Here is a 144,179-nt window from a genome sequence, read left to right as displayed (position 1 = left end):
GTCCGGAGTGTGTCCGAATACCATAGCGGTTATATAAGAACCGGGGTATGCGTGGAGACCAGGCGTAGGGGTCATTAGTGCTTTATCAGACAAGTGCCCAACTAGTTATATTATATTACATGGTTAGTAAGAAACATCTTCCAGAGAGAATAGTTCCGTTAAGGGTTCCTTTCGCTGGGAGGCATGCCCTAAAGTGCATGTCTGGACTGCGTGAAAAGACGCAGAAAAAGCATCTGGGGGCGCATAAAATGAGTAAAAAGATCATCTTTTATTTCACCGACTGAATATTCTCTTAAGAACGCTAGCTTTCGGCTTCTCCCAGTCTGAGGTACACATCCGGCTGACCCGGCAGTAGCAATCGCAGAGGTGCTCCCTTTACCGCCTAGCCAAACAATCGGGAACGTAGGGGTAAGCACAGGAGCCAGGCAACCCAGCTTGGCCAAAACTTAAGTCATATCGATGCATATAATGGTGAAGAAAAAGGTACATGCGGTAGTTTGACGCATGTGTTGGGTGTGAAGCCCGTATAAATAAGCTTCTGTTAAAGAAGCCCCCAGGTTTAATGAGCGCGAGTGGCGCGTCACTAGATGAGCCTTTAAGGGCTATAAAAGAAAAGAGGGGAAGGAGAGAAATGTAAAAAATGCAAAAAAATGGACAGAGGAAGGAGACGAACACAAAGTCCGACGCTAGGCATAGAATCTCCGGAGACGGGTGGCGTTCCATGGGTTCGGCTCGAGTCGGTTATCCGATGCATCTCGCAGGCGGTACGCCCCACCAGTCAGGACTTGGTCGATTATGAATGGACCTTCCCACTTGGGCTTGAGTTTGTCCTTTTTCTTATCCAGCAGGCGTAGAACTAGTTTGCCAACATTGTAATTTTTGGCCCGTACTTCTCTGCTTTGATATCTTCGGGCCTGCTGTTGATAAAATGCGGAACGGGCTTTTGCCACGTCACGCTCCTCCTCCAAGGTGTCCAAGTTGTCCTGCCGATCGAGCTCGGCTTCTCTTTCTTCGTACATGCGCACTCTAGGTGAATCATGAATTATGTCGCAGGGCGGAACTGCCTCTGCGCCGTACACCATAAAAAATGGTGTGTATCCGGTGGTGCGATTTGGCGTGGTCCACAGCCCCCATAGCACGGAGTCGAGCTCCTCTACCCAGTGCGTGTTAGATTCCTTGAGGGACCGCACCAGTCTGGGTTTAATGCCGCTCATGATAAGACCATTTGCACGTTCGACCTGGCCGTTGGTTTGTGGGTGATAGACGGAAGCATAATCGAGCTTGATGCCCATGTTTTTACACCAGAATTTTACCTCGTCGGTGGTAAAGTTTGTACCGTTATCGGTTATGATGCTGTGGGGGACGCCATAACGGTGTACAACCCCAGATATGAAGTCTATCACAGGTCCGGATTCGGCCGTTTTAACAGGCTTGGCTTCTATCCATTTGGTGAACTTATCCACCAAGACCAGTAAGTATTTTTTCCTATCGGTCCCACCTTTAAGGGGTCCGACCATGTCAAGCCCCCAGACCGCAAAAGGCCAGGTGATGGGTATAGTTTGGAGTGCGGTGGGTGGCATATGGCTTTGGTTGGCAAAAAGTTGGCAACCAGCGCATCGTTGTACTAGGTCCTGAGTGTCTGCCCGGGCCATCGGCCAATAAAAGCCTGTACGGAAAGCCTTGCTAACAAGGGACCGAGCAGCGGCGTGGTGACCACCGAGTCCGGCATGAATTTCAGCCAGAAGGTTCCTCCCTTCCTCTTCGGAGATGCACCTTTGAAGGACTCCGGTAGTGCTTTTTCTCCCAAGCGGGAGATGAAGCGGCTTAAAGCCGCCATGCACCCGGTTAATTTTTGTATTTGTTTAAGGTCCTTTGGGACATCCAATTGTGACAAAGCTCGGATCTTGGCTGGGTTTGCTTCAATTCCTCTACCGGATACAATGAAGCCCAAGAGCTTTCCGGCTGGAACACCGAAGACGCATTTTTCTGGGTTGAGCTTGATGTCATATTGTCGGAGGTTATCGAATGTAAGCCTCAAGTCGTTTACTAGGGATTCGACATGTCTTGATTTGACGACCACATCATCCACATACGCCTCCACTGTTTTGCCGATCTGGTTTGCCAGACATGTCTGGATCATGCGCTGATATGTTGTGCCGGCGTTTTTTAGCCCGAAGGGCATTGTGTTGAAGCAGAATGGGCCATATGGTGTGATGAATGCTGTTGCAGCTTGGTCTGATTCTGCCATCTTGATTTGATGGTAACCGGAGTATGCGTCGAGGAAACACAACAAATCGTGTCCTGCGGTGGCATCGATAATTTGATCGATGCGAGGGAGGGGGAAGGGATCCTTTGGGCAAGCCTTGTTAAGGTCTTTAAAGTCGACACACATGCGCCAGGATTTGTCCTTCTTTGGTACCATCACCAGGTTTGCTAGCCAGTCCGGATGTTTTATGTATCTGATGAATCCGGCCTCCAATAGCTTGGCTAGCTCCTCTCCCATAGCATGTCTCTTGGGTTCGGAAAAATGCCGAAGGGCTTGTTTGACAGGTTTAAATCCTTTTAGGATATTTAAGCTGTGTTCGGCCAGCCTGCGTGGGATCCCTGGCATGTCTGAAGGGTGCCAGGCGAAGATGTCCCAGTTCTCTCGTAGGAACTCTCATAGTGCGGCGTCTGCATCAGGGTTCAGTCGTGCCCCGATTGAAGCTATTTTATTGGGGTCCGTTGGATGGACCTGGAATTTGACTATTCCGTCGGCTGGCTTGAAGGATGTGGATTTGGATCTTTTATCGAGTATCACATCATCCCTGTTAACCGTGGAGCGCAGCGCAGTCAGTTCCTCGGCCACTAAGGCTTCGGATAGCGCCTCAAGGGCTAATGCGGCCGTCTTGTTTTCGGCGCGGAGTGCTATGTCCGGATCACTAGCTAGAGTGATAATTCCATTCGGCCCGGGCATCTTAAGCTTCATGTACCCGTAATGGGGTATTGCTTGGAAGATTGTGAATGCTTCCCGCCCTAGTAAAGCGTGATATCCGCTCTTAAAATGGGGCCACCTGAAACATGACTTCTTCGGACCTGTAATTATCCGGCGTGCCGAACACCACATCTAGTGTGATTTTTCCTATGCAGCGTGCTTCCTGACTGGGGATTATTCCTCTAAAGGTTGTGCTGCTTCGCTCGATGCGGTTCCAGTCTATTTCCATTTTTTGAAGGGTTTCCTCATAAATGAGGTTCAGTCTGCTGCCTCCATCCATGAGCACCTTGGTGAGGCGAAAGCCGTCCACTATGGGACTGAGGACCAATGCGGCTGGTGCTCGAGCTGTTCGGAATCTAGGTTCATCACTTGCGTTGAAGGTAATAGCAGTGTCGCTCCATGGATTTATTGTTGCAACTTGATAGACTTCGGCGAGGCTGCGGAGTGTTCTTTTTTGCATATTGTTTGATGCGAAAGTCTCGAAGACTGTGAGAACGGTACTGGTGTCCTCGGGCTGGCTTTCTGCGGCCTCCAGAATTAAGAGGTCCTCGCCAATTTTGGCCACCTGCCGGAGTATCCAACATGCTCTAAGGCTGTGAGTTGGTGTGCCATCCTCTGTACTGTGAATTCTACAGGGTCCATCAAGCCACCTTTCCAGTACGGTTCCATGCCCTGTAGAGGGTTTTGGCTTTTTGGTGTTCATCCCGGGTGTCCTATGATGATGCACCCTCTTAGTTCGGACGGGATTACTATTCAAGGCCGGATTATCCCAAAATTTTATTTCGGTTTTCCAGGCGCTTTCCATCACACAGTATTTTTGTACTATGGACGCCAAGTCAGCGAAGCGTGTAATATCACGACGACTTACGGCATTAAGGATTCCCTCGTCCGTGCAATTACTGCAGAAAATTGAGATTGCGTCTCCCTCGCGGCAATCCTTTATCCTGTTCATAACCAGGAGGAATCTGGCCCAGTAATGATGTACTGTTTCCTCGGGCCTCTGCCTGATTTGGGAGAGATTGCTTATGTTCGGGTGGGCGGGTGTCGTTGAATCTGAAACCTCACCCAATCCAAGATTCGGAGGCCGAAGAGTTTCCGAACTCTGAAGTTCGGATTCTTGGATGTTGTCCAACGAATCTAGCTCGCTGCCTCATCCTAAGCTCAGGTATTGAGTTACATCCTCCTCTCCGCGGGTATCCGGCTTGGAGGAGTCGGGAATTCGGATGTAGCTAGTCCTTAAAATAGATGAAGGGTCGCCGCACTACGCCTCTATCACGGCAACGTGGTGGGTGACTTGGGGAGAGTTAATTTCTCTTAGATCGGGTTTAAGCCCAACCTAGTCGTAATCCGTAGCGACCCCCAGGGCGGCGATGCGATCCTAGAGCTCGTTTACGGAAGAGAGCTCCATTGGATCTAGCTGCTCGACGAGCTCCGAGCTGACATGTAGGTTGCTTTTGATGACCCGAGAGGTCACCGTCGGCGCAACAGCCGAACAGGCGGTCATGAGGAAACCACCTAGCCGGAGGGTTTGGCCGACAGCCAAGGCTCCCTTAGCAACGGCGCCGTCTTTAAATACGGGAGGAGGCATCCTTCCTGATTGTGACGGCACAGAGGAACTCTCAATGAAAGCACCAATGTCGGTGTCAAAATCGGCGGATCTCGGGTAGTGGCTCCCGAACTGTGCGTCTAGGCCGGATGGTAACAGGAGGCAGGGAACATGATGTTTTACCCAGGTTCGGGCCCTCTTGATGGAGGTAAGACCCTACGTCCTGCTTGATTAATATTGATGATATGGGTAGTACAAGAGTAGATCTACCACGAGATCAAGGAGGCTAAACCCTAGAAGCTAGCCTATGGTATGATTGTTGTATATGGAGTTGATTGCCTACGGACTACAACCCTCCGGTTTATATAGACACCGGATAGGGTTAGGGTTACATATAGTCGGTTACAATGGTAGGAGATCTTGAATATCCGCATCTCCAAGCTTGCCTTCCACGCCAAGGAAAGTCCCATCCGGACACGGGACGAAGTCTTTAATCTTGTATCTTCATAGTCCAAGAGTCCGGCTGAAGGTATAGTCCGGCTACCCGAACACCCCCTAATCCAGGACTCCCTCAGTCCTTTTCTCATTTGCTTCTTATTGATATTTCTCTCAAGATTGTGTTAGCCTTTGTCATTAGCTTTCCAACAAACTTGGTTTCGTTGAATTCGGAGCTCGTATGCGAAAGTTGTGGCTGTTTTGATATTGCCTATTTTACACAGAGAGGTTGAACCACTTGACCGGTACAACCGGTGTTTGGAGCGGTTGTACCACTCCAGAATTGGTCCGGAGGTTGTACCGGTCATGTACCGCTCTACCACCGGACTGGTCTCTGTTGTGGTGCGGTTGTTGGGCGGTTGTGGGCCGGTTGTACCGCTTATTGCCTGTTACCGGTTGTACCGGTGCTCATAGAGGTTGTACCGCTCCTATGTTATTCTGTACATAACGGGCAGATTCGTGGGGACCTATTTAAGGGGGTCTTCTTCCCCAATGGTTCCCTATCTCTTGAGCTCGTTTTTCCCCCATTGTTGACCTTCTTTGAGCTTGCTAACTCTCAATCCCTCCATGGATTCTTGCTAGTTTTTGAGGAAAAAGAGAGAGGAGATCTAGATCCACATTTCCACCAATCACTTTCTCCTCTATGTGAGGGGAACCCCTTGGATCTAGATCTTGGAGTTCTTGGTGTTCTCTGTCTTGTTCTTCCTCTCATTTCCCTCCCTAGCATTAGTTGCTCCGGTGGGATTTGAGAGAGAAGGACTTGGGCACTCCGTGTGCCCTTGCCATTGCATTTGGTGCATCGGTTTGAGTTCTCCACGGTGATACGTGGAAGTGAAGTTTGAGAAGCTTATTACTCTTGGGTGTTTGGGCACCCTAGAGCTTGTTCCTCTTGGGTGCCTTGGCGCCCTAGACGGTTGGTGTTGTTGGGAGCTCAATCATTGTGGTGTAAAGCTCCGGACTAGCGTCAGGGTCTCCAATTAGGTTGTGGAGATCGCCCCGAGCAATTTGATGGGTACCGGTGACCGCCCCCAAGGGTTGCCAAAGTGTACGGGTTCGGTGACCGCCCCCAAGGGTTGCCATTTGTACGGGTTCGGTGACCGCCCTCAAGGGTCCCTTAGTGGAATCACGGCATCTTGCATTCTGCGAGGGCGTGAGGAGATTACGGTGGCCCAAGTGGCTTCTTGGGGAGCACTGTGCCTCCACACCGCTCCAAACGGAGATTATCATCCACAAGGGTGTGAACTTCGGGATACATCATCGTCTCCGCGTGCCTCGGTTATCTCTTACCCGAGCTCTTTACTTATACACTTTACTTTGTGATAGCCATATTGTTTCTTGTCATATATCTTGCTATCACATAGTTGCTTATCTTGATTAGCATAAGTTGTTGGTGCACATAGGTGAGCCTAGTTGTTTTAGGTTTTGTGCTTGACAAATTAACCGCTAGGTTTATTCCGCATTTGTTTAAGTCTAAATCGTAATTATTTTAAAACGCCTATTCACCCCCCTCTAGGCGACATCCACGATCTTTCAATTGGTATCAGAGCCTCGTCTCTCTTTATTAGGCTTTACTGCCTAGAGAGTAAAGATGTCGACTAGGGGATTAGGATTCTCTGACACTCTTAGTTTCGATGGCACAAATTTTGATGTTTGGGTAATTCGCATGCTTAATCTCTTTAGGGTCATGGGCCCAAATTTAGAGCGAATTGTAGATATGGGTTTTTCTCCTCCAATGGATCCCCAAAGATTATCTTTAGAGGATGAGAAAAACTCTTATCTCAATGCTCAAGCTTCTAATGTGCTTTTCGATGCTTTGAGCAATGTAGTTATATTTCAACTCATGCCATTCCGGGATGCTCATGAGTTGTGTACGAAGCTTCAAGAAAAATATGGTGTGTCCAAGATTTGTGGGGATGATTGTTCTCCCTCCACCTCCGGTTGTATAGTCTTCTCAACTTCTTATACTTCACCTACATGTGGTTTGCCACAAGGTAATGATATGGTGAGTAGTGTTGGTCATTGCAATGATGATAGTATGCTTACTGTGGATGATCCTTCATCACTATCTTATTGCAATGCTCCTTCTTTGGGCTTTAACACTTCGAGCACTCGAAATGCTTCATATGCTTGTGTTGATAGTCCTTTCATATCATGTAGAAATTTCTTGACTAAATCTCATGATGATATGTTTACTATGTCTTGTTTCCATGATAAAAATGCATATATTTCCTCAAATTATTGTGCTAACAATGTAGAGGAAACCCAACACCCCATGGAACAAGATGTGGTCTTGAATGGTCCTTCAATGGATCCTACATCATCATCTATTGCATTTTGCCTTATGGCCAAGGCTTCAAAGGTATCTCCCACTTTGAATCCCAATATATCTTGTGATGATATTGATGATGGCAAGAGTGATGATGATGTTTATTATGATGAAGAGAATGATGATGTTGCCTCCTTAAAAATTAAGGGGGAAATGATTTTTAAAGCTCTTCTTAAGAATAAAATTGCTCATTCCAACTTCATGGAAATCATGTCTATTGCTATTGAGGGCAACAAATATATTGATGAGTTGGAATCTCGTCTTGAGGAGCATGAGGTCACCATTGATCAAATGGAAGGTCATGAGCGTGTTTACGCTAATGAGATTGCGGACCTCTCTCAAGCTATTGAACTTGAACAAACCACCAAGGAATCTCTTGAGGAGACTTTTGCTCTAGAATTATCTAGAGTGAGGGAATCTCATGATAGAGCTCTTGAGGTGGCCAATGATAGAGCTCTTGAGCTTGAAGTTGCGCATGCTAAACTCCTTGAGGACTTTGAGCACCTTGAAAATGGCTCAAGGGTCATTAAGGATGAGCTCATCAAACTCACCGAGTCTCATGCTCAACTTAAAGCTTCTTATTCAAAAGAGCTTGCCAAGGTGTCTTCTCCTCTTGTTGCTAATGATGATGCTTGTGCTACTAACTCTATCTCTTGTGAAGCATCCGTATTGAAGGAGAATGTTGAGCTTCGGGCTCAACTTGAGTTGCTATCTAGCAATTATGGGAAATTGGAAGAAAACCATGAAAAGCTCTCAAGCTCTCATGATGATCTTCTAGTATCCCATAATGAGCTAAAGATATCTCATGAGGCCATGATTTCTAAGGTAACATCTAGTGAGCCTCATGTGGATACTAGCACTAATTCTAGTCAAAATGCTATATTGCCATGTGCTAGTCCTTGTAATTCATCTAGTCACAATGTTGGTACATCTTGTGATGAATTGCTTTCCTTGCCTTGTTGCTCTAACGATGAAGCTTATACTTCCTCTAGTACTTGTGTTGAGACTAACCATGTAGAGGAAATCAAAGAGCTCAAGGCCCAAGTCACTTCTTTGAAGAAAGACTTGGAAAAGAGTCATGAAGGGAAATCCACACTCAACAATATCTTGAGTGTGCAAAAATCCCCCAATGACAAAGATGGACTTGGATTCAACTCCAACAAGAATAAGAAGTCCAAGGTGAACAAAAGGAAGGGCCAAGAACAAGTCAAGAATTCGGCCAAGATTGTTTGCTTCAAGTGCAAAGTAGAAGGGCATCATGTTAGATCTTGCCCATTGAAGAAGAATCCCATTAGTGACAAGCAATAAGGGAAGCGGCCACAAGTACACTCTCATTCTCAAACTCAATTTGAAGGAAAGCCTCTTCCCAAGAAGACTCAAGCTTATGCTTCTCAAGTTGAGAAATCAAGTGAGAAGAAAGTGAAGAGTGGACGTTGCTACCTATGTCGCGAGAAAGGTCACCTCGCCTCTTCATGCACTAGTGGTAACTTATCCAACCCAATTATTATTGATGATATCTATTCTCTTGGGAAGGATAAGGTTGGCAATGTGGTTGCCAAGTTTGTTGGTACTCAAAGTGGTTTGAAGCAAAGAACCATTTGGGTAGCCAATCCTATTGTGACTAACCTCTTAGGACCCAACTTGGTTGGGGACCAACAAGCTCAAACTTGATCAATAGGTGATGTTGGAGGTCATTGGAGACTTGGCTACATTATGAAGAATTAAGGGTACTTCATCATTCTTATTGTCTCAAGCCAAGTCAATTGAATCATCAAGATTATATCTTATATCCAATGTGCCTCCTTGCGGTAACTTGTACCTCAATTGCTTACATTGAAAGTTACTTGCCCCCTTGCATGTTTTGGTTTTGTTCCTTGCATGTGTTTGTATATGTTGTGCTTCCAACTTGATTATCTTGAGCAATCAAGTATGTGTGTGTTGGTTTGCACATCATGTATGTGTGTGTCATGCGTTGAGCCTTTTGCATCTTGTTTATTTCTTAGTTGGCTCTTGTGAGAGATTAATGGAATATCCCATTATGGGGGAGTGATGTGCTTTGTGCACTTCACAATCCTATAAAGGTGGGTACATGGGGAATACCACTTAGTATTGATATTGCAAGCTTATCTAGTCACTATGTGGTATGTCTTCTCATGAGAAATTCAAATTCTAAATAGTCCATTAATTATCTCTTGTTGGATCCTTTAATTGCCTCTTGTCTATCTTTAATTGGTATCACATTATGGGGGAGTAATATGCTATGTGTATATTACTAGCCTAGAAAATGTGTACATTTGAGATATTGTCATCTAGAGTTGATATTGTAAATTATCTTGTTCCTAGGTGGCATGTTAGCTCTACAAGTTGCAATTTGCTTTTTGTATGGTGTGAAGATGATGTCGGATATCCTTGCTATCTACCACCGGGAATTATTTCCATTTACTTCTTGTCTTTTGACAATTGATACTCACTTTTGTGGTAGAATTTATTGATCATCTTGACATTGGCTTTTGTTTTTTATTTTCCATTTCTCTTGCCAAGGATTGTATCATCTCCCTTTGTCTTCCATACCACTTGTGAATCTTTTTTAGTGTTTTATAGATATAGTGAAAGTGGTGATCCCACCTTGTGCATTTTGTATTCAAATGCAAATTCTCTCAATGCACTAGTCTTGGGGGAGCTATCCTATTTTCTATAAAACACTCGTCTTGCGATCCTTATCAAGTGTTTGTTGGTGGAAGGCAAGCCGTTTTCATTTTGGTACTTTGTGCCATCATGAAACTTTGTAGAGAGCTTGGTTTGTTTGGAACCATCCTCTCTTTTGGGAGTTTGATACCTTTTTTTTGAGTGTATCATTGGATATCTCATTCCTTGATGTATCTTTTATGGATATCCTCCAAGTGATGTTTTATTCATTTGGTATCTTTTCTTCACTTGGTTTTTCTTTGTCATTTGGTATCGGTTCTTGAAAGTCTTGAGCGTGCATATTAACTTCATGTAGTATCTTTGGCATGCTTTCTTTCTTTGACCCAATATATAGGGGAAACTCCACCAAGTCTCAAATTGGATGAGATGTGCATGAATTTCATTTCCTTTTCTATATGCACATATTTATGTGGAGTTTGTCCTATGTATTGTTGGTGTTTCTAACTCTTTGGTCCCAATGAGTTTGGGTACCATTTTGTTTGTGTTGTTGTTCTAGGAACAATTGGAGATACATTGGATGCTCGGCTCACTCACAAGGAAGGTGTTGTCATCATGTGCTTATTGGAGTCGAGCTAGGATGATCAATGAACTACTATCTACCTTCAATTGGTATCTACTACATACTTCCAATGTTAACTCGGTAACAAGTATCTTCATATTCTTCATGCACACATTTCTTGCATCAACCTTGTGTAGGTTGTATCATGGCATGTTATTCATTCATTCTTGTGATATGTGTTCCCTTTCTCAAAGCATCCCAACAATGATCTCTTGTTGCTAGTTGTGATGTCTGATGGGTGTGTGGTAGGAATTCATTTATATACAACAAGACCATATCTAGCCATGTGCTATGCTTCAAAGCAAATATCTTATTGGTATATGTATGACCTCCCTTTGGATATCTTGTTCCTCGTGTTGTAACTATTTTGGGTGTACATCCTTCTTTGTAGATATATATCATCATGATTTCGTCTACCTAGAATCTTATACACTTGAGATAAGTTGCATATCTAGTTGATATCCTTTCTTTCACGTCCACCTTGTCTTTCTTATGTTATTTCTTTGGTGGCTCCGTGAAAGCTTTTGCCTTGAGTGCGTGTCTTCTATCGTTGCATCTTGATGCACTCTTGTGTGGTGAAGATTATTTTCCTCATGCTTATCTTTACGAGGCTTTTGCCATCTTAATTGATATCCCTCGTCTTGATGAGGCTTTCATCTTCTATCTTCACGATGGGTTGTCACAAGCATATGTTCTTTATATCCTTATTAGTAAGCTTGTGAACCCATTTGTAGTTGTGTGTGGGGATGATAGGCCTTGCACCGTGTGCCTCATTCTTTCAAGACTTTATTGATGCTTAATGCTCATCCGTACTTTAGTCTTCTCAAGTGTTTTGCCTTGACTCACACACATCATTTTTGTTGAGCCCTTTCTTAAGTTGCCTCTTTTACTTGTTGCTCAACCATGTGTTTGTTGCAAGTACTAGGTTTTGTTTCCTATATGCTCACTTGCACTTGTTGTAAGTTTCTATTGATTTTGGGGGAGCTGTGATCCTATTTTGTGCACTTTATATCCAAATACAAAAATTCTTATGTGTGCACAAATCATGGGGAGCTTCTCTAGTTTCTTTAGAACACTCCTTTGCTCATATCATAATATCCTTTATTCATGTAGCTCGTAGGATCTTTGGTCTAGTTGGTTCAATTGATACCCGTTGATTGCTTGCTTCAATTGGTACCTTTTGATTGCTTGATTTCTTGTGTCTCTCTTTGTTATGTCCTTGTGGCATATCATTCCTTTAGCAATCTTGGTGCCTCAATATAGTTGGTCTTCCTCCAAGTATTAACGTTGGATATGTGTATTGCATTCCACTCTCTTGTTGAGAAATACACAACTTATGGAGGAACATAATTTATATTGGCCTTCTAAGCTTTTCGCCCATTTTGGCAATCGATGCCAATGGGGGAGAAGTTTCAGAGAGTTTTGTGGATAAGTTTAGAGAGTTTTTTTTCTTCTTGCTTTGGTTTTGTACCTAAGCATTTGCATCTCATACACATGCATTGTTGGTTGTTGCGTTGCATGGTGATAAATAATTCCTTATATAAACTCCCTTGAAAGTGATTGTCATCAATTACCAAAATGGGGGAGATTGAAAGGACATGCGGTGCCCCCATGTGTGGTTTTGGTAATTGATGACAATCTCTATGTACTAACGGTTGCCTTGAGTTATATTTGAAGCATTTGTCCATAGGATTGTCTTGAAGTCCATGTGTTGGTTTCAAGGAGTTTATGAGATGGCCAAAGTGCTTTTCAAGGAATTATCCAAAGATTGGCCATGTGTGAGTTGAGATGGCCAAAGTGCTTTTCAAGGAATTATCCAAAGATTGGTCATGTGTGAGTTGAGATGGCCAAAGTGCTTTTCAAGGAATTATCCAAAGATTGGTCATGTGTGAGTTGAGCTTATTGCAAGCATGTCTTGAAGAAGAAGATTGTGTGATCATTCATGTTTACCTTCAAGACATCATCCAAATGAAGAGAGTTGGAAAGATTCAATGTTGATCAAGACTAAGTCAAGAGTGAATCAAGTTGATGAACTCACAAAGCGTAGAAGAAGTACCGAGAGGGATCAAGTGATCCCATGGTATGGAAAGCATTGTCCATTACGCTTTGTGTACTAACCCATGGTCTACGTGAGAGTTCTTTGTGGGGTTAGGTATGTTTCCATGGTCTTGCGTCAAGAGGAAGATCTCATACAACCCATGGAGGATGACATCAAGTGGTGGTCGTCATCAAGTTTGCAGTGTGCAAGTTCAAGTGGAGTAACTCGAAGAGTGGCTCACCCATAATGGAGTATGGGGGAGCAATCAAGCTTGAAGCTTGCCGTCCATTGTGGTGTCAATGGAATTTTGAAGATGTGCCAAAGAGTGGCTCACCCATAGTGGAGTATGGGGGAGCAATCAACTAGTCTTCATCGAGCCAACACAATCAAGAAAGGTGGTCCAACTTGAGGAAGTCAAGATCGTCATCATCTAGCTCAAGTGGACTATGTGCAAGGCAAAGGTTTGCCCTTGATAGGTTTTCTATTTTACCGGTCTCATAGTGGTAGTTGGGAGACCGGGTTGTAGGATCGATTGCCGTACTATCAAGGGGGGCTCTCTAGGGAGTAGCTTGATCGTATCATTAGTCGAGAGCTCAAACCATTGCATCCTTGCATCATGTTTCTTGGTTCTTGTTTGGTTCCTTTTGTGAGTCTTAGAGCTTATGGTCATCTGGATGACAAGGTTGAGTTCATCGAAAACGGAGTTCGCATGCATCTTCTATGATGTTTTCGGTGTTGGAGGTTTTACCAGTCTTATCCGAGGGAGGGTTCTCACCATTTTATTATGGTCCTTTTCTCATTCGCTTCTTATTGATATTTCTCTCAAGATTGTGTTAGCCCTTGTCATTAGCTTTCCAACAAACTTGGTTTCGTTGAATTCGGAGCTCGTATGCGAAAGTTGTGGCTGTTTTGATATTGCCTATTTTACACAGAGACGTTGTACCGCCCCATGGAGAGGTTGTACCGCTTGATCGGTACAACCGGTGTTTGGAGCGGTTGTACCGCTCGAGAATTGGTCCGGAGGTTGTACCGGTCATGTACCGCTCTACCACCGGACAGGTCTCTGTTGTGGTGCGGATGTTGGGCGGTTGTGGGCCGGTTGTACCGCTTATTGCCTGTTACCGGTTGTACCGGTGCTCATAGAGGTTGTACCGCTTCTATGTTATTCTGTACATAACGGGTAGATTCGTGGGGACCTATTTAAGGGGGTCTTCTTCCCCAATGGTTCCCTATCTCTTGAGCTCGTTTTTTCCCCCATTGTTGACCTTCTTTGAGCTTGCTAACTCTCAATCCATCCATGATTCTTGATAGTTTTTGAGGGAAAAGAGAGAGGAGATCTAGATCCACATTTCCACCAATCACTTTCTCCTCTATGTGAGGGGAACCCCTTGGATCTAGATCTTGGAGTTCTTGGTGTTCTCCGTCTTATTCTTCCTCTCATTTCCCTCCCTAGCATTAGTTGCTCCGGTGCGATTTGAGAGAGAAGGACTTGGGCACTCCGTGTGCCCTTGCCATTGCATTTGGTGCATCGGTTTGAGTTCTCCACGGTGATACGTGGAAGTGAAGTTTGAGAAGCTTATTACTCTTGGGTGTTTGGGCACCCTAGAGCTTGTTCCTCTTGGGTGCCTTGGCGCCCTAGATGGTTGGTGTTGTTGGGAGCTCAATCATTGTGGTGTATAGCTCCGGGCAAGCGTCGGGGTCTCCAATTAGGTTGTGGAGATCGCCTCGAGCAATTTGACGGGTACCGGTGACCGCCCCCAAGGGTTGCCAAAGTTTACGGGTTCGGTGACCGCCCTCAAGGGTTGCCATTTGTACGGGTTCGGTGACCGCCCTCAAGGGTCCCTTAGTGGAATCACGGCATCTTGCATTGTGCGAGGGCGTGAGGAGATTACGGTGGCCCTGGTGGCTTCTTGGGGAGCATTGTGCCTCCACACCGCTCCAAACGGAGATTAGCATCTGCAAGGGTGTGAACTTCGGGATACATCGTCGTCTCCGCGTGCCTCGGTTATCTCTTACCCGAGCTCTTTAATTATGCACTTTACTTTGTGATAGCCATATTGTTTCTTGTCATATATCTTGCTATCACATAGTTGCTTATCTTGATTAGCATAAGTTGTTGGTGCACATAGGTGAGCCTAGTTGTTTTAGGTTTTGTGCTTGACAAATTAACCGCTAGGTTTATTCCGCATTTGTTTAAGTCTAAATCGTAACTATTTTAAAACGCCTATTCACCCCCCTCTAGGCGACATCCATGATCTTTCAAGGAGGTTTCAGACTCCACCAACGATCCCGCCATCGTCGAGCACCCGATGTACTTCGTGAGCAGGGTGCTGCGGGACGTGCGAGCACGCTATCCCATGCCACAGAAGCTCTTGCTTGCGCTTCTCGTCGCCTCGCGCAAGTTGCGCCACTACTTCCAAGGCCACCCCATCAAGGTCGTTTTGGCTTACCCACTAGAGAGGGTTCTTTGGAGTCCCAATGTTGCAAGTAGGGTCACCGAGTGGAACATCGAATTGCAGGCATTTCAGCTGGAGTTCAACACCACCAGGGTCATCAAGGGCGCTGCACTCGCCGACTTTGTGGCGGAATGGACTGAAGTTCCATGACCAGAGGCAGGCGAGGACCAATCGCTCTCGCTAGGGAGCAAAGCACCAGACGGCTGGGTCATGTACTTCGACGACGCCTTCGCCCGGCAGGCTGCAGGGGCTGGAGCTGTGCTCGTTTCGCCTACTCAGGACAAGCTCTACTACGCCGTGCAGCTCTGCTTCCAGCACAACAAAAAAGTCTCCAACAACATCGCAGAGTACGAAGGCCTAATCGCCAGTCTCAAAGCCGCGGCGGCCTTGGGGGCATACCGCCTTACCATCAAGGGCGACTCCCAGCTCCTCATCAACTTCAACAAGGTATACGAGCCGAAGGACCAGCACATGGAGGCATAACTGTCGGAGGTATGCAAAACGGAGAAACAATTCTTGGGCCTGGAGCTGCAGCACGTGCCCTGTGGCACAACCAAAGAAGCTGACGACATCGCCAAGAGAGCATCCAAGCGCCAGCCTCAGGAGCCCGATGTCTTCGAGGAGCGGCTCTTCAAGCCTTCGGCAGCCCCTCCGTTTGCGGAGCCAGCTCTGCCTCCGGAGGAGCTCCCACCAGCGCTAACCTCGGGAGCCCTCCCTTGTAGCCCAACTTCAGGAGTACGCCCACTCCTAGCGCCCGAGCCCCAGGAGGGGTGCTAGACCGAAGAATTCAAGGCGTGCCTGCTTCAGGGAACCCTGTCGAAAAAGGAAGAAGACGTTGAGCGCGTGGCTTAGCAGGCCACAACCTACTGCATTCAGGATGGTGAGCTCTACCGAAAACGACCAAATGATGTTTCCTTGCGAGGCATCTCCGGGGAACAGGGGTGCGAGCTATTAGCCGACATACATGGCGGAGACTGCGGGCATCACTCATCATCACGCACCCTCATGGGAAAGGCGTTCTGCAGCGGATTCTACTGGCCCACGGCGCTCAGCGACGCGACCGAGCTGGTGAGATCCTATGAAGGTTGCCAATTCCATGCCAAGCAAGTCCACCAGCCTGCCCAGGGCCTCCAGACCATCCCGCTCTCGAGGCCGTTTACGGTCTGGGGGCTGGACATCTTGGGTCTGTTCCCTCGAGTGGCCGGGGGCTAACGCTTCCTCTACGTCGCCATCGACAAGTTTACCAAATGGACGGAGGTGGAAGCAGTCCGCACCATCCCGGCCGGCTTGATGGTCAAGTTCATCAAGGGCCTCATGAGCCGGTTTGGAGTCCCTAATCGCATCACCATCAACAACGGCTCGCAGTTCACTAGCAATCTCTTCAAAACATATTGTGCTAATCATGGAACACAGATATACTACGCCTCAGTGGCACACCCGAGGAGCAACAACCAAGCTGAGCACGCCAATGCAAAGGTCCTGAGAGGCCTCAAGATAGGAACCTTCAAAAATAAGCTCGAGGCTTGCGGCAGGGGCTGGCTCGATGAGCTCCAGTCAGTTCTATGGTCCGTCCGCACCACCGCGACTAAGCCAACCGGCGAAACTCCATTCTTCCTTGTCTATGGAGCTGAAGTGGTTCTCCCACATGAGGTCAGGTATCGCTCTGCACAGATCTTGGCATTTGACGAGGCATGCTAGGACGCCACATGGGGGATGGACCTCGTGCTGGGGGAGGAACGCTGCCGTCAAGCCTCGCTCCGAGCGGCAAGGTACAAGCAGGCGCTGTAGCGGTATCACTACCGCAACGTCAGCTCCAGGATGCTCGAGTTGGGTGATCTCGTCCTACGGCGGGTGCTCTCCAGGGAAGGGATGCAAAAGATTTCACCCATGTGGGAGGGCCCGTTTAGGGTCGCCCGCGTCTCCAAGCCTGGCGCCGTGCGCCTGGAGACGCTGGATGGAATCCCCATCCAGAACGCCTGGAACATCCAACACCTCCAGAAGTTCTACCCATGAAGCAAGGTCCAGTGCATGTGAAGGTCTCCGCTCGTGACACTCTCACGTAATAATGAGTGGGGCTGTACATGCCCCGGAGTCTCCAGAGAGCCGCCCTCGGGCCTCGGGGGCTCCCTCCCATGTCTTAGTGGCAACACTTAGCTCCGCGCTGGTGAGTAGACTGGACTAGGTGCCGGACGCGGCTGTTCATTTGCTTGCTTTCTGTAGTTGGCTTGCGATCTTTTAAAATGGAGTTTGGAGTTCTTGCATTTTGGATTGACAAGCTAGATTTCCCTCTCATCTTTTCTCTTGACCGCCGGTCTTGTCCCAGGAGGGGCGGCAGTTGCCTGTCGCTCTTCCTCATGCGTCTCGCGCGCGGTGGCGGGGTAGGTGTGTATATGCGCACTGGGCCCGCCCCGTGCCACGAACACACTTCGCCACAGCCCTGTCCCCCAGGCCCATGGCTTTTTCTATCCTCGCGAGACTCTCCCAAACGAGCTTGTGATTTGTGCGCCTCCTTAAGTCCGTGCCCCCCGGTTACTGCGACGCGGTGCACTAAGCCACGACTAGCTCATGCTCGAGGGCTCGCGCAAGGAAGAATAGGGCACCCAACAAAATTTTCCAGCAATTCTGTAGCTTCACGATGTCTCTTGAGGCCAGCAACCCCTGAGCCAGCGGTAAGGGGACCTCATGAGATGATGGAGGACGCGCCATCACAAGGCGCAAGACTACCTCCCATATATCAAGCTAAGGTTATCCTACCATACCCATTTGAAGCATGAACACCGCAGCATAACATCGGAACAATAAACATAGCATAGCAGCATAAATACCATGGTTCATTACACACCCCTACAAGGCCCTCTACTTTTTTCAAATGCAGGAAGAAAGGAAAGGTTAAACAAAAGCGGCCCGCACGACCGTAGTAGCTCGCGAGGCCTGGCTCCAAGGGCCTCCCGGACTCAGCTCAGCCCGAGCCTTCCTCACACTTCACCGAAGCATGGCGATGAGATGACCCACCACCGTCCTCGAAGCGAGCCCGGCGGTGTGCCGGCTGGTCATAGCCACTGCTGCTGGTGCTCTCGCTGGAGAAGCAGCAACCGCTGCTAGATGAACCACGGCCGTCACCAAGGGCAAGCTCTCCCTCAGCGTCGTCACGGCCGTCGTCAAGGTCAAGCTCGTCGTCGTCGCCGCTGTCTTCAGGGAAGCACCCTGCGCGACAACCATCTTCCCCAAACACCCTCACGAAGAGGGTCGTGATGCCATCGTACGTGAAGTGGAGGGTGCACCTCCCGCTCAGGCCATGCGCGCAGGCGAATGTCTGCCAGCCGAGGGTCAGGGCCACGCTGCCCGCGGTGGAGATCTCGACCGTAGCCCACGAAGCCTTGCAGCAGCAGCCATTGGCCTGCAGCCAGAGGCCGTCAAGACCCATGGTCGGCAGCTCGCCGGCGAAGGAGCGCGGAAGCTGGATCCAGGTGCCGGCCGGCCTCTCCGACCACACGATGAACTCCGGGAGCACCTCCGCCGAGTGGAAGCGCGACCGGGGAGGCCGGGCGACCATGGCACGCCTCCCCTCCTCGCAAGGGCTGCCTCGCCCCCGGCGGCACCCACCACAAGAAGAAGCGCCACCACGGCTGGCCAAGGCACACCCACACCCACGAGGAGGCGGCGCAGGGGTCGCGACATGTTTGCGGGGGCGGCCTCGCCCCCTCCCGGGTGGCAGCAAGCCGGGTCCCTCCTTGGGGGCCTTCCCTTTCTCAGCAGCAGAGAACTTCCTCTTCGGTGCCATGGGTGCTACGGCAAGTCAGCAAGGCTAGGAGGAGGAAGAAGAAGTGGACTGCGAGAAGACAGGGATGAGCAAGGGGGCTCCGCCCCTTCCCTCATTTATAGCCAAGAGGAGGCCAACCGCCGGCCTCCACGATCGCATGTAATGGGAGTTTTTCTCTGCATGTAGCAGAGTCTCGTCAAGTCGAACGGTTGCCGAGGCAGCATGGGGAAGTAGAGGCGCCCACGTCTCATCAATCGCCACGCGTCGTCCAAGGCTACAGGCGGTTGGGGCCCGCGGCGCTCTGCCCTTGCCCTTTGGCTTCACCTTGAAGCCATGTTTGGTTGCGCCTTGGGCCCGGAGCTACTGTTGGCGTCCTAGGAACGGGGGTACCAAGACTTGCTTGCCTACGGCCCACGGCGTGGCTCCATCGACGACCTAGTACGGCCCAGCTTCAGCAACAACAATCCAAGACCCTTGCAAGGGGCCAAGCCTCATGAGGCGGATGACACCAAGACCTCCCTGGGGGCGGCCTCACTAGGCTGGCTCACGAGGAGCGGAGATATCAAGGCAAGGTGCACCTCGCGAGATTCATGTGATGTGAGCCATGACGAACAAGGCCAGGCAGGCGTCAGCGGGTGCAGTGTACCAGTTTCCTCTTTGATGCTAAGGAGGCAAGCGCAGGTGCGGAGTCCCGAGGAATCAAGCAAAGGTTTCCATATCAGTGCAACAAGACCAAGACTGCTAGGACGACAGGAAGATGGTCATCGTGGAGCCCACCGCAACATCACCACCAGAGCCTTTTGCAGATAGCTTGTACTAGTTGTCCCCCTTTAATTTTGGCTGTTGTGAGATCCCTTCCCGCCTACATTTGGGAAGAGGACCAAGGCCACTATAAATAGGACTTAGCCACCACCATAGAGTGGAGGAGATTCAGATCATCCTCTCATCCACCAGCTCATCGAGCTCAAGAACACTTCACCTCCTGAGGCTGTTCCACCACTGTACTAGTTAATCCTCAGCCCCTCGAGGTAATCCACCACAAAGCTGGAATAGGGTATTACACCGCAAGGTGGCCCAAACCAGGATAAACGTCTGTGTCTCTTGTCCCATGGGTTCGTCGAGCTAGGCCGTGGAATCATTAAGCAGGCAGACTGGGAGGGGAGATTTCTTCGCACGCACCCCAGTGTTCGAACCTCTGAAGGGTCTGCGGAACCCCGAATCCGATAGTGTTTGATGCATCGGCCATCGCAAACGTTTTGCACCTTTATTGACGGTTTTTTACACCACCATTTGTGATTATTGCATCGCACACAGTTTCGTCGAAGGGTCTCTGATCGTAGTGTCGCGTTAGCAGCTTCCTGCAGTAGTGTATGTGAATTATATCATGCCATCCTTTTTTTTCATTACATATTCCATTTGTCAACAATCTATGTATATTGAACTAGTCTTCATGTGTATCGGCCATCTGAGCCAGTTATGGAAAAATCAGAAGTGAAAACAAGGTCTTCAGAGAAGGCAATGGTACCCGTTGAAGCATATATCTCGATGGTTATAGGTAGCTCCTCAGAGGAGGATTTAGAGACAGATGACCAGTCCTATATCCCACCTGAGGTGTATGCTCTAACTTGCAATGTTTATTTTTCTCATATCATGCATAGAGTGTCTTGCATTGCTTAGTTTAGACATCATATGCACAATATTCAATGCCATCTGCTTAGTTTAGAGATCATACATGCGAGTGTCAGCTGCTTAGTATATGAATCAATTATGGCAATTATATCACGCCATCATGTATACTTAGACAACATGTATGTGAATTATTTCATCCAACCTATTTTAGAAAGACATCATATAGTTTTTTCATGTCATCCTGTTTAGATACTCATCATATGTTGAATTATGCCATTATATCATGTTAAGTAATCCATAATATATCCAAAACTATGTCATGCTATCCTGTTTAGTTAGCCATCATATATGTAAAATTGTGTCATGTTGTCATGTTTGGTTAGACAACATATATGTGAATTACCACATCTGTCTATCATACAATGTCTATACTACACTTTCTTTTCTTGTTTATCAGCCATTTGAATTAGGGGGTGGTGGCAGTATCTAAGGGAGTAAAAACCCGTTCTTCACAAAAGACGGTGCTACCCATCGATGCAGATAGAACCATGGTTGTACTAGCCCACGAACTAGCCCACCACCATAATCGAGACTCTTCCAGATTGTACACTTACACCGTTGGACAAAGAACCAACTACACCCCATCTAACCCCAACCACAATGGATAGTAACCCACTTCTAGTTGACACAGCACCATGTCCACCATAGAGTACCCCCACACGAGCAGTTTGTAAAGCAACTGCAGTACCCAAAGCACGAAGACCACTACAACGAACCCAAACTCCATGTATAAAGCAGAAGAGCAACTATTCTCAGGTCAGATTCCACAGCTATGGTCCATACTCCTTTGCTCTTGCATCACTGTATTTGCTCATACCAACTAATTTTGAATTTGAAGGATCCAATTGAAACTCCAATGGCACAACAGGTATGTTTTAAACCTATTTCTTTAACTGGGTTGCTATTCTAACTTCTTGCTCTATGTTGATTTCATTTTTAGTTGTATAAACAGTTATGTTCCCATGTCATGCACATTACAAGTGTTGCCAGTGTTGTATAGTTTCTCACACTTATATTCTGTCTATGCTGCTGTGTCTTAAAAATATATGATTTGAACTGTGTCTCTATCTTGATTTGGCTACATAAACAAGAATGATATGGACAATACAATGACCTTATCACCAGAGGAAGGGCACATATTCTACAGGAGATTCACTTGGGAACATGTGGGCACCACGTGTCCTCTCGGACCCTGGTTGCCAAAGCGTTTATAGCTGGGTTATATTGGCCCCGAGCCAAAGAGGCCACTCGCAATATAGTGGACCAATGCTTCAGATGCCAGTTTCATGCAAACCAATCCCACAAGTCGGCGTCTGATCTGAACATTATCCCCCTCACTTGGTCATTCACCGTCTGGGGACTCGACATGATCGGCCCTCTTCTGATAGAGGCTAAGGTGTCCTGATGTTTCAATGAGATGGTGGCTATCGTTTTCTGTGGGAGTCGACCTTGACGATCCGACTACGAACGTGCGAGACGTCGCGCCTTAGCAATCGCTAAACCAACTTCCGAGGGTTATTGACCACGCCGGAGCACGATCAACCTGACCACGAGGGTCTGTTTCCTGCAAGCAAACGAAGAACAAGCAAGAAACTGAGATTGCAATCGAGATATTGCGAATATAAGATGAAAGCTTTATTGATCAAGGTGGGGTTCTGTGACGTCTTGGTCTGGTCGTTGGACACAAACGAAGTACGCGAAGTTGCAGCTATGGCGAACTTTTAACCTAAACAAAACCCCAAGGAAAAAGATACTAGATGGATCTACTTATATAGGAGCAAGGGGTGGCGGCCAAGGAGGTGGGAGGACGTCCCAAGGCAGCCTAAAACTAACCCTAGGTCGTACAAGGCTCATGGGCCCAAGTGGAGGTGATGCAACACCTTTGGGCTTGTAGTTTGACTCGGATTCTGCTGCAATGTCAGATTGTTTCGTCCGTAACTCAACGCTTCGGACGAATTTGAAGGTGAATCCAATTGGGTTGGAAAGAGCACGAAATCTAGTTTCCAACAAAAAAAGAATCACCCAATTCGGAGTCCGTATGAAAAAGTTGTTGGCGTTTTGAGTCAGGTATGTCTGTGCAGTCCGAATCTGAATCCAGAACGTGAGAGACTTGGACTCTATCTTCTCTTGGCCCAAAAGTGACGTGAGAGGACTTTTTGAACACAACCTAAACTTCTCCTTTTCCCTTATCTTCATATGTGGATTGTACAAATGTCCCATACACCTGCAATTAGACAAAACACAAAAGTGTGTGAAGTATTTTTGTTCTGGATAACCATAAATAGATTATTGAATAGTTTGCATTAGAAATCACCTGACAAATATGCATGTATGCAATATTTTTGGTCGTATCCAAGGTAGTCATGTCCTAATCATCCTCCCCTTTTTGAAAACAAAGCCGTCCTCGGCGTTGCTTAATCTGAAATGTAGCTAACAAAAGAGACAAGGTGTACATGTTGTATATGTATATGTCATCCAATTTAACTTCCCTTGATTTTTGCACGTATGACACATGTATACATGAGTAACTTTCATAGTTCATAAAAACTAAAGCCAAAAAATTATCACAAGAAGTAGACGGCATGAAAATATTAGAACTCAGTTTGCACATATAAGTGAAGCTCTTATTCATTTCAAAAGATTCACAATGTTCATCATTAAACCATCCCAACTTTGGTGAATAAACCTTACTTGCATCAAATTTACATGCTACAACATGCTTAAATAAGCAAACATGCAATAAGTCATTGGACACAGAATCATCACCAAGATTGGAGGCCATATCAAAATGATTAAACATTAGTTCTTTTGCATCAACAGTTAATTCAATGGGTGCACTCAAAATTGTTGATATTTCAGTTGTTTGATCACATGACGCATTCATGACAGTAACAAGATTCTCTAAAATAGGTGGTGTGCTCAAATCAACAGGTAACTCAATACATGACGCATTCAAGTTAACTAGGCATGCATCATTCTCACGTGAAGTTATATCATCAATACCTTTACTGTTACCTTGTGGCAAAGATGTAGCTGATGTAGGTACGGACGTTGACAATGTACCATACCCTTGAGATAATGCCGCGCTCATAATCCGAGGTGCAATGATGGAGGAACCCACCGGCGGTGGTGAGCATGAACTGGAATAGTAGTTGTTGTAGTCACCTAATGCATCCTCCTGTATCTGTCTCTCAAAGGTACAAGCACGGACATACATACCAGTAATGCAACGAGGAATATACTGAAATCTTGCCTGAATATCATGGTTCAAACCACCAAAAAATCTATTCATTGTATCATTCTCAGATTCTTCTATGTCACAATGATGCATATAAGATTTGAACTCTTGGTAGTAAGCATGAACAGTGTTGTTGCCTTGTTTAAATTGTTCAAATTTGCGAAGCAATTCACGACGATAATAAGGAGGGAAAAATTGTTGTCTCATTACAGCTTTCAAAACTTTCCAAGTTGTGGGTTGGTTATCAATGTTTTTCTTACAATGTACACTCCACCAAACAGAAGCAAAATCCAGTAAATGCTCTAGTGGCTGCTCGCACTCGCTCAAGTTCAGATAAGTCATGGTGACTAAAAACTTGTTCTACTTCAAGCTCCCAAGCTAGATAAGTAGTAGGATTAAATCTGCCCTCAAATGACGGTAAAAAGATAACCTGACCATGTGCTTGTGTGTGTTGTCCCAATTCTTGTGATGGTGAAGATGTGTCCGTCGTCCAAGAACTTCTATCTTCGAAACCTGTCATGATTAGTAGAAACAAGAAACAAAATTCAAGAATAATGTTCCTATGAACTACTAGGGTGTGGTGGTAAAGCGCTCACAGTAAAGCAAATATCAATATCTTACAAGTTCTTACCAAGCAGCAGGTGGTGACAGGCAACCAGCGGTGTCAAATAACTCCGAAGATTGTGTAAAGCGGTTGCCAGGGGAACGTGCGTATACACGGTGTAGAAATATGTAGAGCTGGGTTGGCTATATATGGTAGCAAAAGATTAGCAATAATCAATTCAGAGATGCAATGTTGAATAAACGCTCAACGACGGTACTGTGCTAGTCCTAGGGTAGACCGAACTAGAGACGCGAGCCTAGAACACTAATGTGGTCACGTCGTAACACAACTAGCATCAATGAAGGATACTAAGTAGCTCTGGACAGCAAGATATAAGTGAAGATCACAACGGCAGTAAAGATAATGATGTGAAACAACAGCCAAGCAGGATATATCAACAACTTTGTCTCCAACTTTCCTCTAAAAAAGTTTGTGCCGATTTTTTTGATTTTTTTTCAAGAATGGTATTGACTCAAGCTTTCAAACACAAAAGGAATCACTCAATTCCGAGTTGATACGAGGAGTCAAAAAATTCGAAAACTGGCCTGAAAAACTGGAATAAGCTGTGTTCATGAACTTAGGAGGGCAAAAAGACCTATTTAGAAGCCGATTTTGAGGTGCCAAATATTGAACTAGCTTCTTCAACTATTTAGATGCGGCTCGTCACTAGTTTTCGTTTGAGTACTCGCGGAGGCAAAACGGACTTCGTATGAGGAAGTTATGCCTGTTTTACTGAACAGTGCACAAAACAGATTCCAATCCGAATTCAACTACGAGATTGAGTCTAAAAAGATCCGAATTTTGTTTTTTTTTCTCTCTTTTTTTCCTCACACTTTTTTTTCTTTCTCTCCTTTTTTTCTCTGACTTTTTTCTCTTTTTTTCTCTCGTTTTTTTCTCTCTTTTTTTTCTCCCTCTTTCCAAAACAAACTAGATAAGATGCAGATTGGATGAAGCGAAGATGTGAACGATCTGAACTATTATTATGACAATGAATGGTGGGTAGCACGTGGTGGAAATTGATGGATGGGTGGTGGACAGCGGAAGAGATAATGATGCAGCGGTGGCGTGACTAATGTGAACAGAACTCGAAACTCTAAACGAACTAGACACTAAGACCAGCAACTCGACACGATGATGCAACCGATAATTCAACTATGCAAGCAATGAAAAGAAAATTGTAAAGGCTCAGACTGGCTTGGACCAAGGTTGAATAGATCTAACTCTTTTTTGTGGCTTTTTCTTGGACAATAGGTAAGAAAATAAATCTAATCTAGGAAAACTGGAAATTCTCACCGAGCAACCTGAAAACTGATACCACTTGATAGAGGAGGTGGCTGTCCCGATGTTTCGATGAGATGGTGGCTATCGTTTTCTGTGGGAGTCGACCTTGACGATCCAACTACGAACGTGCGAGACGTCGCACCTTAGCAATCGCTAAACCAACTTCCGAGGGTTATTGACCACGCCGGAGCACGATCAACCTGACCACGAGGGTCTGTTTCCTGCGAGCAAACGAAGAACAAGCAAGAAACTGAGATTGCAATCGGGATATTGCGAATATAAGATGAAAGCTTCATTGATCAAGGTGGGGTTCTGTGACGTCTTGGTCTGGTTGTTGGACACAAACAAAGTACGCGAAGTTGCAGCTATGGCGAACTTTTAATCTAAACAAAACCCCAAGGAAAAAGCTACTAGATGGATCTACTTATATAGGAGCAAGGGGTGGCGGCCAAGGAGGTGGGAGGACGTCCCAAGGCAGCCTAAAACTAACCCTAGGTCGTACAAGGCTTATGGGCCCAAGTGGAGGTGATGCAACACCTTTGGGCTTGTAGTTTGACTCGGATTCTGCTGCAACATCAGATTGTTTCGTCCGTAACTCAACGCTTCGGACGAATTTGAAGGTGAATCCAATTGGTTTGGAAAGAGCACGAAATCTAGTTTCCAACAAAAAAAGAATCACCCAATTCGGAGTCCGTATGAAAAAGTTGTTGGCGTTTTGAGTCAGGTATGTCTGTGCAGTCCGAATCTGAATCCAGAACGTGAGAGACTTGGACTCTATCTTCTCTTGGCCCAAAAGTGACGTGAGAGGACTTTTTGAACACAACCTAAACTTCTCCTTTTCCCTTATCTTCATATGTGGATTGTACAAATGTCCCATACACCTGCAATTAGACAAAACACAAAAGTGTGTGAAGTATTTTTGTTCTGGATAACATAAATAGATTATTGAATAGTTTGCATTAGAAATCACCTGACAAATATGCATGTATGCAATATTTTTGGTCGTATCCAAGGTAGTCATGTCCTCATCATCTTCGGACCGGAGCGAGTGGCTTCAGGCACCTATTGGTGGCAGTGGACAAGTTCACCAAGTGGATCGAGGCCAAACCCATAAAGAAGTCAGACTCGGCCACTGCGATTCCATTCATCAAAGAGATAATCTTCAGATTCGGAGTCCCACACAGCATCATCACCGACAACGGGTCTAACGTCGAATCGAACGAGTTCCGCAAGTTTTGTTACACCCAAGGCACTCGGGTCAATTACGCCTCTATGGCGCACCCGCAGACGAATGGACAAGCCGAGAGAGCGAATGGGCTCATACTCCAAGGATTGAAACCTTGCCTCATGTGTGATCTGACTCACGCGGTAGGGGCCTGGGTGACCGAGCTACCGTCAGTCCTCTGGGGCTTGCGAATAACCCCGAATCGATCCACCAATCGCACCCAATTCTTTATGGTGTACAGGTCAGTAGCAGTTCTGCTGAGTGATCTGCTCAACAATCCTCCCCGAGTGGATCTTTACTCGGAGGATGAAGCTGAAGAGGCAAGTCGGGATGGCCTGGACCTTTTGGAGGAGGAACGTGAGATGGCGCTTATAAGATCGACATTGTGCAAACAAGACTTGTGTCGCTACCACGACAGACACGTCAGAGGACGTGTCTTTCAGGAAAGAGACCTGGTCCTCCGAGTGGATCAACAGAAACCTCACAAGCTGGCACCCCACTGGGAGAGGCCATTCTCCTTATCAAAGGTCGTACATAATGGAGCATACAGACTTTACAACTTTGCCAAAGAAACAGAAGAGCCCATAGCTTGGAACACGGATCTGCTCTGCAGGTTTTACAATTAGAATAAAAATTTCTCCTTTGTAATAGTTAGTCCAAATGAACTTAGATGAATAAAAGTGTTGTTGTTCCCATATATTGTCTAGTTTGACCTACGGTCGCATCTCATTACACAATGCTAACTGCATTTGGAAACTAACACACCTCTAGTGGGTGCAGAGGAGAAAACTTAGCTATGAAGTAGATTTCGCCTAAGTTAAAAATATAATCCGAGTGGGATCTGCTCCACACTCGTGGGCTTAGCTGTGAACCAGCTTTCTCCTAAGTCAAAAATATAATCCGAGTGGGATATGCTCCACACTCGGGGGATTAGCTGTGAACCAGCTTTCACTAAGTTTAAAAACAATCCGAGTGAGGATCTGCTCCACACTCGGGGGCTTAGTTGTGAACCAGCTTTTGCCTAACTTAAAAATATAATCGAAGTGGGATATTCTCCACACTCAGGGGCTTAGCTGTGAACCAGTTTTTGCCTAAGTTAAAAACAATCTGAGTGAGGATCTGCTCCACACTCGGGGGCTTAGTTGTGAACCAGCTTTCACCTAAGTTTAAAAAACAATCCAAGTGAGGATCTGCTCCACACTCGGGGGCTTAGCTACGAACCAGCTTCCCCTATGTCTAAGAAACAACCCGAGGAGGATCTGCCCCACACTCTGGGGCTTAGCTGCGAACCAGCTTTCGCTTGAGGCAAACAAAACACAAGAAGCAAATAGAGACTTAAAAAATTTTCAAACCAAAGATTCAATCCGTACGAATGTTTCCAAAGTAAAACGAGCCACAAGCTCGACGAAGTGGTTCATTACATCAACCACCCGGAATTCCAGGGCAAATTCAACTAAGTGTTTTAAGACTCAGGCGGACGGATAGCTGGGTCGACGAAGGTCTCCAGGTCGATCCCATCAGCTATGCGAGTGGCGGCTTCAGCAAAGGTGTTGGGGATATTACTACTGGACGTAAACTGGCCAGGAGTAGCCGAATTAACTCCAAGAAGATCAGAAGCCCATGAAGACGTAAGGATGATGGTGCTTTACGAAGGCCCAAGGCCCAAAGGCGAGTTAAGGCTTGTAGATGTAAACCAACTTTCTCATGTAACTTGCATCGTAAGATAGGAAGGATAGAGACCGAGCCGGACACGTTTATGATCCGGCCTTGGGACTCTGTAAACCGGCGGGCGTCAACCTGTGTATATAAAGGGACGACCCGACAGCGGTTTAGGGACAACAGACAACAACTCGGGAGCCAGGCAAAGCAGATTCGCTCCCTGGTCATCGAAACCCCAGCAATACCAAACACAACTAGACGTAGGCTTTTACCTTCATCGAAGGGGCCGAACTAGTATAAGAACCCTCGTGTCCCTTGTCCGGTTTAACCCCTTTAAGCTAACCCGCAGCGATGGCTCCATGACTAAGTCCTATCACGAGGACATTTGCCGTGACAAACCCACAATAGTTGGCGCCCACCGTGGGGCTATCGCACGATGGTTTTGAGTTCTTGAAGGGCAGCTTTGAAGGACTCAAGGGATACACTGTGGGCCGGATGACGAATAGTCGCCGTGGCAAGCTCTATATCGACGACGCGGGTTGGGGTCCCGAGGCCGTTTCGATCGAATACGGGTACCGGGTCCCTTTGGTGGAATTCACGTCTTTTCATCGGCAAAATTGGCGAACCGGGCCCTGAGCCGGACACCTGCACCGACATCGTCGAGACAACTCAGCGTGCAAGCCCTGCCCCGGTTCAGCCCGCAGCAAGGCATGTTTTCATAGGAGTCATCCATGGAGCGGAGTATGATGATGGACCAGTATCTGATGGGGAAACCCTTATACGTTGCGATGTAGAATCTTCACCGGAGAAAATGAGTCGCTGTATCAGCTGCAGGACGGCCGGATTAGTGGGAATTCCGATGGCAACAGTATTCCGGACCACCTCGATCTGCCAAACCGGGTCACGGTCTTCATGGCCGGTACACAACCAGCGCAACACTCTTCTACCGCCGCGGCAATGTTCTCTAGTTCAGCAACAACAACGCCAGCAGGAGCAGGGGGCTCTGCACCGCCTCCCGCTCAGGTTTTGTCTGATTTATTCGACACTTTTGCAACATTGATGGCCGCAGAGGTGGACGCTATAGCCCGAGATCAGCAAAATGCGGAGATTGCAAAGGTGAAGGATCAGATAACTCAGGCTAAGGCAGACCTGGCAGCAGAGAACGCCAGGATGGCTACAGAACGGGCTGAGTTGGAAGCTCAGGCCTACCGGCTTAGGTTGGACAAGAATGCCTCAGATGAGGTCATGAGGAGGAGATACCGGTCGCATCTCCCACCTGGTTATGAGCCAAGAAATCTCTTCAACACGCTAGGAGCCGGAACCAGTAACCATCCAGTGGTAAACCGGACGGAGGCGCTAGGGACAGGAGCGCCGGTTCAGCCGCGCACGATCAACCCACCTCGTCAGAACAACGTTGTGCCACAGTATGTTCTGACGCCTCCGGGGCATTACTCCAACTCGTTGGATAACATTGTGGCCACCGCTTCACGCTTGGCAGCCCTCCCAGCTGACGGCGAGTCACCAATGGCGATTGAGACATGACGGGCTAGAGAGCTCCTTCAAACAGTTTTAAACCAGCAGTAGGCTTATTCGCATAGTCGCGAGAGGATTCATTCCACCCCCCGTCCAAGTCAAAGCTACAGTAGGCATGTTGAGGATGAACCGGCTGTATCAAGCAGTGCACGTCACCATAACTCGCCGCGTGGGTACAACCCGGAAGGTGGTGGTGCTAATGAGCAGGATGTGGTGGATCATGGTCATGCACGTCGGGAAGCCGAGTTAGTAGCTCTGCACGCAGCTCGTTAACCTACTCTGGTTTGCCCTACCACCTTAGTGGAGCCAGGCGTGGTCTTCAGTTCTTTAGGGGTGTCGTGTCTTACCTCCTCTTTGCGTAACGTACGATTGCCCAAGTATTTTAAAGGCCCTCGTAAGGTGCCCAATTACACCGCCGATTTACAACCGGAGTCATGGGTGGAGAGTTATGAGATGGCGATGGAGATGCTAGATGTAGATGAAGCAGTGTGTGCTAAATACTTCACCATGATGTTGGAGGGGACATCTCGTACTTGGTTAAAGATCTTACCAGCTAACTCTGTCGGATCATGGGTTGAGTTAAAACACCGGTTTATCCAGAATTTCAAAGATACATGTAAGCAGCCTATGTCAATTGTGGACCTAGCCGCTTGTGTTCAAGAGGAGGGGGAGTCTACGACACATTGGTTAAAGTGTGTCTCAGCTATTTTGCATTCATCAGACCGCATTAATGCAGATACAGCAGTTTTAACGTTGGAGGTCAACTGCCGGTTTATGCCATTAAAATTGAAGCTAGGGAGGCTCAAGCGTCACTACAATGACATGTCAACTCTTATGGCTGCTTTGGTGAAATACGCCGATTCAGATAGTACCAAAGATCCTGAGTCTGAGGATGACAAACTAGGGAAAGGGAAAAAGAACGGCAATACCAAGGGGCGGTAGCACAATCCGACAGGTCATGGGAATAACAGTAAGCGCAAGGCAGACAATAGTTTGGACTTTGTGGCTAACACCAACGCTCAGGACAGCGGTCAGCGTCGTAAGGGTAAACAGCCCAGAGGGGCGGAGGGTCAGGCCCCAATCTGGAGGGCCTACTAAATCAACCTTGTCCAAAGCACGGATCGAAGGAAAGGCCAGCTTCACATCTTTGGAAGGATTGTTTCATTATGCGGGAGTTCAAGAATTCCAATATGTTTCAATATGACAATGGCCTGCCCGGCGGTTCAGGAGGCGGTTTTCATGCGCCGGGTTGTGGAGGTGGCAGCTCCGATTCAGGATTCCAAGGCAATCAAACCGAACATGGACATCAAGGGAACCAGGGCAATCAAGGAGGTTATAACCATCAGGGGAATCAGCAGCAGCAGCAGCAGTCGGGTTATCAGAGCAATACGAAGCAGTTGAATAGTGGGTAGTATCATGTCTTTACCACTAGCTTGTGTAAACGCAATCACAAGCTTCACAAGAGGGCAGTAAACTTGTTGAACCGGCAGTGCCTCAGTATCTACGCTGGTCTGAGCAGCCCATTTTATGGAGTAGAGAGGATTACCCACCCCGGGTTGATAATCCGGGTTATCTGGCCTTAGTGGTGGCACCTCAAGTTGGGGGGTATAAGTTCACCAAGGTGCTTATGGATGGGGGTAGCAGTATCAATATTCTTTACTATGATACCTTCCACCGTATGGGGTTGACAGATAAGAGTCTTAAACCGTCAAACACCGTGTTTCATGGCGTGGTGCTCGGTAAGTCTGCGTATCCAGTGGGCAAGATAGCCCTAGAGGTGGCTTTTGGAGATGATCATGATTCAAGGTCAGAAACATTGACTTTTGAGGTGGTGAAAATCAAGAGTCCATATCATGCCCTGTTCGGGCGTCCAGCTTATGCTAAGTTCATGGCGAGGCCGTGTTATGTTTATTTACAGCTTAAGATGCCGGGTCACAAGGGGACCATCACAGTACATGGGGGCAGGAAGATCGCTTTGGAGTGTGAAGAGGGTGATGTGGCTTATGCTGAGTCGGTTTGTGCCACAGAGGAGCTAAAGTTTTATAAAGACAAGGTTGATCCGGCGGACATGACTTCTTTGAAAAAACCAACTACAGAGCATGATCTGGCGTTGAAGTTTAAATTGTTTACAGACACTAAGATGGTTGATTTTGTTCCTAGTGATTCATCCAAGCAGTTCAGCATCAGCACTAACCTGGATCCCAAATAGGAAAGCGCGCTCATCAAGTTCATCCGTGAGAACCGGGACATCTTTGCATGGAAGCCTTCTGGCATGCCAGGTGTACCAAGGGAACTCGCTAAGCATAGACTTAATATCGATCCTAAGTTTAAACCGGTCAGGCAGTTTCTCTGCCGCTTCAACGAAGAAAGGCGTAAGGCTATTGGTGAGGAGGTAGCTCGGCTGTTGGCCGCAGGGTTTATCGTGGAGGTCTTTCACCCGGAGTGAATAGCTAATCCGATGCTAGTCCTTAAGAAAAACGGCACTTGGCGTATGTGTGTGTACTACACAGACTTGAACAAGGCTTTTCCAGCAGATCCCTTTGCCCTCCCTCGTATTGATCAGATTATTAATGCCACAACAGGTTGTGACCGTTTGTGTTTTCTGGATGCTTATTCTGGTTATCATCATATCAAGATGGCAGTTAAGGACCAGGAGAAGACAGCTGATACGGGGTTGCCCAGTCTTCACGGAGGATCGGCTCTATGTTGCGAATCAACGCCACCTGAAGGGTACGAAGGAAACCCTCGATCCCAACCAACAACGATGTCGGGTAAAGAATAACTAGTGCAACCTGACGAGACCGAAGCTAACAATTGCAAATGCAACAACCAGCGACAAATATTCGCCCAACCACACTCTTAGTTCCAATCCACGCAACCACGCACGAAGTTGGAAGCACGAACTGGTCGCCGTCTCAACGGCTGCTGTTGTAAAATCACAAAGTGAGTTTACCCTCTCACAAGGCAAGATTACAAGAGCTAAGGAGGAAGTGAACTCTCAAACAATATTCTGGTTGCACCTAGCTAACCTATGCTGAAATCAAATTGCCAAAGAGTTGTGGCTGAAGTGGGGGAAGGGGTATTTATACTAGGAACAGCCCTCCTAGTTTAGGTGTGAAACCAGGCCAAAAGAGGGGCTCAAATTCGTGCTAACCAGTTGGTCAAGGGAGAAAACTCATGGAGCCTCGCGCAGCAATTAATGCCCTGGACAGCTTGCATTGGAACTCTCATATCCTTTGACTCAGGACTCCAAATGATGCACCGTTTGATTTTCCTGAAAGTAGACTTCATATGCTCTCCATTTTGTACTCCCACACATGCTGGATGCTCATATATTTGCGTTGCATGATTCAGAAAGTTCTGGGACGAATTCTGGAACTGCACATGCAACAATAGCGTGTTGAGATGGCTTGCTATTCTTCCTTGCGGTGTAACTAGTTGTCCTTGTCACCAAAACAAGGCTTTCATCAGAGTTGAAACTTGTTCTCTTTAAACTTGTTGAATGGGCTCCAAAACTTGGTTCTTCATGTGCTGAATGTTGTTGGTTGTCCTCGACATTGTACCTAAGTAAAATCAGCACACGAGATTTAGGCAGTATAAAGTTCTCATGGTCATTTGAATTATGATAAGCTAGGAGCGCGTTCACCTCTTGTGCTATTTGTTTGGCACGGCTCCTTGTCATGGGACCCAAATAGATCTTCTTTGTAGAAGCTTCACTTGATGGCTAAGATTTATCATTAGGAGAAGATGATAAACGAGGTGAACCTGGGATGTCCTCATCATCCTCCCCCTCTTCAAAAGGAGTCGTCCTTGACTCTTGACCCTCTTGATCGAAGCATGGAGACAAATCAGCAACGTTGAAAGTTGGACTCATGGCATAGTCTTCAGGAAGCTCGATTTTGTAAGCATTGTCATTGATCTTGGCCAAGACTTTGAATGGTCCATCTCCACGAGGCATTAGCTTGGATTTGCACTTCTCTGGGAACCGATCTTTGCGCAAATGTATCCAAACCAGATCTCCGGGCTCAAAAGTTACCTTCTTGCGATTTTTGTTTGCCTTAGCAGCATAGTACTTGGACTTCCTTTCTATCTCTTCTCTGGTCTTCTCATGAATCTTCTTCACATATGCAGCACGCTTGGAAGCCTCCATGTTACATCTCTCTTGCAATGGAAGTGGCAGCAAGTCAATTGGTGCAAGTGGTTTGAATCCATATACCACCTCAAACGGGCACATGTTTGTGGTAGAGTGAACTTCCCGATTGTAAGCAAACTCCACGTGCGGCAAACACTCTTCCCACTCCTTCAAATTCTTCTTGATCATTGTATGCAGCAAGGCTGAGAGTGTGCGGTTCACTACCTCTGTTTGCCCATCAGTTTGGGGGTGACACGTTGTTGAAAACAGCAACTTGGTTCCTAATTTTTTCCACAATGTTTTCCAAAAGTAGCTCATGAACTTCACATCTCGATCTGAAACAATAGTCCTTGGCATTCCATGCAAGCGAACAACTTTCCTGAAAAACAAATCAGCAACATGTGAAGCATCGTCGTTCTTGTGGCACGGAATGAAGTGTGCCATTTTTGAGAACCTATCAACCACAACAAAAACTGAATCCCTCCCCCTCTTAGTCCTAGGCAGTCCTAAAACAAAATCCATGCTAATATCTTCCCAAGGAGCATTTGGAACAGGTAGGGGAGTATATAAACCATGGGAGTTTAGTTTAGACTTAGCTTTGTGGCATATGATGCATCGCTGCACAAATCTCTCAACGTCCTTCCTCATCTTTGGCCAATAAAAGTGATCGGCCAACAACTCATAAGTTTTCTCACGACCAAAGTGTCCCATTAATCCTCCTGCATGTGATTCCTGCAACAACAAAGTCCTAACCGACGAATTTGGAACACACAACTTGTTAGCCCTAAAAAGGAACCCATCATACACATGGTATTTATCCCAACCTTTCCCATCTTTACATTTTGCATATGGTTCTGAAAATATATGATCAGTGCAATACAGTTCTTTTAAGCTCTCAATTCCTGGTACCTTCACTTCTAATTGTGTCAAAAGAGCATGCCTACGGGACAAAGCATTAGCAACCATGTTTTCCCTTCCTTTCTTATACTTCACAACATATGGGAAAGTTGCAATGAATTCTACCCATTTAGCATGCTACGATTCAGTTTAGCTTGGCCTTTCAAATGTTTCAAGGCCTCATGATCAGAATGTACAATAAACTCTTTAGGCCATAAGTAGTGTTACCAAGTTTCAAGCACTCTAACCAAGGCATACAACTCCTTATCATAAACAGAATAATTCAGTTTTGCACCACTCAGCTTCTCACTAAAATATGATATTGGTTTTCGTTCTTGCATTAACACACCTCCAACACCTATTCCACTAGCATCACATTCTATCTCAAAAGTTTTAGTGAAATCAGGTAGAATCAGCAAAGGTGCTTCAGTTAATTGTTTCTTAAGCTCAAGAAATGCTTCTTCTTGTGGTGCACCCCATTTAAAGGGAATTCCTTTCTTTGTCAATTCATTCAAAGGTGCAGCAATTGTACTAAAATCTTTCACAAACCTCCGGTAGAAACCAGCAAGGCCATGAAAACTTCTCACCTGGCTTACATTCATTGGAGTTGGCCAATTCTTGATTGCTTCCACCTTAGATTCATCCACTTCAATTCTCTGTCCTGAAACGACATAGCCAAGAAAAACAACCTTGTTTGTGCAAAAGGAGCACTTCTCAACGTTAGCATATAGTTTTTCTGTCCTTAGCACATTCAGCACTTGTTTTAGATGTTCAATATGTTCCTCAATGGATCTGCTATAGATTAGGATGTCATCAAAGTACACAACAACAAATTTTCCAATGTAAGCTCTCAAAACATGGTTCATCAATCTCATGAATGTACTTGGTGCATTAGTTAATCCAAAAGGCATGACTAACCACTCATACAACCCAAATTTTGTTTTGAAAGCAGTTTTCCATTCATCTCCTTCTTTCATCCTAATCTGATGGTATCCACTCCTCAAATCAATTTTAGAGAAAACAGTAGAACCACTCAATTCATCAAGCATATCATATAACCTAGGAATAGGATGACGATACCTAATAGTTATAATATTGATAGGCCTACAATCCATTACCAATCGCCATGTGTCATCTTTCTTGGGCACCAAAATCACAGGTACAACACAAGGACTTAAGCTTTCACGCACATAACCTTTATCTAAAAGTTCTTGTACCTGCCTTTGTATCTCCTTTGTTTCTTCAGGATTGGTGCGGTAGGGAGGTCGATTCGGAAGTGATGCTCCTGGAATGAGGTCAATCTAATGTTCTATGCCACGCAAGGGAGGTAGACCAGCGGGTACTTCCTTCGGAAAAACATCCTCGAATTCCTGCAAGACATCACAAACAGCACTAGGGAGACATGTTAAGTCATTAGCTGAAAGCAAATCATCTTTGTACACAAGTACAACGACCACTTGATTTGGGTTGAGCCTCACATCTCTCAGTTCTGATTTGGTGGCTAACATTACTAAGTTCTCTCCCTCTCTTTTATTCTTCTCTCTCAGATTTGGCTTGTGGCGCTCACTCACTGATTTGTGGATCTCTCTCTCTCGCTCTTTTTCTCTCCCTCTTTCTTACTCACTATTTTTACTTCAGAAACTTTCTGCAAGTGCTCAGCCATGATTTGTTGGGGTGTCATGGGTCTAAGCACCAAGTCTTTTCCTCTCCACTTGATGGTGTATTGATTGGTTCTGCCACAATGTTGAGCTGAATGATCATATTGCCACGGTCTGCCCAACAGCAAGTGACACACCTTCATTGGCACCACATCACACTCAACGGTGTCATTATAATCTCCAATCTTGAATTGCACCTGTACCATGTGTGTGATCTTAATCTCTCCACATTCACTCAACCATTGTATATGATATGGATGAGGGTGTTGTAGCAGCTTCAGCCCAAGCTTATCACACATTTCTTTGCTTCCAAGATTGTGACAACTCCCACCATCAACAATTACCTTGCATACCTTGTCTTGCACTTTGGCTCTTGTTTGAAACAGATTGTGTCGTTGTCCATTCTCCGCTTCTTTGATCTGCACACTCAAAACTTTAGTGACAAGAAGAGAGGCACCTTGCTCATAATCACAATAGGTTTGCTCATCACCATCTAAACCATCACCATCTTCAGTTTCTTCTTCAGGTTCACTACATGACTCATATTCTCCATTCTCGGTGATCAGCATGGTACGCTTGTTGGGACAATCCTTCTTCATGTGGCCATGTCCCTTACATGTAAAGCACTCTATCTCACTAGTTTTCCCCGTGGAGCCAATGGAGGATGAACTAGGAGCTGCAATTTTGCTCTTCTCCTTCAAATTTGATGCATCATTTCTGCTCGTGGCTGCACGTGCATGGGGCTGATTTCCCCCACCAGAACTAGTCATAATACCTCGACCAACGTTGAATTGAGGTATAAACTTACTCCCACTTGAGGTAGCTCGAGCTGTGAAGGACGTAGTTCTGTTTTGCTTCGAGTCTTCTTGCAACTGACGTTCAGCCTTAGAAGCAAGATGTACCAGCTCTACTACATTACAATATGGCTGCAAATCAACCACTTGTTTAACATTAGGATTCAGCCCATAGAGGAACCTTGCCATGGACTGCTCCTCATCTTCATGTATGTTGGCTCTTATCATTGCCTTCTCCATCTCCTTATGATACTCCTCAACTGATAACTTTCCTTGCCTCAAATTCTGGAGCTTATCAAAGATGTCACGTCTATAATGCCTTGGGACAAATCTTGCCCTCATCTCTCTTTTCATTTCTATCCATGTAGCAACAGCAGGCTCTCCTTCTTCTTCTCGCTGAATTTGAACTTGCTCCCACCAAATTAGAGCATAGTCTTCAAATTCAAGTGAGGCCATTGCTAATTTCTTCTCTTCGGAGTAGTTGTGCATGCGGAAAATCTTGTCAACCTTCAATTCCCATGTGAGACAACTTTCTGGATCAGATCCACCATCAAACTTGGGCATGGTAAATTTCAGCTTTCCAAACCTCTCCTCCTCCTGTCATCCATGACCATAGTTTCTACGATGATGAAATCTGTCATTCTGGTGCATGCCTTCTTCATCTTCATCAAACTCATCTTCACTACCTTCATGGTGCAGATTTGCTCTTCGGTGGCCTCCTCTAAGACCACGACCAGAAGCAGGTTCATGATGACCATGTCCATTACCATGATCATTTCCATGTCCGGGACCGGGAGGTCTCATGGCATGGGGAGCAGGAGCACGGTTTCTTCTAGCTTGTGCATTGGAGGCAGCACCTTCCCCATCAGTTACATTTTGTTCTTCACCATGGACACTTGCATCTTCTCGGTTCTGACGAAGCTCTCGCACAATATCAGCAACAATACCAGTCCTCATGGCTTCTATGTTCTGAGTGAGTTGCTCATTAACATTACCCATAAGTTGCTGCAAATATCTCGACAACTTGTCTTGCTTCTCTTCAATTGGGTCAAGGCTATTTCTGAACTCTCGGCATAGATGATCACATAATGCGTTGAAGTGAAACCGTGTGACGGGCTGATTGAGATGCCCATTTCCTTCAACATCATACTCGTTTTCTTCACCTGCCATGGTTAGTTCTCCAAAAGCCCTATAGTACTAGAAGCATATATGTGGATAACAACTCAAGCTCACCTCACTTACCAACCGAAGCTCATGTAACTTCCAAATGAGAGCAGAATCATGCTCAACCGTGGTGTCGGTGGTTGGTATACAAAGAGTGATAATCAAGCGAATACAAGTCTAGGGTTGCACATGCGGGGCTGTTTGGTGGAGTTTGGGTGGGGTATATATGTAGCAAAAGGTGCACTAATCTGCAATCTAGATATTGTTGAACCAAGTAATCATCCACATAAGATTCTAATGCATTTAGTTGCTGAATGAGATATACATGAGGTACATGCAACTCTAGCCATGGAATCAGATTTGCTGCAAGCAAGGATTGAAGACTTTGCACACTTGACACGTTTCAGCTCACAACACAAACATGGATTTCTCAAGATATAAGTGAAGAACAGTCCCAAGTTTTCTCTCCTTTGCTTCTTGCACACACTTTCTTTCTTTGGGCAGATCTCTTTTTTTGCCTTTTTTTGCTCTTTTTTTTGCTCTTTTTTTTGACAAACTTTCAACAAGGGACTTGGATCTGAACACACACTTTGGGGGAATCACGAAAATCACAATAGATGAAATCAACCAACAAGAACATGCAGCTGAAACTTTGGCAGCAAACACACACGAACTGATCTGATTTTACTGGGTGGAAAAGACGATGGGAATCAGATCTAACAAGGATGAATGGAGAGCACACAGTGCGGGCTTTTCAAAATGCACAAAAACACTCAAAATGGACTCCGGATGACAAAGATATGCATGATTTGGTGGAGGATGCAGATCTGAAATTTGTGCACGAAAATGAACACAAACACACAAGATTGGATGGGGGGAAACTCAGCAACTAAAAACAAAGATCTAGTGGACAAGAACTTGATAAAACTCACCAAATAACAGATTAAAGGCTGCAAAGGGCTAGGTAAAGGGATTTTTTGCGGGGCTATTTTCTGGACTTTTAGGATGAACAAGAACACGAACTAAACTAGGGATACAAGATCCTACCGTGTCAACTAAAGCTCTGATGCCAAGATGATACGGGGTTGCCCAATCTTCACGGAGGATCGGCTCTATGTTGCGAATCAATGCCACCTGAAGGGTACGAAGGAAACCCTCGATCCCAACCAACAACGCTGTCAGGTAAAGAATAACTAGTGCAACCTGACGAGACCGAAGCTAACTATTGCAAATGCAACAACCAACGACAAATATTCGCCCAACCACACTCTTAGTTCCAATCCACACAACCACGCACGAAGTTGGAAGCACGAACTGGTCGCCGCCTCAACGGCTGCTGTTGTAAAATCACAAAGTGAGTTTACCCTCTCACAAGGCAAGATTACAAGAGCTAAGGAGGAAGTGAACTCTCAAACAATATTTTGGTTGCACTTAGCTAACCTATGCTGAAATCAAATTGCCAAAGAGTTGTGGCTGAAGTGGGGGAAGGGGTATTTATACTAGGAACAGCCCTCCTAGTTTAGGTGTGAAACCAGGCCAAAAGAGGGGCTCAAATTCGTGCTAACCAGCTGGTCAAGGGAGCAAACTCATGGAGCCTCGCGCAACAATTAATGCCCTGGACAGCTTGCATTGGAACTCTCATATCCTTTGACTCAGGACTCCAAATGATGCACCGTTTGATTTTCCTGAAAGTAGACTTCATATGCTCTCCATTTTGTACTCCCACACATGTTGGATGCTCATATATTTGCATTGCATGATTCAGCAAGTTCTTGGACGAATTCTGGAACTGCACATGCAACAATAGCGTGTTGAGATGGCTTGCTATTCTTCCTTGCGGTGTAACTAGTTGTCCTTGTCACCAAAACAAGGCTTTCATCAGAGTTGAAACTTGTTCTCTTTAAACTTGTTGAATGGGCTCCAAAACTTGGTTCTTCATGTGCTAAATGTTGTTGGTTGTCCTCGACATTGTACCTAAGTAAAATCAGCACACGAGATTTAGGCAGTATAAAGTTCTCATGGTCATTTGAATTATGATAAGCTAGGAGCGCGTTCACCTCTTGTGCTATTTGTTTGGCACGGCTCCTTGTCATGGGACCCAAATAGATCTTCTTTGTAGAAGCTTCACTTGATGGCTGAGATTTATCATTAGGAGAAGATGATAAATGAGGTGAACCTGGGATGTCCTCATCAACAGCTTTCATAACTCCCTTTGGAGCCTTCTGCTATGTCTATATGCCCTTTGGGATCAAAATGGCGGGACGGATTGCAGCTTTGAGCCGGTTTATCAGTCATCTCGGGGAGAAGGCTATCCCTTTATATAAGATGCTGAAGAAAACGGAGGACTTTGTCTGGAGTGATGCAGCTGATAAAGCGTTTGAAGATTTGAAGAGGCAGTTAGCTGAACCGCCTGTCCTTGCGGCTCCCGTCGATAAAGAGCCTTTACTGCTATATGTGGCTGCTAATGCCCGGGCTGTTAGTGTGGCTATTGTTGTGGAGTGCAAGGAGGCTAGAAAGGAGTATCCGGTTCAATGGCCGGTTTATTATATCAGTGAGGTGCTTATCGAATCAAAGCATAGGTATCCGCATTGGCAGAAGCTGGTGTATGGGGTGTTTATGGCAAGCCGGAAGCTCTAGCATTATTTTCAGGATCATCCTATCACCGTGGTCAGTTCAGCCCCTCTGGGAGATATCATTCAAAACAGAGAAGCAACTGGCCGGATTGCTAAATGGGCTATTGAGCTTGGACCTCATGGACTCAAATATACACCTCGCACGGTGATCAAATCTCAAGCACTTGTGGATTTCATCAATGATTGGACCGAGTTGTAGGCTGCTACCTCTTGAGCACTGCGTTGGATTTCCTTGAAGAGGAAAGGATGATGCAGCAAAGTAGCGTATGTATTTCCCTCAGTTTTTGAGAACCAAGGTATCAATCCAGTAGGAGGCTGCGCGCGAGTCCCTCATACCTGCACAAAAGAAATAACTCCTCGCAACCAAAGCGATAAGGGGTTGTCAATCCCTTCACGGTCACTTACGAGAGTGAGATCTGATAGATATGATAAGATACTATTTTTGGTATTTTTGTGATAAAGATGCAAAGTAAAATAAAAGTAAAGGAAATAACTAAGTATTGGAAGATTAATATGATGAAGATAGACCCGGGGGCCATAGGTTTCACTAGTGGCTTCTCTCAAGAGCATAAGTATTTTACGGTGGGTGAACAAATTACTGTTGAGCAATTGACAGAATTGAGCATAGTTATGAGAATATCTAGGTATGATCATGTATATGGGCATCACGTCCGAGAGAGGTAGACCGACTCCTGCCTGCATCTACTACTATTACTCCACTCATCGACCGCTATCCAGCATGCATCTAGTGTATTAAGTTCATGAAAACAGAGTAACGCCTTAAGCAAGATGACATGATGTAGAGGGATAAATTCATGCAATATGATAAAAAAAACCATCTTGTTATCATCGATGGCAACAATACAATACGTGCCTTGCTGCCCCAACTGTCACTGGGAAAGGACACCGCAAGATTGAACCCAAAGCTAAGCACTTCTCCCATTGCAAGAAAGATCAATCTAGTAGGCCAAACCAAACTGATAACTCGAAGAGACTTGCAAAGATAACCAATCATAGATAAAAGAATTCAGAGAAGATTCAAATATTGTTCATAGATAACCTTGATCATAAACCCACAATTCATCGGTCTCAACAAACACACCGCAAAAAGAAGATTACATCGAATAGATCTCCACAAGAGAGGGGGAGAACATTGTATTGAGATCCAAAAAGAGAGAAGAAGCCATCTAGCTAATAACTATGGACCCGAAGGTCTGAGGTAAACTACTCAGACTTCATCGGAGAGGCTATGGTGTTGATGTAAAAGCCCTCCGTGATGGATGCCCTCTCCGGCGGAGCTCCGGAACAGGCCCCAAGATGGGACCTTGTGGATACAGAAAGTTACAGCGGTGGAATTAGGGTTTTGGCTTCGTATCTGATTGTTTGGGGGTACGTAGGTATATATAGGTGGAAGGACTATGTCAGTGGAGCAACAGGGGGCCCACGAGGGTGGAGGGCGCGCCTGTGGGGTAGACGCGCCCCCTACCTCGTGGCTTCCTCCATTATTTCTTGACGTAGGGTCCAAGTCTCTTGGGTCTTGTTCGGTGGGAAAATCACGTTCCCGAAGGTTTCATTCCATTTGGACTCCGTTTGATATTCCTTTTCTTCGAAACCCTAAAATAGGCAAAAAAAAGCAATTCTGGGCTGGGCCTCCGGTTAATAGGTTAGGCCCAAAAATAATATAAAAGTGGATAATAAAGCCCAATAATGTCCAAAACAGTAGATAATATAGCATGGAGCAATCAAAAATTATAGATACGTTGGAGACGTATCAAGCATCCCCAACTTTATTCCTGCTCGTCCTCGAGTAGGTAAATGATAAAAACAGAATTTTTGATGTGGAATGCTACTTGGCATAATTTTAATGTAATTCTTCTTAATTGTGGTATGAATATTCAGATCCGAAAGATTCAAGATAAAAGTTTAATATTGACATAAAAATAATAATACTTCAAGCATACTAACAAAAGCAATCATGTCTTCTCAAAATAACATGGCAAAAGAAAGTTATCCCTACAAAATCATATAGTCTGGCTATGCTCTATCTTCACCACACAAAATATTTAAATCATGCACAACCCCGATTACAAGCCAAGAAATTGTTTCATACTTTTGACATTCTCAAACTTTTTCAATCTTCACGCAATACATGAGCGTGAGCCATGGATATATCACTATATGTGGAATAGAATGGTGGTTGTGGAGAAGACAAAAAGGGAGAAGATAGTCTCACATCAACTAGGCGTATCAATGGGCTATGGAGATGCCCATCAATAGATATCAATGTGAGTGAGTAGGGATTGCCATGCAACGGATGCACTAGAGATATAAGTATATGAAAGCTCAACAAAAGAAACTAAGTGGGTGTGCATCCAACTTTCTTGCTCATGAAGACCTAGGGCATTTTGAGGAAGCTCATCATTCGAATATACAAGCCAAGTTCTATAATGAAAAATTCCCACTAGTATATGAAAGTGACGAAATGAGAGACTCTCTATCATGAATATCATGGTGCTACTTTGAAGCACAAGTGTGGTAAAGGATAGTAACATTGTCCCTTCTCTCTTTTTCTCTCATTTTTTTATTTGGGCCTTTTCTCTTTTTTATGGCCTCTTTTCTTTTCTTTTTTTTTCTTTTTTTTCGTCCGGAGTCTCATCCCGACTTGTGGGGGAATCATAGTCTCCATCATCCTTTCCTCACCGGGACAATGCTCTAATAATGATGATCATCACACTTTTATTTTCTTACAACTCAACAATTACAACTCGATACTTAGAACAAAATATGACTCTAGGTGAATGCCTCCGGCAGTGTACTGGGATATGCAATGAATCAAGAGTGACATGTATGAAAGAATTATGAATGGTGGCTTTGCCACAAATACGATGTCAACTACATGATCATGCTAAGCAATATGACAATGATGGAGTGTGTCATAATAAACGGAATGGTGGAAAGTTGCATGGCAATATATCTCGGAATGGCTATGGGAATGCCATAATATGTAGGTATGGTGGCTGTTTTGAGGAAGGTATATGGTGGGTGTATGATACCGGCGAAAGGTGCGCGGTATTAGAGAGGCTAGCAATGGTGGAAGGAAGAAAAGTGCGTATAATCCATGGACTCAAAATTAGTCATAAAGAACTCATATACTTATTGCAAAAATCTACAAGTTATCAAAGCAAAGTATTACGCGCATGGTCCTAGGGGGATAGATTGGTAGGAAAAGACCATCGCTCGTCCCCGACCGCCACTCATAAGGAAGACAATCAAAAAATAAATCATGCTCCGACTTCATCACATAACGGTTCACCATACGTCCATGCTACGGGAATCACAAACTTTAACACAAGTATTTCTCAAATTCACAACAACTCAACTAGCATGAGTCTAATATCACCATCTCCATATCTCAAAACAATTATCAAGTATCAAACTTCTCATAGCATTCAACACACTCATAAGAAAGTTTTTACTATTCTTGAATACCAAGCATATTAGGATTATTTAAGAAAATTACAATGCTATTTAAGACTCTCAAAATAATCTAAGTGAAGCATGAGAGATCAATAGTTTCTATAAAACAATTCCACCACCGTGCTCTAAAAGATATAAGTGAAGTACTAGAGCAAAACTATATAACTCAAATGATATAAGCGAAGCACATAGAGTATTCTAACAAATTCCAAATCATGTATGGCTCTCTCAAAAGGTGTGTACAGCAAGGATGATTGTGATAAACTAAAAAGCAAAGACTCAAATCATACAAGACGCTCCAAGCAAAACACATATCATGTGGTGAATAAAAATATAGCTCCAAGTAAAGTTACCGATTGAAGTAGACGAAAGAGGGGGTGCCTTTCGGGGCATCCCCAAGATTTGGCTTTTAGGTGTCCTTAGATTATCTTGGGGGTTCCATGGGCATCCCCAAGCTTAGGCTCTTGCCACTCCTTTTTCCATAATCCATCAAATCTTTACCCAAAACTTGAAAACTTCACAACACAAAACTTAAAGTAGAAAATCTCATGAGCTCCGTTAGCGAAAGAAAACAAAAGACCACTTCAAGGTACTGTAATGAACTCATTATTTATTTATATTGGTGTTAAACCTACTGTATTTCAACTTCTCTATGGTTTATAAACTATTTTACTAGCCATAGATTCATCAAAATAAGCAAACAACACACGAAAAACAGAATCTGTCAAAAACAAAACAGTCTGTAGTAATCTATAGCTAGCGGAAGATCTGGAACCCCAAAAATTCTAAAATAAATTGATGGACATGAGGAATTTATCTATTAAAAGAATTAACTAAATAGAACTTTCCAAATAAAAATGGCAGAGCTTCTCGTGAGCGCTAAAGTTTCTGTTTTTTTTTACAGCAAGATATCAAGACTTTCCCCAAGCCTTCCCAACAGTTCTACTTGGCACAAACACTAATTAAACACAAAAAACACAACCAAAATAGAGGATAGATAAATTATTTATTACTAAACAGGAGCAAAAAGCAAGGAACAAAAATAAAATTGGGTTGCCTCCCAACAAGCGCTATCGTTTAACGCCCCTAGCTAGGCATGAAAAGCAAGGATAGATCTAGGTATTGCCATCTTTGGTAGGCAATCCATAAGTGGCTCTCATAATAGATTCATAAGGTAATTTAATTTTCTTTCTAGGAAAGTGTTCCATGCCTTTCCTTAATGGAAATTGGAATCTAATATTTCCTTCCTTCATATCAATAATTGCACCAACCGTTCTAAGGAAAGGTCTACCAAGAATAATAGGACATGAAGGATTGCAATCTATGCCAAGAACAATAAAATCTACGGGCACATAATTCTTATTTGCGACAATAAGAACATCGTTAATTCTTCCCATAGGTATCTTAATAGTGGAATCCGCAAGGTGCAAGTTTAGAGAGCAATCATCAAAATCATGGAAACCTAACAAATCACACAAAGTCTTTGGAATCGTGGAAACACTAGCACCCAAATCACATAAAGCATAGAACTTGTGATCCTTAATCTTAATTTTAATAGTTGGTTCCCACTCATCATAAAGTTTTCTAGGGATAGAAACTTCCAACTCAAGTTTTTCTTCATAAGATTGCATCAAGGCATCAACGATATGTTTAGTAAACGCTTTATTTTGACTATAAGCATGAGGAGAATTTAGCATGGATTGCAACAAGGAAATACAATCAATCAAAGAGCAATTTTCATAATTAAATTCTTTGAAATCCAAAATAGTGGGTTTAGCAACATCTAGGATTTTAATTTCTTCAATCCCACTTTCATCAAATTTAGCATCAAGATCTACAAACTCCGAATTTTTGGAACGCCTTCCAGGTAAAGGTGGATCATATTCAGTCCCATCATTATAAAGATTCATATTGCAAAACAGAGATTTAATAGGGGGCACAACAATAACTTTTAGATCTTCATCTTTATTTTCGTAGGAACTAGAAGAACACGCTCTTATAAAGGCATCTTTCTTAGCATGCATCCTAGCGGTTCTTTCTTTGCACTCATCAATGGAAATTCTCATGGCTTTGAGAGACTCATTGATATCATTCTTAGGATGAATAGAACTAAGTTTCAAAGAATCAACATCAAGAGAAATTTTATGAACGTTCCTAGCCAACTCATCAATCTTAAGTAATTTTTCTTCAATCAAAGCATTGAAATTCTTTTGCGTAGTAATAAATTCTTTAATATTAGATTCAAAATCAGAGGGCATCTTATTATAATTTCCATAAGAATTGTTGTAGGAATTACCATAATTATTAGATGGATTACTAGGATAAGGCCTAGGATTAAAGTTTCCTCTATACGCGTTGTTACCAAAATTGTTCCTACCAACAAAATTCACATCCATAGATTCATTATTACTCTCAATCAAAGTAGACAAGGGCATATGATTAGGATCGGAAGAAACACTCTTACTAGCAAATAATTTCATGAGTTCATCCATCTTTCCACTCAAAACATTAATTTCTTCTATCGCATGCACCTTTTTATTAGTAGATCTTTCAGTATGCCATTGAGAATAATTAACCATAATATTATCTAGGAGTTTAGTAGCTTCTCGTAAAGTGACTTCCATAAAAGTGCCTCCCGTGGACGAATCTAAAAGATTTCTAGAAGCAAAATTCAATCCGGCATAAAAAAATTGTATAATCATCCACAAATTCAAACCATGAGTAGGGCAATTACGAATCATTAATTTCATCCTCTCCCAAACTTGTGCAACATGTTCATGATCAAGTTGCTTAAAATTCTTAATATCTTAGCGGGAGGAAAATACTTAGAGATAAAAGCATCTTTGCACTTGTTCCAAGAATCAATACTATTTTTAGGCAAAGACGAAAACCAAGCTTTAGCACGATCTCTAAGAGGAAAAGGAAATAGCTTCAACTTAACAATATCGTTGTCCACATCTTTCTTCTTTTGCATATCACACAAATCAACGAAGCTATTTAGATGGGTAGCGGCATCTTCACTAGGAAGGCCGGAAAACAGATCTTTCATGACAAGATTCAGCAAAGTAGCATTAATTTCACAAAATTCAGCATCGGTAAGAGGAGCAATCGGAGTGCTAATAAAATCATTGTTGTTGGTATTGGTAAATTCACACAATTTAGTGTTATCTTCAGCCATCGTGACAAGCAAGCAATCCAACACACAAGCAAACAAAAAGCAAGCGGGCAAAAAGAGGCAAATAGAGAAAGAGAGGGAGGATAGAGAGAGAGAGAGAGAGAGCGAATAAAACGGCAAGGGTGAAGTGGGGGAGAGGAAAACGAGTGAAAATGGCAAATAATGTGACACGGGAGATAAGGGTTGTGATAGGTACTTGGTATGTTGACTTTTGCGTAGACTCCCCGGCAACGGCGCCAGAAATGGCTCGTTGTCGGGAGTCAAATCTTGACTTGCGCAAACCTCCCCGGAAACGGCGCCAGAAATGGCTCGTTGACGGGAGTCAAATCTTGACTTGCGCGAACCTCCCCGGCAACGGCGCCAGAAATTCTTCTTGCTACCTCTTGAGCACTCCGTTGGATTTCCTTGAAGAGGAAAGGATGATGTAACAAAGTAGCGTAAGTATTTCCCTCAGTTTTTGAGAACCAAGGTATCAATCCAGTAGGAGGCTGCGCGCGAGTCCCTCTTACCTGCACAAAACAAATAATTCCTCGCAACGAACGCGATAAGGGGTTGTCAATCCCTTCACGGTCACTTACGAGAGTGAGATCTGATAGATATGATAAGATAATATTTTTGGTATTTTTGTGATAAAGATGCAAAGTAAAATAAAAGCAAAGTAAAAAAGCAAAGGAAATAACTAAGTATTGGAAGATTAATATGATGAAGATAGACCCGGGGGCCATAGGTTTCACTAGTGGCTTCTCTCAAGAGCATAAGTATTTTACGGTGGGTGAACGAATTACTGTTGAGCAATTGACAGAATTGAGCATAGTTATGAGAATATCTGGGTATGATCATGTATATAGGCATCACCTCCGAGAGAAGTAGACTGACTCCTGCCTGCATCTACTACTATTACTCCACTCATCGACCGCTATCCAGCATGTATCTAGAGTATTATGTTCATGAAAACAGGGTAACGCCTTAAGCAAGATGACATGATGTAGAGGGATAAATTCATGCAATATGATAAAAAAACCATCTTGTTATCCTCGATGGCAACGATACAATACATGCCTTGCTGCCCCTACTGTCACCGGGAAAGGACACCGCAAGATTGAACCCAAAGCTAAGCACTTCTCCCATTGCAAGAAAGATCAATCTAGCAGGCCAAACCAAACTGATAATTCGAAGAGACTTGGAAAGATAACCAATCATATATAAAAGAATTCAGAGAAGATTCAAATATTGTTCATAGATAATCTTGATCATAAACCCACAATTCATCGGTCTCAACAAACACACCGCAAAAAGAAGATTACATCGAATAGATCTCCACAAGAGAGGGGGAGAACATTGTATTGAGATCCAAAAAGAGAGAAGAAGCCATCTAGCTAATAACTATGGACCCGAAGGTCTGAGGTAAACTACTCACACTTCATCGGAGAGGCTATGGTGTTGATGTAGAAGCCCTCCGTGATGGATGCCCTCTCCGGCGGAGCTCCGGAACAGGCCCCAAGATGGGATCTTGTGGATACGGAAAGTTACGGCGGTGGAATTAGGGTTTTGGCTCCGTATCTGATTGTTTGGGGGTATGTAGGTATATATAGGAGGAAGGAGTACGTCGTTGGAGCAACAGGGGGGCCACGAGGGTGGAGGGCGCGCCTGGGGAGTAGGTGAGCCCCCCTACCTCGTGGCTTCCTCCTTTATTTCTTGACGTAGGGTCCAAGTCTCCTGGGTCTTGTTCGGTGAGAAAATCACGTTCCCGAAGGTTTCATTCCGTTTGGACTCCGTTTGATATTCCTTTTCTTCGAAACCCTAAAATAGGCAAAAAAACAACAATTTTGGGCTGGGCCTCCGGTTAATAGGTTAGTCCCAAAAATAATATAAAAGTGGATAATAAAGCCCAATAATGTCCAAAACAGTAGGTAATATAGCATGGAGCAATCAAAAATTATAGATACGTTGGAGACGTATCATAGGCGCCAGAGGAAAAGCCAGACAACACTTATTGGACTATTCATTTTGATGGGTCCAGACAATTGGAGGGCTCGGGGGCTGGAGTCATATTAACTTCCCCACGAGGTGACAAGTTTTGTTATGATCTTCGCTTAATGTTCCCTTGCACTAACAATGCAGCTGAGTATGAGGCCTTACTCCACGGTCTTCGGATGGCCAAGGAGATGAACTTATGCCGGGTTAAGTGCTTCGGTGACTCGGACCTGGTGGCTCAACAGGTGTCTGGCACTTGGGATTCTAAGGACCCACTCATGGCTGCATATAAACGAGAGGTGGACATAGTGGCTGGTCATTTCAAGGGTTATCAAGTTGAGCATATAGATCGGAGAAAGAATGAAGCGGCGGACGCTTTAAGTCACCTAGGCTCTCAGCGTAAACCGGTCCCACCTAATGTCTTCCTCGACGTACTACATAATCCGTCGGTCAAGATACCAACAGAGGAGGAGTTGGCTATTCCTGACCCGGAGGCCCAGTTGGTTGCAGCTTTCCATGTTACATCGGATTGGACAGTCCCGTACTTGGCTTACATGAACTAGGGCGTGTTACCGGAGGATGAAACCTTGGCCCGGCAGATAATCTGGTGATCCAAGTCAATGACCATTATCAATGGGGAGTTACATCGTTACAGCGTTACAGGAGCAATTCAGCATTGCGTGTCTCCTCAAGAGGGTTGTGAGATTTTGCGAGAAATCCACGAAGGAGATTATGGTCACCACGCCGGTTCAAAAACCTTGGTGGCTAAGGCTTTTTTGTCACGGCTTCTACTGGTTGACGGCTCATGCTGATGTAGAGGATTTTGTAAAAAGGTGTGACGGTTGTCAGAAGTTTGCACGCCGCACCCATGTTCCGGCTCAGGAGTTGAGAATGATTCCAATCACTTGGCCGTTTGCAACTTGGGGGCTCGATATGGTTGGACCCTTTAAGAGATCCAAGGACAAAAAGACCCACCTGTTGGTGGCGGTTGACAAGTTTACCAAGTGGGTAGAGGCAGAGCCAGTCAGTAAGTGTGATGCAGCCATGGCGGTTCAATTCATCAAGAAGGTGATCTTCCAGTTTAGTTTTCCACACAGCATTATCACGGATAATGGTACTAATCTGTCTAAGGGTGAGATGGAGGAATTTTGTCAATGTGAGCATATCCGGCTTGATGTAGCGTCAGTGGCTCACCCCCAGTATAATGGTCAAGCTGAGAGGGTAAATCAAGAAATTTTGGGAGGTATCAAACCCCGGCTTATGGTTCCTTTAAAGCATACACCGGGTTGTTGGGTGGAGGAGTTACCTTCTGTGTTATGGAGTATCAACACCACACCAAACAGAGCGACGGGTCATACACCTTTCTTCATGGTTTATGGAGCAAAGGCGGTCCTTCCTAGTGACATCCGTCATGACTTGCCCCGTGTGGCGGCTTACGTTGAAGCTGACAATGAGAAGGCACGTCAAGACTCATTGGACCTGTTAGATGAGGAGCGTGATCTCATAGCGGCACGCTCGGCGATTCATCAACAAGATCTCCGGCGTTATGACAGCCCCCGGGTTAAAACCAGAACTTTTCAAGAGGGTGATCTGGTGCTCCAGCTCATCCAGGATCAAACTGATATGCACAAGTTATCCCCACCTTGGGAAGGACCTTTTGTGATTGGCAAAAACCTACACAACGGGTCATACTACCTTATCGATGTTCGAGAGCACAAAGATTCACGTGAATCGGAGGAGGAGACCAAGCGGCCATGGAATATAGCCCTTCTTTGGCCTTACTATACTTGAGCCATAGGCTCTTCTTATGTACATACTTAAGACAATGTTTATATTATATACTAAACCGGAGCCTCAGCTAAAGCGGGGTCTCTGTTCTTTTTTACATCAGGTGTGGTTCCATGTGGGCTTCTACTGACAAAGCAGAGTTTCATTAACCCGTCCCATAAGGCCACACAGATATAAAGGAAATCACTAGGGGGCTTGGTCGTATTCGAACCATAGCTACACCTCTTGATCGGTTTAACACCAAAAAGGGATATCACTAGGGGGCTTGGTTGTCTTCACGCCATAGCTACACCTCTTGATAGGCTTAAAGCCAAAAGGAAATTATGAGGAACCAAAGAGGGTCTGTTTCATCAAGTTCAACTCAAACATACGTAACCACTGAGCACAGCTCAAATATTACCTGGGGGCTCCTTGCTTCTCAAAGAACAACGAGCTTGCACCCTTGTAATAGGCTATCAAGCCAAGCTTGGAAGCCAGGTGTATTCACCTAAAACCCCGGGTTATCCTGCCTCTTTAAGTAAGCCACTCCGTCCAGGTAAACCTGGTATGACCCATCGAACGTTTGACAAGTCAATCTCATGGACCCTGAACTTGTCAAAGTTAAAACGGTGATTGGTTAAAGATTGAGGTCCATCTTAAAAGGCTTTGCAAAATGGTTTAACTCAGCGGCCTGGCAGCCCATGAAAAGCCTTGTATATTTCTTTTCGATTTGCTATTTTTATATCTTTTGATAAGGGATTTATGAATATTTCTGATAAACCGATGTTTATTACAACCCGGCATGGCTTTCAACGCTCAGTTGTCAGTACATGATTAGTTCTAAACCGGCAGTGAATTGCTCCGGTCTGGTTTTGGCTACAGGTCACTAGCATTATACGAACAAACCGGTGGTAATCATCACCCAGTATGGTTTTTACATGAACCGGCAAGAGGGAAAGGAGTCATCAACCCTACAGATGGGTATTTTCACTCCTACTATACCAACAGTTGGTCAGCCAACGAAGATATATCACAGGTATCATTTATTTTGTATCTGGGTAATACAAATCTTAGTTATCCATCCAAGTTATGTATATATTTTTTGGGCATCATGACCCGTCTAGTGGTAAACCACTAGGACACTTTCAAGTTCTTATATGCCGGAACATAAATCACAATGGGCTATGCATAAATAGATCCCAAAGACAGGACAAGTTTTTCAGTATCAAGCAAAACAAACATGCTCGATGGCATGGCAGATAAGGTGTTCATGCTATCCTATTACAAGGTGTTTTCAATACCCCAAAATTGAATAAATGTTTTCAAAGAAGTGGCAGACCGCAGCTGTCGGTGTCAAAACCGGCGGATCCCGGGTAGGGGGTCCTGAACTGTGCGTCTAGGTCGGATGGTAACAGGAGGCAGGGGACACGATGTTTTACCCAGGTTCGGGCCCTCTTAATGGAGGTAAAACCCTACGTCCTGCTTGATTAATATCGATGATATGGGTAGTACAAGAGTAGATCTACCACAAGATCAGAGAGGCTAAACCCCAGAAGCTAGCCTATGGTATGATTGTTGTTCGTCCTACGGACTAAAACTCTCCGGTTTATATAGACACCGGAGAGGGCTAGGGTTACACAGAGTCGGTTACAATGGTAGGAGATCTACATATCCGTATCGCCAAGCTTGCCTTCCACGCCAAGGAAAGTCCCTTCCGAACACGGGACGAAGTCTTCAATCTTGTATCTTCATAGTCCAGGAGTCCATCCGAAGGTATAGTCCGGCCATCCGGACACCCCCTAATCCAGGACTCCCTCAGTAGCCCCTGAACCAGGCTTCAATGACAACGAGTCCAGCACGTAGATCGTCTTCGGCATTGCAAGGCGGGTTCCTCCTCCAAGTACTTCATAGAAGATTTTGAACAAAAAAGTAGTGTCCGGCTCTGCAAATTAAGTTTCCACATATTGCCATAGAGAGAATAATATTTACACAAATCTAATCTGCTGACGTATTCCATAGCGTGACATCACACCACGGCCAAGTCTTTATTCAAATCGTTTTATTGTCCCACCTTAGCGCGTTTAGCGAGCCGGTTTCCTTGGCACGTCTTGTTAAGGCAGAGATCGTGTCCCCTTATTCCGGGATTCTCATCAATACGGGCGTGGGTAACCCAACCGTACTCGTTGGTATATTTCCTCGATCAAAGGCGAGTCCCAAACGGTCACGGGGAAGGCCCTTGGTATTCAACCTCTTATAAGGAGACCAAGGCCTTACTCCTTTCTTTCAATCTCAAACGAGTTCGCCCTTCGCCTCGAGTTCCAACACCCAAGGCTCCAGATTTCAGGCGCTTCGAACCTTCGACAATGTTCGGTTCCGACCTTCAAGGCCGATGGATGCCCTCCTCTGTCACGGAGGAGGACATGCTGAAGTTGAGTGAGGCCAGGTTCTTGACCGGCGAAATCTCGCATAGGCTGCCTGCTCAAGGGTAGGTCATTCCCACTCCCAAGCCCGGTGAGAGTGTGGTGTTCACGTCTCACTTCCTTCGGGGGCTAGGCTTCCCGACGGATCCCTTCGTGAGAGGGCTCATGTATTATTATGGGCTGGAATTTCACGACTTAGCCTCGGAGTCCATCCTCCATATTTCCTCATTCATCGTCGTGTGTGAAGCCTTCCTCCGTATCACTCCTCACTTCGGACTATGGCTCAAGACCTTCAAAGTAGAGCTGAAGATGATCGAGGGACGTCATGCGGAGTGCGGAGGTGCTTTTATAAGAAAGAATGCTGGTACTCCATGGCCCGAGGGCTCTTTTCAAGAGGAGTCCAACTTATGGCAGCGAGAGTGGTTTTATAATACCGCTCCCAGGGCCCCTAAGTGGGTGGCGCCACCTGCCTTTCGCTCGGGTCCCCCGCCACGACTGGCGTCATGGGTCAATACGGGGCTGGACTGGGGGCCGGCAAAGGACGTGCCCTTGTTGCAGGGCCACATCCGAGATCTCCTAGAAAGGGACATCAGTCTGGTCATGGTGACACATGTTATGTTAATTCGCTGAGTTCTGCCCTGCAAACGTCGCCCCCTCCACCTGTGGGAGTTCAACCTGGAGGGACCACGAGTTCTCCAACATTTTCTTGGCATGACGCCTGTGGAGATGTACAAATTGTTCTTCGGACCACAAGTAGTGTGTCCGGATTCTACGGAGGACGCGTGTCTAAGCTGCAATCGTCCGGATACTCAAGTAAGTAGCCTTGTGCCTGGACTCGCTATCCGTATATTTATCATAAAATTTCCCCTAAAAGAGCTATCCTTTAAACAGGAGTGGATAGCGAAAGCAAAGCTAATAAGGTGTCCGGCCCCCCTCCCCGAGACCACGCCGGGTCCCATGCTAGTCAGGATGTTGGAGGTTGTGCCTTCAAAGGGAAGCGAGGGTGGGGACAAGGGAGCTACAGCCACCTCAAAGGAGGTTGTCCGGAAGGGAGGAATTGAAAATTCCTCTCCTCAGGGGAAGAAGAGGACCGCCTCTGAAGACCCGGAGACCATGGCCTTAAAGCGGGGGAAGAAATCTTCGCCAGAGGGTCCTGTGCTGGGGGATACGGCCAAATTATGCCCTCAAGGGGATCAGCCCTCCACCGAGCCGTAAGTAAAGAGGAGTTTTCTTTTTAAGAAACAAGAGGAATCCCTACTTTATATCTGAGAAAAGTAATCGAAAATTTACCTTGTAGCTCGGACCTTAGCCCTTTTCAGCAGAGCTCGTCTTCGGGGGATCTTCTTCCGGAGATGATGGAGAGCGGAACGCCTCCCCCTACCGTACCGCCTTGCGAGGCGGGCGACCCGGAGGTATCGTCGCGGAGGGTTTCTCCGAATCCGGTGGGGCCGAAAGGTAGTAATGGACCCCCAAAGCCCTCCGCGTCTGGCCTTCGAAAAGGGGCATCGGACGAGTCCGGCGCCGTCTGGTGCGCGGTTGGAGGAGCTGAAGGATCTGCTAGGGCGAGCATCTATCTCAGAGGAGCACCGTGCATTGATGGGTACGGTGATTGAGAGGATTTCATCCGCGGAGAGCGGATTGCACGAGGCCGTCAGGAGTTTACTGACAGGTTTTGAGGTACGCAAAATAATGTACCCTTTTTGGACAGTTGCGCATAAATAAGATGCACCCTGGGTAGATAGTAGCCCCTGAGACTCTGTGTGTTGTCAAAAGTGACAGCGCACAGAGGATCATAATCCCAGGTCTAATATGCCGCCTTTGTACGTAGGTGGCGAAGTGTCCAGTGGCCAGCCGGACTGATGGATTTGCCGAGCTAAAGCGGCAACTTGACGTGGCAGATGCCGACATCGCGCTTGTCAACAAGCGGCTTGACGAGGCACAAGGTATGTAATTCCTTCGGCGGCGCCTGGTAAGAGGAGCTTTATGCCAGTATCTTACAAAGTGTGCGCTTGATGCAGATGGTGCCGCTGCCATGGAGAATCTTCGGGCGGAACTAGCCCGAGCCAAGGAGCAAGCCAGGAAAAGTGATGCGGTTGCCGGAAAGGAAATTGAAGAGCTGAAAGCCGAACAGGCTGCTCACTGCCGAAGCAAGAAGGAAATGGCCGAGATGGCCGTGAAGCTGAAGAACGCTGCTAACCGTTGCAAGCTTCTTGAAAAAGAAGATCGGGCAGAACAGACGGACCTGAAAAAGGCCGTTGCCGATGCCAAGGATGCTCGCTCTGCGATGAGAGCTGTGAAGGAGGAGTTGCGTCAGGCCGGAGAAATCGCGGCTGGAAAGTCCTTTATGCTGCGGAGGAAGTTCTGTGATCCTAAACATGCTCCGTTAGACCAGATATGGAGTACGGCGGACACCTATCTGGATTTAGCAGCGAGTGCCGCAGATGGGGCCGAGCATTTCCGAGATCAAGAAGATCGCGAAGTGGAAAAGCTCTTCTGGTCGCAGTTCCACAATCCAGAGCGGCCACTGTCATTAGCCGATCGTTTGGCCGAATGGCCGAGCTAAATAGGTTGTCCGGACTCGCCATGAAGTATGTCGTGAGTCATTTGTGGCCAGAGAGACCAGAGCCGAAAAGTTATTTCAACTTGGTGCAGCAGTTCCTTGGTGCGGCGCCGCATATCAATGCAATGAAGAGGTCGGGTGCGCGGATGGCTCTTGCCCGTGTCAAGACATACTGGGCGGAAATGGAAGCCACCGCTGTTGCGTCCCCAGACTCGGATGGAAGCCGAGTACCTGCCGAGCGCTATTTTCAGGAAGTTCTGCAAGGCGCTCGTTTAATAGAGACGTAGTGCTCGAAGGATACTATATTCGAATAGCATGTATTATTGTAAAACAATATTTAGATAAATTGTAGAAGCCTTTTATACTTGTGCCTGCAAGTATTATGATACCTCCTGTGCGGCCGTTTAACATATATGTATATATAATCTGAAAGATGGCAGTCGTCGGCTTTAGCCCCCACGCACATAATGCGGGGGTGTTCGCAGAAGGCGCATTTTCACACTTGATCCAACGTCTTGGTCCTACAAAGGAGGTGATAGCGCAGCGAACTAGGCAATCGGACTATGATGCGTTATCACTTCAACTTAGCCATCCGGACACCCCCTAATCCAGGACTCCCTCAGCAGCTGTTAAACCGGCCACCGGTTTAGGATTCCTCATCAGGTCGGCTTGACGATTGAGGGTCATCTTGCGCGGTCACATTCTCTTCATCCCTCCCCAGACGCTGGAAATCAACCGTTAACCAATCGATTCTGGTTAAGGCTTGAAAAACAGCCTCTCGTGGATAAGGTTGAGGGGTCAATGTTAGGAGCATAAGTATGCTTACGGATTGGTGGCATAAGATCTTCAACATTGTGGATCAACGCGGGCTGTCTTTTTCCCTCAGCATCATAAACCAGTTGAAAATGAGATAGATCTGTGTCCTCCGCCAGTTTGCTTGCTACTGGTTGCATCTCCTTTGTCAGCCTTCGGAGATCGTCGTTATTGAAGTCTGAGCCGTCTTCTTTCACACCAGGATACCCTTTGATGATATCTGCCGGTTCAAGATCTGGAATCCACGCCTTGGCCCGGATTAGCGCGGTCAGCGCTCCTGATCTTGCGGCTGATCTCTTCAGTTTGTTGATCCGGGCAGGCAGCATGGCTAGCTTTTCAATAGTTTCTTTTATCAGCGATGGTGGAGGCTTGTTATAAGCTGTAGTGCAAATGGCTCGCTGGGATCCAGAGAACAGCTGTTCTATCAAGGTATAGGCTGCTTTAAGCTTCATCCGCATGTCAGTGCCTAGATGAGCAATGCAGGTCCCTGTCATGGTTAAGCATCAGTAAACTGGTCATTGATAAGATCTTATGAATTAGACAAACTGCACGAGAAGGTACTTACCAAACATAGCAGAAGTCATGGCATTAATATGCCGCTTTAAGCTGGTCAGTTCTTCAACCACCGGCTTCAGGGCTACCTCTGCGTCCTCGGCCTTCCTTGTCAAACCGGCCTTTTCCGTCTCCCAGTCTGCACGCTCGTTGTTAATGGTTTCTTTCAGCTTCTCCATAGCTGCTAAGGCATTGGTCAGCTCTTCTTTGGCTTTGGAAGCCTCTGCTTGTTGAGATTTAAAATTCTCTTGAAGGTCCGCGGTTTGAGCATCCTTCTTATTCAGCTCAGCCTACAAAGGTGAGATATATCATAAAAACAGGTTAGGAAGTACCAAGCGTATAACAAGTTATGCACTTTGTACTTGGGGGCTAATGCCTATTTACTCTATCATCAATACATTTTTCACAAGTCTCAAGTACAATGCGAGCATTATCCTTAACACTTGGGGGCTAATGTACATCTGTTCAAAGTTGACGCATTGATGCAAGACCTGGTTTACCTTGCAAAGATAAACCGGCCCTTGGGGGCTACACCGATGAAAACTACAGGAATACAATGATAAAGTACCGGTTTGTTTCCAAAGATCACTTGACATATGGAGGATCAGCATGCCAGGATTAAGATGTTACAAAGTCCCGGTTTATGATTAACATCATAAACTGGCCCTTGGGGGCTACTTGGGATGATACTTGTACTTTGGATTTAAGAAAGGAAAAGTAATGAAAATACCTCATAGCGTTCCTTCATCAGGTTCACCAAACCGGCTTCATAATCACGGTTTGAGTGCAGACGGTTTAGAAAACTGGAGTGGAGTTCTTGAGCGCTGAGATGGGCGTAGCTTGACAAGTCGATGCTCCATTTGCCTTTTTCCATGGCAGCACACTCTTCCTTGGCACTATGTTTCGCCAATATAACAGGATGGCCAGGAGAGCTATGGCTCATACCGGTACTGATAACATCGCCTTCTTTGTCTCCAGCAGTCTTTTCTGGAGTTCATGGGGAGTCAATAGCTTTCACCGGACTAGAAGGTCTATCGTCAGCCCAGATGGGATTTGCCGGTTCATCATCAGGTACAGCAGTGTCAACTTTTGGTTGTTCATCAGTATTGTGATCTTGAGGGGGTGGTTCATCAAAGGTAGCTTCAAGATTTGGATTTGGACCCTCTGGTTCAGCCGTTTGCTCCGTTTCAAGAACCACCTGGTCTTCGGGCAGACTGTTCACCCGAGCCTTTTTGCTAGGTCTGGCTTTGGCTCTAAAACAGAAAAAGATGCGACAGTTAAGCATGGTATATAAAGTATGAAAACATCAAAAGAAGGAGTTGAAGTACTTACCCAACTACAATTTTGAGAGGAGGAAGTTGGGTCGTTGTTGACTTGCCAGAGGATGAAGGAGGTGTCACCTGATAATTCGAATCGGACGGATTAAGAGGTTGTTGGAAATAGCCTGCCTTGGGATAAGAATTGTCAGAAGTAGGTAAGACCTCAGATCGGCGCTTTCGAACCGGGGTGTCAAGTAAACCGGCCGAAGTGACCTTTTGGCCGCTGTGTCGGGTTGTGCGGCGAGCCTCGTGCTTCTGCGTCTTCAAAATAAATGTTGGATCCAAGTGAGCAAGAGCATGAGAAAAGCTTACTTTCCAGACCGCTTGACGGATTTTTTGTGTTGGCATAGAGTCTGAACCGGAGGAAAGGATAATTACCTCTACATCATAAGCTTGGATGCCCTCCATGTCCTCCTGATAAGTATCATTGTCAATGAGATGCATGAAAAGGGAACCAAGTGAATCAAGTTCTACCTCAACTTCCGGTTCATCCAGGTCGTCGTCCAGTTCCATACTGATGCATTCAGGTGCTTTCCGCTTTGTGGTTTTCTTGACGGCTTTGGTTTTAGGGCGGGCAGTTTTTGCCGCTTTCTCTTGAGGTTTCTTCTTCCAAAATGGATCATCACCCTGTTTAAAGGTAAAAAGAAGGGTATTCAAGGATTGTACAGTCTAAGGATATCAAGTGTAAAACGGAGGAACAATACTCACAGCAGGCAGTTTGTTTTGCGTGTAAAAAGTGTCTAAACCGGTTTGGCGGCAGACAGCTTCCGACTCGTTTAATATTTTCTTGACAGCTTCGGTAACTTCTTCATCTGTTAGCTGAATATTGATATGACGTTGGGAGTCTTCTACTTCACCAGTATATTCGCACATTAAACTGGTACGGCGGCTTAACGGTAAGATGCTCCAAGATATCCAACAACGGACAAAGTCTATACATGTTAACCCGTTGGCCAAGAAGGCTCTCAGCTTGGCGAGTTGAGGTGCATACGCGGCCTGTTCCTAAGCATTTAGCCGATGTGGAAGTGGATGAGTGTTGGCAAGCCGGTGGACACGGTAACCCGGCAGAGGATTCTCGTCATCAGGGGAGGTGTCTTTATAGTAGAACCAAGTTTGATTCCACTCTTTGGGGTGACTGTGCGGTTTGGCATGAGGAAATTCAACCTCTTTTCTTTTTTGAATGGAGACGCCACCGAGTTCAGTATTGGGTCCGTCTACAAATTCAGTGCACCGGTTCAGATGGAAGAAATCCCAGAACAGCTCCATAGTTGGCTCTTCTTGGAGGTACGCTTAACAGAAAACTTGAAAGTTGCATATATTGGATACCGAGTTGGGTCCAATATCTTGAGGGTGGAGTTGAAAGCTTACAAGCACATCCCGGATTTTTTTTGACCCGGGCGGTTTGAAACCACGGCCTATGTGATCAACAAACACCACTACCTCACCCTGCCTAGGGATGGGAGGATTTTCCAACCCAGGAACTCGCCAACGGATCTCATTCTTCTTTGGTAAGGTGCCAATATTAACCATACCATTTAGTTGCTCCTCAGTAACCCGGGAGGGATCCCAGTTGCAGGAATAAAATTGCTTGGCCATTGCAAGTGAAAAGCTAGAAAGAAATGCCGGTTTAACAATTCATTCATAGTGATGCATAAGGTGCAACAGAACAAAGGAATTCAAGTATGTAAGCTTGGTAAACCGGAGGATGATATAATTTTGAATGACAAGGCGATAAGTGGAAAAAGAGATATACACATATTATTAAACCGGAATATGACAACGAAAATCAAGGAGTTGTTGGTTTACAAGGGGACTAATGGTATGTGATAGATTGTTTTCTACAAAGGTAAACCTCCTATGTAATGAAGAAGATACAGATCTAAGGCAAGAACGACTAAGTAAGGTAAAACAGGTTTCACAAGATTACATGGAAATTTTGGATCTACCGTAATACAGGAAAAGCAAAAAGATTTAGACCTAAAAAGGTTGGTCCCAAAGGAGTTCACAAAGGTCTAGATCAGTTTTTATGCACATAAGGGTTTGTTGTGATAGCAAAGGGTAAGTAATGACATAGCTACTACATGGAATACATCAAGCTTGAGGGTTTTTTCATGGACTAAGGAGGAACAGGGAAGAACAGTTGCCGGAGCTTCGGTGAACTTCGATGAACACTGAAACACTAAGTAGATCTATAGAGGAGGAAAGGGAAGATCTTACAGTGGCTGTTGAAGCAAGCGGAGTTAAGCCGCGGCTATCTGGCGCGACCAGGTCGATGCAGCGGCCAACGGAGATGCAGAGGCGGAGCTCAGCGACGGCGGCGACGCTCGAGTGCAGAGGCGTCGCGAGGAGGAAGAAGCAGCGAAGAGATGGAGGGAAAAAAAGGAAATGACTCATGGCCCTATTTATAAGGTAAAGGGGGAGGTAACAGGCGCGGGAATCAAGGGGCCAGAATATTGGATACCTAACAGGAGCGGTCGCCTCGATTGTCGGAGGCTCATTAACTGAAGGTGAGATGTATCATTTTTAAATAACAAGATGACGTCATGGAGATTTAACATGATCCCGGATTATGACGTCACGGCGATTTACAAGATCAAGGTGAAGATGCAAGGGAAGAATTTTTCTAAGTGTTGAAGATTGACATGAGCAAGTTCAAATCAATCTGGGGCCTAATGTTGAGGATATTACTACTGGACGTAAACCGGCCAGGAGTAGCCGGATTAACTCCAAGAAGATCAGAAGCCCATGAAGACGTAAGGATGATGGCGCTTTACGAAGGCTCAAGGCCCAAAGGCGAGTTAAGGCTTGTAGATGTAAACCGACTTTCTCATGTAACTTGCATTGTAAGATAGGAAGGATAGAGACCGAGCCAGACACGTTTATGATCTGGCCTTGGGACTCTGTAAACCGGCGGGCGTCAACCTGTGTATATAAAGGGACAACCCGGCAGCGGTTTAGGGACAATAGACAACAACTCGAGAGCCAGGCAAAGAGGATTCGCTCCCTGGTCATCGAAACCCCAGCAATACCAAACACAACTAGACATAAGCTTTTACCTTCATCGAAGGGGCCGAACTAGTATAAAAACCCTTGTGTCCCTTGTCCGGTTTAACCCCTTTAAGCTAACCCGCAGTGATGGCTCCATGACTAAGTCCTATCACGAGGACATCTGCCGTGACAAACCCACGACAAAAGGTCTCCATGAAATCCTCAAACTTAAGGTTCTTCTTGTTCATCACTTAGAGGCTCTTCAGCTCCTCCTCATCCACATTCTTGCAATGAACACCAATGAGTGACAGCGCCACATCAGCACCGCTCCGAGCGGCAGACTTCTTCCAAGCCTTTACCTGAGTGGGGATTTCGTTCAGCCTTGTCAGCACCGACTCCAGATCCTTCTGACTCTCCACACCCGGCTGCAACTCCTCATCAATCTGACCCGCAGAACCCCTTGTCCGAGTGAGATAGCCTAACGCATTCTCCAAACAGTCTTCAAGCTGGAGGATGGCAAGGGATGCATTGTCGGCGACAAGTGACCTGGAACGGTCCAGATCCCTCTCCAGCCTCTCTAGCTCTAGTTCCTTGTTTTAGCAGTGCTTTGTTTTGAGGAAAAAATTTTGTGAGTGGGTGATTGAGAAAAAATTGGCGACATATGGATTTCACTCGGTCAAAGGAGAACTTACCGGCAAGCTTCCCACTGAATTCCTTGCAAATCACTTCGACGTGTGCTTCCAGAGCGTTCTTCTTGTCAGTCAGTCAGCTACGTGACCTTCTCATCCAGCTTATCCTTCTCCTAAATGGAGGCACTAATGGTAGCCTTGAGGCCCTTGATCTCCTCCTCTAACTTATCGACTGAAGCTAGCTTCTCACCAGCGAGTTTGGTCTTGGTCCTGGCCTCCTTCTGGGCCAATACCAGATCCTTGTCTTTGTTCTCCAGAGCCTCCTTCATGGTTCCTAAAGAAATACAAGTCTTGACCCTCGTTATGAGTTGGGTGTTCTCGCTATGAACATCTGTTGAAGTGGAATGATTCGGATCAAAAGGGAAAAACAGTATGCGACTACTTATAGGTCTTTGTCGTATCTACAATTTTTCATTTTTTCAGGCCAATATTATACAACTTTCACATACTTTTGGCAACATTTTATTCGAGTTATTGGACCAACCTATTGATCTAGTGCCCAGTGCCAGTTCATGTTTGTTGCATGTTTTTTGTTTCATAGAATATCCATATCAAATGAAGTCCAAATGCGATAAAAATTTACACATAATTATTTTGGAATATTTGTGATTTTTGGGAGGTGCAATTAACGCAAACGGAGGCCCACGGCCTCCATAGCCCATCAGGGAGCGTCGGGCACCCCCTGGTGCGCCCAGGTGTCTTGTGCCCTCCCCGTCAGTCGGTTGGGGCCCTTCTTTAGGAGAAAGAAAGATAATTTATGGAAAAAATCATGTAAAATTTCAACGCAATCGGAGTTACGGATCTTCGGGAATTTAAGAAATGGTGAAGGGCCAAAAAACAGGCACACGAAAGAGAAGAAAATAGAGAGATAGATCCAATCTCGGAGGGAGTCTCGCCCCTCTGCCGCCATGGAGGCCATGGACTAGAGGGGGGAACCCTCCTCCCATCTAGGGGAGGCTAAGGAAGAAGAAGGAGGAGGGGGGCTCTCTCCCCCTCTCTCTCCCGCTGTCACCGGAACACCGCCGGGGCAATCATCGTGTCACCATCATATACTCCAAAAACACTGTTGAGGGAGTCCTGGATTAGGGGGTCTCCAGATAGCCGGCCTATATCCATTGGCCGGACTGTTAGACTATGAAGATACAAGATTGAAGACTTCGTCTCGTGTCCGGATGGGACTCTACTTGGCGTGGAAGGCAAGCTCGGCAATACGAATATGGATATCTCCTCCTTTGTAACCGACCTTGTCTAACCCTAACCCTCTCCGATGTCTATATAAACCGAAGGGTTTTAGTCTGTAGGACAACAATCACAACATACAATAATACCATAGGCTAGCTTCTAGGGTTTAGCCTCTCTGATCTCGTGGTAGATCTACTCTTGTGCTACCCATATCATCAATATTAATCAAGCAGGACGTAGGGTTTTACCTCCATCAAGAGGGCCTGAACCTGGGTAAAACATCGTGTCCCCTGCCTCCTATTACCATCCGGCCTAGACGCATAGTTCGGGACCCCCTACCCGAGATCCGCCAGTTTTGACACCGACATTGGTGCTTTCATTGAGAGTTCCGTTGTGCCATCGCCATCAGGAAGGATGTCTCATTCCGTCTTTAAAGACGGCACTGTTGCTGAGGGAGCTCTGGCTATTGGCCAAACTCTCCGGCTAGGTGGTTTTCTTATGACCACCCGTTCGGCCGCTGCGCCGACGATGTCTTCTCGGGTCATCGAAAGCAGTCTTCAAGTCAACTCGGAACTCGCCGAGCAGTTAGATCCAATGGAGCTCTCTTCCCTGAACAAGCTCTTGGATCGCATCGCCGCCCTGGGAGTCGCTACAGACTACGATCAGATTGGGCCTAAACCCGATCTAAGAGAGATCAACTCTCCCCAGGTCACCCATCACGTTGCAGTGGTGGAGGAACAATGCGGCAACCCTTCATCTATCTTAAGGACTAGCTATGTCCAGATTCCCGATCCCTCCAAGCCGGATACCAGCAGAGGGGAAGACGTCACTCAAGGCCTGAACCTAGAATTAGGCAGCGGGCTAGATTTGTCGGAAAACATCCAAGAATCCAAACTTCTAAGTTCGGAAACTCCTTGGCCCCTGAGTCTCAGATTGGGTGAGGATTTCGATTCAATTCCACCCACCCACCCAAACTTACGCGATCTATCCCAAATTAGGCAAGAGCCCGAAGAAACAGTACACCATTACTGGGCCAGATTCCTCCTGGTCATGAACAGGATAAAGGACTGCCGCGAGGAAGATGCAATTTCATTCTTCTGTAATAATTGCACGGACAAGGGAATCCTCAACGCCATAAGTCGCCGTGAAATTACACGCTTTGCCGACTTGGTGTCCATAGTACGAAAGTACTGTGCGATGGAAAGCGCTTGGAAAACCGAAATAAAATTTTGGGATAATCCGGCCCTGAATACAAACCCAGTCTGAAATAAAAGGGTGCATCATCACAATACACCTGGGTTAACTGCCAAAAAGCAAAAGTCCTCTACGGGGCAAGGAACCGTACTGGAGGGATGGCTCAACGGACCCTACAAAATTCATAGTACAGCGGATGCAATACCAACACATAGCCTTAGAGCATGTTGGATACTCCGGCAGGTGGCCAAAAATGGTGAGGATCTACTCCTCCCAAATACCACAGAGCACCATCCCGTGGAAAACAATACGGCGTTAACGGTCTTTGAGACCTCCGCGTCAAATAATAGACGCAAGTGAACACTCCGCAGCATGGCCGAAATCTGCCACGTAGCAGAAATAAATCCTTGGTGTGACACGGCTATTACCTTCAATGCCAGTGACGAACCCAAATTTCGAACAGCCCGAGCACCAGCCGCACTGGTCCTCAGTCCAATCGTGGACGGCTTTCGACTCACCAAGGTACTCATGGACGGCGGCAGTGGATTAAACCTCATCTATGAGTAAACTCTTCAAAAGATGGAAATAGACTGGAGCCGCATTGAGCAAAGTAGCACAACCTTTAGAGGAATCATCCCCAGTCGGGAAGCAGGCTGTGCTGGGAAAATCACACTAGATGTGGTATTCGGCACGCCGGATAATTACAGGTCCCAAGAAATTACATTCCAAGTGGCCCCATTCAGCAGCGGATACCACGCTCTACTAGGGCGGGAGGCGTTTACAATCTTCGAAGCCATACCCCATTACGGGTACATGAAGCTCGAAATGCCCGGGCCCAACGGAATCATCACTCTTGCTAGTGATCCGGACATAGCACTACGCACCGAAAATAAGACAGCCGCACTGGGCCTTGAGGCACTATCCGAAACCCTAGCGGCCGAGGAACTAACTGCGCTGCGCTCCATGGTGAACAGGGACGATGTGATACTCGATAAAAGATCCAAGTCCACCTCCTTTAAACCGGCGGACGAAATAGTCAAATTCCAACTCCATCCAACGGACCCTACAAAAACAGCTTCCATCGAGGCACAACTAAACCCTGATGTCTACACCGCACTGCGAGAGTTCCTACGCGAGAACTGGCACATTTTTGCCTGGCACCCTTCAGACATGCCAGGAATCCCACGCAGGCTTGCTGAGCACAGCCTAAATATCCTAAAAGGATTCAAGCCAGTCAAGCAAGCTCTTCGACGTTTCTCCGAACCTAAGAGACAAGCCATGGGACAGGAACTAGCCAAGCTATATGAGGCCGGATTCATCAGAGACATAAAACATCCGGACTGGCTAGCAAACCAGGTGATGGTATCAAATAAGGACAAATCCTGGCGCTTGTGTGTCGATTTTAAGGACCTTAACAAGGCCTGCCCAAAGGATCCCTTCCCCCTCCCCCGCATCGATCAAATCATCGATGCTACCGCAGGACACGATTCATTGTGTTTCCTCGACGCATACTCCGGCTACCATCAAATTAAAATGGCAGAGCCAGACCAAGCCGCAACGGCATTCATCACACCATATGGCCCATTCTGCTTCAACACAATGTCGTTCGGGCTCAAAAACACCGGCGCAACATATCAGCACATGATTCAGACATGTCTGGCAAACCAGATCGGCAAAACAATGGAGGCATACGTAGATGACGTGGTCGTTAAAACCAAGCATGTCGAAACTCTAGTAGACGACTTGAGGCTCACATTCGACAACCTCCGAACATATGACATCAAGCTCAATCCGGAAAAATGCGTTTTCGGCATACCAGCCAGAAAGCTCCTGGGATTCATTGTCTCCAGTAGAGGTATTGAAGCTAATCCGGCCAAAATCCGAGCGTTGTCACAGTTGGCTACCCCAACAGACCTCAAACAAATACAAAAATTGACTGGATGCGTGGCGGCTCTAAGTCGCTTTATCTCCCGCTTGGGAGAAAAGGCATTACCCCTTTATTGCCTCCTCCAGCGCACCGAACACTTCGAGTGGACGGACGCCGCCACGGCCGGACTCAACGAAATAAAAGCCATATTGGCAACAAACCCAGTCCTGGCCGCGCCAAACATTGGCGAACCAATGCTACTATACATTGCGGCAACTCATCAAGTAGTAAGCGCAGTGCTCGTCGTCGAGCGAGAAGTGGACGGACACAAATTACCCCTTCAAAAGTCGGTTTACTATGTGTCCACTGTCCTTACTCCATGCAAATCACGGTACCCGCATTATCAAAAGATAGCGTACGCGGTATTTATGGCATCCCGGAAGCTGCGACACTACTTTCAAGAGTGTTTGATAACGGTAGCCTCGGAAGTACCACTTAATGATATTATAAACAACCGTGACGCGACGGGCTGGATTGCCAAATGGGCCATTGAGCTCTTCCCGTTCGACATAACTTACAAGCCACGGCGAGCTATTAAGTCGCAAGTTTTGGCTGACTTCGTCGCTGAGTGGACGGAAACCGAACTCCCTAAAGAGTACGGCACATATTCAAACTGGATCATGCACTTCGACGACTCCAAAATGTTGGTTGGTCTAGGGGCTGGCGTCGTTTTGACGTCCCCAACAGGAGATACCGTTCAATACGTACTACAGATAATGTATACGGACTCCAACAACGCAGCCGAACATGAGGCCCTTCTACATGCTCTCGGGATGGCAATATCCATGGGCATTCAACGCCTAGAGGTGCGCGGGGATTCGAACCTCGCGATATCCCAAATAAATGGGGACTTTGATGCCAAGGATCCGAAAATGGTAGCTTATCGCAATGCCATCTTAAAAATGTCAGCTCGGTTCAAGGGGCTCGAATTTCACCATGTGGCTCGGGAAAACAATCAGGCGGCGGATATCCTCGCCTGCATCGGCGCAAAATGCGACGCGGTCCCTCCCAACATATTTCTGGAAAGGCTCTTCAAGCCATCCGTAGCATGGGAAGGGGACACCGGTAATAACAGTCCGGACCCGGCCAAAATACCCGATACCGAACTCTCTGACACAATCGGAGGCTCCGCCACCGAAATAACACATTCATCCCACGAAATAATGGCCATTATTGCCCCGTGGACAGAACCATTCCTGGCCTACCTAACTAGACAGGAACTTCCGGAGGACCAAAATGAGGCACGCTGCATAATGTGGCGATCCAAGGCCTACAGGGTCCATGAGGGAGAATTGTACAAAAAAAAGCGCTACCGGAGTCCTTCAAAGGTGCATCTCCGAAGAGGAAGGGCGGAACCTGTTGGCAGAAATTCACGCCGGACTCGGCGGTCATCATGCCACAGCCCGAGCTCTTGTAAGCAAGGCCTTCCGTACAGGATTCTATTGGCCAACGGCCCGAGCAGATGCACAGGACTTGGTCCAACGTTGCGCCGGTTGCCAGCTCTTTGCAAATCAAAGCCACATGCCACCCACCGCCCTCCAAACAATCCCCATTACATGGCCTTTCGCGGTCTGGGGGCTTGACATGGTTGGACCCCTTAAAGGGGGAACCCACAAGAAAAAATACTTATTGGTCATGGTGGATAAATTCACCAAATGGATAGAGGCTAAACCGGTTAAAACAGCCGAATCCGGACCGGTGATAGATTTCATATATGGGGTTGTACACCGTTACGGCGTCCCCCACAGCATCATCACTGCTAATGGCACGAACTTCACGGCCGACGAGGTAAAACTCTGGTGCAGCAAAATGGGCATCAAGCTTGATTATGCTTCAGTCTAGCACCCACAAACCAAGGGTCAAGTCGAACGAGCAAATGGTCTTACAATGAGCGGCATTAAATCCAGATTAGTGCGCTCCTTAATGGAGTTTGACACGCACTGGGTAGAGGAGCTCGACTCCATACTCTGGGGGCTGCGGACCACGCCGAATCGTAGTACCGGATATACACCGTTTTTATGGTGTACGGCGTAGAGGCAGTCCTGCCCTGTGACATAATTCATGACTCACCTCGAGTGCGCATGTACAAAGAAAGAGAAGCCGAGCTCGATCGGTAGGACAGTCTGGACACCTTGGAGGAAGAGCGCGACGTAGCCAAAGCCCGTTCCGCATTTTACCAGCAACAGGCTCGCAGATACCAAAGCAGAGAAGTACGGGCCAAAACTTATAACGTTGGCGAACTAATTCTACGACTGTCGGATAAGAAAAAGAACAAGCTCGAGCCCAAATGGGAAGGTCCCTTCATTATCGACCAAGTTCTGACCGGTGGAGCATACCGACTGCGGGATGCATCGACTAGTCGACTCGAGCCGAACCCATGGAACGCAGCCAAGCTTCGAAGATTCTACGCCTAGCACCGGACTCTATGTTAGTCCCCTCCCTTTGTCCATTTTCTGCATATGCATCATCTGTCTTGTTTCCCTTTCTTTCTTTTATATCTCTAAGCCTTCAAGGGTCATCTTGTGCCTGACTCATACATTACAGATGCGCTAGCCGCACTCTTCATACCTGGGGGCTTCTTTCACAGAAGCTTAAATTATTTACCTGGGCCTCACGCCCAACACATGTGTTATACTTCCACATGTACCTTTTTTCACCATTATATGCATCGATACGACTTAAGTTTTGGCCAAGCTGGGTTGCCTGGCTCTTGTATTTATGCCCTACGTTCCCGTTAATTCGGCTAGGGCATAAGGGGAGCACCTCTGTGATTGTTACCGCCGGGTCAGCTGGACGTGTACCTCAGACTGGGTGAAGCCAAAAGCTAGCGTTCTTAAGGGAATATTCGGTCGGTGAACAAAAGATGGCTTTTATTTATTATCCATATCTTCCCCCAGATGCTTTTTCTGCGCTTCTTGTCGCAGTCCGGACATGCACTTTAGGGCATGCTTACCCAGGGAAAGGAACCCTTAACGAAACTATTCTCCCTGGAAGATGTTTCTTACTACCCATGTAATATAACATAACTAGTTGGGCACTTGTCTGATAAAGCACTAATGACCCCTACGCCTGGTCTCTACGCATGCCCCGGTTCTTACATAACCGAGAGGGTATTCGGATACACTCCGAACCATCGGGTCCCGAGGTCGAAGCGAAAAGGTCTGCCACGACAAATGATCTACAATCCGGCTAGAAGGCATTATACATGTCACTTTAAAATTACATAGTCAATTTGACTGGTTGTATTCCTCTTCAATACCATCCAAAAGGTTGTCTAGTCTACAGTCCTGTTGGGAATACTTTGCGGCCAATTCTACTTGACCGTACACTAAGCTCACAGGGATCTCCTTCCCATCGGGCCCCACAGGTTCGACTTCGGCCATGTGGTTCGGGTCAGCCTTCGTGTACCGTGTCTTCACCATTGCCCAGGCTTCCCTGGCGCCCTGACGGCAGTCCGATATCTTCCATAATCGGAAGCGCCGCCGCGCTCCCTTTAGCTTTTCTGCAAGCTCTCCAAGGCCTTCGGGTATGGAGACGGATGGCCACAAGGCCTGGGCGACGCCTTGCATCACCTGTCGAACTCGTTCGTGCAGCTGTGAGAGCTCGGGAAGAAGGTCACCCGTTGAACCGGGCATTTCCTCGATAGGACGACCTGTTAGCATACCTACAGACATAACTTTGTCAGCTAGCTTCCTCGCCGAACTCTTTTTCAAAGTTCGTTCAAGCACTTACTAAATATGTCCCGTCGAAGCCGCCGATTTTCCTTAACAGAGTCCGACAGTTGGGCGCGAACATCTTGTAGTTCCACGCCCAGCTTGGTGTTGGCATCTTGGAGATCATTTTTCTCCTGCCTCACCCTCGTAAGCACGTTCTCACCGGCCTTCAGCTGGCGTTGGAGCTGTTGCTCATCCGGATTTACTCCAGTGTCATCTGCAATTTTATCGTCAGATCTGCATACACGCCGCATTCTATATGATACTTATCATTTGAAGAATATGTTACCAGAGGTGGTCTCTTTGGGCTCCCCTGTTGTGGCCAGTGCGGCCTGAAGTTGGGCTTTGCACTCTTCCAGCTCCTGGGACAGTTGAGTATTCTTTTCTGTAAGAACCTGCATAACAAATGATCCTTAAATCAGTTATCCTAACTGTTTCAAGTCTCAAGGGCTACTGATATATATAATCACCAAATTTTCTCACCCGTATGTCTTTTACATACTGCTCCGTGGCTCTGGCTAGACCATTTTGAGTGGCACGGAGGTGCGCGTCTCCCGATTTGAAGGCATCCAATGCCTCTTGGGAGAAACAAGCGTCACAAAGAACAGTCCGGCGACGCCTGTGGTTCATGGCACATTCCACCTCGGAATGGGTGGCGGACAGTTTATCCGCATCCTCTGTCAGAGGAGCACCCGACGCATGCCTCGTATTCGTTCCCGCCTCCGAATCCGGCCTTGGAGCCTGGCTTGTGGAGGCGCGATTGGTAGCCTCTCCGGGTATAGTCCGGCGAGCGCTCTTTTTCCTGAAAGGAAGGCATGGGCATTAATATCCCTCTGAGAATAATGTCTTGCAATAAAGACGGCGCGCCGTACCGCTGCGCCAGTGTCTCAATCCGGACTACGGGTCTTTTTAGCCTGCCTGGCCTCGTGGCCCCTTGTTGGCCAGTCGCCGCAGGCTCGGCCTTCTGCCTCGAGGACCTCCCCTGCAAAACACGGCTGTTATACGGCGATCAAAAACACGCAAGGACGGATCCCTTTTTGAAGTGCTGGAACTTCGGTCTCAGTCACCTGTGAGGCTGGAACTAGCCCAGGGTAATTGGCTGTAATGGCCACCAAAGCGTTATCATTGCTCGATTGATAAAACACCCCATCGATCAGCTCCACAGATATGTCCGGATCCTCTTGGGAGGCTGGGTCGAGGGACCGTCCAGGGTCCTCGGGTTGTGGAGTGGGGTTGTTTATCTCCCTTACAGCCTGGCGCAGTTCATGCATAGAAATCGCTAGACTGAGTACTTAACTACGGAAATATGAAACGGATGGGCGAGAAAAAGTCTCTGCTTACCCAGCTTGGAGGATTGTACATAGAAAATCCGCCATGCGGGTTGACACGAAGGAATTCCTCCTCTTCTCCCTTGTACAAAGTGGATAAGATCTTTATTAGATCAGCAACCGATCCCGGCCCTTTACGGCCGTAACGGGTGGCGTCATCCTCCCCGTTGAAATCCCACATAGGGTGGCCTCTATACTGAAGCGGCTGCACCCCCCGCATGATACATATGGCCATGACCTCGATCATGGTCAATCCGGATCGAGCTAAAAAACTTATCCGGCTCATCAGGTAAAGAACGTCCCTGTCGTTTTCCTCCAAGGAGCTCCGTGGATGCCAGCTCCGGCGCTTCTTCAAAGGGGCGTTGTCGAACTCAGGAAGGCCGATCTGAATAGGATCTGGGAGGGGGACGTCTTCTATATAAAACCATTCTGAAGGCCAGTCTTCCGACGTCTTCTTTGGGGTTCCGGACAGGTATCCGGTCCCGGCAATACGCCACACTTCGGCTCCGCCCACTTGATATATTGACCCCTTCTGAGAGCGGGGCACAAGGCAGAATAGCTTCTTCCATAGAGCGAAATGAGCCTCACAGCCCAAAAACAACTCGCAAAGGACTACGAATCCTGCGATATGCAGCATGGAGGCAGGCGTAAGGTTGTGCAACTAGAGGCCGTAGAACTCCAGGAGCCCCCGGAGAAATGGATGAATTGGGAATCCGAGCCCTCTTACCAAATAAGGGACAAGGCATACCCGCTCTCCCTTGGAGGGATTGGGAAGGCTCTCCGCTTGCTCTCCGCCATTATAGGTGGCGAGCCCGGCTCGAACCGGGACCAAGTACGCTGGGGGAAGAAATCCCTTGGTCTGAAGCATCACTAATTTGCTGCACGGGACGGAACATCTCTCCCAATCTCCAGGCTTGGAGCTAGGGGAGCGAGAGGAGGAGCTGTGTCGACCGGCCATGATGGAATGGATCTCTGTCGGGCGCACTCTGATGAAGGCTCGCCAAGGGAGGATGGTGTGATTTGGATCTGAATCCTCTTCTTTTTAAATAGGCGGCTCATTCACACAGCTAGGGGGGTAAATGTGAAAACACCCTGGCTCTTCACATTCACTCGACACGTGGAAAGTGACTATTATTGGGTGTGGAAGCCAAGGAGTGCAACATTCACAAGAAACCAGACATTATTTCGACAGGTACACAGAATTTGGAGAGGAACCTGCCTTGCAATGCCGAAGACAATACTGCGCGCCGGACTCATCGTCATTGAAGCCTGGTTCGGGGGCTACTGAGGTAGTCCTGGATTAGGGGGTCTCCGGATAGCTGGACTATATCCATTGGCCGGACTGTTAGACTATGAAGATACAAGATTGAAGACTTCGTCTCGTGTCCGGATGGGACTCTACTTGGCGTGGAAGGCAAGCTAGGCGATACGGATATGGATATCTCCTCCTTTGTAACCGACCTTGTGTAACCCTAACCCTCTCCGGTGTCTATATAAACCAAAGGGTTTTAGTCCGTAGGACAACAATCACAACATACAATCATACCATAGGCTAGCTTCTAGGGTTTAGCCTCTCTGATCTCGTGGTTTTACCTCCATCAAGAGGGCCTGAACCTGGGTAAAACATCGTGTCCCCCGCCTCCTGTTACCATCCGGCCTAGACGCACAGTTTGGGACCCCCTACCAAAGATCCGCCGGCTTTGACACCGACAACTGTCATCTTCACCAACATCTTCAGCACCTTCCCCCATCTATATTTAGCGGTCCACTCTCCTACAACCCACTATACCCTCTACTTGAAGATGGTGCTTTATGCTTCATACTATTATCCAATGAATGTTGCCATACTATGATGTCTGAGTAGATTTTTGTTGTCCTATCGGTAATTGGTGAGTTGCTATGGTTGGTTTAATTTGCTTGTGGTTATGTTGTTGTACTTTGGTGCCCATCATATGAGCGCGAGTGTGGATCACACCATAGGGTTAGTTGTACATTGATAGGACTATGCATTAGAGGGCAAGGGTGACAGCAGCTTCAACCTAAACATAGAAATTGATATGTACGAGATTGAAGGGGGGCCAATATATATCTTAATGCTATGGTTGGATTGTACCTTAATGAGCATTAGGAATTGCGGATGCTTGCTAATAGTTCCAATCATAAGTACATAGAATTCGAAGTAAGGGACAACATGCTAGCAGTGCCCTCTCCCACATAAAAACTTGTTGTCCATCTAGCAACATAGTCAATTGCTAAGGGACAATTCCGCAAATCCTACCACCACCAATCCACACTCGTTTTACTAAATTTAATTGTCTCTTTATTTAAACAACACCTAGCTTTTATTTTCACGTTCTTTATTATCTTGGAAACCTATCCACACCTACAAAGTACTTCTAGTTGTATTCTTGTTCTAGGTAAAGCAAACGTTAAGTGTGTGTAGAGTTGTATTAGTGGTCTATAGAACTTGAGGGAATATTTGTTCTACCTTTAGCTCCTTGTTAGGTTCAACACTCTTATTTATCGAGAACGGCTACAAAAGATTCCCTAAACTTGTGGGTTATCAAGACCTTTTTCGCGCGCTGTTGCCGGGGAGCAATAGCGTGGGGTGAATATTCTTGTGTGTGCTTGTTTGCTTTATCACTAAGTAGATTTTATTTTCTATTCTAAGTTGTTTTATATCTTTAGTTATGGATATGGAACACGAAATACCAAAAAAATTAGTTGTACATGCTACTCATGGAGATGGGGGGCATCCTAAAACCCACAATGCTCATTATGTAAAAAATATATAACACTATTTTGATAATCCTTAGAAAACCCCATTCAACTTGATAATGGGAGAGATGTTAGTTCAAAGTGAATACTTTAGGGATTATCACTTGACACAAAAAGGGGAAATGTTAATCGATCAAATTGATATGTTGCATTTGTATGCTTGGAATTTATGCCACAGATATGATTATACTTGTTGCTCTAGGATTAAGGCTCCACACCATCCCTTTTCATGCAAATTTAATGACAAAGAAACCTTAGCTTCTTATGCTAATGGTAGATATGATTACAATGATGTGGAATGAATAGAAGAATTTGTTGCTTTTAAGGGTGCTTATGAATTGAATCTATGTTTGAAAAGTATGAAGATTTTGATGATGCAGTTTATAGACCTGAAAATTTTGCTATACTTAAATATTGTTATGAGAATTATAAATATAATTCAGATATTAATGAGTTTATTGAGAAAGTCTATGCTTTCCAAGAAGATACTAATATTTCGAAGGAAACTATGGAAGAAGAAATTGATGAAATTGTGAGATCATTAGATGAAAAAGATGAGGAGGAGAGCGAAGAACAAAAGGAGGAAGAGCGGATTAGTTACCCGTGCCCACCTTCTAATGAGAGTAACTCTTTATCCCATACATTGTTTAATGTCCCTTCGTTCTTACCGAAGGATGAATGCTATGATAATTGCTATGATCCCTCAGATTCGTTTGAAATATCCCTTTTTGATGAAATTGATGCTTGCTATGCTTGTGGTCATGATGCCAATTTGAATTATGCTTATGGAGATGAACTTTCTATAGTTCCTTATGTTGAGAATTAAATTGTTGCTATTGCACCCACACATGATAGTCCTATTATCTTTTTGAATTCTCCAAACTACACTATACCGGAGAAGTTTGCACTTATTAAGGATTAGATTGATGGGTTGACTTTTACCGTTGCACATGATAATTTTGATGAATATAATATGCATGTGCTTTCTGATCCTACTTGCCATTATTATGAGAGAGGATATCTCCACCTCTCTGTGTTTCCAACACGATAAAATTGCAAGAAACTGCCTATGCTATGTATTGGCCTTTACTTGATGTGCATGAATTGTTCTTTTATAACATGCCGATGCATAGGAAGAGAGTTAGACTTCGTAATTGCATGATATATGATGCTTTGTGCTCACTACTAAATGCCAAATCATTGTTAATTAAAAGTGGCTTTGATATTCCTTGGGATCCAGGCGGATCAATTACTTGAGCACTTTATGCCTAGCTTAATGGCTTTAAAGAAAGCGATGCCAGGGAGAAAACCCGAAAATTTTAGAGAGTCATTTTATTCTGATGAGTGCTTTTATAAAGTTTTCAAACAGAAAATATAGAGGGGAACTTAAAAACTTTTTGAAAAAGAGAAGCGATTGGAAGGTTATGCATTGGAGAAGTGAGGGTCGACCTTGAACACTTGTGTTCATGCTCATGGAAACAATGTAAAATTTTCATGAAAGTTTCTCACAAAAATAATTATCCCCTTGTAGAAATCCATTGTATTATAAAAAAATGTGCCAACATTTGCCTTTAGGATGATTAGATTGCTTGTTGGTATGTGCGGTGTAAAAACAGAAACTTTGGCTGTAGTGCGTGATTTTACATTTTTTACTAGGACGTCAAAAGTTTCTGAAATTTTTACAAAGTATTGCTATGAAAAAAATTTATTGTTCCCCAATTTTTCAGAATTTTTGGAGATACAGAAGTATGATTAATATTCAGATTGCTACAGACTGTCCTGTTTAAGAAAGATTCTGTTTTTGATGCATTATTTTGCTTGTTTTGATGAAACTATCGATTTTATGTGTGGTATAAACCATGGAAAAGTTATAATACAGTCGCTACAATGAAAAAACAAAATATGAATGGGTTTGCAACAGAACTTGAAGTAGTGATTTGCTTTATTATACTAACGGATCTCACCAGTTTTCTGTTAAGTTTTGTGTGGATGAAGTGTCCGAAGATCGAGGAGGTCTCGATATAAGAAGGAGGAGAGGCAAGAGTTCAAGCTTGGTAACGCCCAAGGCAACCCAAATAAATATTCAAGGAGACTCAACCGTCTAAGCACGGGGATGCCCCGGAAGGCATCCCATCTTTCTTCAACAAGTATTAGTATGTTTTCGTTTTCGTTTCGTTCATGTGATACATGTAAGTCTTGGAGCGTCTTTTGTGTTTATTTTTCATTCTTCTTTTATGCACCATGCTGGTATGAGATAGTCCATGGTTGATTTATAGAATTCTCATTGCACATCACATATATCTTTTGAGTACGGCTTTATAGAATGCTTCATGTGCTTCACTTATATCATTTGAAGTTTGTATTGCCTGTTTCTCTTCACATAGAAAACCGTTATTTGTAGAATGCACTTTTGCTTCACTTATATTTATTAGAGCATGGTATTTTGTAGAAATAATTAAACTCTCATGCTTTACTTATATCTATATAGAGAGTCAACACGAATTGGTCAGTTGCATGGTTAGTTATGAAATCCTACATAAAACTTGTGGATCACTGAATATGACATGTTTGATTCCTTGCAATAGTTTTGCAATATAGAGATGATAATATGTGGGAGGTACTAGTGAACGGTTGTGGTTAGTAAGAATATTAGTGTTATGGTTTGTGATTCCCGAATCATGCACGTATAGTCTCTCATTATGCTATGACGTTGGAGCATGAGGTATTTATTGATTGTCTTCCTTATGAGTGGCGGTCGGGGAGGAGCGATGGTCTTTTCCTACCAATCTATCCCCCTAGTGGCATGCATAGTAGTACTTTGCTTTGAGGGCTGATAAACTTTTGCAATAAGTATGTGAGTTCTTTATGACTAATGTGAGTCCATGGATTATACGCACTCTTACCTTTCCGCAATTTGCTAGCCTCTTCGGTACCATGCATTGCCCTTTCTCACATCGAGACATGGTGCAAACTTAGCCGGTGCAACCAAACCCCGTGATATGCTACGCTCTATCACACATAAGCCTTATTATATCTTCCGCAAAACAACCACCATACCTACCTACTATGGCTTTTCCATAGACATTCCAAGATATCTTGCCATGCAACTTCCACCACTTCCATGTTGATGACTTGAGCATTCATTGTCATATTGCTTTGCATGATCGTAAGAAAGCTAGCATGATATTTCCATGGCTTATCCGTTTTTCGATATCTCTACTACCTAGATCATTGCACATCCTGGTAGACTGCCAGACGCTTTCATATAGAGACATACTTTGTTCTAGGTATCGAGTTGTAATTTTTACTTCTATTCAGTTGTAAGTAAATAGAAGTGTGATGATCATCATTATTTATTACTAGAGCATGTCCCAGTGAGGATTGGATGATGGAGACTATGATTCCCCCACAAGTTGGGATAAGACTCCAGATAAATATATAAAAAAACAAAAAAGTGAGGCTAAAAAGAGGTCTTTATGTCAAATTATAGACTATGTATTTGAATCACTTATGTCTTAATATTCATGCCATGATTACATATATGATCAAGATTATGCTATGTAGCATTCCACATCAAAAAATTCTTTTTTCTCATTTACCTACTCAAGGACGAGCAGGAATGAAGCTTGGGGATGCTGATACGTCTTCATCATATCTATAATTTTTAATTGTTTCATGCCAATATTATACAACTTTCACATACTTCGGCAACATTTTATATGATTTATTAGACTAACCTATTGATCCAGTGCCCGGTGCTAGTTCCACTTTGTTGCATTTTTTTCGCAGAATATCCATATTGAACTATGTCCAAACGTGATTAAAATTTACGGAGAATTATTTTGGAATACTTGTGATTTTTGGGAGGTGGAATCAACGCAAACAGAGGTCCACGGACTCGACAACCCATCAGGGCGTTCCGGGCACCCCTGGTGCACCCAGGTGCCTTGTGCCCTCCCCGTAAGTCGGTTGGGGCCCTTCTTCGTGTGCAAGAAACATAATTTATGGAAAAATCATGTAAAAATTTCAGCGCAATCGGAGTTATGGATCTCCGGTAATTTAAGAAATGATGAAGGGCCAGAAAACAGGAACGCGAAACAAAAAGAGAACAGAGAGACAGATCCAATCTCGGAGGGACTCTCGCCCCTCCGCCGCCATGGAGGCTATGGAACAGAGGGGGAACCCTCCTCCCATCTAGGGGGAGGCCAAGGAAGAATAAGAATGAGGGGGGCTCTCTCCCTCTCTCTCCTGGTGGCACCGGAACGCTGTCGGGGCAATCATCGTGTGACCGCGATCTACTCCAACAACTCCATCATCTTCACCAACATCTTCATCACCTTCACCCATCTATATTCAGTGGTCCACTCTCCCGCAACCCACTATACCCTATAATTGAACATGCTGCTTTATGCTTCATACTATTATCCAATGATATGTTGCCATCCTATGATGTCTGAGTAGATTTTTGTTGTGCTATATCGGTAACTGGTGAATTGTTATGATTGGTTTAATTTTCTTGTGGTTATGTGGTTGTCCTTTGGTGCCCATCATATGAGCACGCATGTGGATCACACCATATGGTTAGTTGTACATTGATAGGACTATGCATTGGAGGGCAAGGGTGACGGCAGCTTCAGCCTAAACATAGAAATTGATACGTATGGGATTGAAGGGGGACCAATATATATCTTAAAGCTATGGTTGGGTTTTACCTTAATGAATGTTATTAGTTGTAGACGCTTGCTAATTGTTCCAATAATAAGTGCATAGAATTCCAAGTAAGGGACGACATGCTAGCAGTGACCTCTCCCACATAAAAACTTGCTATTGGTCTAGCAACGTAGTCAATTGCTAGGGGACAATTTCGGAAATGCTACCACCACCAATCCACACTCGTTTTACTAAATTTAATTGTTTCTTTATTTAAACAACACCTAACTTTTATTATCATGTTCTTTATTATCTTGCAAACATATCCACACCTACGAAGTACTTCTAGTTTTATTCTTGTTCTAGGTAACACAAATGTTAAGTGTGCGTAGAGTTGTATCGGTGGTTGATAGAACTTGAGGGAATATTTGTTCTACCTTTATCTCCTCATTGGGTTCGACACTCTTATTTATCGAAAAAGGCTACAAACGATCCCCTATACTTGTGGGTTATAAACTACCAGACAGAGGAAATAGCTTACCTCCCAGGGCCTTCTTCTCTTGCTCCAGTCGCGCAATCTTGAGCTTCTCAGCCTCTAGATCAAGTCGAAGGGATGTCACATCCTTCTCCATTGCAGCGTAGTGGGATCCCATCCCATAGGTCCTCTACAACATGCAAGAAACAATCAGTCAGAAGACCCAAAAGAGAAACCAGAGCATTGACTCATGAGTATCCGGACAGGCACCGAACGAAGGAACAAGTTAGACCAATACCATATCTTGAAGTACCCTCTGACTACTAAGTTGTCCGCATACTACCGAGTGGAACAGGATTCATCAGTACCAAATCCTGAAGTACCCTTGGGCTATTCACTCAGTCGTACTCCTCCGAGAGGAACAAGCTTGACCGGTACCAAATCATGAAGTACTCTTGGGCTGCCCACTCGGCCACACACCCTCGACGGGAACAAGCTTGAACAGTACCAAATCCTGAAGTACCCCCTGATCTACCCTCACTCAGTTTGCCCTTGAATTGGCAATGACGAAGATAGAGGATAACAACATAAGGCGATCTACTTCATTCAGCCGATGTTAGCTTGATTTGTGTTCACTACTTTGATAATATGATATGTGGGTGGATCGGTGCTTAGGTGTTGTTCTTACTTGAACAAACCTCCTACTTATGATTAACCCCCTCGCAAGCATCTGCAACTATGAGAAAAGTATTAAGGATGAATCTAACCATAGCATTAAACTTTTGGATCCAAACCGGTCCCTTACGAAGTAGCGCATAAACTAGGGTTTAAGCTTCTATCACTCTAGCAACCCATCATCTAATAACTACTCCACAATGCATTCCCTTAGGCCCAAATATGGTGAAGTATCATGTAGTCGACGTTCACATGACACCACTAAGAGAATCATAACATACATATTATCAAAATATTGAGCACATATCAAGTTCACATGATTACTGGCAACAAGATTTCTCCCGTGACCTCAAGAACAAAAGAAACTACTCACAAGTGATAAATATGTTCATGATCAGAGGGGCATTAAATAGCAGAATGGATCTGAACATATAATATTCCACCAAATAAACCATATGGTGATCAACTACAAGATGTAATCAACACTTCTAGTCTCCCATAGGTACCAATCTGAGGTTCCGGTACAAAGATTGAACACAAGAGATAAACTAGGGTTTGCGAGGAGATGGTGCTGGTGAAGATGTTGATGAATATTGGCCTCCCCAAGATGAGAGGGTTGTTGGTGATGATGATGATGATGATGATTTCCCCCTCCGTGAGGCAAGTTCCCCCGACGGAACTGCTCCGCCGGAGGGCAAAAGTGCTCCTACCCAAGTTCCGCCTCAAGACGGCGGCACTTGTGACGCCAAGATAATTAAGCTACAGTAATCCTCTTCTAATGGAGCTTTGTCATCACATTACGATTGCTAATCCTCGCTTGATCCAGATTTTAATTCAAATTTCAAATTCAAATCAAAATCCAAAATTCTCAAACATGAAAACTAAAATGTTGATCATGTGACAAATATTCACTTCTTATTATTGGTGGTGATCCAACATTTTTGGAAAGTGGTGAAATGCCCTAATCTTTGTAAAAACAGATCTGTAAAAAAATTAAAAAAAAAGGGAAAAGGTCCCCTCCCCACTGGGCTGACCGGCCCAGCTAGCCGACCGGCCAGCCCACCTAAGTCAGCCCACCCCGTCCCCTATATAACCCCTCCCTGAAACCCCTAGCTACTCACCCGATCCACCACTCCCCCTGTTCCCACTACCTCCCACGATCTGGATCGGGGGCACGACCCCATCGTGCTCGCCCCACGACCCCGCCGCTGATCCTCGATGCCGGCGCCCCGCGGCGCACCTCGTCGGAGAACCACCCGCTCGCCCGACGACTCGTCCTCCTCCCCGGACCCCTCCCACTCGACTGCTTCTGGATCGGGGAGGGGCTCGATCCCGCGCCACCCTGTGCCTCCGACGTCGGCGCCCATCCCCGGCGCCGCCTCGTCGCTGCTGTGCTCCGCCACCTCGTCGGCGTTGCCCCATCGCCTCTCCCTCACCGACGCCAATGCGCCTCGTCGCCCCCCTTCCCTGCTCACAAGTGAGCGCCACTGTCCCCCTTCGCCCCCTTTCTTCCTGGGTCGCCACGGTCACTGCCCCCCCCCCACGCGCAGTCGACGCGCTTCGGCCGCGCCCGTTGCACGCTCACCGCGCCTCTCTCCCCGTCGCTCGTGCCCTGACCGCTCGCCCATGCGGGGCTGCGCCCGCCGCCGCTCGTTGCTCCGGCTGGCCCGTGCTGGCCTCGCCCCGCCACCTCTGCCCTGCGCGCCGCACACCGCCCTCGCCCGGCTCCATCACCCCTGCCCCGCGTGGCCTCGCATCGCCCTCCCTGGCGCGAACGCCCCCGACGCACCACCGCGCCGTGATGCGCCTGCATCATCGCCCCCAGCTTGCCATCGTGTGCCCGCGCCATCACAGCAGCCTCGTCCCTGCACCGCGCATGGCCGGCCCCCTCCTTCCTCGGCGGCTACGGCCGCCCGTTGTGGAGGCCGGCGACGCCTCGCCGTCCCTCCTGTTGGCCTAGGCGGGCGCCCGTCGCCCGTTAGCCCCGCACCCGTTAGGCCCCCTCTATGACTATGAAAGTGGGGCCCCACGCCCCAGAACGTTTTTAATAAAACAAGAATTAAAAAATAAATAATTAATTAAAATAAATAAATAATTAAGTTAATTAGTCCTGTTTAATTAATCTAATTAACTAGTTAGTTTAATTAAACCCTAATTAGTTTAAACAGTCAATGATGAACGGGAGCCACACGTGAGTTGACCAGTCAACTCCTCTGTTGACTGCTGACGTCATGCTGACGTCAACGTGAACTGTTCTAGATAATGTTGATTAAATTAATTAAATAAATCCTAAAAATGATTTAAATCTTTTAAAATTAATATAAAATAAACCGTAGCTCGGATGGAAAAACTTTGTACATTAAAGTTGCTCAGAACGACGAGACAAACCCGGATAAGCAGCCCGTTCATCCGCCACGCATCCCTAGCAGAGCGAACACGCAACTTTCCCCCTGCGATTCATCTGTCCGAAAACGCGAAACACCGGGGATATTTTTCCGGATGTTTCCCCCCTTCACTGGTACCACCTCATACCGCGTTAGGGCACCCCTAGCACCGCTACTTGTCATGTCATGCATCGCTATGCATGTGTTTGATTAAAATTTATTGTTTCTTCCCCCTCTTCTCTCGATAGACACCGAGACTGACGCCACTGCTACCCAGTACGACTACGCTATTGACGGCCCCTCTTTCTTGCCAGACCAACCAGGCAAGCAAAACCCCCTTGAGCATTCCAATATCGCCCATTTCTTTCCCTCTCATGCTTGCATTAGAACTGCTACTGCTTTCTGTATGATCCTACTCTGATGCATAGCTTGTTGTTGATACCTGCTTTCATACCTTACCTGCTTATCCTAAACTGCTTAGTACAGGTTGGTTAGAGATCCATCAGTGACCCCACCTTGTCCCAGTTGCCTCGCTTTATGTTTTGATGACTCGATCAATGTGATCGATGTACAGGCCCCAACACCGCACATCACCCCCTAGTTGTACGACTCTGCAGAGTTACCATCGAGTGCCGAGGGTGGAACCTCTTACATCACTCATGATGAGATCTCTTTAGTGTAGCTATCCGATCGTGGTCATCGAGGGTGATTTCCTCCTTAACCACTTCTGTTACGGCTCTGTCGTGCAACCCCTCAAGTGTGAACCTTGAGGGTGGATCCTCTTACGTTCACCTTGATGATTACATCAAGTGGAACCCATCAAGGGTGATTCCTCAGGTTTTCCCCTTGGTGTTAGACATACAGTTACTATGGTTACTTTGACTTTACATTGAGCCATGTTACTAAAGACGGGTCAGCCCTGAGGGATACCCGCGCGAGCTTATTTGTGAGTGATGTGGAGTCGGGTTGACATGGAGGGTGCCCGCGAGATACTTACGAGGCGTGGCCGGGCATTCTTAGCCCTTGCCGCGAGTACTCGAGACGGGGCGACGGGGTCACATCTTTCGTGAGTCTCTGCTTGTTACCGCGTGTTCCTAATCCACTATGATTTGGATATTTGATCCGAGGGGCCTCTGGCCTGATATCACTAACCATCACGTGGGCATAGTATGGGCGTTCTGCGTCGTATACATCAGCCGAAGCTTAATAGACGCCAGCGACTGAGTGGCGCACGCCGGGTTGGACTGCGTAAGCTCCTGCCCTGTTGAGGGAGGTAGCTAGGTCTGCTCACCGGCCGCCCATGCAACATGCAGGAGTTCCCAGGGCGATGGCCCATGACCCCTGGGGGCATAGGTTTAGTCCGGCGTGCTGACCTCTCTATTAAGCCTAGGTCAGGTTGCGGTGTATTGTTTGGCCGAGGCCGGGCATGACCCAGGAAAGTGTGTCTGGCCAGAGTTAATGGAGCGTGATGGGTAAGTTGGTGCACCCCTGTAGGGAAGAAAACATCTATCGATAGCCTGTCCTACGGTAACGGACACTTGGAGTTGTATCCCGATCGATACAACTAGAACTTGATACTTGAGATAAGAAATGGTTATGAGAAACGGATAGTATGGCTCTGGGATTTCTTTCTCGCAGGGTGTCGAGAAAGGATCTCTGGCCGGGGTTGATAACACTACTACTGCTTTACATTATGTTGATCTATACTCTTCAATATGCTGCAAGATGCTTGAAGATGCTTGAAGATGCTATGTAACATCCCAAATTTTCAATTTGGAATGTTATACACTAGATCATATGCATATCATATTTTCTTGCATTTTGGTTGATCCTAGAAATTTCACGCAACTCAAGGACCCTCGGAGAGAGTTGGAGATTTCGTTATTTTCATATTTGAGAGTTCTCTCGAATTTTGAAAATAGGATCATTTGATTTATTTATTTTGTCTTCAATAATTTTTCCGGTGTCAGAATATATGAGAGAGGGAATAATATGACTTTCCCAAATTTAGGAAAAATTAAGATATAATAAATAGATCAATTTTGCTTTCCGGTGTTTATTTGCATTTTATTTGGACAGGGAAAAATGCGCGTTTTCAAAAATTGCATTTTAGGTCCGGAGAAAAGTTCATTTTGTTCGGCTCATTTTTAGGAGTCGGGGAAAATTTACTTTAGATTTTTCGGAGTTCGTTTAGATCCCTTTTTTGTTTTTTTTCTGCGCGAGGAAACTATTTAAAAAAAAATTTGAGCAGCGCCTTGGGCCAAAGGCCCAAGCCAAGCCACCTACCGCCGCGCTCCCAGGCGCCAGGCGCCGAGCCAGGAGCCGGTCGGCCGCCGCTGCCTCTTGCTAGGACCGAATCCTTTTAGGATTCTAGGGCGCCCCCTTGTCCCCTTTTCCTTATTTCGTTTTCTTTAGTCCCTACTCCGTTTATTTTCTAGATCTTTCCTACTCCTATTCTAATTCCTTGTCCTCTACCCCAAGTAAACCCCTCCCCTCCCCAATATAAATACCCAAGCACCCCCCCTCCTAAACACATCAAATCAAAGCTCTCCTCCACACCGCGCCTTACCGCCGCCAGCCGCATCACACCGCGCCGCTGCGTCACCGCCGCCGCGCCGCCTCACCCGCGCCGCCGCCCCCACACCCGCGCCGCCGCCGCACCTTGCCCACGCCGCCGCCCTACGCCGACGCCGCCGGAGCCCCGTCACCGGAGACCTCGCCAAGGTTGCCCCGCGCTACATCTATTCTTTTTCTCGGATCGTTTTCTTCTAATCGTTCCGATTCTTTTCTTCTCTAAACCGTTCCGGTTTTCTAGATCGGTTTTTCGTTCGGTTTTCTTCTCCGAAACCCTAGATCGGATTCGTTTTCTTCTCCGATTTAGTTGCCTTTGGACCGTTCGCCGGACCGTTCGTCCTAACGAACGTGATCACCGGATTCTTCTAGGTTAACGACGTCCGTTCGTTTAACCGTTCTTCTTTTTCTTTTCGTCGGATTTATTCCGCGATCGCGATCTCAGATCCGATCTTCTTCTAGTCTATCTTTTCGCTCGTTTATCGGAATCAGGTGATTCAAGCGCCTGGAGTTTCGTCTCGAAACCGCCGTTCCGTCTAATCAACTTGAACAAGCTTTTGTTACAGTAAAATTTTGACCTAGATTCAACTTGCTAGAACCGAGTTGTTTTCTTCCGCCGTTTGTTTTTCGTTCTTTCTTTGCAACCGGAGTTCTTAAGTTGAACTACCTGGTTCGTTCTCTTGTTCGAGTTTTACCTGTGCATTAGATGAGTACTTATTGTATGCTTGTTGTTTGTCTGCGATAGATTACCCGGATTGCGCCGCTTGTTACTTCGAAACCCTAGGACTCGCGGATCATCAGCAAGGCAAGTAACACTTTGATCATACTTTCTACAACCCAGTTTTATTACATTAGATCAATCCTCACACATTGCATGATTAGGATCTAATTAAATGGATGGGAAGTAGATGAGGTAGTACCTATTACCTGTTTATTAAAAACCTTTGGGAGTTACTTCTACGTTTGCTTATTATGCCATGCTATGCTAGTAGACGTGGATTGGGTGAGTGATATCCATGACAGATGTGAGTGATAATTTTAATGGTTTATCTAAGGTGGCAACTTAAACACACATCTGGGTGGATTGAGGCACCTGATGTCTATCAGGACTTGCCTATTTTTTTTGGACCGCCACCCAGGCTCAAAGGGATCATAAGATCTTTCATGCTAGAAACTTCCGTGTGCAGCCACATGCACTATGGGCTCTGGCATAGTTGACTAAGTTGTGCGAACTCTTACGGGGTGGACTAGCAGATGTAGGGGATGTAGGTGTACCGGTCTACCCCACATGTAAGGTGCTAGTGCTTCTGAAAGACTAGTCTCGGTCATCCGTTTCTCAAACACCATGTAGTGCGAGAAAACAAACGGAGGCGATCGAGTCATGTGGGGAAAAGTGCGCAACCTCTGCAGAGTGTACAAACTAATCATGATTAGCCGTGTCCCGGTTATGGACAACTTGAGTATCTAGTACTTGAATATCATTGTGAATCTCAACATGTTACTTCTAATTAATGTTATTGGGTTTTAATTACTTTTAATTGGGATTGAGAATGCTGTCAACCATTCTCAATGTTTCACAACCACCATGATAGTAAATAAAATTTATTCCTTTGCAGTAGGGAAAAATTGGCTTTACGCAAAACTGTAACCATAGAGCTTTCCACCAGCCATATATGCATATAGTATAGCTGTTTCATTCCATTACTCTCTATGTGTTACTTGCCAGCATATTCCATGTGCTGACCCGTTTTCGGGCTGCAACGTTAATGTTGCAGACTTTTCAGACGACGATTGAGGTGTTAGGTCGTGGTTCTATACTCAGTGATGCCGTTGGAGTTGATGGACCCATTTATCTTCCAAGCTTCCGCTGTTATCTTTAGATAGGCCTTAAGCCATATTTATTGTAATAAGTTCTTTGAGCCATCGATGTAATAAGTGTGTGATTGCAACTCTGCTATAAATCCTCGATGTACTGTGTGGTGTCAGCATTACTGATCCAGGGATGACACCGTAGCACAGTAGACGTGATCCATTCGGGTCAGGTCGCTACAGAGATGGTATCAGAGCACACGCTGACTGTAGGACACGACCACTAAGTTAAAGCCATAGATCACCATTCTCTTCTCATTTTCTAACTCCTCATCTTTTCTACTCTTTAGGATGACGCATGCGAAGATTAAGTACGCTCAACCGGATGAAGGCACACCTTTTGGATTTCACCTGAAGGAAGTCACCAAGTACCTGAACATTGGATTACCAAGCTTCACGGGAACCTTCAACGCCACTCTGCCTGAAGAGGAGCGCTGGAAGATTCAAGCTCACGTTCCGGGAAGGACATTCGCGCCAATCACGAAGCCCATAGATAGTGTTTTCAATGCACCAACCTGGAGTCTAGGAAGGAGCATGGCAGCTCATATCACCATAGGACGCATTGGAGAAGTTTATCAAGAAGACCTCAAGGACACTATCTACCAGATTTGCGGACGCCGTGATGAACAATGGGAGTTAGTCAGCACCAAGAAGGATAGATCCATTGCATCTTTCATCCAGGAGTTAAACCAGCACATTCGACGCCACGAGAACCAGATGTGCAATGATATGATAGAGTTGAAGAATGCGAAGGCAAGGATCATCGAGCTAGAAGGAGAACTAAAGTCTACACGCAAGGACTACATGGATGAGATTGTAGCTCTAGCAAGGCACAATTGCGATCTTAAGCAGGAGATTGAAGGACTCAAGAGGAAGTTAGCATCCCATGGAGGAAGACAAGTACATCGCATGTACGAACAACTACATCATCATCGACGACACCGATTCGGATCCAAGTGAACCCGACTTTGAAGACGAAGCTGGAGCAGATATCATGGAGTCTTCCACCGGTTCAAATTTCTAGATGACCACCAGATAGTAGTAGTATTCCCCCATGTAAACACAATATAGTCGAGCACTTTTGCGATAGTTAGACCGTTTGTAAGCCCTTGTTTGATTGATTGAAGTGAATTGTGTGCTTTTGCCTCATGTGCATATGGGTAGTGTTTTCCCTTTAGACCCCCTCTATTCTTAATTCTCGTCTTTTCTAAACCCTCAGATGCCCGAGACATGACAATGGATTCCCACCGGAGCTCACTCAGTTGATCCAGCAACAGAATCAATTGATGCAGATGTTAGTCCAGAACCAGCAGAACAACAACAACAACCCACCACCACCACCTGTTGACCACTTAGCCCGTTTCCTTAGGCTGAATCCGCCGGTGTTTTCCAGTAGCACCGAGCCAATAGTAGCAGACGATTGGCTCCGCAAGATAGGAAGGGAGTTGACCACTGCAGGATGCACGGATGGTGAGAAAGTGAAGTTTGCCGCACACCAGCTTGACGGACCCGCGGCAGCATGGTGGGAGAATTTCACAGCCACTTACCCAGTTGACACTGTCACATGGGATCAGTTTCAGCAAGCTTTCCGCACTGCCCATGTTCAGCAGGAGCTATGGCCATAAAGAAGCGTGAGTTTCGCAACTTACGCCAAGGAGGAAGGACTGTTGGCCAGTATGTGGAGGAGTTTAGTAAGCTAGCCCGTTATGCCCCAGACGACGTTGCTACGGATGCAGCTAAGCAGGAGAAGTTTCTGAAAGGACTGAATGATGAACTAAGCATGCAGTTGATGGTAGCGAGTTTCAACAACTACCAAGAGTTGGTAGATCGTGCCATCATGATTGAAGGGAAGCAACAGCAGATTGAGAACCGTAAGAGGAAGTATGGACAGGGGAAGTATAACTCTGGAGCCCAGCAGAAGCCCCGTTTTACCCCTAAACCGGGATTTAAGTTTCAGCACACCCATGGAGGAGGTAGCTCGCACAACCATAATGGCCACAAGAATGGTAATGGGAATGGAGGAAGCAACGGCCAGAACCGGACCACCCCATCAACCCCAACCAAGAGAGACCTGAGTCAAGTCACCTGTTTCAAGTGTTCGAAGACCGGACATTATGCCAATGAATGTCCTGAAGGCCAGAATGGAAATGGCAATGGAAGCTCTGGGAAGAAGCTGAACCCTTTCAATAGGGGACAGGTGAACCACGTTAATGTGGAGGAGATTGAAGATCAGCCCGATGCAGTAATGGGTAAGTTTTTGGTTAATTCATTTACCGCACTCGTTCTTTTTGATACTGGTGCATCACATTTATACATATCAAGGGGATTTGTGGAGAAGTATAGCCTGCCCACTAGGATTCTTAAAACACCTATGCTAGTAAGCTCGCCAGGAGCAGAATACATGGCCAGACAAGGATGTTTTCAAGTACCATTGAGTATAGGAAGGCATGTATTCCCAACGGATTTAATTATTCTGGAATCCCAAGGTCTGGATGTGATTCTTGGTATGGATTGGCTGTCGATGTATGGAGGAAACATCGATTGCGCCAGTAAGTCAATTTTGCTTACCACACCAGAAGGAAGAAGGATCAAGTATGTATCCCGGCATGTGCCAAACAGGACACAAGTAAACTGCCTAACAGGAGTTGTGCAGGAGGAAGTACCAGTGGTAAAGGATTTTCCTGATGTATTTCCTGAGGAATTGCCAGGCATGCCACCGGATAGAGACATTGAGTTTTTGATTGAGTTATTGCCAGGTACAGACCCAATATCGAAGCGACCGTACCGGATGCCAGCAAAGGATTTGGTGGAAATTAAGAATCAGATTAAGGAGTTATTGGATAAAGGTTACATTCGCCCAAGTTCTTCGCCTTGGGGATCACCCGTACTTCTAGTGGAAAAGAAGGATGGATCATTAAGGATGGTTGTAGATTATCGGGGATTGAATGAAGTAACCATCAAGAACAAGTACCCACTGCCAATGATCAACGATCTGTTTGATCGTTGCAAGGAGCTAAAGTGTTTTCCAAGATCGATTTGCGATCAGGGTACCATCATTGAAGATTCGAGAGCAGGACATACCTAAGACAGCATTCACCACAAGATATGGACTATGAGTATACCGTTATGTCATTTGGACTGACTAACGCACCTGCCTATTTTATGAACATGATGAACAAAGTGTTTATGGAGTTTTTGGATAAGTTCGTCGTAGTGTTCATTGATGATATCCTGGTTTATTCGAAGAATGAAGAGGAGCATAAGGAGCATTTGCGTTTGGTACTTGGAAAGCTCAGAGAACATCAATTATATGCCAAGTTCAGCAAATGTGAGTTTTGGTTGAAGGAAGTGATTCCTCGGACATATCCGGAGAAGGTATAGCAGTTACCCCACAAGTTGAGACCGTAACCGAATGGGAAGCACCAACAACAGTTGGAGAGATCCGGAGTTTTCTTGGACTCGCAGGATACTACCGGAGATTTATTGAGAATTTCTCAAAAATTGCGAAGCCTATGACGGAGTTGTTGAAGAAGGATACTAAGTTCAAATGGACTGAGGAGTGTGAGGCTAGTTTCCAGGAGTTGAAGAAACGATTGGTTACCTCACCGGTATTGATTTTGCCAGATCAGACCAAGGATTATGAGGTGTATTGCGACGCTTCACGTCGAGGACTTGGAGCAGTGCTTATGCAGGAAGGGAGAGTTGTTTCGTATGCATCACGACAACTGAAGCCTCATGAGTTGAATTATGCCACTCATGATTTGGAGTTAGCAGCCGTAGTGCATGCATTGAAAAGTGGAGACATTTCCTCATTGGAAATCATTGTGAGGTGTACACGGATCACAAGAGTTTGAAGTACATTTTCACGCAGAAGGAGTTGAACCTCAGACAAAGAATGGTTGGAGCTCATCAAGGATTATGATGAGATTGCATTATCATCCCGAAAGGCTAATGTAGTAGCTGACGCATTGAGCCAAGAGCCATGTCAATACGATACGGGGAAAATACCCAAGGAGTTAGCAGAAAACCTTCGTGAGCTATGTTTGAATAGTTCCGAGAGGCTATGTAGCAGCATTGGAGATTCAATCAACATTGATGGATAAAATCAGAGAAGCTCAGAAATCTGACAAGAGATTGCTGCTATAAAGGAGAAATTGAGCAAGGAAAAGCAAAGGGATTTCGTGAGGATGAGCACGATACCCTATGGTTTGAAGACCGTGTTTATGTGCCCAATGACCCGGAGATCAGGAAGTTGATTTTGCAGAGGCACATGATTCACCATTCGATTCACCCAGGATACCAAGATGTATTTGGATTTGAAGGATACTTTTCTGGTGGACCGGAATGAAGAAGGATATTGCCGGAGTATGTAGCAGTTTGTGACGTATGTCAGAAGAGTAAAGGCAGAGCATCAGAAGCCAGCAGGATTGTTACAACCATTGCCGATACCCGAATGGAAGTGGGATAAGATAGGCATGGATTTTATCACAGGACTACCCAGGACGAAAGCAGGCTATGACTCGATATGGGTAGTAGTTGATCGTTTGACGAAGGTAGCACATTTCATTCCAGTTAAGACCACTTACACCAGTGCTAAGTTGGCAAAGATATACATGACTAGGATCATTTGTTTGCATGGAGTCCCGAGGAGTATCGTATCAGATACCAGTTTCGTTCCATGACAACAGTAATGAAGTTGGAGACCGTCAATTCTTTGGACCAGATTTGATTAAGGAGTCAGAACGGAAGGTTAAGTTGATTCGCGATAGGCTCAAGGTAGCCCAGTCCAGGCAGAAGAGCTATGCAGATTCTAAACGCAAGGAGACAGTTTACGAAACCGGAGACAGAGTTTACCTTCGAGTATCCCCACTTCGAGGAGTTAAGCGTTTTGGAGTTAAGGGAAAGTTAGCACCGCGTTTCGTTGGACCATTTAAGATCTGAAACGTATGGGAGAAGTCGCTTATAAGTTGGAATTACCAGAAGGACTGTCAGGAGTTCATGATGTATTCCATGTTTCTCAGCTGAAAGTCACGCCGAGATGGCGGAGGTACCGCTAAGAGATACAGTGCCATTAGAAGCATTCAGTTAAAGGATGACCTAACATATGAGGAGAAGCCAGTCAAGATTCTCGATGTTGCCAGTAGAGTTACTCGCAGCAAGGTTATCAAGTTTTGCAAAGTTCAGTGGAACCACCACTCAGAGGATGAAGCCACCTGGGAGAGAGAAGAAGATTTGCTCAAAGACCACCCTCACCTATTTTCTAGCCAACCCGAATCTCGAGGGCGAGATTCATCTTAAGGGGGGTAGGTTTGTAACATCCCAAATTTTCAATTTGGAATGTTATACACTAGATCATATGCATATCATATTTTCTTGCATTTTGGTTGATCCTAGAAATTTCACGCAACTCAAGGACCCTCGGAGAGAGTTGGAGATTTCGTTATTTTCATATTTGAGAGTTCTCTCGAATTTTGAAAATAGGATCATTTGATTTATTTATTTTGCTTCAATAATTTTTCCGGTGTCAGAATATATGAGAGAGGGAATAATATGACTTTCCCAAATTTAGGAAAAATGAAGATATAATAAATAGATCAATTTTGCTTTCCGGTGTTTATTTGCATTTTATTTGGATAGGGAAAAATGCGCGTTTTCAAAAATTGCATTTTAGGTCCGGAGAAAAGTTCATTTTGTTCGGCTCATTTTTAGGAGTCGGGGAAAATTTACTTTAGATTTTTCGGAGTTCGTTTAGATCCCTTTTTGTTTTTTTTTCTGCGCGAGGAAACTATTTAAAAAAAATTGAGCAGCGCCTTGGGCCAAAGGCCCAAGCCAAGCCACCTACCGCCGCGCTCCCAGGCGCCAGGCGCCGAGCCAGGAGCCGGTCGGCCGCCGCTGCCTCTTGCTAGGACCGAATCCTTTTAGGATTCTAGGGCGCCCCCTTGTCCCCTTTTCCTTATTTCGTTTTCTTTAGTCCTACTCCGTTTATTTTCTAGATCTTTCCTACTCCTATTCTAATTCCTTGTCCTCTACCCCAAGTAAACCCCTCCCCTCCCCAATATAAATACCCAAGCACCCCCCCCTCTAAACACATCAAATCAAAGCTCTCCTCCACACCGCGCCTTACCGCCGCCAAGCCGCATCACGCCGCGCCCTGCGTCACCGCCGCCGCGCCGCCTCACCCGCGCCGCCGCCCCACACCCGCGCCGCCGCCGCACCTTGCCCACGCCGCCGCCCTACGCCGACGCCGCCGGAGCCCCGTTCACCGGAGACCTCGCCAAGGTTGCCCCGCGCTACATCTATTCTTTTTCTCGGATCGTTTTCTTCTAATCGTTCCAATCTTTTCTTCTCTAAACCGTTCCGGTTTTCTAGATCGGTTTTTCGTTCGGTTTTTCTTCTCCGAAACCCTAGATCGGATTCGTTTTCTTCTCCGATTTAGTTGCTTTGGACCGTTCGCCGGACCGTTCGTCCTAACGAATGTGATCACCGGATTCTTCTAGGTTAACGAACGTCCGTTCGTTTAACCGTTCTTCTTTTTCTTTTCGTCGGATTTATTCCGCGATCGCGATCTCAGATCCGATCTTCTTTCTAGTCTTTCTTTTCGCTCGTTTATCGGAATCAGGTGATTCAAGCGCCTGGAGTTTCATCTCGAAACCGCCGTTCCGTCTAATCAACTTGAACAAGCTTTTGTTACAGTAAAATTTTGACCTAGATTCAACTTGCTAGAACCGAGTTGTTTTCTTCCGCCGTTTGTTTTTCGTTCTTTCTTGCAACCGGAGTTCTTAAGTTGAACTACCAGGTTCGTTCTCTTGTTCGAGTTTTACCTATGCATTAGATGAGTACTTATTGTATGCTTGTTGTTTGTCTGCGATAGATTACCCGGATTGCGCCGCTTGTTACATCGAAACACTAGGACTCGCGGATCATCAGCAAGGCAAGTAACACTTTGATCATACCTTTTCTACAACCCATGTTTTACTGCATTAGATCAATCCTCACACATTGCATGATTAGGATCTAATTAAACTGTGGGATGGGAAGTAGATGAGGTAGTACCTATTACCTGTATTATTATGAAACCTTTGGGAGTTACTTCTACGTTTACTTATTATGCCATGCTATGCTAGTAGACGTGGATTGGGTGAGTGATATCCATGACAGATGTGAGATTGATAATTTTAATGGTTTATCTAAGGTGGCAACTTAAACACACATCTGGGTGGATTGAGGCACCTGATGTCTATCAGGACTTGCCTGTTTTTTTTGGACCGCCACCCAGGCTCAAAGGGATCATAAGATAATTCATGCTAGAAACTTCCGTGTGCAGCCACATGCCACTATGGGCTCTGGCATAGTTGACTAAGTTGTGCGAACTCTTACGGGGTGGACTAGCAGATGTAGGGATGTAGGTGTACCGGTCTACCCCACATGTAAGGTGCTAGTGCTTCTGAAAGACTATGTCTCGGTCATCCGTTTCTCAAACACCATGTAGTGCGAGAAAACAAACGGAGGCGATCGAGTCATGTGGGGAAAAGTGCGCAACCTCTGCAGAGTAACAAACTAATCATGATTAGCCGTGTCCCCGGTTATGGACAACTTGAGTATCTAGTACTTGAATATCATTGTGAATCTCAACATGTTACTTCTAATTAATGTTATTGGGTTTTAATTACTTTTAATTGGGATTGCGAATGCTGTCAACCATTCTCAATGTTTCACAACCACCATGATAGTAAATAAAATTTATTCCTTTGCAGTAGGGAAAAATTGGCTTTACGCAAAAACTGTAACCATAGAGCTTTCCACCAGCCATATATGCATATAGTATAGCTGTTTCATTCCATTACTCTCTATGTGTTACTTTGCCAGCATATTCCATGTGCTGACCCGTTTTCGGGCTGCAACGTTAATGTTGCATACTTTTCAGACGACGATTGAGGTGCGTTTAGGTCGTGGCCCTATACCCAGTGATGCCGCTGGAGTTGATGGACCCATTTATCTTCCAAGTCTTCCGCTGTTATCTTTAAAATATGGCCATAAGTCATATTTATTATAATAAGTTCTTTTTGAGCCATCGATGTAATAAGTGTGTGATTGCAACTCTGCTATAAAACCTCGATGTACTGTGTGGTGTCAGCATTACTGATCCAGGGATGACACCGTAGCACAGTAGACGTGATCCATTCGGGTCATGCTAGTCTTTGATAGGCTAGGCTTTCCCCTTCTTTCTGGCATTCTGCAGTTTATTCCACAGATACATCCCATTTCCTTTGATACAGTTGCATACTTAGTTTAGATCTGATGTAAGTCTTGTGAGTACTTTGGATGAGTACTCATGGTTGCTTTGCTACCTCTTTTTCTCCCATACCCGATTGTTGCGACCAGATGACAGATCCCAGGAGCCAGACGACACCACTGAAGACTACTGCTACCCCGAGGGTGCCTACTACTACGTGACGGCCGCTGACGACTTGGAGTAGTTAGGAGGCTCCCAGGCAGGAGGCCTTGCCTTTTCGATCGTTGATGCTTTTGTGCTAGCCTTCTTAAGGCAAACTTGTTTAACACATGTCTATACTCAGATATTGTTGCTTCCGCTGACTCTTGTCTATTCGAGCTTATGTATTCGAGCCCTCGAGGCCCCTGGCTTGTAATATAAAGCTTGTATTATTTTAATTTGTGTCTAGAGTTGTGTTGTGATATCTTCCCATGAGTCCTTGATCTTGATCGTACACATTTGCGTGTATGATTAGTGTACGGTTGAATCGTGGGCGTCAGAGCGCTCTATCCCGAAATTCCTCCCCTTATTTTTTCTAGGTCAAAATGACTTATATACAGAAGATTGGCACGAGAGGTGGGCCGAGGAGGGCACAACCCACCAGGCTGCGCCTGGGCTCCCTGGCGCGCCAAGGTGGGTTGTGCCCACCTGGTGGGCCCCTCTGGTAGTTATTCACTCCAATAATTCTTATTTATTCCATAAACATTCCGCGTGAAGTTTCAGCTCATTTGGAGGTGTGTAGAATAGGTAGCCTGACGTAGCTTTTTCAGGTATAGATTTCCAAGTGCCAAAATTCTCCCTCTTTGTGTGAACCTTGTATATTATGATAGAAAAGGCATTAGAATTAATCCAAAAAAACATTATTATGCATAAAAAATTATAAATAACAGTAGGTAAACATGATGCAAAATGGATGTATCAACTCCCCCAAGCTTAGACCTCGCTTGTCCTCAAGCGAAAACCAAAATCGAAAAACATGTCCACATGCTTAGAGAGAGAGGTGTCGATAAAAACAAAATATGGACATAGAAGCATCATGTAAATTATTATAACAACAACTTTAACATAAAACTTTTATCATAGAAATTTTATCATAGACTTCTCATGAATAAGTAACAATTCATCACAACATCGAAGTATAATGCATAAACTCTATTTGTAACCAACAAACTATGTTCTCAGTCAACTTTGCAACTACAATGCATCATCTTTTCAGGAAGGGTCAAGTATCGGAGCCTTTAGGCAAGTCCACATACTCAACCATCATATAGTCTTCTATGATTGCTAACGGTCACCGCATACACATGAGCAAAACGTTTCAACCAGACACATAGAAAGATAGAGGCTTATAATTTCGCCTCCCAACTTATTCACCTCAAGGGTGATGTCAACAACAATAACTCATGCTACCCATATCCAACTAGATATATGTGCCTAGATCTTTCCTCACCACATGATGCTTGCCAAAAGAGAACAATAAAAAGGAATAGAGAGAAAAACATTGACTCTTGCATGAAAGTATATACATAAAAGTAAAAGATAGTCCCTTCAAAGAGGGAAGCAGAGGTTGCCATGCGCTTTTTGTTTATATTCTCAATCCCTTAGTGCAAGGGAATGTCACGTTATATTGCCCTTATGATAACAACCTTTATTATGCAGTCTGTGCTTTTATTCTTTGCCATCACATGTTCATACAACGCTCAATTTTCTCTTACACTAAATGATCTAACACTTTTAGAAGCAATGTTTATTGCCTTATTGCACCGATGACAACTTACTTAAAGGATCTTACTCAATCCTTAGGTAGGTATGGTGGACTCTTGAAAATAAGATTTGGGTTTAAGGGTTTTTGGATGCACAAGTAGTATCTCTACTTGGTGCGGAATTTTTGGCTAGCTAAGATGGGGGGCAAGCACCACATGTTGAAGGATATATGAAAATATAACTTCTATGTGAATATGAACAAACGTAAATCATTATGTTGTCTTCCTTGCCCAACATCAACAATTTTGGCATATAATATTTTGATGGGGGCTCATAATCACAAAAGATTTCCAAGATGGTGTATTTGCATGTGAATCTTCTCTTCCCTTATTAATTCTTTCATGAATTGCATCATTGACCAATGCTATGTTTGTCAATCTCCAATAAATTTTTCTACTTATACTTTTCTTTATGTGGTGTCATTACTTACCATAAGATTAGCATATGATCTTTTTCATTTACTTCCTTTCTTTTTTTGTTAAACATGAAAGTAGAGAAAACAAAACTCCAACTAAACTTTATTATATATCTCCCATACGATTACAAAGATAGATCACTAAGAAAACTCTCGAAAAGAAAGGATCGAACTAAACTTTTATTCATCTAAAGCAGAAGATAATTATGGATCGAATATGGTAAATAAAGGCAAAAGATAATGGAGGTGATACGATACCGGGGCACCTCCCCAAGCTTGGCACATGCCAAGGGGAGTGCCCATACCCGATACTCAATTTCCTTTTGGTGATGAAGAAGGAGGTGGTGGTGATAAAGTGGTAGAAATCTTGTCCTCGGGTTTCCTTGGCACAGGCTCACCATCATAAGAGGAGGAGTGAGTCTCTCGGGTCCTACAACTGGCAGCCAAACTCATACCTTTAAACCTTGCCTCATATTCAGAGACTTGGTTTTGAAGGTCATAGATCTGGCTCTAGAGGAAGTTGATTTGCTCGTTGAAGGAGAAGACGATGTCCTTCATGGACTTGCCATCCACCTTGAGATCACGGGTGTAGTCCGCGATCATGAGGTGATTGGCATTGAGTCCATGTTCCACCATCCCCTTGCACCGGAAGACTTCCTGCTCCATAGCTTCAAGCCTAGCCTCCACGGATCCCGTCCCCTTGGGGCCTTGCACATCGCGGATATGCAGCACCCCCTCACGCATATGGATAGCTTGAGGGTGCTGCATCACCTCCCGCAAATATGGGTTGATGATGTTCTCAAGGAACTTGTCCTTGGAGGATCTTAAAGTGGTCGTGGTGGATTAGATCTGTCAGGAAATGGCAAGGAAAAGAAAACAAGAGATTTCTCCGTGATACGGAGGTCAATAGGTTTGGGGTTATATAAAGATTTATTTTATCCTGGGAAACAAGCAAACGGAAGAAAAACGGAGTCCGGAAGGTACCTGAGGTGGGCACAACCCACCTGGGCGTGCCTGGCAGCCATGCGCGCCCTGGTGTCTTGTGCCCACTAGGGGTGCCTTCCTAGTTGTTTCTTATTTTTTCTATTTTTTTGTTATATTCCAAAATGGACAGAAAATATTTTTGCAGATTTTTTGGAGTCCGTTTACTTAGTGTATCACATACCTCCTTTTTTCACGATTCTGGAGTGTTCCAGAAGGTTTCTTTTATGCGTTCTTCCGGTGTCATAGTTTGGATAATATTTCTTTCAACATTAATGGGCGTACCTAAGATATAATGTTTTATTCATTGCCCATTAACAACCTTCGGGTTAGTACCTTCGGCATTATTTATTTTGATAGCTCCAGATCGATAACCCTCCTCCATAACATATGGTCTTTCCCATTTGTGTAGGAGTTTTCCTACAAAGAATCTGAAACGAGAGTTGTACAAAAGAACATATTCTCCAACTTTGAACTCACGCTTTTGCATTCTTTTATCATGCAATCTTTTAAATTTTTCTTTAAATAACATGGCATTTTCATAAGCTTGGGTTCTCCATTCATCTAATGAGTGAATATCAAATAACCTATTCTCACCAGCAAGTTTGAAATCATAGTTGAGTTCTTTAATTTCCCAATAAGCTTTATGCTCCAACTCAAGAGGCAAATGACAAGCTTTTCCATAAACCATTTTGTAAGGAGACATGCCCATAGGATTTTTATATGTTGTACTATCTATAAGCCCAAAGTGCATCATCTAATTTCTTAGACCAATTCTTCCAGGACCTATTGACAGTATTTTGTAAAATTAATTTTATTTCTCTATTGCTAAGTTCAACTTGGCCACTAGACTGAGGATGATAGGGTGATGCAATTCTATGGTTAATGTCATACTTGGCAAGAATTTTACGGGAAGCACCATGAATAAAGTGTGAACCAACATCAGTCATTAAATATCTAGGGACTCCAAACCTTGGGAAAATAACTTCTTTAAGCATTTTAATAGAGGTGTTTTGATCAGAACTACTAGTTGGAATAGCTTCTACCCACTTAGTAACATAATCAATAGCAACCAAAATATGAGTATACCCATTACAGGAAGGATAAGGTCCCATGTAATCAAATCTCCAAACATCAAATGGTTCAACAGCAAGTGAATAATTCATAGGAATTTCTTGATGCTTACCTATATTACCTATTCTTTGACATTCATGACAAGATAAGACAAACTTACGAGCATCCTTGAAGAGAGTGGGCCAATAAAACCCAGATTGCAATACCTTTTGAGTAGTTCTGTCTCCCGTATGATGTCCTACATAAGCTTCGGAGTGACATTTCCATAGGATTTGTTCCTGTTCATGCTTGGGTACACAACGTATAATAATACCATTTACTCCTTCTTTATAAAGATGTGGGTCATCCCAAAAGTAATGTCTTAAATCATAGAAGAATTTTTTCCTTTTGTTGGTAAGTAAAGCTACGGGGTATGTATTTAGCAACAATATAATTAGCATAGTCAGCATACCAAGGTGTACTATTAGAAACATTTATTGTAGCTAATTGATCATCAGGAAAACTATCATCAATAGGTAGTGGGTCATCAAGAACATTCTCCAACCTAGACAGGTTATCAGCTACGGGGTTCTTCGCTCCTTTTCTATCAGTGATCTGCAAATCAAATTCTTGTAGCAACAGAACCCATCGAATAAGCCTAGGTTTGTCATCTTTCTTTCCCATAAGAAACTTTATTGCAAGATGATCAGTGTGAACAATAACTTCAATATATGATCTAAATTTATCACAAGCAAACACTACTGCTAGAAATTCTTTTTCAGTAGTAGCATAATTTCTTTGTGCACTGTCTAGAGTTTTACTTGCGTAGTGAATAACATTCAGTTTCTTATCAACTCTTTGTCCTAGAACAACACCAACAGCATAATCACTAGCATCACACATAATTTCAAAAGGCAAGTTCCAATCAGGTGGTTGAACAATAGGTGACAAAATTAAGGCTTTCTTGAGTGTTTTGAAGACTTCTAAACAATCATCATCAAAAACAAACGGAATATCCTTTTGCAAAAGATTTGCAAGAGGCATAGAAATTTTAGAAAAGTATTTGATAAATCTCCTATAGAAACCAGTATGACCAAGGAAACTAATAATACATTTGATATCTTTAGGGCATGGCATTTTCTCAATTGCATCAACCTTAGCTTTGTCCACCTCAATACCTCTTCTACAAACTTTATGGCCCAAAACAATACCTTCATTAACCATAAAATGGCACTTCTCCAATTCAAGACAAGATTTGTTTTCTCACATCTCTACAAAACTCGATCAAGATTGCTTAAAGAATCATCAAAAGACTTCCCATAAACAGAAAAGTCATCCATGAAAACCTCAACAATCATTTCACAAAAGTCAGAGAATATAGCAGTCATACATATTTGAAAGGTAGCAGGTGCATTGCATAAACCAAAAGGCATATGTATATAGCCATAATTTACAAAAGGACAAGTAAAATGGTCTTTTCTTGGTCAGGTTGAGAAACAGGTATTTGTGAAAAACTAGAATATCCAACAAGGAAGCAAAAATGTGTGTGCTTAAATAATATTTCTAGCATTTGATCAATAAACAGCAGAGGGTAATGATCTTTTCTAGTTGCTTTGTTTAATTTTCTAAAATCAATTATGATTCTATAGCCTATAACAATTCTTTGTGGAATAAGTTCATTCTTATCATTAGGAACAACAATAATACCTCCTTTCTTAGGGACACAATGGACATGACTTACCCATCTACTATCAGATATAGGATAGATTATACCTGCTTCCAGAAGTTTTAATATTTCCGTTCTTGCCACTTATTTCATCTTCGGATTTAACCGACGTTGGTGATCAACAACAGGTTTAGCATCAGGTTCCATATTAATCATGTGCTGACATAGAGCGGGACTAATGCCCTTCAGATCATCAAGATTATATCCAATAGCAGCTCGGTGCTTCCTTAGAACTTTCAATAATATTTCTTCTTCATGTTCTGAAAGGTTAGCACTAATAATAACAGGATAAATCTTTTTCTCATCGAGATAAGCATATTTCAAAGTGTCAAGTAACTGTTTTACAAACACAGGATCACCTTTAGGTGGAGGAGGACCTCCTAGAGTTTCAATAGGCAAATTGTGCTTAAGCAGAGGTTGTTGTTCGAACAAGATTCTATCTATTTCATTTCTTTCGTGCATATGCAAATCATTTTCATGCTCTGATACGTCTCCGTCGTATCTATAATTTTTGATTGCTCCATGCCAATATTCTACAACTTTCATATACTTTTGGCAACTTTTTATACTATTTTTCAGACTAACATATTGATCCAGTGCCTAGTGCCAGTTCCTGTTTGTTGCATGTTTTCCGTTTCGTAGAATATCCATATTAAACGGAGTCCAAACGGGATAAAAACTGACAGAGACTTTTTTGGAATATATATGATTTTTGGTAAGAAAAATCCACGCGAGACGGTGCCCGAGGGAGGCACGAGGCAGGGGGCGCCCCACCCCCTGGGTGCGCCCCTGACCCTCGTGGCCACACCGTAAGGCGGTTGGTGCCCTTCTTTAGCCGCAAGAAAGCTAATATCCGGATAGAGATCGTGTTAAAATTTCAGCCCAATTGGAGTTACGGATCTCCGGGAATATAAGAAACGGTGAAAGGGTAGAATCTGATAACGCAGAAACAGAGAGAGACAGAGAGACAGATCCAATCTCGGAGGGGCTCTCGCCCCTCCCACGCCATGGAGGCCAAGGACCAGAGGGGAAACCCTTCTCCCATCTAGGGAGGAGGTCAAGGAATAAGAAGACGAAGGGGCCCCCTCTCCCCTACTCTTCCGGTGGCGCCGGAACGCTGCCGTGGCCATCATCATCACCGCAATCTTCACCAACAACTTCACCGCCATCATCACCAACTCTTCCCCCCTCTATGCAATGGTGTAACCTCTCTCTTACCCGTTGTAATCTCTACTTAAACATGGTGCTCAATGCTATATATTATTTCCCAATGATGTATGGCTATCCTATGATGTTTGAGTAGATCCGTTTTGTCCTATGGGCTATTTGATGATCAAGATTGGTTTGAGTTGCATGTTTTATTATTGGTGCTGTCCTATGGTGCTCTCCGTGTCGCGCAAGCGTGAGGGATCCCTGCTGTAGGGTGTTGCAATACGTTCATGATTCGCTTATAGTGGGTTGCGTGAGTGACTGAAACACAAACCCGGGTAAGGGGGTTGTTGCGTATGGGATAAAGAGGACTTGATGCTTTAATGCTATTGGTTGGGTTTTACCTTAATGATCTTTAGTAGTTGCGGATGCTTGCTAGAGTTCCAATCATAAGTGCATATGATCCAAGTAGAGAAAGTATGTTAGATTATGCCTCTCCCTCAAATAAAATTGCAATAATGATTACCGGTCTAGTTATAAATTGCCTAGGGACAAATAACTTTCTTGTAACAAAAAGGTCTTTACTAAAACTTACTTAGTTGTGTGTTTATCTAAACAGCCCCTAGCTTTTATGTACGCGCTCTTTATTATCTTGCAAACCTATCCAACAACACCTACAAAGTACTTGTAGTTTCATACTTGTTCTAGGTAAAGCGAACATCAAGCATGCGTAGAGTTGTATCGGTGGTCGATAGAACTTGAGTGAATATTTGTTCTGCCTTTAGCTCCTCGTTGGGTTTGACACTCTTACTTATCGAAAACTGTTGCGATCCCCTATACTTGTGGGTTATCATGCTCTAGCAGATATTGTTCTAAAGGATCGGTTGGAGGAATAGCAATGGAAGCAAGACCAATAATTTCATCCTTACTAGGCAATTCTTTTTTATGAGGTTTTCTACTAAACTTGGAAAACTTGAACTCATGAGACTCATCACCAAAGCTAGCACCGACAGTTTGTTTCTCACAATCTATTTTTGCATTAACGGTGTTCAAGAAAGGTCTACCAAAGATAATGGGATAGAAGTCATCCTGTGGGGAACCAAGAACAAGAAAATCAGTATGGTATTTTATTTTCCCACACAAGACTTCAACATCTCTAACAATCCCAAGTGGTGTGATGGTGTCTCTATTAGCAAGTTTAATAATAACATACATGTCTTGTATTTCAGCGGGTGCTATGTCATTCATAATTTTTTGATATAAGGTAAAAGGAATAGCACTCACACTAGCACCTATGTCACATAAACCATGATAACAGTGATCTCCTACTTTAACTGAGACAACGGGCATGCCAACAACGGGTCTATGTTTATCTTTCCCGTCGGTTTTGGCAATTCTTGCAGCTTCACCAACAAAGTAAATAACATGCCCATCAATATTATCGACCAAGAGATCCTTAACCATAGCAACACTAGGTTCTACTTTGATTTGCTCAGGGGGTTTAGGTGCTTTGATATTACTTCTACAGACCATAGTTGAAACCTTAGCATGTTCTTTTATCTTAACAGGAAAAGGTGGTTTCTCGATGTAAGGAGTAGGAACAACTGGGTCAACATTGTAGATGATAGTTTCTTATTTAGCAACTATCAGTTCTTTAATTTCTTCTTTAATAGGGAGATGATATTTAAACCACACTGGTACAACGACGTCATAAACGAACGGTTTAAAACCCCTTTCCGCGACGGCATTTGGAACCGTCGCCAAGTGACTGTGGGCGATAGGGGGTCCTTCCCACACGACCCAGAAATCGTCGGTGATAAGCCCTCGTGGGACCTAGGCTAGGGCCGTGTGCGATCGGGCGAGGCATGGAAACCCAATCATTTCCGTAGGTATGTACATCCCACATGGTGAATCCCAGAAATCATTTCCGTAGGTATGTACATCCCACACAGTGAATCCTAGAAAGCATTTCCATGGGTATCTACATCCCACACGGTGAATCCCAGAAATCATTTCCATAGGTATGTACATCCCACACGGTGAATCCCAGAAATCATTCCGTAGATATGTACATCCCACACGGTTAATCCCATAAAATCATTTCTGTAGGTATGTACATCCCACACAGTTCTTTGTGTTGAAACGTTTGTGCAAGGTGGCCTAACGGAAACAGTTCGCTGCCGGAAGCCGTGTGTGATTATTAGTTGATCGAACACGCCTACTTTCTAGAAACCGTGCGGGTTGTTTGAGTTCATCGCCCACGGTGCTGTCTGAGTAACTGTTTGCAATAGAAAACCCCAATAAGCAGGGTAATTAGCCTATTATTGACAATCCTTGTACTAATCAAACTGATATTTCTTATAAAACACGACAGATATTTCATATTCGTACAAAAGAAACCCGAATTTCATAATCGAATTACAGCAGATAGCTTCGGCACTCAGTTACGCCATTACACAATAGCACCAAGTTTCACATGCAGCATCAAAAACCTTTGGAAAGTAGCATCATACACGGTAAATAGACAGATGAATCACATCTGGGAAACTACAGAAGAGGAAGGCAAATATTGAGCCTTCGGTGATGTTGAATGTCCTTGCAACGTTAGGCCAGGGGCTATGGATAATTGCCTGCCCAACCTTCGTCCTCTTCAGCAATACTTCAATATTGTACTGTGGGTGTTGAATGAATACCTTCCTCGCCTCTTGACCATGCAGGTGGTTTGAGAGGTAATCATCGGTGAACTGCTTTGAAAAGTACTAAAAACAAAGCTATGCATAAATCACTGTTGTAAATTTTGAAATGTCGCAAGGGGTAAAAACAAGGTAAAAGAGTTGGTACCATCCTATAGTTGACTGATGTCTTCTTCATTGTGCAAACAAAGATCTTGCTGTTATTCGTCACAAGTTTCTTGATCCTAGCAATCTTTCTGAGTTTCTTGACTTGACTGATATTCATGGACATCTCATTTCCCCATATGCAAAATGGTTCGAACAGTGGGTCTAAGCCTCTGACAGCAGGACCTACAAGTGCAAGACCAAATTGTAAGAAACCTAAATATTAGAATGATTCCTGCAACTGCACAATAATGTGCTATTAGACAAAGGACCTTGCTTGAACAAACCTTGATGGTAAACCGCAGTGTCTCCCATTGTTTCCCTGCAACACACATAAGGAAGATCTTGATCACGTTAACTGAGAGTTGCCATACTATCAGTAGAATATGTATTGAGTACAACCAAATTGCAGAACTGAACCAAACAGTTAAATGGATAGCAGACCAAATGAACCAAAATAGTTAACTGAGCACGACATTGCAGAGTAGAAACATGTATGAGAAGATAAGACAGTTAACAAAACAAAGAATGCTTGAGAAGAGTACTACGAAATGTAGAAATTGTTGGACCAAAGTGTTAACTGAACATTACATTTCAGAGGACCAAACTGTTAACTAAACATCAGATTGCATATTAACATTACAGAGGACAAATCGCTAGAAGGACTGGCGGTGACCTTGAGAAAACACCGCGAACTGTATTTTAAAGTAGACAACCACACGGCGGTGTTGACGGTGGCCTTGAAGACGAGGTGCTCCTCCAAGATCTGGCGGTTGACATGCATGTCAGCCATAGCGACCTCGTTCACGCGTGCGGCCGCATGCTACTCACCTCCATGTTATACTGCGTGTAAAATGGCTGTGGGCGGCACTTAATTGGAGGAGGGGGCAGTGATTTTGGTGGAAGGTGTCGCTCAGTCAGTCGGGGCATGTGGGACGGGAAAGGAGGAGGATGGTGTGGGTGGGGTGTGGATTACCTGACCATATCGACGAGGTCGCGCAGCAAGAAGAAGGGTCGGCGGCGAGGAGGCCTTGCAGCAAGAAGAAGGGTCACCGGCGAGGAGGCGGCGCTGCAAGAAGAAGGGTAGCCGGCGAAGAGGCGGCGCTGCAAGAAGAAGGGTCGCCGGCGAGGAGGCTGAGCTGCCAGTAAGAAGCAGTGAAGGTTTGAACTTGGAAAGCAAGGAGGAATAGTGGAAATGTGGCTTTTGGTTGGAGGGAGGGGGCGGGGAGATGGATATTTCCACGGTGGCAAAAAAATTTCGCTCAGTGCCATGAGAAACTGGCGCGCAAGTGTGGTTCAAGCGGGGGCGGTGGACTCTAGACGACGAAGCTTCCTGCATAAGCCAGATAAGACGGTGTCCCAAGATATTTTATATCGCATCCCACACAATTCTTTCTAGTAAACTATTTGTGGTATACCTGATTTTTTCATTATGTTTTGAAATAAAAAAATGTTGTTACGGAGGGTGTCGGTGTCAAAACCGGCGGATCTCGGGTAGGGGATCCCGAAAAGTGCGTCTAGGATCAACGGTAACAGGAGACGGGGACACAATGTTTACCCAGGTTTGGGCCCTCTCTATGGAGGTAATACCCTACTTCCTGCTTGATTGATCTTGATGAATATGAGTATTACAAGAGTTGATCTACCACGAGATCTTAATGGCTAAACCCTAAAAGTCTAGCCTGTCTGACTATGATTATGAGGATCTATCTACGGACCCAGCCCTCCGATTTATATAAACACCGGGGGGATCTAGGGTTACATAAGGTTGGTTACAGAGAAAGGAATCTTCATATTTGGTAGCCAAGCTTGCCTTCCACGCCAGGGAGAGTCCCATCCGGACACGGGTAGAGTCTTCGGTCTTCATATCTTCACGGCCCATCAGTCCGGCCCATATCCAATAGGTCGGACGCCCGAGGACCCCTTAGTCCAGGACTCCCTCAGAGGGAAAGGATGGTGTTTGAATTCCTAGAACATTTACGTACAGTGAACATGCAACTAGTACATGAGTGTTGTGTTTAAATTTGGAATTATTCCGGGTTCGTTTGGCATTTTTTATGCATTAATTGAGTTTCTGGGCATTTAATGTGCATAATTCAAATTTGAACTACAAGCACATGCTCCAATGCACCAAAGTTTGCTGAAAAATCACATGTGTGTCTTTGGGTGAATTTATAGGTCCCATGCAAGAAATGGGAATAAAATTCAAACATCTGGGTGTCGTGGCTCGGCCGGAATGATTGAGAAACTTGGTTTTTTAATTCCTGTAAATCCAAAACACGGCTGAAAATCATGAACCTTGGCATGGTATCATGACATGGCACCAACATGCTATAGTAAATTTTTTGGCTGAATTGGGACAAGCTTTGGTGTAAGTTTCTTGCAAACCGGAGCTTCCCTCAAGAAGGCTCCTGGTTCCGAGAGGGAACGTGTCACCTCCGTGTGCGAAACGACATACGTACACTGCCTTCTCCCGCCTTAGTTTTTTACACAGGCGAATTAGACCAAATAGAAGTATCGTGCTAAATTTTGGAATTATTCCGTGTTCGTTTGGCCTTTTTGTACATTAATTGAGTTTCTGGGCATTTAATGTGCATAATTCAAATTTGAACTACAAGCATAGGCTCCAGTGCACCAAAGTTGTTTGAAAAATCAAATGTGTGCCCTTGGGTGAATTTCTAGGTCCCATGCAAGAGATGGGAGTGAAATTCAAACATTTAGGCGTCGTGGCTCGGCCGGAAAGATTGAGAAACTTGGTTTTTTAATTCCTGTAATTCCAAAACACGCCTGAAAATCATGAAACTTGGCATGGTGTCATGACATGACACCAACATGATGCGGTAATTTTTTGACTGAGTTGGGACAAGCTTTGGTGTAAGCTTCTTGCAAACCGGAGCTTCTCTCAAGAAGGCATGTAGTTCCGAGAGGGCACATGCCACCTACGTGTGCGAAACGACATACGTACACTGCCTTCTCCCGCCTTAATTTTTTTACACAGCCAGATTAGACCAAATAGAAGTATCATGCTAAATTTTGGAATTATTCCAGGCTCGTTTCACCTTTTTATACATTAATTGAGTTTATGAGCATTTAATGTGCATAATTCAAATTTGAACTACAAGTACAGGCTCCAGTGCACCAAAGTTGTTTGAAAAATCACATGTGTGTCCTTGGGTGAATATCTATATTTATATGTGAATCTTCTCTTACCTTATTAATTCGTTCATGAGTTGCATCATTGACTCATGCTATGTTTGTCAATCTCTAATAAAATTTCCTACTTATACTTTTCCTTATGTGGTGTCATCACCTACCATAAGATTAGCATATGATATTCTTGATTTATTTCCTTTCTTTTTATTTATTTCCTTTCTTTGTATTGCAACATGAAAGTAAAGAAAACAAAACTCAAACTGAACTTTATTATATATCTTGCACACGATTACAAGGATAGATCACTAAGCAAACTCTCAAAAAGAAAGGATTGGACTAAACTTTTATTCATCTAAATCAAAAGATCGAACTAAAATAAGTAAAGCCAAAAGATAGTGGGGATGATACGATACCGGGGCACCTCCCCCAAGCTTGGCGGAAGCCAAGGGGAGTGCCCATACCCGATACTCAATTCTCTTTTGGTGATGAAGAAGAAGGTGGTGGTGGTGGTGTAGTAGAAGGTTTGTCCTTCTTCCTCAACTTACGCTTGAGGATAGAATTTTCCTCCTTCAATTCACCGATCTCCTGTTCAAGCTCCAGCACCTTTTTGCATAAATCTTGCTTACTGTCCTGCAAACGGTGGAAGGGTATAGACCGAACCTTAGGCCTCTTTGGTTTGTTCGGGAGGCTTGACTTCTTGAATTCCACATGCATGGCCCCTGGTTGAGGAAACGGGGTTTCATCTTCATTTGAGCTCGTCTCCTCCTTCTCCCTAGGATAATAGTATTCCTCTTCCTCCGTGGTCCAGCCATAGTGCTCCACATCCCCATAGGACTTGGGGTTTGTGATGCAATCAGCAGCATAGCTCTCACCCTCGGAGTCTTGGGATGACATATTTTCAGATCTGACAGGAAAACAACAAGAAAAGAAAATAGAAGATCTCTCCACGATACGGTGGTCAATAGGTTCGGGGGGTATATAAAGATTTTTTATCTTGGGAAACAAGCAAGCTGTAGAAAATGGAGTCCGGAAGGTACCCGAGGAGGGCACAACCCACCTAGGCACGCCTGGAAAGCCAGGGCTGCCCTGGTGTCTTGTGCCCACCTGGGTACGCTTCCTGGAAGTTTCTTCCTAATTTTCTAAATATTCCAAAACTGACAAAAAATATTTTTGCGGATTTTTCGGAGTCCATTTACTTACCGTATCCTGTACTTATTTTCACGATTTTGGAGTGTTCTGGAAAGACTCTTTTATGTGTTCTTCCGGTGTCAAAGTTTGGATAATATTGCTTTCAACATTAATGGGCGTACCTGAGATATAAAGTTTTATTCGTTGCCCATTAACAACCTTCGGGTTATTACCTTCGTCATTATTTATTTTGATAGCTCCAGACCAATAAACCTCCTCGATAACATATGGTCCTTCCCATTTTGAGAGGAGTTTTCCTGCAAAGAATCTGAAACAAGAGTTGTACAAAAGAACATATTCTCCAACTTTAAACTCACGCTTTTGAATTCCTTTATCATGCCATCTTTTAACTTTTTCTTTAAATAACTTGGAATTTTCATAAGCTTGGGTTCTCCATTCATCTAATGAGCTAATACCAAATAACTTCTTTTCACCGACAAGTTTGAAATCATAGTTGAGTTCTTTGATTTTCCAATATGCTTTATGTTCTAACTCAAGAGGCAAATGACAAGCTTTTCCATAAACTATTTTATAAGGAGACATACCCATAGGATTTTTATATGTTGTTCTATAAGCCCAAAGTGCATCATCTAATTTCTTAGACCAATTCTTCCGGGGCCTATTGACACTCTTTTCCAAGATTAATTTTATTTCTCTATCGCTAAGTTCAACTTGACCACTAGACTGAGGATGATAAGGTGATGCAATTCTATGGTTAACATCATACTTGGCAAGCATTTTACGGAAAGCACCATGAATAAAATGTGAACTACCATCAGTCATTAAATATCTAGGAACTCCAAACCTTGGGAAAATAACTTCTTTAAGTATTTTAATAGAGGTGTTGTGATCAGCACTACTGGTTGGAATAGCTTCTACCCATTTAGTGACATAATCAACATCAACCAAAATATGTGTATATATACCCATTAGAGGAAGGAAAAGGTCCCATGTAATCAAATCCCCAAACATCAAACGGTTCAACAGCAAGTAAATAATTCATAGGCATTTCTTGACGCTTACCTTATTACCTATTCTTTGGCATTCATCACAAGATAAGACGAACTTACAGGCATCCTTGAAGAGAGTAGGGCAATAAAATCTGGATTGCAATACCTTGTGAACAGTTCTATCTCCAGCGTGATGCCCTCCATAAGCTTCGGAGTGACATTTCCATAGGATTTGTCTCTGTTCATGCTCAGGTACACAAAACCTAATAATATCATCTACTCCTTCTTTCTAAAGATGTGGGTCATCCCAAAACTAAAGTGCATCATCTAATTTCTTAAATCAGGTACACCATTCTCCGGTACTATGGAGAGAGCAACAGATTTGTTGGAAATCATACATACAGATGTATGTGGTCCGATGAATGTTGAGGCTCGTGGCAGATATCGTTATTTTCTCACCTTCACAGATGACTTAAGCAGATATGGGTATATCTACTTAATGAAACACAAGTCTGAAACGTTTGAAAAGTTCAAAGAATTTCAGAGTGAAGTTGAAAATCATCGTAACAAGAAAATAAAATTCCTACGATCTGATCGTGGAGGAGAATATTTGAGTTACGAGTTTGGTGTACATTTGAAACAATGTGCAATAGTTTCGCAACTCACGCCACCCGGAACACCACAGCGTAATGGTGTATATGAATGTAGTAATCGTACTTTACTAGATATGGTGCGATCTATGATGTCTCTTACTGATTTACCGCTATCGTTTTGGGGATACGCTCTAGAGACGGCCGCATTCACGTTAAATAGGGCACCATCAAAATCCGTTGAGACGACGCCTTATGAACTGTGGTTTGGCAAGAAACCAAAGTTGTCGTTTCTGAAAGTTTGGGGCTGCGATGCTTATGTGAAAAAGCTTCAACCTGATAAGCTCGAACCCAAATCGGAAAAATGTGTCTTCATAGGATATCCAAAGGAAACTATTGGATACACCTTCTATCACAGATCCGAAGGCAAGACTTTTGTTGCCAAATTCAGAAACTTTCTGGAGAAGGAGTTTCTCTCGAAAGAAGTGAGTGGGAGGAAAGTAGAACCTGACGAGGTAACTGTACCTACTCCCTCATTGGAAAGTAGTACATCACAGAAACCTGTTTATGTGACACCTACACCAATTAGTGAGGAAGCTAATGATAATGATCATGAAACTTCAGAACAAGATACTACTGAACCTCGTAGATCAACCAGAGTGAGATCCGCGCCAGAGTGGTACGGTAATCCTGTTCTGGAAGTCATGCTACTAGATCATGATGAACCTACGAACTATGAAGAAGCGATGGTGAGCCCAGATTCCGCAAAATGGCTTGAAGCCATGAAATCTAAGATGGGATCCATGTATGAGAACAAAGTATGGACTTTGGTTGACTTGCCCAATGATCGGCAAGCAATTGAGAATAAATGGATCTTCAAGAAGAAGACTGACGCTGACGGTAATATTACTGTCTACAAAGCTCGACTTGTCGCAAAAGGTTTTCGGCAAGTTCAAGGGATTGACTACGATGAGACCTTCTCACCCGTAGCGATGCTTAAGTCTGTCCGAATCATGTTAGCAATTGCCGCATTTTATGATTATGAAATTTGGCAGATGGATGTCAAAACTGCATTCCTGAATGGATTTCTAGAAGAAGAGTTGTATATGATGCAACCAGAAGGTTTTGTCGATCCAAAGGGAGCTAACAAAGTGTGCAAGCTCCAGCGATCCATTTATGGACTGGTGCAAGCCTCTCGGAGTTGGAATAAACGCTTTGATAGTGTGATCAAAGCATTTGGTTTTATACAGACTTTTGGAGAAGCCTGTATTTACAAGAAAGTGAGTGGGAGCTCTGTAGCATTTCTGATATTATATGTGGATGACATATTACTAATTGGAAATGATATATAATTTCTGGATAGCATAAAGGGACACTTGAATAAGAGTTTTTCAATGAAAGACCTCGGTGAAGCTGCTTACATATTAGGCATTAAGATCTATAGAGATAGATCAAGACGCTTAATTGGACTTCCACAAAGCACATACCTTGACAAAGTTTTGAAGAAGTTCAAAATGGATCAAGCAAAGAAAGGGTTCTTGCCTGTGTTACAAGGTGTGAAGTTGAGTAAGACTCAATGCCCGACCACTGCAGAAGATAGAGAGAAAATGAAAGATGTTCCCTATGCTTCAGCCATAGGCTCTATCATGTATGCAATGCTGTGTACCAGACCTGATGTGTGCCTTGCTATAAGTCTAGCAGGGAGGTACCAAAGTAATCTAGGAGTGGATCACTGGACAGCGGTCAAGAACATCCTGAAATACCTGAAAAGGACTAAGGATATGTTTCTCGTTTATGGAGGTGACAAAGAGCTCATCATAAATGGTTACGTTGATGCGAGCTTTGACACTGATCCGGATGATTCTAAATCGCAAATCAGATACGTGTTTACATTAAACGGTGGAGCTGTCAGTTGGTGCAGTTCTAAACAAAGCATTGTGGCGAGATCTATGTGTGAAGCGGAATACATAGCCGCTTCGGAAGCAGCAAATGAAGGAGTCTGGATGAAGGAGTTCATATCCGATCTAGGTGTCATACCTAGTGCATCGGGTCCAATGAAAATCTTTTGTGACAATACTGGTGCAATTGCCTTGGCAAAGGAATCCAGATTTCACAAGAGAACCAAGCACATCAAGAGACACTTCAATTCCATCCGGGATCTAGTCCAGGTGGGAGACATAGAGATTTGCAAGATACATACGGATCTGAATGTAGCAGACCCGTTGACTAAGCCTCTTCCACGAGCAAAACATGATCAGCACCAAGGCTCCATGGGTGTTAGAATCATTACTGTGTAATCTAGATTATTGACTCTAGTGCAAGTGGCAGACTGAAGGAAATATGCTCTAGAGGCAATAATAAAGTTATTATTTATTTCCTTATATCATGATAAATGTTTATTATTCATGCTAGAATTGTATTAACCGGAAACATAATATATGTGTGAATACATAGACAAACAGAGTGTCACTAGTATGCCTCTACTTGACTAGCTTGTTAATTAAAGATGGTTATGTTTCCTAACCATGGACAAAGAGTTGTTATTTGATTAACAGGATCACATCATTAGGTGAATGATTTGATTGACATGACCCATTCCATTAGCTTAGCACCCGATCGTTTAGTATGTTGCTATTGCTTTCTCCATGACTTATACATGTTCCTATGACTATGAGATTATGCAACTCCCGTTTGCCGGAGGAACACTTTGTGTGCTACCAAACGTCACAACATAACTGGGTGATTATAAAGGTGCTCTACAGGTGTCTCCAAAGGTACATGTTGGGTTGGCGTATTTCGAGATTAGGATTTGTCACTCCAATTGTCGGAGAGGTATCTCTGGGCCCTCTCGGTAATGCACATCACATAAGCCTTGCAAGCATTGAAACTAATGAGTTAGTTGTGAGATGATGTATTACGGAACGAGTAAAGAGACTTGCCGGTAACGAGATTGAACTAGGTATTGAGATACCGACGATCGAATCTCGGGCAAGTAACATAGCGATGATAAAGGGAACAACGTATGTTGTTGTGCGGTCTGACCGATAAAAGATCTTCGTAGAATATGTAGGAGCCAATATGAGCATCCAGGTTCCGCTATTGGTTATTGACCGGAGACGTGTCTCGGTCATGTCTACATTGTTCTCGAACCCGTAGGGTCCGCATGCTTAAGGTTTCGATGATAGTTATATTATGAGTTTATGCATTTTGATGTACAGAAGTTTGTTCGGAGTCCCGGATGTGATCACGGACATGACGAGGAGTCTCGAAATGGTCGAGACATAAAGATTGGTATATTGGAAGCCTATATTTGGATATCGGAAGTGTTCCGGGTGAAATCGGGATTTTACCGGAGTACCGGGAGGTTACCGGAACCCCCGGGAGGTATTTGGGCCTTAGTGGGCTTTAGTGGAAGAGAGGAGAGGTGGCCAGGGCTGGGCCACACGCCCCTCCCCCCTAGTCCGAATAGGATAAGGAGAGGGGGGCGGCGCCCCCCCTTCCTTCTCTCTCTCCTCTTTCCCCCTCCCGAATCCTATTCCAACTAGGAAAGGGGGGGAATCCTACTCCCGGTGGGAGTAGGACTCCTCCTGGCGCGTCCTCCTCCTGGCCGGCCACACCCCCCCTTTGATCCTTTATAAACGGGGGCAGGGGGCACCCCTAGACACACAAGTTGATCCACGTGATCATATTCTTAACCGTGTGCGGTGCCCCCTTCCACCATAGTCCTCGATAATATTGTAGCGGTGCTTAGGCGAAGCCCTGCGACGGTAGTACATCAAGATCGTCACCATGCTGTCGTGCTGACGGAACTCTTCCCGACACTTTGCTGGATCGGAGCCCGGGGATCGTCATCGAGCTGAACGTGTGCTAGAACTCGGAGGTGCCGTCGTTTCGGTGCTTGATCGGTCGGGCCGTGAAGACGTACGACTACATTAACCGCGTTGTGCTAACGCTTCCGCTGCGGTCTACAAGGGTACATAGATCACACTCTCCCCTCTCATTGCTATGCATCACCATGATCTTGTGTGTGCATAGGAAATTTTTTGAAATTACTACGTTCCCCAACAAATACCAGCATGATCGGTGTGAACAATTACTTTTGAATCAACAATGTTAGATCTAAATTTATCACAAGCAAACACCACTGCTAGAATTTGCTTTCACTAGTAGCATAATTTCATTGAGCACTATCTAGAGTTTTACTAGCATAATGAATGACATTCTATTTCTTATCAACTCCTTGCCCTAGAATAGCACCAAAAGCATAATCAATAGCATCACACATAATTTCAAAAGGCAAGTTCCAATCAGGTGGTTGAACAACATGTGCAGAAATTAAGGCTTTCTTGAGTGTTTCGAAGACTTCTTAGCAATCCTCATCAAAAACAAAAGGAACATCCTTTTGCAAAAGTTTTGTAAGACGCCTAGAAATTTTAGAGAAGTCTTTGATAAATCTCCTATAGAAACCAGCATGACCTAGGAAACTATGAATACCTTTGATATCTTTAGGACATGGAATTTTCTCAATTGCATCAACCTTAGCTTTGTCCACTTCAATACCTCTTTCAGAAATTTTATGACCCAAGACAATACCTTCATTAACCATAAAGGGCACTTCTCCCAATTCAAGACAAGATTTGTTTGTTCACATCTCTGCAAAACTCGATAAAGATTGCTTAAACAATCATCAAAAGACTTCCCATAAACAGAGAAATCATCCATGAAAACCTCAACAATCTTTTCGCAAAAATCAGAGAATATAGCGGTCATACATCTTCGGAAGGTAGCAGGTGCATTGCATAAACCAAAAGGCATACGTCTATAAGCATAAGTTCCAAAGGGACAAGTAAAAGTGGTATTTTCTTGATCAGGTTGAGAAACAGGTATTTGTGAAAAGCCAGAGTATCCATCAAGAAAGTAAAAATGTGTGTGCTTAGATAATGTTTCTAACATTTGATCAATGAAATGCAAAGGGTAATGATCTTTTCAAGTTTCTTTAATTAATTTTCTAAAATCAATTACCAATCTATAGCCTGTAACAATTCTTTGTGGAATAAGTTCATTCTTATCATTAGGAACAACAGTAATACCTCCTTTCTTAGGGACACAATGAACAGGACTTACCCATCTACTATCAGCTATAGGATAGATTATACCTGCTTCCAGAAGTTTTAATATTTTTGTTCTTACCACTTCTTTCATCTTCGGATTTAACTGCTGTTGGTGGTCAACAACGAGTTTAGCATCAGGTTCCTTATTAATCTTGTGCTGACATAAAGTGGGACTAATGCCCTTTAAATCATCAAGAGTATATCCAATAGCAGCTCGGTGCTTCCTTAGAACTTTCAATAATCTTTCTTCTTCATGTTCTGAAAGGTTAGCACTAATAATAACAGGATATATCTTCTTTTCATCAAGATAATCATATTTTAAAGTGGCTGGCAATTGTTTTAATTCAAACACAGGATCACCTTTAGGTGGAGGAGGACCTCCAAGAGTTTAAATAGGCAAATTGTGTTTAAGCAGAGGACGTTATTCAAAGAAAAGCTTATCTATTTCATTTCTTTCATGCATATGTAAATGTGACGCCCCAAGACCGGAGCTTCAAGTGCCTTCCATGATTTTCGGGTTTCGTCGTGTGATTTGTTTGGTTCATTGCTTTCTTCTTTGCATCTTTTGCATTGCATCATGTCATCATCCATCTTTTTCTCAACAATCAAATCGTATGGATCTTTGATTCATTTAAATCGAGGGATATTCACATGGTGATTCTCTTTATAACATATCCTCCCAATATTAGGGGGCTATAATAAATATTCCATCCTTTGGAATTTACCACAACACACTTGCAAAATATTCCATGCTTTTCTTACTAAATTCCTCGTCTCCAAACTTTTCCCTAACTTCTTTCTTCACTTTCCGGAGTTCCACCAAAAACCTCAACATTTTTGGACACTCCTAAAACCTCGTCCTAGTTCAAACCCATTTGAATAAAATTCAAATGAGTTTGAATTCTTATCGTTCGATCTGGCCTTTTTCTATTTTCTCGGAACAAGCACATTTTTGTGAGTTTGGGAAAATTATCCGTATGTACAACTTCTTCCCCTAACACCTCCTTCCTTTTTCTTCTCTTCTTTGTTATTTTTCTGTTTTAGAAATAAGAGAGAGGAGTTCAGCCTACCTGGCCTTCTGGGCCTCCCAACCGCCCATGTCGGCCCACCTAGGCTAACCGCACTCAAGCAGGCCCGCCTGCGCCTAGGCGCAGCCCCCCTCTCTACTGGGCCGACCTCCAAGGCCCAGCCAACCACCTCCTATTCTAACCCTAGGCCCGACTGAACCCTAGTAATCTCCCTCGATCCCTCCTCCAGCGTCGCCTCCCTCGTAGCGCCTCGCTCGGTCCTCTCCTCCCTCCTCTCGCTTCTCTCGCTCATGTCACCACCCGTAGGAAAGGAGAGGAGTGGCCGTGAGCTCGCCTGCCCGACCCTCCAGTGCCTTCGTCGCCCCGCCTCTGTTCGGCTCCCTTGCCGGAGGCCGCTACCGCGACCTTGCCGGACACCGGATCCCGAGCGTCGCGCCCTCAAGGGCCCCGCCTCCGCGCTGCCGTCCTCCATGGTCGCAGCCGGCCAAGCTTGGAGCTCCCGCCGCTGCACCTCGCCGCGTCTCTGCTGCCTCCTCGCCGCCGGCCATCCTCGCCGCCGCACGAGGTCCTCCTGCACCTCAAGACCAACGCTCGACCCGCGACCTCCGCCACCTCGACGTCCCTTGGCGCCTTACCGGCCGATCTGGCCCCGTCGTCCAGGATCTCATGGCGCTCCGCCTCTTGCACCTTCTTCGAGCTTCATCCACGGCCTCACGCGCGCTGCCATCCAGGAACCCCAGCGCCGCCCTGCTGTACCTCACCATACCAGAAGGAACGAGCTCCAGGGACGCCGTCTCCTTGTAGCACCAGCCGCCGCTGGGAGCCTCGCCATCGCGCCGCCCGGGTTCTGCGTCCTCTGCCGGACCTCCCCTGCTTCACCTTGGTCTGCCGCCGCTGCCCATCGCGCCACCCTTTGCCAAATCCTAGCAGCCGCCGGCGACCTCTCCTTGCTCTGCATCGAGCAGAGGAGCTCGCGTGACTCCCTCAAGCTCGCCCCTTCGTTGACCGCGTCGCCAGCCACGTTGGCCGCGCGAAGCCTCCAACGCTCGACCGCGCGTTGACCACGCCTTGCCTCGCTTCGATCTGCCTACGAGGCCCAGCACAACGCCTAGTCCAGCTTCCCGCTGGCCTGTTGCTTCACCGACCTGGGCCAAGGGCCACAAGGTGAGCTGCACCCCACCCAAATCCTGTTCAGCCCAGTATATTTTTTCCCTGTTCTGCGAATTTATCTTTTTATCTAGAGCCTGCCTGTTTTACAGAAACCCCCTGTTGTTCATGCATATTCTATCTCTCAAACGGTGCATCATTTTAAAACAAATTATATATGAAAAATGCTTAAAATTGTGTCTAGTTTCATAATATCCAACTTTCAACCATGTTTAAAATGTTTAAACTGTTGTTTGCATTTATTTTCTTAATTGCCATGTTAAAATGATTTAACTCATAACTAAATAACCGTAGCTCCAAACCTAAAATATGCACATGAGGAGTTTCCGGACTTGTTGTTTGTTGTTATGGCCTCATTTAAACTTGCCTAAATAGGTAGTTTTCATATGCTTCACCTCTTGCCATGCTAACCAACATTTAATATTGTTGAGTACATAAACGGGAGAGAACTAAATAAGTCACGTGGTGTTTCGTCAATATGCAACTCGTTGCATATTAAGCTCCACTTAATTTGTAGGATTGCTTGTGCACTTTGCCGTGCCATGCTTCATTAAACCGGGCATGCATCATACTTGGTTGTGCATCATGCCATGTTGATTTGATGGTTGTTTACTATGTTGTTTGCTTCTTTCCGGTGTTGCTTCTTCGGGTTAGTTCCGATAATTTCGCGTTTGTGAGGATCCCTTCGACTACGTCCGTTTGTCTTCTTCGTGGACTCGTTCTTCTTCCTTGCGGGATCTCAGGCAAGATGACCATACCCTCGAAATCACTTCTATCTTTGCTTGCTAGTTGCTTGCTCTTTTGCTATGCCGCAATACCTACCACTTGATATATCCTGCCTCCCATATTGCAATGTCATGCCTCTAACCCACCTTTCCTAGCAAACCGTTGTTTGGCTATGTTACCGCTTTGCTCAGCCCCTCTTATAGTGCTGCTAGTTGCAGGTGAAGATGGAGTTTGTTCCATGTTGGAACATGGATATTGTTGGGATATCATTATTATCACTTATTTACTTTAATGCATCTATATACTTGGTAAAGGGTGGAAGGCTCAGCCTTATGCCTGGTGTTTTGTTTCACTCTTGCCGCCCTAGTTTCCGTCATACCGGTGTTATGTTCCTTGATTTTGCGTCCCTTATGCGGTTGGGTGTTATGGGAACCCCTTGAAAGTTCGCTTTGAATAAAACTCCTCCAGCAAGGCCCAACCTTGGTTTTACATTTGCCTAACAACCTATCACCTTCCCTTGGGTTCTGCAGACTCAAGGGTCATTTTTATTTTAACCCCCCCCCCCCCGGGCCAGTGCTTGTCTAAGTGTTGGTCTGAACCTGTCAGCCGCCGGTGGCCACCAGGGGCAACTCAGGGCTGGCCTACCGGAAGTTTGGACAATCTAGTGTTACCTTGAGAATGAGATATGTGCAGCTCCTTTCAGGATGTCGGCACATCGGGCGGCTTTCCTGGTCTTGTTTTACCATTGTCGAAATGTCTTGTGACCGGGATTCTGAGTCTGATCGGGTCTTCCCGGGAGAAGGAATATCCTTCGTTGACCGTGAGAGCTTGTGATGGGCTAAGTTGGGACACCCCTGCAGGGTTTTGAACTTTCGAAAGCCGTGCTCTTGGTTATGGGCAAATGGGAATTTGTTAATATCCGGTTGTAGAGAACTTGACACTTAACTTAATTAAAATGCATCAACCGCGTGCGTAGCCATGATGGTCTCTTCTCGGCGGAGTCCGGGAAGTGAACACGGTTCTTGTGTTATGATTGAACGTAAGTAGTTTCAGGATCACTTCTTGATCACTTCTAGTTCACGGCTGTTGCATTGCTTCTCTTCTCGCTCTTATTTGCGTAAGTTAGCCACGATATATGCTTAGTGCTTGCTGCAGCTCCACCTTACAACCTTTTCCTACCCATAAGCTTAAATAGTCTTGATCTCGCTGGTGTGAGATTGCTGAGTCCTCGTGGCTCACAGATACTTCCAAACAGTTGCAGGTGCTGATGATACCAGTGCAGGTGACGCAACCTAGCTCAAGTGGGAGCTCGATGAATATCTTGATTGTTGTTTTGTTTCGTTTCCTTTTGATCAGTAGTGGAGCCCAGTTGGGACAATCGGGGATCTAGCATTTGGGGTTTTCTTCTTTTCTTTGGTTCCGTAGTCGGACCTTGATTGTATTTTGGATGATGTATATTTAACTTGTATTTATGCGAAGTGGCAATTGTACGCCAACTCTTTATCCCTTTCTTATTCAGTACATGGGATTGTGTGAAGATATCCCTCTTGCGACAAACCTACCATGCGGCTATGCCTCTAAGTCGTGCCTCGACACGTGGGAGATATAGCCGCATTGTGGGTGTTAGAGTAAATCATTTTCATGGTCTAGCAAATATTGTTCTAGTGGATCAGTAGGAGGCACACCAATAGAAGCAAGACCAATTATTTCATCCTTACTAGGCAATTCTTTTTCATGATGCTTTCTATTAAACTTGAAAAAATTAAACTCATGAGACTCATCACCAAAACTAACACTGACGGTTTGTTTCTCACAATCTATCTTAGCATTAATGGTGTTCAAGAAAGGTCTACCAAAGTTAATGGGACAAAAGTCATCTTGTGGGGAACCAAGAACAAGAAAATCAGTAGGGTATTTTATTTTCCCACACAAGACTTCAACATCTCTAACAATCCCAATTGGTGATATAGTGTACCTATTAGCAAGTTTAATAGTAACATCTATATCTTCTATCTCTGTGGGTGCTATGTCATTCATAATTTCTTGATATAAGGAATAAGGAATAGCACTCATGCTAGCACCTATGTCACATAAACCATGATAAAAGTGATCTCATATTTTAACTGAGACAATAGGCATGCCAACAATAGGTCTATGTTTATCCTTTTTATCAGGTTTGGGAATTCTAGCAGCTTCTTCACAAAAGTAAATAACATGCCCATCTATATTTTCTTCCAAGAGATCCTTAATCATAGAAATGCTAGGTTCTACCTTAATTTGTTCATCGGGTTTAGATGTTCTAGTATAACTTTTGTTGACCACAGTTCAACTTTAGCATGTTCCTTTATCCTATCAGGGAAAGGTGGTTTTTCCATATAAGCAGTAGGAACAACTGGATCAACATTATAAAGTATAGTTTCTTGTTTAGCTGGTACCCATTCTTTAATTTCTTCTTTAATAGGTGGGTGGTATTTAAACCATTTCTCTTTAGGGAGATCAACATGAGTAGCAAAATATTCACAAATGGAGGCTACTATCTCAGAGTCAAGCCCATATTAGTGCTAAACATTTGAAAAGCATCGGTATCCATAAATTATTTACCACAATCATACTTAAGCTCAATACCCGACTTTTTACCTTCGTTGAGTTCCAGTCTTCAGAGTTGCGTTTAATTCTTTCCAAAAGATCCCACCAGAATTCAATAGTCTTCATCATAAAAGAACCAACACAAGAAGTATCAAGCATGGATCGATCATTATGAGAAAGCCGGTCATAAAAATTCTGGATAAAAATTTCTCTTGAGAGCTCATGATTGGGGCATGAATATAACATTGAATTAAGCCTCCCCCAAGCTAAAGCGATACTTTCTCCATCACAAGGCCAAAAATTATATATGTAATTCCGATCACGATGAACTAGATGCATAGGATAATTTTTTTGGTGAAACTCTAATTTCAATGGATTCCAATTCCAGGATCAAATATCATCGCATAGCCTATACCATGCCAATGTTTTTCCCTTCAAAGATAAAGGGAAAACCTTCTTCTTTACTTCATCTCTGGCTAAACCTGCAAGCTTAAACAATCCACAAATTTGTTCCACGTATATCAAGTGCATATCAGGATGTTCGGTTCCATCTCTTGCATAAGGATTAGCTAGCAGTTGTTCTATCATACCCGAAGGAATTTCATATTCAATATTTTCAGTAGGTGCAGTAGGTTGAGGGGTAGCTAATTCTGGTTCTGGTTGAGGTGAAGATACCCCGAACAAAACCCTCCAAGGATTGTTTTCCATAGTAATAAGTGCCAGTAAATTTCAGCACACTATATAGATGTTTCCTTACCAAATTCCACTTACCAAAGGCGCTTCACTCCCCGGCAATGACGCCATAAAATATCCTTGATGACCCACAAGTATAGGGGATCAATTGTAGCTCTTTTCGATAAGTAAGAGTGTCGAACCCAACGAGGAGCAGAAGGAAATGACAAGTGGTTTTTAGCAAGGTAATGTCTGCAAGTGCTGAAATTGTAAGTAACAAAGTAGTTTGATAGCAAGATAATTTGTAACGAGCAAGTAATGATGATAGTAAAAAAAGTGCAGCAAGGTAGCCCAATCCTTTTGAGGCAATGGACAGGCCAGAACGGTCTCTTATAATAAGCAAAACGTTCTTGAGGGTACACGGGAATTTCATCTAGTCACTTTCATCAAGTTGATTCGATTTGTGTTCGCTACTTTGATAATTTGATATGTGGGTGGACCGGTGCTTAGGTGATGTTCTTACTCGAACAAACATGCTACTTATGATTAACCCTCCCGCAAGCATCCGCAACTATGAGAAAAGTATTAAGAATAAATTCTAACCATAGCATTAAACTTTTGGATCCAATCGGTCCCTTACGGAATAGCACATAAACTAGGGTTTAAGCTTTTGTCACTCTCGCAACCCATCATCTAATAACTACTCCACAATGCATTCCCTTAGGCCCAAATATGGTGAAGTGTCATGTAGTCGACATTCACATGACACCACTAAGGGAATCACAACATACATACTATCAAAATAACAAACATATATCAAGTTCACATGATTACTTGCAACATGATTTCTCCCGTGACCTCAAACAAAAGTAACTACTCACAAGTGATAAACATGCTAAAGATCATAGGGGTATTAAATAGCATAATGGATCTAAACATATAATCTTCCACCAAATAAACCATATAGTAATCAACTACAAGATGTAATCAACACTACTAGTCACCCACAAGCACCAATATATAGTTCCAGTAACAATATTGAACACAAGAGATGAACTAGGGTTCGACATAAGATGGTGATGTTGAAGATGTTGATGGAGATTGCCCTCCCCAAGATGGGAGAGTTGTTGGTGATGATGATTTCCTCCTCCGGGAGGGAAGTTCCTCCGGCGGAATCGCTCCGCCGGAGGGCAAAAGTGCTCCTGCCCAAGTTCCACCTCGAGACGACGGCACTCCGTCCTGACAGTCCTCTCTTTTTTTCCCAGGTCAAAATGACTTATATACCAGAAGATGGGCACTGGAGGTGGGCTTGGGTGAGCACAACCCACCAAGGCGCGCCTGGGCTCCCTGGTGCGCCCAGGTGGGTTGTGCCCACCTGGTGGGCTCCCTTTGGTACTTATTTGCTCCAATATTATTTATATATTCCATAAAAATTCTCCGTGAAGTTTGATTGGAAGAATTGTTGCTCATGAGATGTCACTTAAGGATAAAGAGGAACTTCACAACAAATCAAGTGGTGCCTACAAAGCCTCATGTGAAGCCCCTACATCATCAAGTGAGAAACAAAACTTCAATGAAGAATTGAGCTTAATGGTGAAGAACTTCAACAAGTTCTACAAGAGTAGAAGCAAAGATAGAAGCTTCAAGTCAAGGTCCTACAATGACAAAAGATCTTCTAGTCGAGAGCGAAACTGCTACAGTTGTGGAAGACCCGGACACTATTCAAATGAGTGTACGGCTCCCTACAAGAGAAGAGAAGATTCTCCAAAAAGAAGAAGCAAAGAATCACCACCAAGAGAGAGAAGGAGTAGAGATGATCGTTATGAACGAAGATACTCATGGAGAAGGAAGAATTCGGAAAGGAAGGAAAAATCATCAAGGAGCTACACAAAACGAAGACATCAAGCTCATGTTGGTGAATGGGTATCCGGCTCCGACTCCGATAGCCACTCCGAGAGAAGTTATCACTCCGACTCCGAAGATACTCAAGATGAAGGTGTTGCCGGTCTAGCACTTGTGTCAACCAACTCCTACGACATATTTGACTCACCAAATGAAGGAATTGTAAGATGCTTCATGCCCAAAGGTCCTAAGGTAACACACCCCGAGTATGTTGATTTCAATAGTGATGAAGATGACCTGTTAGGTGATGATTTGCTTGTTGACAACTCTAGTGATGAATACTATGATGAAACATCAATTAATCATGCTAATCAAGATAAAACGAATGACAATGATAAGGAGAAGATTGAGGCTCTAACTAAAGAACTAAACACTCTTAAGTTAGCTCATGAAACTATCTTCGAAGATCATCGATAACTTTTAAGAGCTCATGAGAAATTACGCTTTGAAAAGCTCAATCTTGAGCAAGAGCATGAGTTCTTAAAAGCAAGCAATGATGATCTCCGCAAGAAAAGTTCTTATTACATTGCCAAGCGTTTACTCTTATCCACTTACATGCCTCAAGTCAAGTCTAGTAACAAGAACAAGACAGATTCTTCCTCTAGCAGTAACAATGATCATGCTAAATCCAATATTGTTGCTTCTAGTAGTTCTGTTGATTCCACTAATGATTCTCTTAGCCAAGTTACACTTGAGCAAGAAAATAGCTTATTGAAGGGAATTATAGAGAAAGGAGTGTACAAAATCCTTGCCGAGAGTAAGCAATTCGAGGAAATTGTGCGCAAGCAAGGAATGCACCGGAAGAATCAAGGTGTTGGTTTTGAACGAAAGTTCAATGCCAATGGAGTTGAGTGGGAAGAAGATCAATACCCCAAGACAAAGTTTGTTCCTCAACAAGAGAAGTATGATACTTCTTTCAAGGGGACACAAGCTCAAGATGATCTTCCACCACAAGACTACAAGCAAAAAGGCAAGGACAAGCTTCAAGAGGAAATTGATGCATTTGAAGAAGCTCCTAAGACCTTAGTCAAGTGGATTCCCAAGACTACTTCAAGTTCCACTTCATCAAGTACAAACTACAACTCCAAGGATTCCCATCAAGATGGTGTGGATCCAAAAGAAGAAGAACTAGAGAGTTCTTGAGGGTGACTCCGCCAACATACTTCACTCTTATCATTTTGCCAAGAACAAGTGCAATCAACTTCCACATCTTGCACTAGTTCAAGGAGTCACAAACCCTCTTGTTGGTAAGACAAGGGACAAGGTAACCTAAAAGTTTTCATGGACATCATCTTGTGTGTGCATCACTCTATGTCTATGGATATCCTTGTTTGTTCCTTGTGGGACTAACCCATGTAGGTATTGAAAGTGCAATTCGCTCAAATGGATAGCTCCAAGTGATCTACATCAACATTGAGCATCCACATCTTCAACATCTACATGAAGTCATCATCGACAAAACCCGAGGTTAGTTCATCCCTCTAAGGGGGGATATCACATCTAGGGGGAGCTTTACTCTAAGACTTGAGCTAAAGCAAATCTAAAGATGTGAACACAACAATGCTTTATGTAAAAGTGGTAACCCCACTTGAGCTTAAACGATGAGTATGACCTATGATCAAGTGTTCTCACTTGACTCCTAAGTCAATATACTCATATATAGATGACCTTGTCATCGCAAATTGCTTGATAGATGCTAGAATTGGTTGTGCATGCCTTGTCACATATTTCATTTGCCATCTTATTGTGTGAGCATGCTGGTTGCATATTTTACTCATTCGAGGACATCCACTTGTTGTTTTGATTGTTTGGTTTTATTTCCTTTTGCCAAGTGGATGGACAAGAATGCCTAAGAACCTCCTCTAGCTATCTATGCTTTTCTCGTCTCAAACTCTATTCATGCTACATCACAAAATTTGATCAAGTCATATTCGAACCACTCTGTGTGCGGAGCGCTCGAAGTCCCCGATTCGTCATAGACTTAAACTTCCAAAACCTCTTTATGATTCTCGGTCTGACCGATATCCTACTTTCGGTCCTACCGAGATCATTAAGTTGATCTAGGTTTTCGATCTCGGTGCAACCGATTTGAACCATTCGGTCACACCGAGTTGCAACAACTGTATACAGTTTTGCATCTCGGTGCCACCGAGTTGTTCCACTCGGTCACACCGACAGGGTCGGGCTATATATAGTCACGGGCAAAAATTTGGAAATTTCTCTGAACCCCTTCGCCCGCGATAGCCTGCTCTGCCAACTTGGTCTCCGGATCGTCTCCTCGCCGCCAGACGCCTCCAGTCGCTGGTCTCCGTCGCCGTCAACGGAAATTCAACCCCGCCGTAGCCGCCGTAGCGAGTCTCCGCCAAACTAGGGTATGGACTCGATCTTTGTGCTATTCCCCAATCCGATTCTTAGCACATTGTGATCATCATGATTCTTGCCACGTTTGTTAAACTTCTATCCAGTCAATGAACTCGTAGATTAGGTTTAATTCGAAAATTTTAGGGTTAGGTTTCCGCCGAAACCATCTCGGACCCACCGAGTTGAAAAACTCGGTCCCACCGATTTGGCTTATGCCATTGCACAAGTGAGACTCGGTCTGACCGAGAATTACTTATTGGTGTGACTGATTTTGGAACTCTGTGAAACCCTAGCAGTCTCGGTGCCACCGAACTGTGACTCGGTCTGACCGAGTTCACTAATTTAGGTGCCAAAACTGCTTCGGTATCACCGAGTTTAGAAATCGGTAGATCCGAGATGCTTTCAGTGGGAAACTAAAACTAAGTTTTTGAATTATTCTTTTGCAAAAATCTCCGCATTTTGTGATGCTTATCCACTCTATCTCATCTATAACCTATTCACAGGGTCAGCAGTCAGAGTTTGCATCATGTCAGACCAAAGTGATAGCCAGAACTTGTTAGAGCAGCAAGTGCAGATGAGTGAGGGCACTAGTCCCTCAAGTTCCTCAGATGATGGCAGCAGGAGCACCCCTAGCAATCTGCCTAAAGCTGCCACAAGATAGAGAAAGAAGAGAACCTCGGACTCAGAAGATGAGGATTATGTGGCAGAAGAGGAAGCAACTTCCAAGAGAGTTGAGCCAGCACAGGGCATAAAACCAGGGATGAAGATCAAAAGGCCAGCAGGCAGGCAGCCTATGTCAAAGGCCAGAGCTTCAACTGAGAAGCCCACTCCCATTGAGCCAGTTGCTGCTGAAGGCAAGAAGAGGAAAGAAAGGGTGAAGAAAACTGTAGCCAGAGTGCTTGGCAAGGCTTCCATCATGGAAGATGAGGAGGAATAAGAAGAGGTAGCTGCACCAGCACCTAAGGCACCCAAGCTGATGGGTGATGCCATAAGAACAGGGGCAGCTGCTTCCAAGGCCAAGCCAGCTCCAAAGCCAAAGCCAAAGAGGAACACAAGAAGCATCCCAGCTACTGAGAAGAACAAGGCCCCAGTGCCTGAAGCTGCAGAAGAAGAAGAAGAGAATGTTCTTAGAAAGCTCAAGCCCAAGATCCCAGACCACAATGATGCTCATCCTGTGGCTGAGGATATGAAACTCAGGAGAGATTCAGGGCTCCGGAAGTGGAGAGAAGCAGACCCGTATGCTTCCAGGAGAAGGACTGCAGTTGACTACAGGTTTCACACCAAGGAGCAGCAAGACTTTTATGAGACAGTGCTGCTAGACAAGAAGCCAATTGTCTGTGATATGAGATGGGTTGATTGGCAATACATCAAGGACAACAAAGAGTACTACCCTGGAGTGCAGGACAGCTTCAAGGCATGTGGAGTAGAGGACTTTGTTGGGCAGAAGCTCACAAAGTGGAACGAGGAACTCATCATGCAGTTCTACTCCACAGCCCATTTCTATCCAGATGGCAGGATTGTATGGATGTCAGAGGGTACGAGGTACCAGTCTACAGTTGCTGAATGGGCTCAGCTGATTAATGCCCCAGAAGAGCATGACGATGACTTGGACATTTATGCCAAGAAGAAGATGGACCACAACTCAATGTCAAACATGTACAAGGAGATTCCAAATGAAGCACTTGATACGTTCAAGTTTGGCTCAGTACACTATCTTCTGTCAGGGCTGCCAACCATCAACTGGATTCTTAGGCACACCCTATTGCCCAAAGTCTGGAGATCACAAGATGATCAGGGCCACACGATCAACTTGCTTCATATCTTTGACGTGCCACAGAAATTCAAAGTCATGAGCCTTATGATTGAAACAATCAAGAGGACAGCAGCAGACCAGAAGAGGAGCTGTGGATATGCCCCACAGATTCAGGAGCTCATCAACTCTAAGATGGGCACGGGCATATACTTATTGGACAAGGAACACCTGCCCATCCATCCGGACTTTGAAGATAATCAAGTGGTCATGACTGAGAATGAGCCATCATCTGCCCAAGCACAAGCCAAGAAGGAGAAGGCGAGGAAGGAGAAAGCTGCCAAGATGCCTACTCAAGAGGAGGCATCTGAATATTTCCTGAAAACCAAACAAGAGCAGCTTGGTTACTTGATTGCATCCACCCTGCGGATTGAGCAAGGACTAGCCACCCTAACTCAGAACCAGGCAAGCTTAGAGAGGATCATGGAACAAAAGTTCTATGACTTGGATGTCAAAGTGATAGAGATTCAGACTGCAGTGGAGCAGCTCCAGGATGACATGCATGAGAGGAGAGGCAAGACTACAACTGATGCCTTTGCTAGAGTGCCACGAGGTTCGAGGTCGTCTGCAGTGCCAGTTGTTGACCCCAGAGCCACCACGTCTGCACCAGCTACAGCCTCAGTTCCACCAGCTCCAGCATCCACTTCAGCCTCGACTCCGACCACGTCTACAGAAGGCTTCGTCCTTGGAGTGCTCCGGACTCCACCACCACCTGAAGATCAAGCCTGAGTGTCGACTTAGCACTATGCATTTTCTAGGAACTTTTTGGTAACTTGTTGCCAAAGGGGGAGAAAATGTATAGATCATAGGCTTCGAGAGAGAGTGTTGCTTTTAGTGTTGCTTTTATTCTCTCTTGTTTTATTTGGTTGTTTTTCGAACTTTGTTTGCTTTTGTGTGAGATACTATGCCATTGCTCGTGAGACATTGATGATCATGTGTCTGATCATAAGCTACACTTAATGCTTGCTTAATATTATCATCTTATCTATCTTATGTGATCATTCACTATTCTTGGTTATGAGTGCATGTATTTCATTCTTATCATTTTAAGCGCTCCACCAAGATGTATGTGACATGGAAGAGTAACCCATGACTCTAACTCCTTGTGCATTTGTAGTCCAAAGCAAATTTTAAATATGCACAAAATTAGGGGGAGCTCTTACTTGTCACATACTTCTCAAAGCGACGATATATTTCATGCTTATTATCATTTGTCGAAGCTTTGATCTATATGTTGTCATCAATTACCAAAAAGGGGGAGATTGAAAGTGCAACTATCCCTAGGTGGTTTTAGTAATTCATAACAACATATAGCTCATTGAGCTAATGCTATTCCAAGATGACTATTTCAGGAAAGCTCAATGATTGGCATGGCATGGATGTGAAAGTGGAACCCTCAAAATGCTAAGGACAAAGGATTGGCTCAAGCTCAAAAGCTCAAGACTCTTCATTTTATATTTTAGTGATCCAAGATCACATTGAGTCTTTAGGAAAAGCCAATACTATCAAGGAGGGATGAGGTGTTGCTTAATGAGCCTTTTGCTTCATGTGCTTAGTGATATGCTCCAAAACCCTCAACTACTTTCCCATATCCACATATCACCTAAACCTTAAGCCAAACTCGGTCCTACCGATTCTTTCTATCCAGTGCCACCGAGTTTCACTTGTCATAAGCCACTGCCAAACCCTAGCAATTCGGTTCTACCGATAGGGATCTCGGTCTCACCGAGATGGGATTGCAATGTAAACTCTCTGTTTCCCTTTCGTAACTTTTCGGTCTCACCAAAAGAGCGAATCGGTCCCACCAAGATTGCAATGTAAACTCTTTGTTTCCCTTTTGTAACTTTTCGGTCTCACCGAAAGAGCAAATCGGTCCCACCGAGTTTGCCTGACCAACTCTCTGGTTAGCTTATTACCAAACTCGGTCTCACCGAGTTTGTGTAATCGGTCTCACCGAGATTATGTTATGCCCAAACCCTAACCATATCGGTCCTACCGAGTTGCATGTCAGTCCCACCGAAAATCTCTAACGGTCACTAGGTTTACCTTTTTGGTCCGACCGAGTTTGTTGATTCGGTCCCACCGAGATTGGAAAACTGTGTGTAATGGTTGGATTTTGTGTGGAGGCTATATATACCCCTCCACCTCCTCTTCATTCGTGGAGAGAGCCATCAGAACACATACACAATTCCAACTCATATGTTCTGAGAGAGAACCACCTACTCATGTGTTGAGACCAAGATATTCCATTCCTACCATATGAATCTTGATCTCTAGCCTTCCCCAAGTTGCTTTCCACTCAAATATTCTTTCCACAAAATCCAAATCCTATGAGAGAGAGTTGAGTGTTGGGGAGACTATCATTTGAAGCATAAGAGCAAGGAGTTCATCATCAACACACCATTTGTTACTTCTTGGAGAGTGGTGTCTCCTAGATTGGCTAGGTGTCACTTGGGAGCCTCCGACAAGATTGTGGAGTTGAACCAAGGAGTTTGTAAGGGCAAGGAGATCACCTACTTCGTGAAGATCTACCGCTAGTGAGGCAAGTCCTTCGTGGGCGATGGCCATGGTGGGATAGACAAGGTTGCTTCTTCGTGGACCCTTCGTGGGTGGTTGCTTCTTCGTGGACCCTTCGTGGGTGGAGCCCTCCGTGGACTCGCGCAACCATTACCCTTCGTGGGTGGAGCCCTCCGTGGACTCGCGCAACCGTTACCCTTCGTGGGTTGATGTCTCCATCAACGTGGATGTAGGATAGCACCACCTATCCGAACCACGGGAAAAACATCCGTGTCTCCAATTGCGTTTGAATTCTCCAAACCCTTCCCTTTACATTCTTGCAAGTTGCATGCTTTACTTTCCGCTGCCAATATACTCTTTGCATGCTTGCTTGAATTGTGTGATGATTGCTTGACTTGTCCTACAATAGCTAAAATCTGCCAAGAACTAAAATTGGGAAAAGGTTAAGTTTTTATTTGGTCAAGTAGTCTAATCACCCTCCCTCTAGACATACTTTCGATCCTACATACCAGGCCGGTAATCATTGGGATTTTGGGGGATTTCACCGAGTCGGGCGGCAAGCTTGCACGGGAACCTGCGAGGTTGCATGGGAACGGGCTCACCGACGATTCATTGGCGCCACTTCGAGCCACCGTTTGGCCAAAAGAATGCCCTCGCGCATTGTGCAAGCTTGCACTGTAAGCTGTCTGCGACAGCGGGGTGACAAGACGTGCAAGAGGAGGACGAAAGGCCACGTACACATACGGTTAATAAAAAACATTTGCGATTTAATTACCAACTATACCCACGTCCTGGTTTATAAGTAGGATTTAACTAATAAAATACAAATGCATGTCGCCAAAGATTATATAGTTGGATTCGTATTTGAACATAGTTTCCAATTATATAATTTTTATAACATGCATTAACATTTTGTTGGTTAAATTTAAGGGCAAAGTATGCCCCGGAATATAAAGGGGACTAATAGACCAAGACTGAGGTAGTAGCACATGGCCGCTCTCTAGCAGCGACGCAACTGTCGGCCGGCTTGTAGGCGACCATTTCCTGCATGTGCAACTGCTCTATGCGTGTGGTTGCTTGTGGTTGAGGCGGCCCCAGTGCGCTCTGCTCTCGCATCGCTCCGGGCACTCTTCCCTCATCCCTCCATGTGTGCTTCCAGTGTTTGGGGCCGATGCACGATCATGCATGTTCATGTGCATGCGGTTGCGCCGGGCGCGGCGCGACGATGCAGTTACCCACTGCAAAAACTGCCATGTGGATGCACCAAGAATCCAGACCGCCCGGCCCCCATTTATTCCTGCGGCCATTTACCTTCATCTCTCGCGACACACAACACAATAAGCACATCCATGACGGCACATATAGAGAGGACATCCAGCAGTGCCAATGGCACTCTCAGCGGTCGACTACGACAACGGCAGGCAGTTCACCACGCATCACGTAGTGGACACCCATGTGAGGGGGAAGGCCCTCTCGGTGGTGTACATGAACGATCTGGTCTCGGTGGAGAGCTCCATCCAAACTATGGAGCAGTTGCTTGCCGGGGACAAGTACTAAGTGGTCGGCTTCGACCTTGAGTACACCATCGGTCGTGCCGGGCATGATCAGAAGGTTGTCGTCGCCCAGTTGTGTGTGCGACATGACGTCCTCGTCTACCACTACCACCTGGTCACAAGGCCTTGCGAGCATTTCTCCAGGTTTATCAACAGCTCCGACTATAGTTTCGCTACGGTGGACACCACCAACGATCTAACAGCTCTCAAGGTTTCGGGCTTGAAATGCCAGAATCTTGTCAACATCTAGGACCACTACAATGTCTAGGGCAACGACAACAACAAACATAACTCCCTGGTTGACCTTGCCTCGGCCATCATCGACCCCTACTACATGAAGATGAAGGATGAGAGCTAAGAAGGACAAGAACGCCTGGCACACTGTTTGGCATGAGAGACTGGATGAACAACACATCAAGTACGCGACCAAGGACGCGTACACAAGCTACGAGATGTACGGGCGGATTGTTGACATGAGGAAGTGTCTTCTTCCTACCCAGATGAGGGATCGGGCCACAGAGCAGCGGTGGGAGCGTCACAAGAAGTATATGACTAGACGATCATTTCTCCTAGTTTAGAGTGCATGCAATTGTTTATTGAGGTGTGTGCGAATGATCTGTATAGTCACTTATGTAATTGGATGTTTATTTCAGTTATATATATATACATGTTATTCTTCTGTAGAAAGAGCAAATCACACGGCTTATTAGCAGCAATCGTCTGTGTTATTATTGGTCTTCGCACACATTTTCAATTATGGACCTGTTTGCCGCGTATCACACACATCTTGTTCAATTGAACCGTTTCCATTGGGTTGCCTAATCACACATGGTTCATCCTAGTGAACTATATGCCGTATATCGCACACACCCTCATCTGGCTGCCCGTTTTTGTTGTTCTCCATCATCGCAAATAGTTCTTCTAGATTAACCATTTGCCACTCATCGCACACGCAAATCTAATATGAACCGTGTTTGATGTCACCTCCATCACAAACGTTTTGCATCTTTTCTGACGCTTTTATTACATCATCGTTTGTGATTGATGCATCGCACACAGTTTCGTCGAAGGGTCTCTGATTCGACTGTTGCGCATGGACCATCTTGCAATAGTGCATGTCTTTCAAAATATCAATACTAAAGCAAGTTATCCCTAGCCCATTATGTTCATTCATTGATCCATTCATGAAACACACTCGCATATTAGCTACACCCAATGCTCAAGTACGATCATAGTGCCCCTTAGTTGGTGCTTTAGAACAGAAGATGGAGACTCAAAACAAAAAAATTGCATAAAGTAAATAGAAAGTTCCTTCATAGAGGGAAGTAGGGATTTGTAGAGGTGCCATAGCTCAAAGCGAAAAAGATAGAGATAAAAACATTTTGGGTGGCATGCTTTTCGTGTCAACGAAAACAATCGAGTAGTTCCCAATACTTTCCATGCTAGATATATCATAGGCGGCTCCCAAATAAAAAATAAAGTTTGTTCCTTTGTCCACCATACTTTCACATTCCACGGCTAACCGAATCCACGGGTGCCGTCCAAACCAACACTTTCTAAGGAATTTATTATTTGACAACATAAAGTAAATTCATTTTTCATTTCGGGACTGGGCATCCCTAATACCTTTGTCGTACTTTCGTGCAATGACAAGTGAATAAACACTCATCTTGAGAATAACACATCTAGCATGGAAAAATATCAGCCACCCCCCTACCATTTCATGAGTGGTACGAGCACACAAAAGAGAAATTTATTTTGAAAATTAGAGATGGCACATATATATTTGCTTAGAATGGCAAAAGAATACCGCATATAGGTAGGTATGCTACCTCTTGAGCACTGTGTTGGTTTTCCTCGAAGAGGAACGGATGATGCAGCATAGTAGCGTAAGTATTTCCCTTAGTTTTTGAGAACCAAGGTATCAATCCAGTAGGAGGCTACGCGCGAGTCCCTCGTACCTGCACAAAACAAATAAATCCTCGCAACCAATGTGAATAGGGGTTGTCAATCCCTACACGGCCACTTACGAGAGTGAGATCTGATAGATATGATAAGATAATATTTTTGGTATTTTTATGATAAAGATGCAAAGTAAAATAAAGGCAAAGTAAAAAAGCAAAGGAAATAACTAAGTAGTTGGAGATTAATATGATGAAGATAGACCCGGGGGCCATAGGTTTCACTAGTGGCTTCTCTTGAGAGCATAAGTATTGTACGGTGGGTGAACAAATTACTGTTGAGAAATTGATATAATTGAGCATAGTTATGAGAATATCTAGGTATGATCATGTATATAGGCATCACGTCCGAGATAAGTAGACCGACTCCTGCCTGCATCTACTACTATTACTCCACTCATCGACCGCTATCCAGCATGCATCTAGAGTATTAAGTTAAAAACAGAGTAACGCCTTAAGCAAGATGACATGATGTAGAGGGATAAACTCATGCAATATGATGAAAACCCCATCTTGTTATCCTCGATGGCAACAATACAATACGTGCCTTGCTGCCCCTACTATCACTGGGAAAGGACACCGCAAGATTGAACCCAAAGCTAAGCACTTCTCCCATTGCAAGAAAGATCAATCTAGTAGGCCAAACCAAACTGATAATTCGAAGAGACTTGCAAAGATAACCAATCATACATAAAAGAATTCAGAGAAGATTCAAATATTATTCATAGATAGACTTGATAATAAACCCACAATTCATCGGTCTCAACAAACACACCGCAAAAAGAAGATTACATCGAATAGTTCTCCACAAGAGAGGGGGAGAACATTGTATTGAGATCCAAAAAGAGAGAAGAAGCCATCTAGCTACTAACTATGGACCCATAGGTCTGAGGTAAACTACTCACACTTCATCGGAGGGGCTATGGTCTTGATGTAAAAGCCATCCGTGATCAATGCCCCCTCCGGCGGAGCTCCGGAACAGGCCCCAAGATGGGATCTCGTGGATACAGGAAGTTACTGCGGTGGAATTAGGGTTTTGGCTCCGTTTGGTATTCCTTTTCTTCGAAACCCTAAAACAGGCAAAAAACAGCAATTCTGGGCTGGGCCTTCGGTTAATAGGTTAGTCCCAAAAATAATATAAAAGTGGATAATAAATCCCAATAATGTCCAAAACAGTAGATAATATAGCATGGAGCAATCAAAAATTATAGATACATTGGAGACGTATCAAGCATCCCCAAGCTTAATTCCTGCTCGTCCTCGAGTAGGTAAATGGTAAAAACAGAATTTTTGATGCGGAGTGCTACTTGGCATAATTTTAATGCAATTCTTCTTAATTGTGGTATGAATATTCAGATCCGAAAGATTCAAGATAAAAGTTTAATATTGACATAAAAATAATAATACTTCAAGCATACTAACAAAGCAATCATGTCTTCTCAAAATAACATGGCTAAAGAAAGTTATCCCTACAAAATCATATAGTCTGGCTATGCTCCATCTTCACCACACAAAATATTTAAATCATGCACAACCCCGATGACAAGCCAGGCAATTGTTTCATACTTTTGGTGTTCTCAAAAATTTTCAATCTTCATGCAATACATGAGCGTGAGCCATGGACATAGCACTATAGGTGGAATAGAATGGTGGTTGTGGAAAAGACAAAAAGGGAGAAGATAGTCTCACATCAACTAGGCATATCAATGGGCTATGGAGATGCCCATCAATAGATATCAATGTGAGTGAGTAGGGATTGCCATGCAACGGATGCACTAGAGCTATAAGTATATGAAAGCTCAACAAAAGAAACTAAGTGGGTGTGCATCCAACTCACTTGCTCATGAAGACCTAGGGCATTTTGAGGAAGCCCGTCATTGGAATATACAAGCCAAGTTCTATAATGAAAAATTCCCACTAGTATATGAAAGTGATAACATAGGAGACTCTCTATCATGAATATCATGGTGCTACTTTGAAGCACAGGTGTGGTAAAAGGATAGTAACATTGTCCCTTCTCTCTTTTTCTCTCTTTTTATTATTTGGGCATTTTCCTTTTCTTTATGGCCTCTTTCCTTCCTTTTCTTCGTCCGGAGTCTCATCCCGACTTGTGGGGAAATCATATTCTCCATCATCCTTTCCTCACTGGGACAATGCTCTAATAATGATGATCATCACACTTTTATTTTTCTTACAACTCAACAATTACAACTCGATACTTAGAACAAAATATGACTCTATATGAATGCCTCCGGCAGTGTACCGGGATATGCAATGAATCAAGAGTGACACGTATGAAAGAATTATGAATGGTGGCTTTGCCACAAATACGATGTCAACTACATGATCATGCTAAGCAATATGATAATGATGAAGTGTGTCATAATAAATGGAACGGTGGAAAGTTGCATGGCAATATATCTTGGAATGGCTATGGAAATGCCATAATAGGTAGGTATGGTGGCTATTTTGAGGAAGGTATATGGTGGGTGTGTGATACCGGCGAAAGGTGCGCGGTATTAGAGAGGCTAGCAAAGGTGGAAGGGTGTGAAAAGTGCGTATAATCCATGGACTCAACATTAGTCATAAAGAACTCATATACTTATTGCAAAAATCTACAAGTTATCAAAGCAAAGTATTACGCGCATGCTCCTAGGGGGATAGATTGGTAGGAAAAGACCATCGCTCGTCCCCGACCGCAACTCATAAGGAAGACAATCAAAAAATAAATCATGCTCCGACTTCATCACATAATGGTTCACCATACGTGCATGCTACGGGAATCACAAACTTTAACACAAGTATTTATCAAATTCACAACTACTCAACTAGCACAACATTAATATCACCATCTTCATATCTCAAAACAATTAGCAAGCATCAAACTTCTCATAGTATTCAACACACTCATAAGAAAGTTTTTACTATTCTTGAATACCAAGCATATTGGGATTATTTAAGTAAATTACCGTGCTATTTAAGACTCTCAAAATAATCTAAGTGAATCATGATAGATCAATAGTTTCTATAAAACAAATCCACCACCCGTGCTCTAAAAAGATATAAGTGAAGTACTAGAGCAAAACTATATAACTCAAATGATATAAGTGAAGCACATAGAGTATTCTAACAAATTCCAAATCATGTACGGCTCTCTCGAAAGGTGTGTACAGAAAGGATTATTGTGTTAAACTAAAAAGCAAAGACTCAAATCATACAAGATGCTCCAAGCAAAACACATATCATGTGGTGAATAAAAATATAGCTCCAAGTAAAGTTACCGATAGAAGTAGACGAAAGAGGGGATGCCTTTCGGGGCATCCCCAAGCTTTGGCTTTTAGGTGTCCTTAGATTATCTTGGGGGTGCCATGGGCATCCCAAATCTTAGGCTCTTGCCACTCCTTGTTCCATAATCCATCAAATCTTTACCCAAAACTTGAAAACTTCACAACACAAAACTTAAAGTAGAAAATCTCGTGAGCTCCATTAGCAAAAGAAAACAAAAGACCACTTTAAGATACTGTAATGAACTCATTATTTATTTATATTGGTGTTATACCTAGTGTATTCCAACTTCTCTATGGTTTATAAGCTATTTTACTTGCCATAGATTCATCAAAATAAGCAAACAACACACGAAAAACAGAATCTGTCAAAAACAGAATAGTCTGTAGTAATCTGTAACTAGCGCAAGCTCTGGAACCCCAAAAATTCTAAAATAAATTTCTGGACGTGATGAATTTATCTATTAATCATCTGAAAAAATAATTAACTAAATAGCACTTTCCAAATAAAAATGGTAGCAGTTCTCGTGAGCGCTAAAGTTTCTGTTTTTTACAGCAAGTGTAACAAGACTTTTCTCAAGTCTTCCCAACGGTTCTACTTGCCACAAACACTAATTAAACACAAAAAACACAACCAAAACAGAGGCTAGATAAATTATTTATTACTAAACAGGAGCAAAAATCAAGGAATAAAAATAAAATTGGGTTGCCTCCCAACAAGCGCTATCGTTTAACGCCCCTAGCTAGGCATAACAAGCAAGGATAGATCTAGGTATTGCCATCTTTGGTAGGCAGTCCATAAGTGGCTCTCATAATAGATTAATAGGGTAATTTAATTTTCTTTTTACGAAATTGTTCCATGCCTTTCCTTAATGGAAATTGGAATCTAATATTTCCTTCCTTCATATCAATAATTGCACCAATCGTTCTAAGGAAAGGTCTACCAAGAATAATAGGACATGAAGGATCGCAATCTATGTCAAGAACAATAAAATCTACGGGCACATAATTCCTATTTGCAACAATAAGAACATCATTAATTCTTCCCATAGGTTTCTTAATAGTGGAATCCGCAAGGTGCAAGTTTAAAGAGCAATCATCAAAATCACGGAAACCTAACAAATCACACAAAGTTTTTGGAATCGTGGAAACACTAGCACCCAAATCACATAAAGCATAGCATTCATGATCTTTAATTTTAATTTTAATAGTTGGTTCCCACTCATCATAAAGCTTTCTAGGGATAGAAACTTCCAATTCAAGTTTTTATTCATAAGATTGTGTCAAGGCATGAACGATATGTTTAGTAAACGCTTTATTTTGACTATAAGCATGAGGAGAATTTAGCACGGATTGCAACAAGGAAATACAATCAATCAAAGAGCAATTCTCATAGTTAAATTCCTTGAAATCCATAATAGTGGGTTTAGCAACATCTAGGGTTTTAATTTCTTCAATCTCACTTTTATCAATTTTAGCATCAAGATCAAAAAATTCCGAATTCTTGGAACGCCTTCTAGGTAAAGGTGGATCATATTCAGTCCCATCATTATCAAGATTCGTATTGCAAAACAAAGATTTAATAGGGGACACATCAATAACTTTTAGATCTTCATCTTTATTTTCATAGCAATCCGATTTAGCGGCCATCCTATTAACTAAGGTAGCTTGCCTATCCGAAATTTCAGCAGTCAATTTCTCAAGACGAGCAATCTGGGATCTTAAACCATCGAATTCTTTAGACATATCATCAAGCTCTTTATTCATAAAAATTTTCTGTTCCTTAAGCTCGTTTCTGAAGAAACTATTATGTTCAAATTGCAAAACCATAAAACTCCTGACATTGCTTTCGATCTCTTCTAACCTTTTAAGGTGGAGATCACCAAATTTAGGTAGAGCCATAGAGGCAAGAAAGCAAACTAACACACAAGCAAACAAAAAGCAAGCGGGAAAAAAGAGGCAAATAGAGAAAGAGAGGGAGGATAGAGAGAGAGAGGGCGAATAAAATGGCAAGGGTGAAGTGGGGAGAGGAAAACGAGAGGCAAATGGCAAATAATGTAATGCAAGAGATAAGGGTATGTGATGGGTACTTGGTATATTGACTTTTGCGTAGACCTCCCCGGCAACGGCGCCAGAAATCCTTCTTGCTACCTCTTGAGCACTGCGTTGGTTTTCCCCGAATAGGAAGGGATGATGCAGCAAAGTAGCGTAAGTATTTCCCTCAGTTTTTGAGAACCAAGGTATCAATCCAGTAGGAGGCTACGCGCGAGTCCCTCGTACCTGCACAAAACAAATAAATCCTCGCAACCAACGCGAATAGGGGTTGTCAGTCCCTACACAGCCACTTACGAGAGTGAGATCTGATAGATATGATAAGATAATATTTTTGGTATTTTTATGATAAAGATGCAAAGTAAAATAAAGGCAAAGTAAAAAGCAAAGGAAATAACTAAGTAGTAGGAGATTAATATGATGAAGATAGACCCGAGGGCCATAGGTTTCACTAGTGGCTTCTCTCGAGAGCATAAGTATTCTACGCTGGGTGAACAAATTACTGTTGAGCAATTGACAGAATTGAGCATAGTTATGAGAATATCTAGGTATCATCATGTATATAGGCATCACGTCCGAGACAAGTAGACTGACTCCTGCCTGCATCTACTACTATTACTCCACTCATCGACCGCTATCCAGCATGCATCTAGAGTATTAAGTTAAAAACAGAGTAACGCCTTAAGCAAGACGACATGATGTAGAGGGATAAACTCATGCAATATGATGAAAACCCCATCTTGTTATCCTCGATGGCAACAATACAATACGTGCCTTGCTGCCCCTACTATCACTGGGAAAGGACACCGCAAGATTGGACCCAAAGCTAAGCACTTCTCCCATTGCAAGAAAGATCAATCTAGTAGGCCAAACCAAACTGATAATTCGAAGAGACTTGCAAAGATAACCAATCATACATAAAGGAATTCAGAGAAGATTCAAATACTATTCATAGATAGACTTGATCATAAACCCACAATTCATCGGTCTCAACAAACACACCGCAAAAAGAAGATTACATCGAATAGTTCTCCATAAGAGAGGGGGAGAACATTGTATTGAGATCCAAAAAGAGAGAAGAAGCCATCTAGCTACTAACTATGGACCCGTAGGTCTGAGGTAAACTACTCACACTTCATCGGAGGGGCTATGGTGTTGGTGTAGAAGCCCTCCTTGATCGATGCCCGCTCCGGCGGAGCTCCAGAACAGGCCCCAAGATGGGATCTCGTGGATACAGAAAGTTACTGCGGTGGAATTAGGGTTTTGGCTCCGTTTGGTATTCCTTTTCTTCGAAACCCTAAAACAGGCAAAAAATAGCAATTCTGGGCTAGGCCTCCGGTTAATATGTTAGTCCCAAAAATAATATAAAAGTGGATAATAAAGCCCAATAATGTCCAAAACAGTAGATAATATAGCATGGAGCAATCAAAATTATATATACGTTGGAGACATATCAAGGTATAGTGGACTCATGTGGCAAAACTGGTTTAAGGATTATGGATGCACAAGTAGTGATCGTACTTAGTGCAAATGAAGGCTAGCAAAATATTGAGAAGCATCCAACCAAGAAACTAAAAATCTCATAAGCGAGCATTAAGCATAACTAACATCGAATAATGCACCACAAGTAGGATGTAATTTCATTGCATAACTATTGACTTTTGTGCTTGCATAGGAAATCACAAACCTTAACACCAATATTCTTACTAAAGCATAATTACTCATCAACATGACTCACATTTTATATCAATATATCACAAAAATATTACAAGGAATCAAGTTTATGTTGTCCAACGATCTTCATGAAAGTTTTTATTATGTCCCTCTTGAATATATATCACTTAGGGACTAGTTTCATATGTTGCTTTTGATAGCTCAAACAAATCTAAGTGAAGAACATGAGCATAAAAATTTCTTCTCTCAAAATAATTTAAGTGAAGCATGAGAGTTTTTTTTTTTAAAAATTACTAACTCTCAAATAATTCTAAGTGAAGCATGAGAGCATTTCCATAGCTCAAAAAGATTTAAGTGAAGCATAGAGAGCAACTCTAACAAATCATAGCATAATATTGGCTCTCTCAAATAGGTGTGTCTAGCAAGGATGCGAGACTTAAAATAAAAAATCAAAACAAGCAAAGACTCACATCATACAAGTCGCTCCAAGCAAAACTCATGATATGTGACAAACAAAAATATAGTTCCAAGTAAAATACCGATGGTCGTTAGAAGAAAGAGGGGATTCCACTCGGGCATCCCCAAGCTTAGCTACTTGCTTCTCTTTTAGATAATAGCTTCGGATGCCATGGGCATCCCTAATCTTAGGCTCTTCTTACTCCTTATTCCCTCATCCATCGTGATCTCACCCAAAACTTGAAAACTTCAATCACACAAAACTCAACAAAACCTTCGTGAGATCCGTTAGTATAACAAGGAAAATCACTGCATTAAGTACTATTGCAAACCCATTCATATTTTAATTTTTTGCATTATATCTACTGTATTCCAACTTTTCTATAGCTTATACCCTCCAATACAAACCATAGATTCATCGAAATAAGCACACAACGCAAAGAAACCAGAATCTGTCAAAAACAGAACAGTCTGTAGCAATCTGAATACTTCGAATACTTTTGTAACTCCAAAACTTCCGAAAAATTAGGACAACATGGGAAATTTGTATATCAATCTTGTGTAAAAACTTCAGAATTTTATCACACTTCTATTAAAAATGAGACTTATTTTTCTGGACGCAAAAGTTTCTGTTTTTCAACAAGATCGAATCAACTATCACCCAACATGATCCCAAAGACTTTGCTTGGCACAAACACTAATTAAAACATAAAAGACACAATCATAATAGTAGCATAATTGTGCAAACACTCAAGAACAGACAGGAAAAGAAAAAAATAAATTTTATTCATTGGGTTGCCTCACAACAAGCGCTATCATTTTATGCCCCTACACTACAAAAAAAAGACACTTCCGTGATGATACGTGTTTGTCACAGTAGGTCACGTTTTCCGTCATGCATGTACACCATGACAATTTTATGACAGAATCAAGATAGTCATACATGTCCTATCATAGAAGTGTTCATGACATTACCAAAATTATCATCACGGAAGTGTCCACTTCCATGACGATAAATCACGCGTCATAGAAGTGTTTTCGTCAATGGTGACCGACACATGGCATCCACCGTAACAGGTCACCGTTAAGCTATCGGGTCCGGTTTTGGATCCGATAACCCGTTAACATCCCGGACCAATGGGGATTTTCCACGTGTAAAATTCTCATTGGCCAGAGGAAACACGTGTTGGCTCACCGTTGGCATAGATGTCATCCACTCATTGGACAGGAGGCGCCTATGATACACCGACACGTGGCACGGCCCAACAGAGGCCCATTCTGGTGAAAAGGCCGGCCCATTTGACTTGGTCAAAAGGTAACGGGTCGGCCCAGGCAAAGCCTGTTAACGGCATGTTCGTATATCACCCATTTACGGCCCGCAAACTCTCGGCCTG

This window comes from Triticum urartu, chromosome 7 (genome assembly GCF_003073215.2).
Source record: "Triticum urartu cultivar G1812 chromosome 7, Tu2.1, whole genome shotgun sequence".
Lineage (NCBI taxonomy): Eukaryota > Viridiplantae > Streptophyta > Magnoliopsida > Poales > Poaceae > Triticum > Triticum urartu.
This window is presented reverse-complemented; position numbering follows the sequence as displayed.